Source organism: Budorcas taxicolor, chromosome 10 (genome assembly GCF_023091745.1).
Source record: "Budorcas taxicolor isolate Tak-1 chromosome 10, Takin1.1, whole genome shotgun sequence".
Taxonomy (NCBI): domain Eukaryota; kingdom Metazoa; phylum Chordata; class Mammalia; order Artiodactyla; family Bovidae; genus Budorcas; species Budorcas taxicolor.
In genome coordinates, this window is record NC_068919.1 from 65,659,277 (window position 1) to 65,772,890 (window position 113,614).

General features: G+C 37.1%; 2 protein-coding genes across 2 annotated transcripts; one reads left to right on the forward strand and one right to left on the reverse strand.

The window, feature by feature from the left end:
* Positions 1–42,361: 42,361 nt before the first annotated feature.
* WDHD1 (WD repeat and HMG-box DNA binding protein 1) lies at positions 42,362–91,924 on the reverse strand. The gene is made up of 25 exons (XM_052647004.1): positions 91,848–91,924; positions 86,979–87,090; positions 81,321–81,472; positions 79,689–79,800; positions 79,475–79,525; positions 78,340–78,435; positions 75,140–75,232; positions 74,248–74,354; positions 73,902–74,043; positions 70,757–70,967; positions 65,452–65,636; positions 63,947–64,131; positions 60,815–61,056; positions 59,188–59,325; positions 57,473–57,629; positions 54,065–54,179; positions 53,055–53,186; positions 50,810–51,027; positions 50,598–50,716; positions 50,358–50,414; positions 48,377–48,420; positions 47,772–47,942; positions 46,811–46,941; positions 44,353–44,491; positions 42,362–42,559 (listed from the first exon to the last, which is right to left on the reverse strand). The coding sequence occupies exons 1-25, from the start codon at positions 91,922–91,924 to the stop codon at positions 42,362–42,364; spliced, it is 3,384 nt and encodes a 1,127-aa protein (XP_052502964.1).
* Positions 91,925–104,869: 12,945 nt separating this feature from the next.
* On the forward strand, positions 104,870–106,270 carry SOCS4 (suppressor of cytokine signaling 4). Its single transcript, XM_052646344.1, has one exon. The coding sequence runs from the start codon at positions 104,870–104,872 to the stop codon at positions 106,190–106,192; it is 1,323 nt and encodes a 440-aa protein (XP_052502304.1). The 3' UTR covers positions 106,193–106,270.
* Positions 106,271–113,614: the final 7,344 nt, after the last annotated feature.

Consider the following 113,614-nt stretch of genomic DNA (forward strand, 5'->3'; position numbering starts at 1 on the left):
TAGGCAGACAGACAGACCCTCCATCTTCAGAGATCTGTAGGCCAGCCTTGAGGAGGTATCTAAGCCAGGTGGTGACTGCTCAGGCCTGAGCCTGGCTCAGAGAGGCAGGGTTGGGGCCTGGCTGGGGGATCCCAGAGCTTAGGGGCTGGCATCACTGGGGGCTTCCTCAGTTGGAATCAAGCAGCTCCTGGGGCAAACTTGGAAGTGGTCGTTCTCTTCCAGGTGGTCCAGACAGGTGTTGATCTGGTCCAACATGGAGCTGATGGCAGCTTATTCTGCTTGCCCAAAGCCCTCATCCTCACCTTCCACACACCCCTCTACTTGCATGCCCAGGTCCACGTTAAGGCTGACATTGCAGGCTCAGGCACCACAGGGGCAAAGTAGCAATAAAACACAGACACTGTTAGGCAGATAGCCCGTGTGGGGCAGAAGGTGAAGGCTCACAGATGTTCTCTGCTACAGAACAACTACAATGAGTTCAGTAAGACAAAAACCAAGATAAGAAAATGATAGAATTGAAAAAGGAGTTGCAGATCTAAGGAAATAGAAGACCATCATTATATAGGATTATTTAGAAAGAAAGTGAAAGTCACTCAGTCGTGTCTGACTCTTTGTGACCCATGGACTGTATAGAATTCTCCAGGCCAGAATACTGGAGTGGGTAGCTTTTCCCTTCTCCAGGGGATCTTCCCAAGCCAGGGATTGAACTCAGGTCTCCTGCATTGTGGGCAGATTCTTTACCAGCTGAGCTGCAAGGGAAGCCCAAGAATATCAGAGTGGGTAACCTATCCCTTCTCCAGCGGATCTTCCCTCCCCAGGAATTGAACCAGGGTCTCCTGAATTGCAAGTGGATTCTTTACCAACTAAGCTACTGGGGAAGCCCAATTAGAAAGAACCATGTACAAAATAGACACTGCTGAAAACATAATTATTGACGTGAAGAACGGCATGGGAATGAATGCAGAATAAAAGATAAAGATGAAAGCTGTTAGAGAACAAAGATGATCTAGCATAAGAATAATTAGGGTTTCTGAGGTAGAGAACACAACCAGTGAGAGGATATAGTCAAATATATAAAGTAAGCATATTTCTCTTGTGGAAATAAATGCTTATATTTATATTCAAATAATTTTCAACAAGGGTGCTAAGACAACTCAGTGGGGTAAAGAAGAGTCTTTTCAACAAATGGTACTGGGACAATTGGATATCTCTTTGCATCTCTATCTCACACTGCCTACGAAAATCAGCTCAAAATAGACCAAAGACTAAACCTAAGAGCAAAAATTACAAACGTTTTAGAAGAAAACATACGCATCCATCTCCATAACCTTGGGTTATGCAATTAGATTTATTAGAAATGACACCAAAAGTGGAAGCAACAAAAGCAAAGATAAATTAGACTTTACCAAAATTAAAAACTTTATCAAAATTAAGATTGTTGTATTTCAAAAGACACTATCAAGAAAGGGGAAAAAACAACCCACAGATTGGGAGAAGACATTTGCAAATCATATATCTGACTAAAGCATATATCTTGAATAGTATCTAGTATATATAAGACGTCTTACTGACTTAATAATTGAAGGACCAATAACCTAATTTTAAAATGAGCAGAAGATTTGAATAGACATTTCTCCAAAGAAAATACACATGTATGGCCAATAAGTGCAAGAAAAGATGCTCAATATCATTAGCCATCAGGGAAATTAAAATTTAGGTATGGTTGACTACTACCTTACACCCACTAGGATGGCTGTATTCAAAAAGATAGGTAATAGCAACTGTTTCTGAGAATTGAAGAAATTGGACTCTTTATACACTTCTGGTAGGAATATAAAATAGTTCAGCTACTTTAGAAACAGTCTGGCAGTTCCTTAAATGGTTACGGATAGAGTTCCCATATAGCCCAGCTCTTCTACTACAGGTATAAACCCAAGAGTAATAAAAACATATGTCCATAAAAAACCCTGTACACATCACTTCTCAGCCTTTTGGCTAAGATCAAGTACAAAAACCTGTACAGAATGCTTATAGCACCAGCATTCATAATACCAAAAAGTGGAAACAACCCAAATGTTTATCAACTGATGAATGAATAAACAAAGTGTGATGTGATATATATATGCACCGGAATATTATTCAACTGTAAAAATAAAGTACAATACTAACATAGCCTATAACATGGATGAAGCTTGAAGACATTGCTGCTACTGCTAAGTCGCTTCAGTCGTGTCTGACTCTGTGCGACCCCATAGACAGCAGCCCACCAGGCTCCCCTGTCCCTGGGATTCTCCAGGCAAGAACACTGGAGTGGGTTGCCATTTCCTTCTCTAATGCATGAAAGTGAAAAGTGAAAGTGAAGTCACTCAGTCGTGTCCAACTCTGCGCGACCCCATGGACTGCAGCCTACCAGGCTCCTCCGTCCATGGGATTTTCCAGGCAAGAGTACTGGAGTGGGATACCATCATCTTCTATCCCAAGTGAAAAAGCCAGGTGAAAATGGTCACATACTCTGGGATACTATTTTATGAAATGTTCAGAATAAGCAAATACATAAAGAGAGTAAATTAGTTGTTGCCATGGCCTGAGGGGGATAGGGAATAGGGAGTGACCACTAACAGGTATGTGGTTTCTTTGAGGGGACGATGAACATTTTTTGGAATTAAATAGTGGTGATGGTTGTGTAACTTTGTAAATATACTAAAAATTACTGAACTTCACACTTGAAAATGATGAACTTTATGGTGTTTGAATTATATCTCAATAAGAATAGTTCTCTTAAAAATAAAAATATAGTTGGCAAAAATATATATACAGTTTTCTAGAACATATTGTTCTAGAAAAAAACTGAAACAGAGGCTTAACACCAAGTTGGATAGAAATCAAGGATAAAGATGGCTTCAAGGATAGGGTATTTTAAGCATCCAGGCAAAATACAAACCAAACCAAAACAATAAATTGCCTAAAAAAGGTTGAGAGTTAGAATATAGCCTATCCTCCAAATTTTCCATAGCAACATCCATTGCAAAAAAATAAACAAAAATTTTGAGGAGACAGCTTTATGGCTTTAAGGAAAGTAAGTTATCCCCACTCAAGAAAGCATTCAAGTATAATGGTACACCACCTCAAACATATAAGAACTCAGAAAACACAACTCCTGTAAGTTCCTTATTGAGAAAACTACTTGATATGAGATCTTGCTAATTAAGAGATAATCAAAATAAAGAACTCAAGAATGGAGAAATGACTCTTTGTGACCCCATGGATTGTAACCCAACAGAGGACCAGTCAAGAATACTGGAGCGGGTTGCCATTTCCTCCTCCAGGGATCTTCCCAACCCAGGGACTAAACCTGCATCTCCTATATCTCCCACATTGGCAGGCAGATTCTTTACCACTGCGCCACCTGGGAAGCATTTAAATATAAAGCCAATTTAAACTATTTAAATATAAAAACAATGCTAAGGTATAAAACCAGTACTAAATAACTTTTGATGTCATTACAAACAGAAAAACGTGAACTGTATGAACCTGGACAACATAAGAAAAATAATACAACCAACCAAAGGGAGATAGGCACAGTCTTCATCCTTCTTAAAATGAAGTCAATAATATTATTTAAACTGAAACATAGTAGTAAAAAAAATCATCATGGTGTTTAGAATTTTTTTTTTTAACTTCACAGGGATTGTTAAAGAAATATTACTGGGAGTGAAAAAAAAAATTGTATCAACTTGACTGGGTTAAGGTATGCCCAAATATCTGGTGAAACATTTCTGGGCATGTCTGGGAGAGTATCTCTAGAAGAGATTAGCCTTTGAATTGGTGAACTGAGTAAAGAAGATTGCCCTCCCAATATGAGTGGGAATCATCCAATTCCTTGAGAGCCTGCAGAGAACAGAGAGACAGGGGGAAGGCAAATTCACTCACTCTGCTTGAGCTGAGAGATATATCTTCTCCTGCCCTGGACGTCAGTCATCACTCAAGCACCATGGTTCTCAGTGGGCTTTCCAACTCAGATCATGGCTTACACCATCAGCCACCTCCTCACTCCACCCCTATTCCCAAGACTTTGGACTCAGACTGAATCACAGCACACTGACTTTCCTGGTCTTCCAGCTTGTAGATGCCAGATCATGGGACTTCTCAGCCACCGCAACCATGTGAGCCAAATCCTATAATAAATCTCTTCTTGTGTATATATTTACATCCTATTGGTTTTGTTTCTCTGGAGAATCTTTACTAATACAGATTTTTCAAAATAGATTCCTTCAGATTTGCTTCAGATCCCCTTTTTTCCTATTAAATTTAAATAAAATGAATTTAAATGTTTCTGTTAAAAATAGTGTTTCTGGTAGGATACCATTTGGCAAAGGGTTTCAACCAACTTGTAGTGAAGAATCAGAAATTCACATTGGGATGCCACTGAATGGTATTCATAATTACTGATTCAATAAACTGCATATGGTCCTCATTCTACTGGGTTGATTCAGTCATAAATCACTTTAAAGTCCCAAGTACATGGGAATTCCCTGGCAGTTCAGTGGTTGGGACTCCGTGCTCAGCCTGAGTTCAATTTCTGGTGGGGGAACTAAGATTCCCCCAAGCTGTGCAGTGAGGCCAGAAAAGAGGAAAAAAAGGCTCAACTACAGCATAAGCCCCAACTGGAGATTGGATCCTGATGCCCACAGTCAGCAATCAGGTAAATGTCACTGATTTAAAATACTGAAGACTATTTTAGCCAGGTTTCTTCTCTGGGTGTGCTACATGTTAACCGCAGCATAGGAAATAAGGTCAGGGAGGACAGAATCCAAGTTTCCTAATGAGCTTTAAAAGAAAGTCAAGCCACAAAAGCTGTCACACCCTGAGTTGCCTTTGGGAGAATTCATGGAGAGAGCTGAATGTGAAGCATTCTTCAGTCTGTTTGATGATGGGGGCTGGGAGTGCAGCTTTAGTCCTGGGATCTCTTCCTCCAGTCACTGCCCTGGTTTGGGACCACCCGCCGTAAAACACAAGCCTCTTGACATCCGTATTCCATCTGACCTTATCCATATCGGTAGGCACTGATAGAAGACTTCCTGGAGATAATTTCCCCTGTTCAATACTGGATTCCCAAACCAGAGGTGAACACTGAGATGGAGAATCCAAGCCAAGAAGGAGAAATTTAAAATTTCATGCCACATGTTCAGTCGCTCAGTCATATTCGACTCTCTGACCCTGTGGAGTGTTGCCCGTCAGGTTCCTTGTCCATGGAGCTTTCCAGGCACAAATATTGGAGTGGGTTGCCGTTTCCTTCTCCAGGGGATCTTCCTGACCCAGGGAATGAACCCGCATCTCCTGCATTGGCAGGTGGATTAGTTGTCCAAATGCTTTTACTTTGAACTGAGTCTTTCAGAATTTCAGTCATTTCCAGAGTCAAGTACTTGTCCTTTTTGGTCTATCACCTACAAAATATTTATGTTTTTAAAGGTTAACAAAAATTAAACTTGTCGTCTGCTCTGGCAGAGTTAATGAATTTCAGAGAGGGGTTTTACCGTCATGGAGAGGGATTGGCCCTGTGATGTCATCAGGGTTAGGTGTCACACATACATTCAACAAATATTCAGTGAATGTCTGTATAAACTGGGTAAGCTCACAAATTAGAAAAAATAAGGGCCATCTCATGTAGTGGTTACGAAACAACCTGTCACCCTCTCTGGGTTCATGCTGTCAGCTCCATTGGTTATCAGCCTGGCAACCATGGGCATATTTCCTAACTTCTTAAAGCCTCAGTTTCCTCATCCGAAAAATGAGTATGATGATAATAGGACATTCTTCTTAGGCTTGTGAGAATCTGAGATAATCTATGTAGAGAATTTTGCAATAGTACTAGAGACATAAAACTGAATGACAAATGTTAACCATTGTTAATGGCAAAAGTGTTTAAAATACAAAAATACTACTGTAATTATAGAACTGGAATTAGAAATGAGTGTAAGTGCTAATTTACTTAGAGGAGCCTAAGTACAGACCAGAAAAAATTTACTGTTTTCTCTTATTAACTGCAAATCAGAAGTTGAAATAAAATATTTCTGAAATTATAATGTAAATCCATAAGAATATGATTTGCTTCAAGCTTTTCAGCAATAGATTGTGCTAAGTGAGGCAGAACTGCATTGGTATCTTTTTTAGCACACTTTGTGCAACCCCTGATCATGGAAGCACAGAATTATACTTTAGACAATGCATTTTGTTGAATATAATTTCCTATTAAATGCCTATTTGTTGAGTTCCCAACCATGCCTTGTGAAATGGCACAGTTCAATAAGGAAGGCTTCAAATTCGTGTATGATGAGAACACTGGAGTGGCGCTCTGTCAGCTGAGACAAAAATGATCTGGACACTGACCGCCATTTATCTGCAAAGAGCGTCGTCTCTAACCCAGCTGTGTCTGACGGCGAGGTGGTACATCCAGTCTTGCATTTCCACTGTTCATGCCTTCCCTCTGTTCCCCTCCTTCAATTAGTGTGGGAGCTATTTCTGGAGGACGCCTAGATTATCCGAAGTAGAGGATTTGTTTTCTAGTCAGCAGATGCTTTCAAGTGGTAATTTAACTGTCAATGAAAAATAAATAAAAGGTGTTGTGAATTCTGTATGATCTTAGCAATTCTTGGAAGCTCTGTTGTTATTGAATGTATCTCCCTCTCAGCTGCCTGAGGAATGGCATGTTAATGTCACACATCATGCAGTTCTTTCCTGAATGTAATTGTAGTTTTTCTGATGCCATGCTTAGAGGTGTTCAAATGTTTGGCTTCTGGCAAATATTTTCTAATATATTTCCAAATATTTCCACTGGCATCGTTCATGACAGTGATGGGTCTGAAGCAATTTTTAATACATTTTAAAATCCCACTAACTTGTTAAATAACCAGAGAAAGAATTCTATATAAATTGAAAATATCTTTATTACCACAAGAGGTGTCTGGGAAGATATATGTGAAACTGTAAGATCTGATGTTTTTAAAACCATGGTTGGTCCACATTTTAGAAGCCAGTCATGCATCAGAGAGGTACCATATAGTGAGATGAAGCCTGGGACTGGGTGGACCATTGGTTCCTGCCAGCCACTGCTAAATGCCTACCAAATATTCTTTTTTTAAAAAAAAGGTTTTGTTTTATATTGGAGTATAGCCAATTTACAATGTTGTGACAGTTTCAGGTAGACATATGCATGTATCCATTTCCCCCCAAGCTCCCCACCCATCCAGGCTGCCACATAACACTGACCAGTTCCCTGTGCTATACAGTAGGACCTTGTTGCTTATCCATTTTAAATATAACAGTGTGTATGTGTCGATTCCAAACTATCCCTTCCCCACATCCTTTCCCCCTCCCATCACAACAATAAATTTCATTCACTAATCTCCGAGTCTATTTCTGTTTTGTAGATAAGTTCATTTGTATCATTTCTTTCTAGATTCCGCATAGAAGGGATGTCATACAATATTTCTCCTTCTCTGTCTGACTTGCTTTACTCAGTATGACAACCTTGGCAACCCACTCCAGTATTCTTGCCTGAAGAATCCCATGGACAGAGGAGTCTGGTGGGCTACAGTCCATGGGGTTATGGAGAATCAAACACGACTGAAGTGAATGAGCATGCAGGTCCATCCATGTTGCTCCAAATGGCATTGCTTCATTGTTTTTAATGTCTGAGTAATATTCCATATATGCCAAAGCCTTTGACTGTGTGGATCACAATAAACTGTGGAAAATTCTGAAAGAGATGGGAATACCAGACCACCTGACCTGCCTCTTGAGAAATCTGTATGCAGGTCAGGAAGCAACAGTTAGAACTGGACATGAACCACAGACTGGTTCCAAATAGGAAAAGGAGTATGTCAAGGTTGTATATTGTCACCCTGCTTATTTAACTTCTATGCAGAGTACATCATGAGAAACGCTGGACTGGAAGAAACACAAGCTGGAATCAAGATTGCCGGGAGAAATATCAATAACCTCAGATATGCAGATGACACCACTCTCATGGCAGAAAGTGAAGAGGAGCTAAAAAGCCTCCTGATGAAAGTGAAAGAGGAGAGTGAAAAAGTTGACTTAAAGCTCAACATTCAGAAAACGAAGATCATGGCATCTGGTCCTATCACTTCATGGGAAGTAGATGGGGAAACAGTGGAAACAGTGTCAGACTTTATTTTTTTGGGCTCCAAAGTCACTGCAGATGGTGATTGCAGCCATGAAATTAAAAGATGCTTACTCCTTGGAAGAAAAGTTATGACCAACCTAGATAGCATATTCAAAAGCAGAGACATTACTTTGCCGACTAAGGTCTGTCTAGTCAAGGCTATGGTTTTTCCTGTGGTCATGTATGGATGTGAGAGTTGGACTGTGAAGAAGGTTGAACGCCGAAGAATTGATGCTTTTGAACTGTGGTGTTGGAGAAGACTCTTGAGAGTCCCTTGAACTGCAAGGAGATCCAACCAGTCCATTCTGCAGGAGATCAGCCCTGGGATTTCTTTGGAGGGCCTGATGCTGAAGCTGAAACTCCAGTACTTTGGCCACCTCATCGAAGAGTTGACTCATTGGAAAAGACTCTGAGGCTGGGAAGGATTGGGGGCAGGAGGAGAAGGGGACGACAGAGGATGAGATGGCTGGATGGCATCACGGACTCGATGGACGTGAGTCTGAGTGAACTCCAGGAGATGGTGATGGACAGGGAGGCCTGGCGTGCTGCGATTCATGGGGTCGCGAAGAGTCGGACACGATTGAGCGACTGAACTGAACTGAACTGAACTGAATATTCCATATGTATTACATCTTCTTTATCCATTCCTTTGTCAATGGACCCAACTCAATATTCTTTCTCCCCTTCTTATTTTCACTGACGTTAACTCCAATTTAATTCAGAGAGGCAGTGTGCCTGGACTTAGCTAAAAACACATCGTTTCCAGTTTCCTGAAGCTGCAGTGCTCATTTAACATAGTTGTGTTTAATGAGCTTATCAGTCGCTAGATGGCACTTCTGGGAAAGGCCTTTGAAAGGGTGCAGACAGGTGCTCCGCCAACACATGCCTCCTTCCCTTCACCTTCTTCCTCTTGCTAGGAATGCAGAGGTCATGCTACAAGTAAATGAGGCATCAAGTGCCCAGAAGACCACAAGCACATGCTCAGGACAGCTGGGCAGAAAGAGAGGAAGATCCTAAGTCCCCAGTTACAGAGCAAAACCTCTGTTCCAGCCCTGGATCACCTCACCCCAGCTTGTCATTCCTTGAGAAAAGTGAAGCAGTTTATTGAGCAACTGTTGTCTTGAGTCCCTGTCCTTAGAAGCCAAACACAATTCCTAACCTGTAGTGGAATACTGCAAGCAAAATGGGAAACTGCACAGAGGGCTTTAAAGATCCACCTGCTGGAGGCTGGAAAGCTAGAAGTCCCTGTTTCAGCAAGGCAGGGCATTTGGTCAAACTCTGAATAGGAAGAGAGATGGAACCTGGTTGGTTGATAGTATTGCTGAGTCATTCTAGACCAGCTCTGCCACCCCCAGAGCACTTATTGGGTAAGAAGAATGATCCTTTATATTTTCTTTGCATTTTAAATTATAGAGTGCATTCTACTTATGGCATATAAATGAGAAGAATTCCAAATACTTGGCATGGCATCCAAGATATGAAAACTATTTAGAAATTCCTTGAATAACTAAATGGGAAAATCTTATCATTCTATCTTTATCTCATTTCAGAATGTACGTAAATGAGAATCCTGCTTTTGTTGGTTTTACTGTTACTTATCTGCCAATTTATTACACCTTGCTCCAGAAAAGTAAACAGTGTACAGATTGATTAAATAATTAGGTTGGACTTTGTCATGGGTAGTCCTAGACAAACTGTGATAGACAATGATGACGGCCCAGTCAGTGGTACTTTGGACCTCTCTTATGGGCAGCAGAGCCTATTAATTAATCCTAATTAATACAAATTCTAATTAATACAATCAGAGCCAGACCTAAAGAAATGTAAATGTCAGTCATATTATGTTAGTATCCTGCATGATTTTCCTGACTCACCAATCTTTGACATCCATCGCTACTGTATAACTCTGGGTTGAAGAGGGAAATCCCACATTTGAATAAAAACAACTCTGAATCTTTCCTGTAATCAGACCCCTTCCTGATGACTTCTAGCCTCATAAAGCTTCCTATTCCCTTCTGTAGCTGTCAAGGGCTCCATTTACTACGATTAGAGAAATGATCTTGCTGCTCTCCTTGACTTTCTGGGTTTTTTCTTGGGTGATTCAGGGTTTGAATCTCTAGAGCTGACAACCAGATTCTAGTATAAGGCAACAACCATCCTTGTTTCCTTGGGACCTTTCCAGTTTTAACCCTGAAGGCCTGGAATTGCAGAAAACCCCTCATTTCTGATCAAATTGGGATGTTGGTTACACTGGTTACACTAAAAATATGTTATCCTGTTACTTTTCTCAGAGCTTCTGAGTTTTTATCTACAACTACCTTTCTGCTTTCTTTCTTACTTTCATTCTGAAGTGACATTTGTTGTCTAGTCTGTGCCAAGTAGAATGTTAGGTGTTAGAGAAGTACAAAGAGCAGTAGGATTAGGACCTTCTTACCTACTAAAGGAGACAGATGTATAACTCTCATTACAAAATAGTGTAATAAATTCAGCTAAAGAAGTAAGTGAGAAGTATTTTTGAATACAGAGGAAGAAGTAATTTAAGGTACTGGGTGAGTTAGGAAAGGGCTTCATAGAGAAGAGGACATTTGATCTGCATCTTAAAAATGATTAAGTATTTATCAAGCAGGGAAGTTGTTGAGTAGTTTCTTCTTACAACTTAATCCTTATTAAAAATTTTTTTCTTTTTAAGGATCCAACTCAAGAATTTTTTTTTTTTTTTGGCCATGCCATGTAATATACAGGACCTTGGTTCCCCACTTGGTTACTTACTCAGTTGCTCAGTCATGTTGGACTCTTTTGAGAACCCATGGATTGTAGCCCAACAGAGGGCCAGGCAAGAACAAGAGCGGGTTGCCATTTCCTACTCCAGAGGATCTTCCTGACCCAAGAATCAAACCCACGTCTCCTGCATTGCCAGGCAGATTCTTTACCACTAGTACCATCTGGGAAGCCCCTTGTTCCCCGACCAGAGATCAAACCCATTCCCCCCTCCCCCAAAGTGGAAGCTCAGTGCCTTAACCACTATACCACCAGGGAAGTCCCAGTCGTTTCTTTTCAATGGAGCTTAAACGGGAACAGAAGTTCAGTATAAAGACCAGGAAATGGATTCTCATTATTCATGATTTCTTATTTTTTATGAAATTTTTATCTGTATCTTTCTCCAACCAAGAAATATGGTTTAGTAGTTCCAGCTAAAGAATGCAAACAGAAGTTGTTGAATGGATGGTAAGACTAATTAAAAGGGACAGACAGCTGGGGCAAGCCCTTCTGTCATTTCCTCTTCTCTTTTCTGGAATTCAGAGGTGATGACTGGCACTCCTACAGACATCTTGAACTAAGAGGCAGCTTTCAGAATGGTCATACTAATGATGACAGATCAGAAAGTGAGAGGAATCTGATCCCTGATACTTGTAGAGCAACCACAGGAGTTCTGGGCCATCTACCTCAGGACTTTTACAAGAGAGGAAACTCATCTTTTGTGTGTTTACAACCATTGCTATTTAGGGGTTTGGACTGTATGAAGTTAAACCTAAACACAATGGATAATAGCAGACAACCTTTGGCCATGTTCCTCTTCACTCCAACTCGAGCTCCTATCGCCCTCCAAACACTGTCGTTCTCCGGCAACTTCCACTCTTCTCAAGGTTAGCTCTGTTTGCCCACCACCTCAGCCATCTCATTCCTGTCTATTTACTCTGTGAATTAGTTAATCTACCCACTCCAGACCTCAGCCTAGCTCAGTCCTAATGGTTGTGTTCTTTCTAGTCCCCAAAACTATTCTTCTTATTGTAGATAATTTCCCCCTAAAAAGAGTTCTATATTAACTCTAACATTTTCCCTCTACTACATATGTTATATCAAAAATCCCAAAGCTTTCTCAACCAATTTTTAGCTATTTGCTGAAGTTCTATGTTATTTACTATCCATGGGAAAGCTTGGTCCACAAAGGAAACTCTGAACCAAAAACATGCAGATTGAATTTATGGTGTTAAAAGACTTTTTGCTGCTATTTAGTTGCTAAGTCGTGTCCAGCTATTTTGCGACTCCATGGACTGTGGCCCACCAGGCTCCTCTGTCCATGAGGTTTCCCAGGCAAGAATACTGGAGTGGGTTGCCATTTCCCTCCTCCAGGGGATCTTCACCCTCAGGGCCCGAACCCGCGTCTCCACATCTCCTGCATTCTTTACCACTGAGCCACCTATGAAGCCAATGTTAGAAGATAGTCTGAGGCACATTAACATTTCACGTTTATCTGAGCACATCAATTCCAGTTGGGCAGCACTAGACTAGAAGGGGTTTGGGTATGCCCCAGAAAGGAGTCAATGTAAAGACTTTTATAGAGAAGCCACATAAACAAAGCAAGAAAGTTATTTAATTGGTTGTAGCTTAAGCCACTGCCTTGTTGGGAAAGACTAGCTTCTTCTGTGGGCTTCTCTGGTAGCTCTGCTGGTAAAGAATCCACCTGCAATGCAGGAGACACTGGTTCAATTCCTGGGTCAGGAGGTCCCCCTAGAGAAGGGACAGGCTACCCACTCCAGTATTCATGGGCTTCCCTGGTGGCTCAGCTGGTAAAGAATCCACCTGCAATGTGGGAGACCTGGGTTCAATCCCTGGGTTGGGAAGATCCCCTGGAGGAGGGCATAGCAACCCACTCCAGTATTCTTGCCTGGAAAATCCCCAGGGACAGAGGAGCCTGGTGGGCTCCAGTCCATAGGGTCACAAAGGGTCGGACATGACACAGCACAACACATCACAGAGCTGGCTGTGTGTGAATGGCTGTCCTTAGGTTTTGATTTCTTAACCTTGAGGCATTTTCAGGTTAGAATTTGGTTTGCTTACTTAGGCTACTAAGGCATTATAGCCACCTCAGTCTAATAACCTTTCTGTTTAATTAATTTAACAGTCCAAAGCCCTAATAATTTCTCCATATTTCATTTGCATAATATGAATTGCTTAACAATAATGTTGAGAAAGAATGCAGTTTGGCATTGTTGAGGAGGAAGACAATTTTCTCTATCCTTCTAGGTTCTTCTGGCTAGTCTAAGAATTAAATTGACATAAGATAGGTAAATAGGAGAAATTTAAACAAAATTTTAATAGCATGCATATATGGGAGAGACCCAGAAAATCTGAGTAAGTTATCAAAATGGCTCAAACCCTCATCTTAAATACAGGATGTTGGGAGTGGTGGTTTGGGATTTCAAAGGCAATTCACGTAGAGGTAGAAAAGCAATTGTTTGGTAAACAAATGTTTGCCAGGCCTGCAGAGACAACAGGACTTAAGAATTTCCCCAGCTCTTAGCTCAGATTCATTGCAGATGTCTCTGATAAGAGCTCTATTCCTGTGACAGGCCTTCCACCTAAATTCTTCACACAGTTAGGGGGAAGGTCACAGTTTCTTCGAGTCTTATGGGCCTTGATAGTTTTCAGCTCAAAATAATCCACATGCCAAAGAGAAATTTTAGGGAGGGAAAAGTTCTTTTAGGAAGTTTCAGGATCCACAAGTTAAATTGATGGATTGTTCAGTTCAGTTCAGTCGCTCAGTCGTGTCCGACTCTTTGCGACCCCATGAATTGCAGCACGCCAGGCCTCCCTGTCCATCACCAACTCCCAGAGTTCACTCAGACTCATGTCCATTGAGTCCGTGATGCCATCCAGCCATCTCATCCTCTGTCGTCCCCTTCTCCTCCTGCCCCCAATCCTTCCCAGCCTCAGAGTCTTTTCCAATGAGTCAACTCTTCGATGAGGTGGCCAAAGTACTGGAGTTTCAGCTTCAGCATCAGGCCCTCCAAAGAAATCCCAGGGCTGATCTCCTTTAGAATGGACTGGTTGGATCTCCTTGCAGTCCAAGGGACTCTCAAGAGTCTTCTCCAGCACCACAGTTCAAAAGCATCAATTATTCAGCGCTCAGTCTTCTTCACAGTCCAACTCTCACATCCATACATGACCACAGGAAAAACCATAGCCTTGACTAGATGGACCTTTGTTGGCAAAGTAATGTCTCTGCTTTTGAATATACTGTCTAGGTTGGTCATAACTTTCCTTCCAATTGCATCTCATTAAACTGGTCTCTTAGTCTGGTAGCTAGTGGAGTCTAGTTAAATTCACTGCAGGAGGCAGTGACATAGGTGGGCTCTCAAAGTTAGGCCAATAAAGTACAAATGGTCAGATATTTAATAGGAGGCATTTCCATGGAGACAAAAAAAAAAACAAAGGTCAATGATTGGAGCAAATTATAAACCAGTTTCTGAACCTGGGACTGTCAGTTGAGAAAATTTCTGGATGTCAAAGCTGAAGCTTCTTCTGCAGGTTAAAATGTCTCTGATGATGTCATCAGGTGTTCAGGTAAACCTTCTGAGTGGCTTACACAGCATCAAGCATGAAGATTGCATAAGCATGTGCTGTTGTGGTGATCTCTTTCAAGTGTATATCAAGTTGTTCAGCTTCAAAGGACTTCAGAAAAGGGCAGCTTTAGTTCTTAATGATTCTGAGTCAAAAGTGGGAGAAAAATTGGAAATGTTACTTTAGAGTGTTGTAGTCAAATTTTTGAGGAATCCAGAAGAATTTAGGATGCAGTACAGTTTACAGAAAAAGAAAACTTTAAAGTCGATTGGCAACTAGAATCTAATATCCACAGCTGTCTAGTATAGTTTCTGCTGAAACACAATTTTTTCTCCTTCAGATCACCCTGAGTTCTACCAAAGATAGCCAAATTAAGACTTGTTTGCAAAATAAGTTTAGTCTTATTAAACTTGGCCTGCTTATTTATATAAGTTTAGCAAGAATAGAAATTGACCATAGAGGTTCTTTTGAATCTGCTTTGCCAGCATATTTCATAAGGAAACTCTAGGTTGAACTTTTAAATGGTTCTTGAGACCAGGAAGCCATGCCAAAAACATGCAATAAACTTGTCTGTAACACTTATAGATTTGGATAAATTCCTCTCTTCTTGAGGTCCTCCAAATATCCCGAAGTACCTGTATCTGCCAGGAACTGGCCTCCTTTACTCATTTATCTGGTAAGGCTGCTGAGATTCCTGTAAGCAAGGTACCAGGCCCTTTTTTCAGGGGGATTTATGGCTCCATAAAGTCAAACTTCATTCCTTAAAACTGTCTTGTCATATTTGATTGACGTTTCAGTCAAAACCATGGTAATGTTTATAGCCAATGTTTTCAATTGTGTCTTCTTATAATAAAGAAGACAGATTTTAGTGAACTTATGTTAATAACTATATTGCCCTGAAGATAAGAATATTTACTAAGAGTTTCCAAATTTTGGAGGGATCAGGTAGGGAGAAAAAGGATAAATGTTTCAATTTTGCTTACAAATATAATTTAATAAATTGGTATAAATCATAGTATAAGAGGAAATATTTCCTTATATCTGGAAAACAAAAAATTTTTAAAACAGTAATATTTCAGACAAAAAGCCATACACATTATAATCATATTTATCCGTTTATTTAGTCCCATGTGATTAATTCTTATTGATCAATCTTGATCTTCTTTTAGTAGTTTTATGGAACCATCAAGTTTTTCATTAGAGTTCTGTAATTCCTTGCCTAATTCAGTGGTATGATCTGAAAGTGATCAGAAAACTATATATGTCAAAAAGTCCCTTCTATGAATCTTCTTGAAGATGAAGCATTTTTGCAAAAGCATCAGAGTGAAACAATAACCGTTTATAAATGACAAAAGACTTAAAATGGCATGGTTAGCGATCTGATCACAATGCAATTGACATAGAAATTTTGTTATTTCTGTGACATTTTAAGTTAATAAGTAGAATTGTGACTGACAATATTATATCAGGACATATCTAAATTTTGGGCTTCTGTGGTGGCTCAGCTGGTAAAGAATCTGCCTACAATGCGGGAGACCTGGGTTTGATCCCTTGGTTGGGAAGATCCCCTGGAGAAGGGAAAGGCTACCCACTCCAGTATTCTGGACTGGAAAATTCCATGGACTGTATAGTCCATGGGGTTGCGAAGAGTCGGACACAACTGGGCAACTTTCACTTCATTTATCTAAATTTTACAAATTTCATATAATTTCTAGAACATTTATATTAATAACATTTATCCACATGATATAATCTAAGAAGTTTTATGAACATCCTTTGACAACTCCTCCCATGTAATTTAACATACTATTAATAAACAAGACTAGTTAGTTTAATATAGCTCTTTGAGATATTTCAGGGCCCTCTGGAACATCCCAAAGTTAGCTAGAGGTCAAAAGGACTTCAATATAGAGTTTAATTGCAGGAAGTTTGTCAAAGATATAAAAATTTTTTAAACACTTGGTCAAATAGGATCATAGGTCACTGTGAAACAATATTTATTCATGTAATCACAGTGACAATTAAAATATTCAAAGGCAAATACAGAAAGAAGACTATTTAAAAGGTAAAAAAAAATATTTACAATCTGTTATCAAAAGCAGATCAATATTCTAAGAAAACTCTGTTCCTCTTAACAGAAAGAAAATCAAATTCTAGTTTTGCACCAGCTTACCTTTAATATTAAAATACATTCACTCACCAAAGCTATCTTGAGAAAGAGGAACAGAGCTGGACGTTTCATGCTCCCTGAAGTTAAGGAATATAACAAAGATACAAGAATTGAAACAGTATTGTACTGACACAGAAATAGGCACAGATCAATGGAACAGAATTAAACTTACACGTGTTGGCCAATAAATCTGTGACAAAAGAGGCAAGAACATACAATGGACAAAAGATAATCTTTAATAAGTAGTGGTGGGAAAACTGGACAGCTATAGTAAAAGAATGAAATTAGAACATTCTCTAATACCATATATAAAAATAAACTCAAAATGGATTAAAGACCTAAATGGAAGACCAGAAACCATAAAACTCCCAGAAGAAAACACAGAATACAATCTTTGACATAAGTCACGGTAATATTTGGGGGGTTCTGTCTCCTTAAGTAAAGGAAACAAAAGTAAACATAAACAAATGGGAACTAATCAAACTTAAAAGCTTTTGCACAGTAAAGGTAACCATCAACAAAACGTAAAGACAACCTCCCAAATGGGAGAAAATATTTGCAAATTATATGATCAGTAAGGGGTTAATTTCCAAAATATATAAACAACTCATACAACTCAATATTACAAAAAAAACCAAACAACCTAATTAAAAAATGGTCGGAAGACCTAAATAGACATTTTTTCCAAAGAAAACATACATATGGCTAACAGGCATATGAAAAGGTACTCAACATCACTAATCATCAAGAAAATGCAAATCAAAACCAAATGAGATATTATTTCACACATGTCAGAACAGCTATCATCAAAAGAACACAAATAATAAATATTGGCAAAAATGTAGAGAAAAGGGAGCCCTTTGTACACTGTTGGTGGGAATGTAAATTGGAGCAGCCACTATGAAAAACAATATGGAGGTTCCTTAAAAAACTAAAAATGGAACTACCATGTGGTCCAGCCATTCCATGCCTGGGTATATATCCAAAGAAAATAAAAACACTAATTCATAAAGATTCATGCACCCCAATGCTCTTAGCAGGGTGATGATGATAAAGGTTTTGTTTTCTTAATTTTCTTTCACTGTCCCAATTTTCCTAACAGTTTAGGTACAGGATTTTATTGATTTGAGTCTGCATTTATTTGCATATCAGCAATTAAAGAAGTCAATAAAATGGGGTATGGAATATACTGAAATATACTTACTCTTGACTCCTAATTGCTCTCTGTCCATTCAGCTTCCCCAGATTATGCATTTTGATGTGCCAAAATTAAACTAAAACATTATTTGTTAGCAATAAAAAAGAGACAGTTATGGAGTAGCAAAATATGTCTTTATTTTTCTTCAATATTTAAATTATAAAAAGTTTCAGCAGTATCAAACAGTAAAGCTGAAAGAATTTTACAGCAAACACCTGTATACATACCAGTTAGATTCTACCATTAGTATTTTCCTATACTTGCTTCATACATAGCTATCCATCTATTTAGCATGCCCTCATCAATCCATTAATCCAGCTTACCGTAGGTACTTTTCAAAGCAAGGTGCAGACTGTATACATCCCTTCTAAGTACTTCAACATGCATATCATTAATAGAATTCAATATTTTATACTTTTTTATTTTGTTACAAAATTTATCTACAATGAAATGCACAAATATTAAATGTACTTTCACTGAGTTTTGACAAGGGCATGTACCCATGTAACCAAAAACCCTATCAAGATATAGAGCATTCCACTACTTCAGAAAGTTCCCTGCCGTGAACCTGCCTGTCTGCCCCCTTAAACACACAACGAAGGAAAACTCTGTTTTAATTTTTTCTACCATAAATGTCTTGCCTCCTGCAGAATTTCATGTAAGTGTTGGGGTACCATTCTCCCCTTACATTGCTCAGATTTCTGCCCATTTCACTACCAGAAGCACTAATGGCCTTTGTCCTAGACTCTTTCAAAGGATGTTTGTAATAGCAAGTGATTCTGGAATGCAGAGGTGATGTCTGCTTCGAAAGCAAAGAGCAGATATGCTCACAGGAAAATACATGTTTAAATAATGTCTGAAAATTAGCTTCATTGGGTTTAGCCCACATCCCAAAGAAAAAGTAGGATGTGATCTCTGTTATCAGCTGACATAAGCTGTCAAGTTTAAATAAATAAAAAGGGGTGGTCATTGGGGAAATGAACCAGAGAAATTTAGTGGGGAGCAGCACTTTATGTACACAGTGTCATGGAAGCTTCCCTGAACCTTTAAGAGGTAAGGATTGATATTCTCATTTTAGAGAGGAAGAAACTGGATTTTGTTCTGACATTTGTCAGGTGAGTACCAGAAGCCCCAACCGGACCAAACCATCAGTCTAGCCACCATGAAAAAGTCGAGGATCAAGGTAGCAGCTTCTCTTTTCTGACTTCAGTTGTCTCTGTAAGACCGAGGATTGACAACAGTGAGCCTAGATGCTCACCTCGACTTTCACATTTTCATTCACACACCGTTTGTCTACTACCTGCTGCCTTGCCCCAAGATTTCAGCAAACCAAATTCCAGTGGAATGCACACCCATTTCCCTGTCATCAATGACCATCAGCAGCTTTGTCAGTAGTGATCTAATGGCAGGTCTCCTTGCCCACCTCCCCTTCTGCAACTGTCCTGCTCTGATGTGACCAAAAGAGGGTAAGTTGCATTGGCGCCCCCATACTGGCCCCTGATACATGGACCCAGGTACTCCGTTAAAGGGCAGTCCAGAATGTTGACATCTGTGTGGAGACAAGTAAAGTGTGGAGACACTTTATTTTGCAAGTAAAGTGCTTTCAATTATTTGTTTTCATCAAAAATGAAAGGAGGGTCAGTTAATATATCACTTAATTTGTGATAGCTCATTATGTGACTTTTCATATATAACTTGGAGGCAAAGTAAATAATCTAGTGTTCTTAAAACAATTCTTGCTACTCCCCCTCTTCAGTGTTCATATCTATAAAGATAAAAATCGGAATGGAATGGATTCTGAATCTTGTCTCATTTAGCAATAAATAATATTCATCCATGGCCACATGAACTATGAGAAAGTGGAGGGCCAATTCTGTCATTAAGAAATAAATTTCCAAAAAATTATACTATTAACACTTAGCACATTTTGTATTTGTATTTGTGATATATTACTTCATGGAGAGAGAACTCAATCCAGAATAACTTGAAAAATATTTGAAATATTTTATTAATTTAAATTTATACTCAAGTTCTTTTTGTACAGAGGCTTGGCAAGGGCAAACAACAAGAGACTTTCAAATGTGAATGCTGAATAAAGTTCAGTAGAGGGAAGAGAAATGGAAATATAAGTTTAAGAAAAAGATGAAGAAAAGGAAGAGCTTATTCAATATTTGTATTACTGAATGGTGGTACTTTAGTACTTATACTCCATTGATTACTCTCAGAATGCTGCTGTGGTTATATTTTAAAGTCCATGTTTAAAATGCACTGCAAATATATCCTTTATAACTATTTATGCTTATAAAACTTTTAGTAATCAATCTAACAATGTGTGTGTGAGGCAGGGAAAAAGTGAGTCAGTTCAACCATTCAGTCGTGTCCAACTCTTTGCAACTCCATAGACTGCAGCACGCCAGGCTTCCCTGTCCATCACCATCTCCCGGAGCTTGCTCAAACTCATGTCTATCGAGTTGGTGATGCCATCCAACCATTTCATTTTCTGTCATCCCATTCTCCTACTGCCTTCAGTCTTTCCCAGTATCAGGGTCTTTTCCAAGGAGTCAGTTCTTCTCATCAGGTGGCCAACATACTGGAGTTTCAGCTTCAGCATCAATCATTCCAATGAATATTCAGGACTGATTTCCTTTAGGACTGACAGGTTTGATCTCCTTGGAGTCCAAGGGACTCTTAAGAGTCTTCTCTGACACCACAGTTCAAAAGCATCAATTCTTCGGTGCTCAGCTTTCTTCACAGTCCAACTCTCACATCCATACATGACTACTGGAAAAACCATAGCTTTGACTATCCAGAGCTTTGTGGCAAAGTAATGTCTCTGCTTCTTAATATGCTATCTAGGTTGGTCATAACTTTTCTCCCAAGGGAGCAAGTGTCTTTAAATTTCATGGCTGCAGTCACCATCTGCAGTGATTTTGGAGTCCAAGAAAATGAAGTCCGTCACAGTTTCCATTGTTTCCCCATCTATTTGCTATGAAGTGATGGGACAGGATGCCATGATCTTCATTTTTTGAGTGTTGAGTTTTAAGTGAGCTTTTTCCCTCTCCTCTTTCACTTTCATCAAGAGGCTTTTTAGCTCCTCTCCACTTTTTGCCTTAAGGGTGATGTCATCTGCATATCTGAGGTTATTTATATTTCTCCTGGCAGTCTTGATTCCAGCTTGTGCTTCATCTAGCCCAGCATTTCACATGATGAACTTTGGATATAAGTTACATAATCAGGGTGACAATATATAGCCTCGAGATACTCCTTTCCCAATTTGGAACCAATCTGTTGTTCCATGTCTGGTTCTAACTGTTGCTTCTTGACCTGCATACAGATTTCTCAAGAGGAAGGTAATGTGGTCTGGTATTCTCATCTCTTTAAAAAATTTCCACAGTCTGTTGTGATCCACACAGTCAAAATCTTCGGCATAGACAATAAAGCAGAAGTAGATGTTTTTCTGAAACTCTTGCATTTTTGATGATCCAACAGAAAAGGTAAAATGGTAGAAATTTCCAATGGAAAAGGAAAAACAATTATCCAAGGCAAAAGATAGAGGGACAGATAGATTTTCTAAAATTCTTTTGGAGGTACTGGAGCAAAAATGTTTAGTAATAACCTCTGTAGAATTTGGAAGCTTAAGTGGCAGAATATAACCTCACCTCCCCTCAACCTGTGCTGGGCAGTAGCCACTAACCAATGTGCTTTTAGAGCACCTGAAATATGGCTAGTCTGAAAAACCATATTTAGAAACAAATGCAATTAAGTACAAAATACACACTGGGTTTCAAAATTTAGTAACTATGTCATCAATAATTTATTTTATTTTCTTACTTTCTGGCCAAGCCACACAGCATGTGAGATCCTAGTTCCCCAACCAGGGATTGAACCTGTGCCCCCTACGAAGGAAGCAAGAATTCTTAACCACTGGACCACAGCAAACTCCCTCATCAATCATTTTTATATTGATTACATGTTGAAATCATATATTGGGTTGAATGAAATATATTATTAAAATTAACGACACCTGTTTTTTTTTAATGTGGCTACTAGAAAAATTTAAATTATATCGGGATCTTGAATCTGTGGCTCATGTGATATTTCTATTGAACAGCTCTGTGCCAAGACAAATGTTTTCCATACCTCAGGCATCCCCAGAGCCCTGCAAGATTTTTGCAATATCTGCTCTTTCTGGTGGTATTATTATTGTGCACTTAATATTAACACATTTTTACTTAAAAAGTTATGTGTAAAGGAAGCTGCATATCATGGGGCTAATATATTAGCTCAAATTGCTAATAAACATTAAGTAAATATATAACCCTTAAAATACAAAACGTCTGTGTCTGAATGCACCTCTGAAATCATGTGATGCGGTAGTAACAGACCCAACTGCATTGGGAAACTCTGCCTGGACTGGGTAAGAGGAGTTTGGGGAGGGATTTCTCTGGATGATAGGCCTATCTTCAATAGTGCTATTTCCAGCCACCTAAAGTCTGGCCACCAACAGCTGCAGTCCTGGAGGAAGCAGAGTCAGATTACCACTCCAACCGGTGGAGGAGGTACGAAGCGGCTCCCTTCACACCTTCATTACCCTTCACTCCCTTCATTACCACTCCCTAAGGGTGATCCAGACAGCTTCGACAACAAGCATCCCAGTGGCAATCAGGTGGCCTGAGTAACAGAGACCTAGTTCTATGTTCTACATCCCCTCAAATACCACCTCCCAACCCTCTGTTCTGGTGTGGTCCTCCAAGAGAAGAGGCCCCACCTTGACAAGTAGGAGTTGAAGTCATATTAAATTTGATTAGAAAACAATGTGATTTCTGCCTTCAGTATTGTGAAGGAAAATTCAAATCCCTTACACACTTCTGCAATGGGTACTGTTTTCCTTATATGTAGATGAAACTCAAATGGCCTAAGGGACCTCCAAGGTCATACAGCTAGCAAGTGACACCTAGCTGACTTCAACTTTGGAACCTGGGTGATTCCCGTCTGCTCCCATTTTGTGATGGTCATCAAGGACACAAGAGAGATGTGATCCTACCCTCTACATACATGAAATCTAATTGGTACCCAAAATATTTTCCCTTCATATTATCAGGAAAACATAAGGAAAAAACTTTCACTGGCAAACATACACCCAATTCAATTTCCATAAGCAAAATTTAAAGCTATGTTCAACATTCTTTTGGGTCCACAAAGTAGTTTATTGATGTTTATTTTCATATTTTCCTCGGACCACAAAGAAATAATCATTTGGCAGGTATGGTAAAAAATAGTCCAGGATGAAGTCTGACAGACCTGGATTCCAAATCTGAATTCTACCCTTTCCTGTGTGACCTCGGGGACATAATCTTTGTGGGCTGCAATCTCTTCATTTGCAAAAAAGGGAAAGTCATTTTGAGAATTAGAAATAATTTATGCAAAGGACCTTGCAAAAGTACCCTAAGTAATCATTATTAATAATATGGTAATTATAGTAAATAATCATTCCTTACTCCTTTTTGTCCTCAAAATCTTCCATCAGCTTTAACACAAAATAAGATCAAACCTTTTATCTTTCTAAGCAAAAAAAGAGCCTAAATGGTGTTTGTGTGCCTGCACCTGTCTATTAACTCACTTAGTGTCATCATTTCCTGGGAATCAATATGACTATTTGCCCCTGGACATAGTTTCCCAGCAACACACATCTTGAACCAATTCAGGTGAATTTCCTCTGTCATTATGGTCACCTGGCTCTTGCATCAAGTGGCTCCTGGAAACCTTCTATAAATATTAGAATTATGTTGGCCAGAGGGACATGAGCAAAGGTTATGTTTATACACCATCTTTCTCTTGAGATTTTACACTGAATAAAGAGCCATCTGCTGAGGCCACTACAGTCTCTTTGAAAGAGGTTGGGTAGGTATTTTTGTACCCAGCAAACAGAGCAGAAGAGATTTATTCCTAGGGTTTTCTGACCAGAAGAAAGGAGTAATCCTTCAGTGAATCTTCAACAATTATTGTTGAGGATCAGGAGTGACCCAAAAAATAATCTGATTTTCCTGTACAAGGTCTACCCTGACATTTTCTCTCTGTTTCCACTGGGAGCAGGCTGGCAAGTACATTTAAAGCAAAATGAAAGTCAAGTTATTGCTAAACCATTTAGCAAACAGTATATGAAGTTTCCATGTTTTAAGTGTAAATATTATTCACTTTAAATTTCCTTTATCTTTCCAAGTCTGATTTTAAAAAAAATTATGTTGCTTGAATCTCTGCAGGCAAGACATTTACTTTGATATTCACTAAGTAGATTTTTGTGATTGCTCAGCAAACATATTTTTAATAATGATGTATAGGCTTTTTATTTGAAAAATAACAATTATTTTTGATAGGATTAAAATATTCCCTAATTTCACTACAATGTTATCAATTTGCTATATTTCTTTTTAATAGTTTTACTTTGTACAAATGGTTGTTTTATTTTACACTGTTATATTCCATTGGCAACCTGCTTTTTTCTTTTGCATGTTACAACATTTTCATAGCTATTTTTAAAAACTGGCTTACTACCCAGTTAATTTGATAAAATCTCCTCTTTCTCTTACTTTGTCACTGACTGTCACTCACAGACAATCATTTAAAAATAACCTTTGGAATTTAGAAAGATGGTAATGATAACCCTGTATGTGAGACAGCAAAAGAGACACAGATGTAGAACAGTCTTTTGGACTCTGTGGGAGAGGGCGAGGGTGGGATGATTTGGGAGAATGGCATTGAAACATGTATAATATCATACGTGAAAGGAATTGCCAGTCTAGGCTTGATGCATGATACAGGATGCTCGGGTCTGGTGCACTGGGATGACCCAGAGGGATGGGATGGGGAGGGAGGTGGGAGAGGGGTTCAGGATGGGGAACATGTGTACACCCGGGGCGGATTCATGTTGATGTATGGCAAAACCAATACAATATTGTAAAGTAATTAACTTCCAATTAAAATAAATAAATTTATATTAAGACAGAAAAAAACCCAAAAAACAAACAAACAAAAAAATAAATAAAAATAACCTTTTCCAGGGTCTTCAATGTGTACCATGTATAGATAAGTAAATTACTATTTGCTAATAAAGTAGTTTTTCTTATTCTGTACTTATACATAAAAATCTAAAGTATTCCATTAGATGTTATGGAAAAATATGAACGAACTTTTTAGTCAACCCAATACAAGCAATGTGATCTTGTGTAAATTATTCAACTTCTAAACTTAGCCTCTTTATCCACAAAATGGGGATCATAAGAGGAGCCAGTTCAAGAAGCTATGAGATCAGGGCTCTCATATGCTAAGCAATCAATAAATGCTGTTGATAAATATATACTTTAAACGAGATTCATTTCCAGTCAAAATAAATGGAAAAGGAGCAGTTGGACTTCTACTAACAGAGGTCAGATTAGGTTATGATCTTGCCCAGTGTGTAGGGGGCAGCTGAAGAAATGTAAGTAGCACAATCAATGGGTAATGTTATCTCCTGATCCAGCAGTGTTGAACTGGCAGCTCTGTCTCCAGCAGAGTCACGGACTACAGTGCAGCGTCACCGCGGGTCCCTACTCTGGTCAGCTGGTGCCTCCAGCTAAGCCTACCAGCCCTGCTCCTCTCAGCTGCCAAGCAAATATTGAAGCTCCACCAGACAACACAGGATGCTTTCCTGCAAAGTGCAGAACCTTAGCCTTCAACTGTCTGGATGTTATTCCAAACACAATTTTGTAATTTGGAACCCACACTTGGAATTTCCTGTAAGCTATTCTTCAAAGATTCTGAAATGCCTTGTATGAGAAAGAGGAAGAAAAACTACCTGATTTTCAATGTTTCTTAAAATATTTAAATATCATTTTAGATTTAAAGAAAATTCAAAAAATAGCATAAAATTTCCCATGTGCCTTCTGCAAGATCCCCTAATTGCAAACATTTTACCATGCTTGCTCCTTCTTTCTCTCTTAGCTTTGAGTCACTCAATGCTATGTGTGAGTTCAACACGTTGTCTTTACAACCACTTCCTTCATGTGAACTGAGATGTTCTCTGTGATACTTGTCCTATAATTTACTACTCAGTGTATGTTTTCAAAATATCTCTCTATAACATAGAGAGACATTTATATAATTAATCAAGGTGATATACATGTATAGTCCAAAAACCAAATAGAAAAGATGACCTTATGACGTGGAAAGCCACAGGTCTATGCTCAGCTCTGCTTGTCAGAGGCAGTATCTTTTAAGCAATCCTTTTTGCTTTGGGTTTTTTCCAAACTTACACATCTCAAAACAATATACTTCTACTGCTATTCCTTCTAATCAACTTGGACATTTAGTTTTACCTTTATACCACAAAAGAAAAGAATTTAGCTCATTTACTCCTTCTTTCTCTTAGTAATATTATTCTTAATTCTTATACTAGTCACCTCTGTACCTTCAGTCAACATACTTAAGTCTCAGCTTCGGCTCCAGCCACCAAAGAATGCCAACTTCCCCCAGCTTGGTAAGCAGAGGATATTGAGCAAACTAATTCCTTACCCTCTTCCCTTCACCTAAAAGCTTTACCTTTACTTTTACATTGCTGATTTCCAACATTTTCATTCTGTCCTAGAAGCATCATTCAAATGTCCAAAAAAAAACCAAAAAAAACAAATGTCCATAATTTGTCTATGAGTTCATCTTACAAGGTGGAAAACTGACAAGAATTTATGTTTCCATGATGATGTGACCAGGAATCAAGCTCGAGAGACCTTCTCCACAAGGCCAGATCATGACCAGCTGTCTCTCAGTGGAGAAGATTCCCATGTCAAACCAAGGGGGATTCCACCTTTTACCTCCACCAAATTCCTGAATTGTATCTTTGTGATTTCCCAACTCCCAGCTGCTACCTGATCAGTCGTTGTCCTGGCATCTGTGTTTTGTCTGTGGCTTACTCTTTCCTTCTCAGTCTCTGTGAACATGTAGGAACACCATCCCCTACCCTCCCACTCCTCTCAACCCCTTTCACCCCTCCCTCCAGTACCAGAACTCACTGCTTTGGTTTCCCCTAGGAAATCTGCTCACTTTCCTTAGAACAACCTTCCAATTTAATTACTTGCCAAGAATGAAACAAATTCAGATTTTGCACAAATTCTAGATTTCTGTCTTCTATTGAAAAGTATAAGATTGGGTAACTCTGGGCTTGAATTCTGCAGCTATGGGCTAAGGTGTCACCATACTAGCTTTCTTCCCTTTACCTGTCTGAACCCAGTGGTAATGGGTTTTCAGTACATACTTATACTTGGTCTCCTTGGCTCCAGCCCCACATCTCACTCCTGGCCCACATCTCACTCCTGCCCCAATCCAAAATCTCGCTCAGCTTCCCCAGGGCAGACTGTGCCTCTTCTGGGCTATGTAGCCCCTCCTTATATCTTCTTCCCTGTTATTTACTCAACAGGTGGTCCACAGACCAGAACAGCCTCAGTGACATCACCTAGGAGTTTTTCAGAGACACAAAACCTCTTACTCTACCCTAGATCTGAGCCCTAATCTGCAGTTGAATGAGATCTCCTATAGTGTGCCAATGAGGAAAAGAGTGGGCCTGGATTATAGTTTCCCTGCCTTGTTCATTGGGGTGGCCTTCTCTTTTTCCTGTCCTCCTAAATGTACTGAATCCTCTCATGCATGGATGTCCCTCATTCCTTTCACTTCATCCTCAATTTTGTGGATCTGTTTATTTTTTTATTTTCACTTCTTTTCCATTATTTAATGGGATCTCTAGAGGCAAAGGGAAAAAAATTGGGTGGTCAGTAATCCAGCAAGCAATTTGACAGTTTTCAGACACAGGTCTTAAAACACTGGAGTATTAGAAAATGTTACCATGCCCTCCTTTTGTTTTGTTTGCTTGGTTCTGTTTTACAGCTGTTCTCTCTGTAAGTACACAGATGTGAGCGGGGATGATGGATGGTTATGGCCTTGATGGGGCAGCTCCTTACATGGGAGTCTCCTGATGCTCTTTGGTTGCATAACTTAGCAAGGGATTGTTTGCCTGCAGCGCCGAAAACCAAACAGGTAGCAGGTGTTGGCAGCAGGTAAGGGTTTATTGCAGGCTGCCAAACAAGTGAGTGGAGACAAGCCTCAGATCCACTGTCACTTGGTCTTTGAATTAGGGGGGTGGTTTAATGGGAAGAACAAAGAAACGGGCTAAATGTCATCTTGTGACATTTCTCTCTTCATTTTTTAAAAAATTGAAGTACAGTGAACTTACAATGTTGTGTCAGTTTCAAGTGTACAGCAAAGTGATTCAGTTATACATATATATTATTTTTCAGATTATTTTCCATTGTAGGTTACTACAAGTTAGCGATTATAGTTCCCTGTGCTATATAGTAGGTCCTGTTGTTTATTCATTTTATATACAGTAATGTGTATATGTTAATCCTGAACTCCCAATTTATCCATCACCCTTCCATCCCCTTCGGTAACCAAAGGTTATTGCTTTATGTCTGCGAGTCTATATTTGTTTTGTAAATAAGTTCATTTGTATCATTTTTTAGGACTCCACATATAAATGGTATCATACAATATTTGTCTTTCTTGTGATATTTCTTAATCATAGTTTTGAGAGTCAGGATGCCGACAGTTTTGAGTCTCTGGTCTGGTGGTCCATGACCTAGAGAAAATCTGAGTCTGTATGTCAGTGATAAGTTGACAGTAGCCATTTTAGCATATTAACAATGTTATCAACAGCAGCAATTTTAGTCTCTTGACTCTGGTTTGATTATAAACTTCAGTCAGCATGGGATTGAGGTCAGAGGGGACAAGACAGGGAATAAAGTTTGGGATAGAGAGGTTAACCATAAACTCCTCAGAGGAATTTGGTTTTAGGGGGACTTGGTTTCAGTTGATGACTTTACACCTGAGAAACTCAGAGACATTGCTGCCTGTAAGACACACCCGTCTTCCAGGCAGACTTACCACCCCATTCTGCCAGAAAATACCAGCATTAAAAAAGCAAATTGGAAATTACAAAGACAAAGAGAATGGAAAACAGCTTAACAGAGTTGTGTAGAGCCATGTTTCTTTGTTGTTCTGAGAGTATTTTTATTTTTAGCATCGTGACTGCTACTGTACATTTGTCCCAGCCAGTCATCCAAGTACTTGTGGAAATTAACTGCAATGTTATGAATGTTTCACAGATGGATGAACCAAAACTGATGAGAAAACAAACTGGTTCTGATCTTTTCACCATTTGGAGAATCTGAGTTTTATCTGACTGAAATAAATGTTTTCAATGAGAAATTGCATCATGCAGGATTTCTTTTCCTGCCAGAAATGGAATGCCCAACTAAAAGTGGCCTGACCCGGTGGCTCTCAAAATGGCTGCATGTTAGAATCACCTAGGAAAACTGACTCCTACCTGGGGAAATCCCATTTCATTGGTCTGGGGTATGACTTGGGCGTTGAGAGGACTCATTCTCAAATGCAGGCAAGGATGGGAACCACCTGCTTAAACGATGCAGACACTTACTGTTTCACTTAACCAGAATCCTGGAGATGACATTATAGGGATGGCTCAGGGACTCTGTAATGTCATCAAGGGCTCAGGCTCTTCCCGACTCTCTCATTAGTCATGCTCAGCATGTTGTCAGTGTCTGCCCTCCCCAGACACAGATGGCTGCTGTCGCTCTGAGCATAAAGTGTTCAAACACAGCAGGGAAAGTGAAGCCAAAACTACCTCCTCCTCTTTGTCAGAGAGGAAGACTTTCTAAGAAGCTCGCCTACCTCCACCCCAGGAGATTTCTCCTTATTTCATTGGCTAAAACACAGCCACCCAAAGACCAGCTGCTGGCAAAGAAGAATGGCTTACATCCATTGTTGCTGTTGCAAAGCAAAATGAGGGTTCCATTAAACTAAGTAAAAGGGGAAGGCTTTTCGGTGGGCAACCAACAGTGTCTGTCCTTGTAACCTCATTATCCAAAGCGAGTTAGCAACAACTCATCATTAACCCATGGAATAACATCAGGCTCTGCTGGACCTGAAACAAGTTTTTAAATTTTCTTTTGGGGCAGTTCTAACTCTCTATATGGAGTACTATTTTATGATTTTTTCCTTCTTAGAGGTCTTCCCCAAAAATGAAGGGAAGATAGAATTTTTAAAAATAAAATTTATTACCATATGGGCCACTGACACTTTTATAAATCTCAGATACATTATGGGATTTTACTGATCTTATTTTACTTACTTCATGTTTTGCCACTTCATTATTTAGGGAACTCTTATCATATACCAACTTATCCTAGCTATATTTTAAAAAGAATTAAGTTGTACAAAAAATGGAAAATGATGAAATCCCTTAAAAGATGATACGCTGTCTTTAAAAAATATATTATCCTGCAGTTTTCTTATCATAGTACCCAAAGTATTGCCTTCATTTTCAAGAAGGAATAAAAGAAGACTTAGAGGGACTATCTTGATGGTTTGCTTCAAGATTTCATAGAACAAATTGAGAATTCAGAATTTTTCATTTTCCATTCATAGTGGCAAATAAAAGGAAATTGATACAGGAAGATGTTTCAAAGTTATTAGATGAATCAGAAGATAAATACAAAGACGCAGGTAGCAGCACTCTTAGACTCTGTTAATGATGGCAAAATTGGTCAGGTTATGAGCTTTCAGATGAATATATTGTAGATGAATCTTCTCAAAACTCAATAATCGATGTGACCTACATATTCCAAAGGACACAAAAGAAATGTGGTATTTTCATCCAGTTAGTCATTTGACAGGAAAAATGTCACTATGCAATATTTTGTGACAAGAACTTGGACCATCTTGTTTTGCCAAAATGATGTATGATGATACTCTTTAATCTTTTTTATTGTTTGTGTGTCAGTGTTTGAGTTGAAGAGGTTTACTATGTTCAAATTCTTGTGAACATTTCAAATAAAGTTGTTTTTCTTATTACCACTTTATTCTCCAAATTAATCATAAAATGACTTCGAAATGCTAATGAGCACTTTTCTTGGTATACTGATAACTACACAAATAAACTGGAGAAGGAAATGGCAACCCACTCCAGTACTCTTGCCTCGAAAATCCCATGGATGGAGGAGCCTGGTAGGCACAGTTCATGGGGTTGCGAAGAGTTGGACACGACTGAGCGACTTCACTTTCACTTTTCACTGTCATGCATTGGAGAAGGAAATGGCAACCCACTCCAGTATTCTTGCCTGGAGAATCCCAGGGACAGAGGAGCCTGGTGGGCTGCTGTCTATGGGATCACACAGGGTCGGACACAACTGAAGTGACTTAGCAGAAGCAGCATACAAATAAACTTTCAGGTTTCTCAGTTGTGAACTCAGAATCCTTTATTAGTGTTGATAAGAAAAACATATTGATTATCTTGTTTAGGAGAGGCACTGTGCCAGGCTTTGACAATACACAAAAACCCATGTTTGCTCTTAAAGAGCTTATATCCCTATTAGGGGTCAGGGATATGAATTCTCTTCCACGAGGTAGAGATGCCTCATTAAAGTTTTCGTTTCTAGTTGTAGGACATCCTCAGATATCCCCCCTCCCAGTATTACCATCTTACAAAGTGATATTAATAGAATATCAAAACCAAGATATTGACACTGAAATAATCTATAACACTTATTCAGATTTCACCAGCACAGACTTATTTGTGTGTGTGTACCTCTGTGCAATCTTATCACAAGTAAATCCTTGTGAAACCACCACCGTAATCAAGGTACTCAATTGTACCATCACCTTAAGACTTGCTGTTGTCACTCCTATACAGCCACATCCGCCCTCCCCATCTTTAACCCTGGCAACTACTAATACATTGTCTGTCTCTATATTATTTCATGAATGCTGTGTAAATGGAATCATGCAGTGGAATGGCATCAAAATATCTTTTGAGATTGGCTTTCTTTCAGTCAGCTCAAGTTTCTTGAAGTTAATCCTAATTGTTGCTTGTATCAGTAATTTGTTCCTTCTTATTACTGGGTAGTATGTCATGCATGGTATGAAAGTACTAGAGATTATTTAGTCATTGAGGGACATGTGGGTAGTTGCCAGTTTGGTGCTATAAAAATAAAGCTGTTATGACAGTCATGTACAAGTTATTTCCCATGCAAAAATAAGTCTTCATTTCTCTGGGATAAGTGCTTAAAAGGGTAATTAGGGTCATGTAGTTAAGTTCCTTTTAGTTTTGAAAGGAACTATCAAACTATTTTCTCAAATGGGTGTACAGTTTTACATTCCCACCAGCAATACAAGTGATCCCAGTTTCTCTGCATCCTTACTTGCATTTGGTGTTATCATTATATTTCACTTTGCTGTTCTGATAGGTATGGAGTGAAATCTCACTATAGTTTCAGTTTGTATTTCTCTAATAGCTAATACTCTTGGACATCCTCTCATGTGTTTGCCTTCTGTATATCCTCTTAGGAAAAACGTTTCTTAGGAAAATGTGTGTTTGTGTCTTCTGTTCATTTCTAATTGGATTACATTTGTCTTTAATGCTGAGTTTGCGAGTTCTTTATATATTCTAGATATGCCAAGCTACTATTTTTAATCAGCTGCTATAACATTTGAGGGTGAAATGATGTCATGAAGAGTCTCTATCTCATTGAACCACATTAATACTCCTCCCTCTTTAGAAAAACCAACTATATCAATTCCAAACCATCTGTCTTCATAGAGGAACAACACTCCGTGGAAGCCAGGTTCCAACTTTCATTGAATACTTTATTTGCCGTTAATCTGCTCTGCAGCATTCTTTAAGAATTAGAGCGCTACTCTTCATCCTTCTTTCTCTAGGGTTTCTGTTATCGGGGCCACAAAAGCACCTGAGATAATGATTACCTGACAACATCTGTTTGTTTTTAATTTTTTCCCCACTTGTGTGTTTTCATTAGAGAAGCAAAAGGGTTTTCCTCTGCTCATTTGTTTCTCTGCTTCCCCACAACTTTAGCTTTCTCCTGCTATGGCTACAGTACATGCTTTTACATATCTGTGAAGCTCGGTTCCTCTGATTAACTGATTCTGCTTTGGTGTCCACATTCCAAATTTCAGGAAGAGAGATGGGATCACTGTATATTGAGGTCAGTTGTGCACTTCTGGTGCGGTGTGGAGTGGAGAAGTGATAGCAAATGATAAGTGGCTATCCTTCTGGGGATGTGACCTATGAGGTTCTCTGAGGAGGTCTGAGCAGAAAATCGCTGTCATTTCTATTACAAGGACCACAGGGAACAGAATCACAGAGGTTAAGTTGTTCCCACAGTCACATAGCTGCAGTGGCACAGGAAATATATAAACCCTAAGCCTACCAAGTTCCAAAAATTATACGGTATCGACTATGCCAATCACCCCACCAACATGGTTCCTTCCCTTGAAAACCTGGGTCTCTTGGTGAGATCAACAAGTATCTACAATACAATTACAATACACATACAATCCGACAGAAAAATATACCTGGAGAAAACCAAAGAGAGAGTTCTAGTAAATGAAATACAATTCACAATTAAAAGAATAATAGCATTCTTCTCTTTTTAAAAAGTTTGGCATTAGTTTAAATTTATGCTTATATTATTAGCCTCATTATATGAATACATTAGTGTGTTTACATGTCCTTGAGTGAAACAGTTCAGTAACATAAAAAGTTAATTCCAAAAAGTGTCAGAAAAAACCAGAATGGCACAAACACCTTTAAACAAGATACATGGTTTTATTCAAGATACTTTAATTTTGTCCTTTAATCAACATTAACTGACTTTCTAATGCTAGATCAATGTTATATTCTTGCAATCAAGTCAATGGGATAACTAAATAGTATCTTTATAAACACAAAGTTGGATCTGGCCGACTAAAATTTTTACTTAGGATTTTTCTTCCATGTTCATGAATGAGATTTGTTTACAGTTTTCCTTTTTAAAACTAATCTTGTCAGCTTTTGAGATCAAGGTTAATGACAGCTGCTATATCAATAATATATGGTTGTAACTTTTACTTGACTATGATAGAGCTTGACTCTTAAATTCACCCAGCTGGGGACTTTCTTTCAGAGAAGTGTTTAAAATATAGACTAACTTTTAAAATTGATTATAGACTAATTCGATTTTCTATTTCTTTGAGTCAGTTTTTTTTCTTCCAGTTTTATTGAGATATAACTGATGAACAGTACTGTGTAAATTTAAGGTGTAAAACAGAATGATTTGACTCACATACAGCATGGAGTAATTATCACAATAATTTCAGTGAATATCTTATATAGTTCAGTGATCTTATATAAGTTCAGTGATCATCTTATACAGATACAAAAGGAATATTTTCCTTGTGATGAGAACTCAGGATTTCCTGTCTTAACTTTCATATATCTCATACAATAGTGTTAATTATATCATGTTTTGCACTGTTGTTGTTCAGTCACTAAGTCATATCCAACACTTTGAGATACATCCCTAGTACTTATCCTAGGGCTAGAAATTTGTATTAATACCTTTTGACTATCTTCATCCAATTCCCCTCCCCTCTACCCCTGCCTCTGGAAACCACAAATCTGATCTCTTTTTCTATAAGTTTGTTTTGAAGTACAACTGACTTGTAGTACTGTTCAGTTCAGTTCAGTTCAGTCGCTTAGTCGTGTCCGACTCTGCGACCCCATGAATCGCAGCATGCCAGGCCTCCACAATGTACTGATTTGATATTTCTATAAATTTCCAAATGATCACATCTAGTTACAATCTGTCACCAAAGATGTTACATAGTTATTGACTATATTCACGCTGAACTATATTGACTATATTCATACCCACGACTCATTTATTTTGCAATTAAAAGTTTGTAATGATTCAATTTTTTAAATAACAACTTTGCAGATATAATTCACATATGTTAAATTTATGCCTAAGTATTTTGGTCTTTTTTATAGAAACTTGTTCATCAGAATTTTCCACTTTATAGTCATAAAGCTATTTAAAAGTCTTGAATTAGTCAGTATTCAACCAGAGAAACAGAACCAGTAGGAGACATATATTGAAATTTATTGCAAGAATTGATTTATATGATTGTGAAGCCCAGAAGGCAGGACTAAAACCCTAAATCATAGGGTAGACCTTAAGGAAAAGCAGCCTGAAAAACTCAAGCATGAGCGGAAGCTGCTTTCTAGGGTGTGGTTTCTTCTTCTCCTTCAGGGAAGCCTCAGTTCTGCTCTTAACGGCCTTTCAACTTGTTGAATCCGACCCACACAGACTATGTAGGATAATCTATTACAGTCAACTGGTCATGAACTTTAAAACAATCTATAAAAATACCTTCATAGCAAAATATGGGTTAGAATTTGATTAAATAACAATGGTAGCCTAGTCAGTTGACACATAAAACTGACCATCATAAGCCTCTTATTTTTACTTACTGATTTTTGGCTGCAATGGGTCTTCTTTGCCTTGAGTGGGTTTTCTCTAGTTGCGGTGAGCAGGGGCTACTTTTCGTTGTGGTGCACGGGCTTTCCATTGCAGTGGCCTCTCTTGCAGAGCACAGGCTCTAGGAGCAAGTGCTTCAGTAACTTCAGAATGCAGGCTCAGTAGTTGTGGCTTCCAGGCTCCAGAGGATGGGCTCAGCCATGGGCTCCAGAGCATGGGCTCAGTAGCCTATAGGCTTAGTTTCTCTGCAGCTGGCCTGTGGAATCTTCCCCAGACCAGGGATTGAACTGGGGTCCCCTGCATTGACAGGTGGATTCTTTTTTTTTTTTTTTAATTTTAATTGGAGGCTAATTACTTTACAATATTGTAGTGGTTTCTGCCATACATTGACATGAATCACCCATGGGTGTACATGTGTTCCCCATCCTAAACCCCCCTCCCACCTCCCTCCACATCCCATCCCTCAGGGTCATCCCAGTGCACCAGCCCTGAGAACCCTGTCTCATGCATCAAACCTGGACTGGCGATGTTTCACATATGATAATATACATGTTTCAATGCCATTCTCTTAAATCATCCCCCCCTCACCTTCTCCCACAGAGTCCAAAAGACTGTTCTATACATTTGTGTCTCATTTGCTGTCTTGCATATAGGGTCATCGTTACCATCTTTCTCAATTCCATATATATGCATTAAAGTACTGTATTGGTATTTTTCTTTCTGACTTACTTTACTCTGTAAAATAGGCTCCAATTTCATCCACCTCATTAGAACTGATTCAAATACATTCTTTTTAATGGCTGAGTAACATTTCACTGTGTTTATGTAGCACAGCTTTCTTATCCATTCGTCTGCCAATGGACATGTAGGTCGCTTCCATGTCCTGGCTATTGTAAACAGTGCTGTGATGAACATTAGGGTACACGTGTCTCTTTCAGTTCTGGTTTCTGTGTATGCCCAGGAGTGGGATGGCTGGATCATATGGCAGTTCTATTTCCAGTTTTTTAAGGAATCTCCACACTGTTCTCCATAGTGGCTCTGCTAGTTTGCATTCCTACCATCAGTGTAGGAGGGTTCCCTTTTCTCCACACCCTCTCCAGCATTTATTGTTTGTAGACTTTTTGATAGCAGCCATTCTGACTGGCGTGAGATGGTACCTCATTGTGGTTTTGATTTGCATTTCTCTGATAATGAGTGATGTTGAGCATCTTTTCATGTGTTTGTTAGCCATCCATATGTCTTCTTTGGAGAAATGTCTGTTTAGTTCTTTGGCCCATTTTTTGATTGCATCCTTTATTTTTCTGGAATTGAGCTGCAGGAGCTGCTTGTATATTTTTGAGATTAATTCTTTGTCAGTTGCTTCATTTGCTATTATTTTCTCCCATTTTGAAGGCTGTCTTTACATCTTATAGTTTCATTCGTTGTGCAAAAGCTTTTCAGTTTAATTAGGTCCCGTTTGTTTATTTTTGCTTTTATTTCCATTACTCTAGGAGGTGGGTCCTAGAGGATCCTGCTGTGATTTATGTCAGAGTGTTTTGCCAATGTTTTCCTCTAGGAGTTTTAGTTTCTGGTCTTACATTTAGATCTTTAATCCATTTTGAGTGTATTTTTGTGAATGGTGTTAGAAAGTGTTCCAGTTTCATTCTTTTACAAGTGGTTGACCAGTTTTCCCAGCACCACTTGTTAAAAGAGATTGTCTTTTCTCCATTGTGTATTCTTGCCTCCTTTGTCAAAGATAAGGTGTCCATAGGTGTGTGGATTTATCTTTGGGCTTTCTATTTTGTTCTATTGATCTATATTTCTGTCTTTGTGCCAGTACCATACTGTCTTGATGACTGCAGCTTTGTAGTAGAGTCTGTAGTCAGGCAAGTTGATTCCTCCAGTTCCATTCTTCTTTCTCAAGATTGCTTTGGCTATTCGAGGTTTTTGTATTTCCATACAAATTGTGAAATTATTTGTTCTAGTTCTGTGAATACTGTTGGTAGCTTGATAGGGATTGCATTGAATCTATAGATTGCTTTGGGTAGTATACTCATTTTCACTATATTGATTCTTCCAATCCATAAACATGGTATATTTCTCCATCTATTTGTGTCACCTTTGATTTCTTTCATCAGTGTTTTATAGTTTTCTATATATAGAGAAAACTATAAGAAACTTTTGTTTCTTTCAGTAGATTTATTCCTAAGTATTTTATTCTTTTCATTCCAATGGTGAATGGAATTGTTTCCTTAATTTCTGTTTTCTCATTGATAAGTGTATAGGAATGCAAGGGATTTCTGTGTGTTAATTTTATATCCTGGCAGGTGGATTCTTAATCCACTGCACTACCAGGTAAGTCCCCAAGCTTCTTAACTTTAAAAAAAAATCTGTAGATTTTGTCACTAATAATTTCCTTTTTACTTCGAATATTATTTATGCTTTTCTCTTTGTATAATGATTTATCTTGTCTGATTTTTTCCTAATGTATCAGTCTTTCAAAGAACCAACTTTTGGCTTTTTGACTCCAATATGTTTACTTTCCACTCCATCAGTTTTTGCTCTTTATGACACAGTTCCTGAGTAGGTAGAAACTGGTTTTAGTTACAGGAATACTACCAGTTAAAGGCTGCACTTTATAGGCTCGGGCTGTTGTATTTTTCCTTTAACCCTCTGTCGACCATGAATTTGGACTGCACACCTATGTGAAAACAATAAAAAAAAGAATATATATACAGAAAAAAAGCCTAATGACATACACACTTACCAGGGGTCATCTGTGGGTATTAGGATTGGGAGTGATGTTCTTCCTCATTCTTTATTAGTATGTAATACTAATAACTAAAGTATGTACTACTAATAACTAAATACAATGCAATACTTTTGATTGATCTTAGATCTGAGGGGGAAAAGCCGAATGGGCACTTTGGGTGAAATTTTAGTATGAAATACATGTTAGGCAATAATATTCTTCTGTTAAATTTGTTATAATAATGATATTGTGGTTATATAGAAGAATGTCTTTATTCTTAGGGGATATATATTGAAGTACCAAGGGGTGAAGTGTCATGTTGCATATTTCAAATGGTTCCGGAAAAACTGTTTTACAAAGCATTTATGGCAAAATGTCAACAACAGTCAATCTAGATAAAGCGTATATGTATGTTTGCTGTACTCTTTGAAATTTTCTGTACGTTTAAAAAAAATTTAAAAATAAACACCTGGGGGGAATTACATACTTCCATTATAAAATAGCTGGAAAATCAAAAAGGCCCCTAAGACAACCAGTCACTGAGTAAGATGCTTTCTACATAGATGGGTCTCATCCTTTTGTCTAAAGGGATCTGCTCCATGGTAGTGACAATGGCTTACCTCAGGCTGCTGCATTTAGAGTGGTTGTAGATTACCACTGTCCCCACAGTTGGTAGGCATAACCCAGCACTCACTCACTTGCTCTCTGGGATAATTAGAAGATGACGTTTTGAATATCAAGTTATAAAATAAGCTCTTTGAGAAGCTTTTTCTACTGAAGAATGAAATTGAGCACAAGACCACTTTCTATAGAACATAAGCTCAAAATAGGCAACAGTACTGATATCATGATGATGACTAATATATTTATTTCCATTTGCATTTTCCTACCATTAAGTTCCAAGTCTCTGAAAAGATTTTTTCCTTAAAAGAGGTTTAATATTATATAGAAAAGAAATAGGGATGATATTTCTTCATTTATGAGCTCTGATTTTGAAGTTCAGTTCAGTTCAGTCTCTCAGTCATGTCTCTTTGCGACCCCATGGACTGCAGCACTCCAGGCTTCCCTGTCCATTACCAACTCCCGGAGATTGCTCAAACTCATGTCCATGGAGTCAGTGATGCCATCCAGCCATCTCATCCTCTGTCGTCCCCTTCTCCTCCTGCCCTCAATCTTTCCCAACATCAGGGTCTTTTCCAATGAGTCAGTTCTTCACATCAGGTGGCCAAAGTACTGGAGCTTCAGCTTCAGCATCGGTCCTTCCAATGAATATTCAGGATTTGTAAGTTAAACTAGGTCAATACAAAAACATTCCTTCAACCAAACAAATGTAGACCAACCTTTTACAGGGACATCCCTGGCTGACCAGTGGTTAAGTCTCAACACTTTCACTGCAACGGGCACAGGTTTAAACCCTGGTTTGGCAACTAAGATCCTGCATGCCGTGTGGCATCACCCAAAAAACAAAGAAAAAAGAAAAAACTTTTTGCGAACTCTTGGTATCATCAGGTTCCTATGGATTTGAAATATAAAACTCAAGGATTTGAAATATAACATTCAAGTATATAATATCCTTAAGAATTATACACTGTGATAAGCAAGCTGGAGAAGTAAAAACAAAATACCTATCTATGAGCATGCTTCCAAAGTAATATAAAAATTTTTTTACTTCAGGATCTTGAAACCAACATTAATTCATAATTAATTCAGAATCAAACTTAATGACAAAGCCAGATTAACTAGCCAACAACATAGTAACAATAGCTGATAAGTATATAAACCACTACAATGTGCCAGGTAAGTGCTTTTACCTCATTTAATTCTCTTAGCAACCTTTAAATTACATATTATTAATATACCCATTTTACAGGTGAATGGACAAAGGCTACGACTTGCCCAAGGCTTTTTAGCTGGTAGGTATTACAGTGAGCCTTTGAACTCAGGTGGTCTGTATGGCTTTGAAATCTGTGCTCCTAACCTGTGTTACAATGCCTCTCAATACCAGCTCCTAAATAAAAAATCAGAAATGCTTTCCCAATCTTAATCATGAGATAAGGAATATCCTTTGGCCACTATACATCTAAAATTTCAACATATTTTGTCCCTTCCAACCTAAAACTACCTTCAATTTTGAATCACTTGATTTTATTACTATCCTCCTACCCCAGAGTACCCCTGTACTGTCCCTCATAAAGTGGCTCATTTGTATTAAGCTCTGCTTAGAATACTAACCAAAAAAAATGTATGAACTACTTAATTTAATCTTGTTTGTTCAAAACAAAAGAGGAGTTAAACACTTCCTCACTGTTCAATTACTCTCTTATCAAGGCTTCAAAGATTTGCTCAATAAAGCACTGCTGATGCTGATAACCAGAGTAGTTTACCAGGAACATATGCTGAGCTTCAATATTATCAAAATAGTATCTTCAATACCTCTGTGTGTTTAATGTGTAACAGGATGAGGGTGAAGGAGGGGCTTGCATAATTCAATGAAGCTATGAGCCATGCTGTACAGGGCTACCCAAGATGGACAGGTGATAGTGAAAAGTTCTGACAAAACATGGTCCACTGCAGGAGGAAATGGCAGTATTCTTGCCACAAGAACGTCATGGACAGTATGAAAAGACAAAAAGATGTGACACCAGAAGGTAAGCTCCCCAGGTCAGAAGGTGTCCAAAGAAGCTGAAGTTGACCAGTTGTATGAAAACCTACAAGACCTTCTAGAACTAACACCAAAAATATATGTCCTTTTCATCATAGGGGAGAGGAATGCAAAAGCAGGAGTAACAGGCAAGTTTGGCCTTGGAGTACAAAATGAACCACAGCAAAGGCTAACAGAGTTTTGTCAAGAGAACACGCTGGTCATAGCAAACACTCTTTTCCAACAACCCAAGAGACAACTCTACACAGATATCATCAGATGGTCAATAGTGAAATTAGGTGGCTCAGATGGTAAAGAATCTGTCTGCAATGTGGGAGACCTGGGCTAAACTCCCTGGGTTGGCAAGATCCCCTGGAGAAGGAATGGCAACCCACTCTGGCCTGGAGAATTCCATGGACAGAGAAGCTTGGTGGGCTATACAGTCCATGGGGTTGCAAAAAGTCAGACATGACTGAGCAACTAAACTTTCACTTTCTTTCATATTCTGTGCAGCCAAAGATGGAGAAGCTCTACACAGTCAGCAAAAACAAGACCTGGAGCTGACTATGGCTCAGATCGTGAGCGCCTCACTGCAAAATTCAGGCTCAAATTGAAGAAAGTAGGGGAAACCATTAGGCTATTCAGGTATGACCTAAATCAAATCCCTTATGATTTATACAGTGGAGGTGATAAACAGATTCAAGGGATTCGATTTGGTAAACAGAGTGCCTGAAGTACTATGGATGGGGGTTTGTAACACTGTTACAAATGAGCTTCCCTGGTGGCTCAGATAGTAAAGCATCTGCCTACAATGTGGGAGACCGGGTTTCAATCCCTGGGTCGGGAAGATCTCCTGGAGAAGGAAATGGCAACCCACTCCAGTATTCTTGCCTGGAAAATCCCATGGATGGAGGAACCTGGTAGGCTACAGTTCATGGGGTCGCAGAGTCAGACGTGACTTAGCGACTGAACAACAACAAAAACAAGATGGGGGTAGTGAAAATTATGGTAATAAACATAAAATGTATTTTCTAGAAACACTTCCATTTCATGGAAATACAATGTGAAGACCGTATTAAGCTAAATATGAAAATGTAAGCTTTATTTTTAAGAAAACAGGCAATACAAACAGATAAAAGTCATATATGAAGAAATTTCCAAAACAAACGTCTCATCTACAAAATTATTTACATGTTTAGGGCCCATATGAAAAAAAATATGGTCCCCTGGGTCCAGTATAGACGTAAGAGCAATCTCTAGTAACACACTTTGGAAGAGGACTTTCGTAGCACTTGCCAATATGTGATATTTACCAAACAAGGAACACTCTAGAAGGTGCTTCAATGCTCAGAGGTTTTAAGACCTTGGCTTTGATGATTTTGAAGGTAAGAAACAAAATCAATCCAGCTTCCAATGGGACATGACAGTGGCCTCCAGTCAGTGGCCATGGTCGTGCTTCTGAATGCCCTCCATTTGGGGGCAGAGCAATCTGCAGAGATGATAGTTTTTACAGATGCCCCGCTACTTACACCAATATAGTTACTGGATTATCTTATAAAGACAAACAGCAATCTTTAAACTCTTTTAAAAATACTTAAAGAGTTTCCGAAAGATTTTTTTAAAGGTCTAGATTCACCAAAGATCCATTACTTTCCTAAGTTCTAAATTTACCTCCTTACTCTATTCCTGCTTAAAAGCAAAAGCTGACAGTTTCTGATTTGTAGAAAGATCTAAAGGTTTTTGTTTTTTAGGTAAATTCAAATTCTTCATTTTTTCTTCCTGGTTTTCAGTTTCCTGACTTTCATCGACCACACGTTTTCGCTTCTTTTCTTCAGCTCCATCACTTGCAGTTCCTCCTTTGGCCTTGGCAGCCCATGCCTTTGTAAAAATATTCGAAGAGAAAAGATTTTTAGGAAATAACAAATTAACAGGAAGGAAATGATTTCTTTACTTTTACAGGAAACATTATGCCATAAAGCAGCATAATTAGCACTTGAATTGTGAAGCTAATCATTAAGGGTTCTCATTTAAAAAAAAAAATTGCTTATTATTTAATTGCAGGGTACATTAAAAAATTTACATTCTAACTATAATATTTCAATCTAAACTCTGCTTGTATTTAACCATATTAAGAGCAAAAACACTATAACTACAGGTACTGTTTAAAAAAGAAACCTTTTATTTTGAGATTAGAGATAGAGATTCCATGCAGTTGAGGAAATAATACAGAAAGCCCCCGTGTCCCCTTTACTCAGTTTCCCTCAATGGCTGCATCTTGCAAAACTATACTGTACTATTACAGCTAGGATATTGACATCGATAAAACCTTCTTTTTATTTCAACTCATTTGTGTGTGTATGTGTGTAATTCTACTGTAGGCTGTGTATTTACCACCACATTCAGGATATAGAACAGTTCCACAAGCACGAGTATCCCTCATGCTGCCCTGCCCTATTCCACTCCCAGGCCCCATCCCCTGGCAATCAGTACTCTGATCTTCACCCCATCACTTTGTCATATCACAAATATTACATACGGTATATGTTCTTTTGGGATTGGTTTCTATTCAGTAAGCGAGAACCTAACAGGGTTCACTCATTTATTTCTTAAACCTCTTTTAATCTCTAACAGTTCCTCCTCCTCCTACTTTATTTTCCTTCCCAGTCATTATTATTGAAAAGGGTACATGTGACCTGTAGAATTTTTCACATTAACAGACTGGATTTAAGAAATGTTTAAGGTTTACACTAAAAATACTGATTACATTTTAAGTATTCAAAAACACGACCACAAGTTTTGCCACGTCTCTTCCTCTTTTCCTGCATAAGCTGACAGTTTCAGCCTATGGTCTTATTCATTCAGATGCCATTTTATTTAATACTTTAGAATTTTTATCCTTTTATAAATGCTCACAAAAAATGAGAAACACAAAAATGCTAATGAGATTCTAAAGAAGGTGAGAGGTGGTTAGACTAGTTTCTAGTTTCGTCATTTTGCAATACATTTATTTTGTAAAACCAGTTTATCAAGGTAAAATATCTATGTCACAAGGTACCCATTGCTGCACCCTTGTCATCCCTGGGGAAGGTAAGTCTGAGATTTGATACAACATACACATTCCTTCCCCTTGTAAAAGAAAGCCGCTCCTAGCCTTTTTCTACATGGCAGAGAATGACATAAGAAGCGATAGGTACAAGTCACCTGTCCTAATTTCCACATGAAAGGCTAGAACAGAACACGGATTGTTTCCTCACAAAGCAGTATTCTCATTTAGTATTCAATGTGTAAGTAAATAGTATTTTAAGAAATTCTGCTTACAAGGACTCTAAAGCAGTTGTCCAAAAATGTGAATTAATTTCAGTTTTCCTTACTAATTTTATTTGATTGTGACTTAAAAGCAATGTACTTTTTCTTGGGCTATTCCCCTAACTTACAATATGCAGAAACTTATACAGATGTAGGTAGTATATCTGCCAAAAAATTAACCATCAACACTAAATAATTATTATATAGATCTAGATGTCAAAACTGACATTTTGTTTGTTGAATCTCCTCTCCACCAAGAGGTTGAGTGTATTCAATTTTAAAACACAGAAAAAAAGCATTTTCTATGAGAATTTTTAAAAGCCAGGAATTCACCAAAGTCTCAATCTCAGTACAATTATTCTTACCTTCCTTTCTTCAGTTGACAGTACTTTAAATCGAACCATTCCTTCTTTTATTATGTCTGCTTCATCTGAAAAGTCAGGATTGTCAGACAAAATATTACTTCTGTTTTCTTCCAGCCACATCTGGAACCCGGTCTTAGGCCTAAAATAGCAATTATGCAAAAAAAAAATTTTATACTTAAGACAGTTCTGGAGTGTTTTATGATTTTTCAGGTGAGTAATTAACCATTAGTCTTTGCATACCTATATATAATGTAAGACAGACACAATTAATTATACTTGTTAATATTCATAATTACATATTACTTAAAACTGCCTAGAGACTGAAGGAACGAGTTGAAAGAAATCCTTTGTAAGATCAATTCAAAGGGATTATTCACATTTATATTTTCCAAGCACAGCACCTGTGAACTCCTTAATGAGACATGCTCAAGGTCTCCAATCTTCCTTAGCCCTTCTAGTCCAATAAAACCCTCCCATGAATTCTTGGTAGCCTTTCTCCATTCCCTAAACCAGCTATTTGAAATCTTCATGATTTCTCTCAAGCTCCTTTCTCCTGCTAGCACAGCTGACCTGGGAGCCTAGGTCAGTTCTTCTACCATTATGTAAAGCATGGACACAGCATAAATGTCAATGTTACCAGATTTCAGTTCTGACACAAACTGTTTTTTAGGTCACACCTGAAGATTTAATGCAAATATTTAACATTTACTGATCACTTTTCTTCTGTATAGGCTGTTGAAAGTATAAAAAATTTAATCTTCTTAAATAAAAATTTCACTGTTTAATAGCTAAATTAAATTTAGGACAAAATAAAAAAAATAAAAACTACAGCTACCCCCTCAAATTAAATTGGTTAATATGAGATGTAAGAGTTGGACTATAAAGAAAGCTGAGCGCCAAAGAATTGATGCTTTTCAACTGTGGTGTTGGAGAAGACTCTTGAGAGTCCCTTGGACTGTAAGGCGATCCAACCAGTCAATCTTAAAGGAAATCAGCCCTGAATATTCATTGGAAGGACTGATGCTGAAGCTGAAGCTCCAATACTTTGGCCACCTGATGCAAAGAACTGACTCATTTGAAAAGACCCTGATGCTGAGAAAGACTGAAGGCAGGAGAAGGGGATGACAGAGGAGGAGATGGTTGATAGCATCACCGACTCAACGGACATGAGTTTGAGTAAACTCTGGGAGTTGGCGATGGAGAGGGGGCCTGGAGTGCTGCTGTCCGTGGGGCTGCAAAGAGTTGGACATGACTGAGCAACTGAACATGAGATACCGGTTACATGAGATACATAAAGTTAAAAATGAAATGGTGAGACTTTTCTGGTGGTCCAGTGGTTAAGAATCCTCCTATCAGTACAGGGGATTCAGATTCAATCCCTGCTCAGGGAAGATTCCACATGCTGCCGGACAACTGCAACTACTGAGCCCACCCACTGCAACCGCTACAGCCCACACGCTCTACAGCCCACTGCAACAAGAGAAGCCACTGCAACGAGAAGCCCGTGCACCACAACAAAGACCCAGTGCAGCCAAAAAGAAATAAATTTTAAGAAATGAAATGGTGACTTTTTCAGTATAGCTGATGTATTTCAAATAAATCGAGCATACAAGAGATCAAGAAATTTGGTAACATAATGAGTTGGTGGACAAACAGGGACTCTTATATTGCTGGGGGATACAAACATCCATGCAGAGCAATTTTGCAGTATCTTTCAAAATTGTAAGTGTACATTAGCTTGAACCATACAGGAATCCATCTTACAGCTATATGTACATAATATTCATATAAAATTATTAATTGTACTACTATTTGTACCAGCAAAAGACCAGCAATGACTTTTTGTCCACTTTCAGAGAACTAAATAAATTATGGTACAGCCATTCAATGAATGTAAAAAGATTAAAGAAACTCTTCATGTAGTAAAAAGGAATGATCTGCAAAACCTGCTCTTAAGTGAAAAAAATAAGGCACAGAACAATGTGCATATTATCATTTCTGTAAACTAAAAAAAATGCATAGAATAATTCAAGAAGGCTATAGAAGAAATTGTGCAGTGAGTATTTGTGCACAGGGAACTGAGTGGATAGAAAAAAGATTTACTCTTCACCACACATCTTTTTGTATCTGTGACTGTGTTTCTCCCATGTAACTATATTATTTAAAAACAAACAAATGAAAAAATGAACTAATTAAAAAATACAGTATCTCAGTAAAATGTGTCCACAATTTAAAACACAGATAGTTTATCAAAGCATACTTTAATAAGTAATGTAAATAGATACTAATCAATATTTGTGGCTTCCCTAAAATTACATGATTTCAGAATGCCCACTACCTATGCCAATGTATTATTGATATTAATGAATAAGAGTCACACAGTTTTGTATTGCTACTTCTATGTGCCTTTTATTGGAATACTGCATCTTGAGAATACTAAATTTCTCTATGTACTGACCTTTGGTTTTCAGTGTTTTGAGGACACACAGCTGGGGTTTCAGATGATGAATTTTTAGGATTTTCTTCTTTTACTTCCTCAGTCCTGTCAGCTTGGGAAGTTCTTTTCTGGAAAAAGGATGCTGCAGATGCCTGTGAAAACAAACATGTGAATACTGCAACAAAATCTAGCATGATTCTATATTTTACGAGCAAATTTGGAAAAATGTGGAAAAATATCTATTATTATTTAGAATTCTTACACTAACATGTAAGTCCTAAGGTTTTCTGTTAAAAGTAAATATTTATACACATGCATACAAAACTTCCAAAAAACTATACCTCAAATGAGTTTACCTATTTTACTGATGACAAATCTGGGATTAAATTACCAAAATTAGGACAAAATCTGGGAAGAAAACTGAGAATACAGAACAGGAAAGATTAGGGCCAGCTACTAAGCTAGCTGCATTAAACAAGGACAGGCATCAGAACTATCTGGGAAACGAAAAGAATACAGACAGATGCCTGAGTCCCTGTCCTGGGTCTATATATTAATAGTAATACAATTATGGAAGTGACATCTCATCATTGTCACAGTTACTGGATAATCCCATCACACTTGAGGGGAGGGGCTGCACAAGGTCATGAGGACCAGGAGGCAGGAATGAGTGGGGCTCTCTGAGTCTCTTCTAAATAAATGCTAATACACATCTCTTACAAAAATCACTGGCTTGGTTTAATTGGGAGCATTTTTAATACTTTCTTAAATATCTGGCAGCTGTATAATATGATTTAAAGTATTAATATTTTAAAAAAGTCATTCCAAAGCAAAACTAGAATTGAGAACCACTGCTCTCACTACACTATCAGTTATAAACAACCGGGGCCTCCTGTCTCATACCTGAAAGAGTGAACAAAATTAAAGTAAGACAAACAGACCACGAGCTGTTTACTGTAGATGGAGGCAGTTGAAATCATACCTGCTTAGACTTTGGCTTTGGAATCAAGGGCTTTATAACTGGAGACTTTTCATCATCTGTAGCTCGATTAAATGCAGTAGATTTCTTGGATGATTTGTTCATACTGTCTAAAATATTAGTTGAACGTCCTGAATTCACTGAAATGGCTGGCTCTTTGGAACTGCCTGATACCTAAAGAGCAAACTAGTATTAGCATTTCATAAAGCTTAAAGAAGGAAAAAAACCCAAGAGATTTGTTTTTCCTTTAAATTTCTATTAAGTTTATATTGTAGTCTAACCTTTAGAACTGAATACATTTGGTTGAATCCAAATTAAGACTGATGCACATATTCCCAAATACCACATCCCCAAGAAAAATAGGGAGTACCTTTCATTAACTGTAGGTTCTTAGAAGATAAGTAGAAAATAAAATTCTCGGTCCAAGTGTGAACTAGTGCTGCTTTCATTTTTATTTTAAAATATTTACTTACTTAAATATTTTAAAATTTAATCTGCTGCAGTCTTTAATGCCTCTAAGTCTGGGGAGGGTCATCTGGTAGTTTGGAAATATCTCTCTGTATGGAAATGTATTTAAGTAATAGAAAACATCACTGGAAAGAGTTTACCTTGAAGGGGTTTATTCGTCCTTGGCTGCTAGAGATAACTGCACCTTTCATAAGAAAGAAACCCTCACTTAATAGTCGTAAAACTGAGAAGACTTTTGACTTCTACAATAATAATGAATATTTTAATCTGTATTATATGAAAATACTGTACTTTGCAATTTTAAAACTACTACTAACTATATGCGACCTCCTTCCTACTGTTAAGATGAAATAAAAGCTATTAGATGATGAGAGCTAACCCAAGTTGCCACTATGCAATATATTAACACAAATACAGTATGTAGAGATCTACTCTTTTCTCACATTACCAAGGAAGAATGGTGCCTTATTTTAGCTAGTTAATAATTCCTTTACAAGTGCTCTAGATTCCACCCCTCCTGCTTTTCAAGAAACTGGATCAATGGCTACATGCATCAGCTTTGACTTTTCCTTCTTTATTGGCTTCTTAAGTTTCCTAACTTAAAGAAACACAGAAAACAAACACATTCTCTGCCACACACAACCCTCATCCCTCATATAATTTTCTCTCACATCCCCTAAGCAGCCAAATTTCTTAAGAGCTGACTACACAGCTATTCCCATTCCCTCACTATTCATATGCTCCTCCAACCAAAACATGGCTTCCAGCCCTACCACCCTGCAGGATCTATTCTTTCTAAGAACTCAATAAACTCTATGTAGCCCAAACTGGTGTTATCTTTTTCAGCCAACACCTTATTTGACCTCTCAACAGCATTCCACACAGCTGAGGGTTCCTTTCTTTTTGAAAGTATCTCCCCATTGACTTCTGAGATAATGCATTCCCTGGCTTACCTCCTTCCTCCCTGTTCTCATTTTCTTTTGATGGTTCCTCCTCCTCTTCCTCTACCTGATGTTTAAATGCTGGGGATTCCCTAAGCCTAAGCTCATTTTTCTCCTCACTTTGATCCTCCCCAGTGCTCACTTACACATACCTGTGGTTTAACTTGTTATACTCATGTCAACAATCTTAACTTCTATATCTGCATCCCAGAGATACTACTTTCCCGAGCTCTTGACCCAAACAGCCCACAGTAATTTCATCATCCTCCTATCTAAAGATACATTTCCCTATTCCTGACTCAGTAAATGGCACCATCACTCACTCAAGTACTCAAGCCAGAAACTGACAGCCATTCTCCACACCCTGAACTTCCATACCCTTTACATTATCTTCGGAAATGTCTCTTCAATTCCTCCCTTTCTTCAACAATCACCCCCACCCCAGTCTAGGTCACTATCAATCGCACTTGGGACTACATCAGTAGCCTCCTTATACACAACCCTCCTCTGCACAGTATGCCATATATGCTCCTGATTAAAACCTGCAACAGCCTCCCGGCAACCCCAAAATAAAGACCAAAATCCTTACCATGGCCTACATGGATCTGCATGGTTTGGTTCCCGTTCACCGCTCCAAAACCATCCAGCACCAATTTCTCTTTGCTCTCTGCCTTATATGAACCACTCTTTAAACTTCATACATGCTGTTCCTTAAGCCCACATGATTCTCTTCTGCCTGGCTGCCTCATTCCTCCTTGAGATCTCTGCTTTAAACATTCCATGAGGCCCTCCTTGGGGTCCCAACTATCTCCCGCCACTGACTAGATTACAGTCGTCTGTTATATGCTCTTTTAATAATCTGTACACATGTAAAAGTATATTTTCAAAATCAGAATAATGTATGTATATACTTTTAAAAGCCAACTGGTATAAAGTTTATGCAGGGATCAAATATGCATATCCACTTCACTTCTGTATCTTCCCTCTAGTCAAATACCTAACACACAATAGGCATTTAGTAAGTATCTGTTAAATGAACACAGTTTCACAAACATTTCTGATTAAAAATAACAATTACAACAAAACAGGCCCTGAAGAGTAAGGGGTATCTGAGTAGATGTAGCAGTTTAAGGACTACTTCAAAATTTCCTTGATATTTACAAAATCAAAAACGTCTTACCTGACTTAAGAGCTAGCATATCAGAGGAATCTGCACTTTTGAAAAATGGGCTCTCCCCTATAGAATAATTAAAACAATATAGTGTAAATGGGAATATAAAGGAATCTTCTGTAATCAACAATAGGACAAAAAGACACCTTGAAAACGTATGGGTATTCAGTTTCCCTTAGCCAAGTAAAATGAGGGAAGTCACACACATGACACTTCTCATCTCTAAACTGCCTTAAAAATGTATTTTACCATGTTTGTGTATTTCTGGTCTTTCTTCTGTATTATCAGCTTCTCCATTATCCTCCGTATCTTCTTCAACTTGATTTCTGAGCCTTGGCTGACTCCACTCTGTAGAAGTATTACTATAACTAAAAAAGAGCAATGTTATTCAATAAAGAGCAATGAAAAGACCAGGTCAATATTGCAGGATGGTAAAACTCACACAACTGAGTATTTCTTACCCAGCATTCAACTTTTTCCTGAAATCCTCTTCTTCTTCTTCCTCAGCCTGGGTGGCTGCCAACTCTGCTGCCTTCTCTGCAGCCAGTTCACTAAGTCTTTGGGCCAATATTAATCTCCGAGAACGAGAAGCATACTTAATGGCTAAATTCACAGCATTCTGAGTCATTAGACCAGCAAGTTCCACACAACGAAATTCCCGCTCCAGTTTACAGGAAAGCTAAAAGGAAAAAGGGCGGGTGGATCAAATTATGTTAAGTAAAACTTTTTGAAAAATAAAAGACAGATACTCCTGGTAGAACAAACAGTTTTCTTGAGACTGTATCTCTGATTTTAAGATGCATATTTTTACACATTTTAATATCTCTTGAAGTTGGAAGCATCTTACAATTGGTGAGTCAGTTTAATTGGCAGCATTTTTTCCTCAGTGACTTTTACAATCAATAATGAAATATGACGTAACATTTCAAGTTATAAATTGCAAGAAGAGTAAGGGATTTATTTAAAATTTAAAAATGGTTTCCCGCCCATTCTACCATCTGCAGTCACCAAACAGGGTAGCAAATTTGAAACAAATAATAGAATGTAAATGATTTATTTGTTATTACTTTGTCCAGAAGTGGCACACAAAAGCTACTAAGTGAATTTGGGTGGGCAAGTAGATTTACCCATTAGCTTTCTAAATATGATTGTCTATGATCTCTAACTACTAGAAACAGTTATACAATTTCTAAATTAGCAAGCAACCTCCTTTTTCTTGCTATATTTTTTATACTTGCAATATAAAATGAAGAACACTCATTTATCATCTCTCACAGAACATGGACTTTCTTCTGGTATAAATTTTGACAACTCAAAGTGAGACAACTGACGTATTTACAACATGAGAAAAATGAATACTTTGAAGACAACTAAAAGTCTCACAACTCAAGGAAGTATTATTTGTTACTTAGACATGTCAAATCTGATTCATCAGCACAGACGCTTTAGGTATTTACTTGCACACCCTTCTCAAGTTTTCCAGAATCACTTATCTATAAATAGTACCTCTCAGTCTGGGTGGTACGCTGCCTCAGGAGGCATTTGGAAATGAAAGTAGTATAGTTTCCTAGTAACTAGGTGGAACTATGGGCATTTGCCAGGGGACAGGAATACTAAAGAACTAACAGAGTGCTATGACCACCCTGCTGAGGAACACTGTACTCCAGGGTAAAAGCTCCTCTAGGACTAAAGCATGAGTAACTCAAACAGGTTTCCTTACCTGTGTAGTAGGAAATAAAAAGGTTACTAGTTCATGTTGGCATACAAATGGGACTTTGCAAATGGAACAAAACTTTCTCTACAGTAAACTAATTAAACTTCTTTAATACTAAACTCAAGGCAGTGTTACATAGAGGTGATGGTGGTGAATACCACCTTTTGGAGACTGAAGTTACAACCAGTTCTATGGACTTAGATATCACTTTTCCCTCAGAACTCTTTTTTTCTCAACCTTAAAATGAAACCAAAAGTCTGGGCCACTTACTCTCTGAGGAAATACTGAGGTCTACTGTGTATTAGACACTGTCCGTGCCCAGTAAATGGCAGAGAACGAGACATGGTCATGGCCCCCAAGGTGCTTACAGTCTAATACAAGAAGAACAGGGAAGAAATTACATTATATTCCTCCTCATAAACCAACCTAGAACGAGAACACAAACTTAAGAACTTTATCTTTCAAAAAGTTCTTTTATCTTTAAAGATAAATGTACTTAAATATCCAGGGCACCAAACCTGGTCACTGGCTACAAACTTTTACCACACAGAGTTGCCTAAGAGGACAACAAAAGACAGGCATTCTAAAAGCCTGATCAAAGTTCTTAAGACTGCTCATTCAGCCTTGGAGATCTGAAAGTCTACACTCAAACTTTATCTGTTGCATATGATAGGAGCAGGAGCTGGAGCCAGTTCTCAAACTTTATGAACAAGCATCCAAACTGCCTACAGGGCCTGTTACAGTGCAGACCAGGGGGCAAAAATAAAAACGGAGTCAGCACCAAAACAGTTTATTTCTTCCTGTGTTCTGAGGTAGTATCTTAAATATTTAAATGCAACATCAACTGGGAAACTGGTATTTTTAAGGGAGAAAAATGCCAATACCACCAGATACAGCTTAAGAATTCTAGGTTGTGAAAACTGCTAATTTACATACCATTAAGAAATTCATCCTAGAGAAAAATTTTCCCCCACTGTATTTATTTTACTCACCGCAAGCATTTTTAGTAAAAGTTCCTGTTGTTCTTTTGTTGCTTGATTTTTAGTGCTCTCTTCATATTCATAACCATTTTTTGCTAAATAATCAAGATGGTTGTGAAATATAACTGAACGCCAATACTGTTCCTGCAAAAGTGGAACAACGGCTTAGGTCAACTATCAGCTGACTATCAGGCAAGAGTTAAACATTTATCATATGATAGCAGTTTCTGAATAAGATATTTTCTGAAACATTCCTTTCTACAGCTTACTTTGCAATTCAAATTGTATAATACTATGGTTTGACTTTATCTTCTATACTTAAAAACAGGGGGTGGAATACAGTGACTCTTGAACAATGTAGCAGGCAAAAGCACCTACCCTCTGTGTAGGTGAAAATCTGCACGTAATTTATAGTAAGCCCTCCTTATATGCTGTTGCTCCATAATCAGAGGTTCAGTATCCTCAGATTCAACCAACCTTGGATCATGTAGTACTGTCGTATTTACTACTGAAAAAACCCATGTATAAATGGACCCCCACAGTTCAAGCCCATGTTCTTCAAGGGTCAACTGCAGACCATTTTAAAGATTCCTAGTTATCACGATTAATGATCAGAGAACTTGTTAAACTAGATTTGTATAAGCTGATTTGTTTCTTGTTTAGAATTACTAATTACAAGATATCAATGACACAGGGCTAGAACTAAACTTAGGCAAGCCTGGTGCCTAGGGTACAAAATTCCAGGAGGCACATCCTCTCAACAACTTGTCCAAGCCTGACAGTGAGTGCCTTACCTAGTGAGGTCCTAATGGTCATACCCATTTACCTCTTAGACAAAGTCCCTGGAAGCAGAGATGGCAACCGGGTACCCTGGGGTTCACAAGACCTCCTCCCTCCCAGCTACTGCTATTATTTAATTATAAAGTAAGGAATACAGAACAAAAGTCATCAGAGTAATTTTAAATGCCTGTGTTATAGGCAGGTATCATCGAATTGAGTGTCAAGATAAGCTTTGTGCATACCTCCATCTGTCCCTTCTCTGTGGCAGTCTGACAGTAAGGAAGCTTAAAGGACAAAACAGCTACAGCAGGGCGTGGAAGGGTGGGAGGAAATCGAGAACCTTTGCAAGGAATACACCTGTCAGAAAAGAAAGAGTCTCACCATAAAAACTTTTTTAAAATATCATAAAAACTGTTACATGATAAATTTTCCAAAAGTTCGTAACTTGGAATAACATTCCAAATTTCTCTTTTAAAAAAGTACTTTAGGGGACTTCACTGGAAAAGACCCTGATGCTGGGAAAGACTGAAGGGAGGAGGAGAAGGGGATAAAGGATGAAATGGTTGGATGGCATCACCGACTCCAATGGACATGACTTTGAGCAAGCTCCAAGCTTAAGGAGATGGTGAAGGACAGGAAAGGCTGACGTGCTGCAGTCCACGGGGTTGCAAAGAGTTGGACACAACTGAGTGACTGAACAACTGGTGGTCCAGTGGCTAAGACTCTGTGCTCCCAATGCATGGATCCAATCCCTGGTGAGGGAATTAGACCCCACATGCTGCAACTAATCCTGCATAATGCAAAGAAGTCTGAAGATCACAGGTGCCACAAGTAAGAGTTGACACCACGAAATAAATAAATAAATATTATAATAAACAAACAAAAAAAATACTTCAGGCCTGATTAACTATAAAAACTATCCCTCTACATATTTCAATTACTGCAAAAATCCCTTCCCACATCAGCTTTACTACGTGAACAATCACTAAATGAAATCAGCTCCTTTCAGATTTTCCTTAGCAAAATGCCCACTTTCAAAATATACAAACTGTGGCATAAATACTTATCACAGGATCCATATGATAAAACAGATTACCCTTAAGATAAAAAGGTGATAAAGCATATTCACTTTCATTCTTCAGTTTGGAAATACTTGGTAACTATTGGTAGAAAGTGTCATATAAGAGAAAAAGATGATGAAATGTCCAATACAGGTTAAGTATTTATTATTAGATATTAGTGACAGTGAAGCAGAAAATGCACCATCATACAAGGTTACAATGTATATCTATCTGCTCTGCTATGCCTTATGTGTTAATTGGCACATAAGTTCAGTTGGCAAGGACTTTTCTGACTTGATATGTAAAGCACTTATACATGCCCATCAGGATGAGTACTTACGTAATTTATGAATGAAAAAATATTCATTCATCACAGTGATTTATATATGTAGAATACTCTTTTAATGTATGTACTCCAAATTATAAGAAAAACATAATTGCATACTCTAAGTACCATACACAAATTTTCTAATGCTCATGAAGGTATTTAAAAAACTAGTACCTTGTTCCATTCTTAGCAAAAGGCATCCATTTATAATACAGCCTTTTAATCAGGACTTTGAGTGATGACTTTCTTAAAGGAAAATACTAAGCAAAAATTAGGGCTTTGGGTTTAAATTCTTTTCATAAATATCTTCTAATATTATCAAATATCCATTAGAGTAGTTAAAAAAATCAATAAGTAGCAATACCCAGGAATATTTTTCAAATTACATAGTTTCCCCCTTCCCTGTAAGATTTAAATACTCCTTTTTCTTCTTTTTGTGACTATACAATAAAAACAAACATGTTTTTAGAGTTCCAATTTTTTAAATCATAAATCTCATTTTCTTTATTCTTCCTCCTCTTTCATAATTTCATATAAATCAGTGGTTTTCACCACACAGTATCAGGTGACAATGTGAATATTTAGTGTCTGCAAATCTCTTGTAGCAATTCTATTATGCACCCATACACAAAACCATTTTAGTTGTGCAAAATGGAAGACAGAATATTTGCATTCAGAAAGAACAAGTCCAACTACATAAATATATAATGTACATTAACAAAATTAGGAGGAACATTGGAAATAATCTTAATTGCCTTAACACTCTTTTCTCTACAAAGTGACAGACTCTTGTTTAAAAACATTTTACAACTTCAATACTTTATTAATTTAGTCATAGTAAGCGATTATCATAAAGAAAAACTGATTAGGATTTTACTAACAGTTTCTTTAAAACCACATTTACATTAAAGTAGAGCACCAATTCACATTTCTTATCCTTTTCTTAACTTTAAAGACTTGAAGTAAAATGATCTTTTCTGTTAGATATCTCTTTCATGGAAGAAGAGGAAAAAACAAACTCAACTAACTGCTGCCTTGATGGGTTCTGCCTACAATGAATGTGTTTCCTAGAAACTGTGGCTAACTCAAGTAAAGAATAAAATATGACAAAATAAACCAGTTTACCAAGGAACAAAATTATTTCAATTCTTTTTCAAGTAAGTCAAAAATTTGTTCTCTTGTATTAAACAGTTGAAAAATATCAACCTGGAGAAAACTGGGGCCGATGTCCAGACTAAGTTTCCAAAAGTCAGTGAGTTCGCTTGTCTTCTGTGTTGTAAGGGACTCTTTTCCACATTGGAGGCAATTTAACTCTTTTAGAACATAGACTCAGGAGAAGATAATGATTTTACCAGCCAACCCTTCCAGGGAGTTGGCCTATTTATCTTCATGGGGCACAGAACATACAGTCAGTACTTTTAACATATGTTTGTTAAATGAATACAACTTGCAGAAAAAAGTTTTACGTCCAAATGCATTAAAAAGAGGTAAATACTCAACACAATACTGAATATAGAGACAATATGTACTGAGAATTCTACACTTGCAGTCAAGGACTAAATTTCTGCTAGCCCACTCCCTACAACAATGTTGTTTAGTTACTAAGTTATATCTGACTCTTTTTTAATCCCATGGACTGTAGCCCGCCAGGCTCCTCTGTCCATGGGATTTCCCAGGCAAGAATACTGGAACAGGTTGCCATTTCCTTCTCTAGCGGATTTTCCCATCCCAGGGATCAAAGCCAAGTCTCCTGTATTACACGCAGATTCTTTACCACTGAGCCACCTGGGAATCCCTTATAACAATAATTAAGTCAAAAACCTCAAAAAGTAACTAAATTACATACTCAATTCTAAATCAAAGTTTAAAATAAAAGGCTGTAAGAAAATACGAAACACCATATTTACCCAGAAACCCCCTCTCTGGGGGAAATGACGCTAGTCACACTAATAAACTTAGTTTCTCTCTCTTTCTTTTTCTGGCTGAGTGGTATGGCTTGGCTTGCAGGATCTTAGCTCCCTGACCTAAGGTTGAACCTGTGCTCCCTGCACTGGGAGCTCTGAGTCTTAACCACTGACCACCAGGGATCAATAAGCTCTAAGTCAAGCAATTGGTTGAAAACTTCAAGTGAATATAAAGAAATTCTTAATTTAGTGACTAGGGCAAACAAATAAATTAACTAAGTTGACAGGATAGGCACAATATAAAGAATTTCCAAGTACTTTTAAAAAGAGTCAACTAAGCATTTTCTAACAGCCTACCTCAGCTGCTGGGGATTTTCATGGATACCAACCACCCAGTAGTGGTCAGATTTTCCTTTACAGTGTTCTCTTGTGTTACATACAGGAGTCCATGTATGACCAAGTCCTCTGTTAAGCATTCGAACAATGCCTTCTGAATCCACATAACATGGGGTACCTATATACCAACAGAAAAACAAATCACCTGGAATCATAGCTATGTATTTGTTAAATAAACCTTTCTTTCAAAAACACACACTGATCATTTAATCTTCAATTCAAAACAAAAACAAACACCTCCTCCAAAAAAACCAAAAGGGCAAATAATCCAATATTATTTCCTGTAACATTTCATTAACCACAGAGTAAGACTTAACTGAACAAAAAGGAAAAAAAATCTGCAAGTGATATGACTTAAAGAGGGCGGAAAAAAAAACAACCTGATGAATTCAGTGAAAACTATGCCACCTGCTGGAAGACAGCAGTTTTTTAAAAAGCCAATTTCAGCAAAGAAGTTAAAACTTGAATCTGATGATTCCTTAGTCAAGAGAGACTTGGAAAAACGAGCAGAACCTGATGCAAGGTGATGATATAGAGAAATGTGTCTTTAGTATTCTTCCTCCCCCTCTCTCCTGGTCTTGTCACTGTTCTGTTCCCAACAGTTCCCCACTGCTCTCTTCCTAAACTTACCTGGGGAACAAGTAAGCATCCCTGTTTCCCCACCTACTCTGCCCCCATTTCAGGAAATGCACGGTACATTTCCCAATTGTCCTTTTCTTTATCTGAGACTTCACATCCCTCTTACTAGCAGTTTCCTCAGGGTCTAGATCTGATAGGTAATTGGAAGAAAAAAACCAAACCGATAAAAATGGAAGTTATTAATGATCACATTATTAAAGCATAAGTGACTAATATCTCAATAGAAAACACATTCAGAAATGGTTGGATTTTGAAAAACAAACTGGAGTTTCCAATGATGAATCATCAAGAATAGAAATATTTAAGCCAGAAGACAGGGTTGACAGGTGCCTTAAAATAAGGCATGCCTTAGTGTCCTTCAAACATCTGTCATAACCCACTGAGTCTACAACAGGACACTGTTCAGTAGAAATATGTGAGCCACAAATATAATTTTTAATTTCTTAGTGCCACATGAGAAAAGGGGGATAAATGTGAAGGCAATTTTAATAATATATTTTATTCAATCTAATATCCAATACTATCATTTTAACATGTAATCAATGTAAAAAAAATTACTGAAATTTTTTACATCCTTTTTTTCATACTAAGCCTTCCAAATCTGGAAAAGTATTTTATAGTTATAGCACATCTCAACTCAGATTAGCCACTTCTCAAGTGCTCTCAGCAGCCACATTTGGCTGGTGGTTACTGTAGTGAACAATGCAGCGATAGAAAATTCCTGATTTCCACGTAGACTCTGCTAGAAAAGCCACAACTTGAACAGGTATTTGTATCTCCTCTTTGCTAGCTAATAAACTTTCAGAAAAATTTATTTCCCTCTTAGTAAGTTTTCTAATCAGAAGAGGACATCTTGTACATAAAACAGTGGCTACCTTGCCTGGAAATCCTAGTTTTCAGTTCTGTTAACATATTAAAATAAAGTAATTTAAACATAAAATATAGACAAGTTATCTTTAAACAAATTAATTAGGAATAAAATAATGAAACAATTTTCTTCTTGAAAAATATCTTTAATATAAATAAATTTATCTTGCCTTCAGCTGAAAATCCAACCCATACAAGATAGGATTTCCTTGTAAGAGGAAGAGGATCACCATGCAAAATTTGTTTTTTCTTTTTCCCTAGCTCTAGCAGTTGAACTCCAAGGCACTGATCCCCATCAAATCCTGTACCTAGTGAGAAAATGTAAATATAAGTCAGGTATCAATGGTTATTTAGCTATAATGCTAAATTATAGCTAAAACAATTAGTCTAAGTTATTTTCTGTGAATTTAGGCTATTTTGTGATAAGCTCCTAGATTAATTAGCAGTACTTTTTATAGATAAATCTTTTTATCTGAGGCACCAATAAGGCATTAGAACAGTATGTTACATAAAGTAAAACTTTACATAAAGTGGTAATGTATGTGGTAATTCTCAAGAATTGAGATTTGTAAGTGGTAATTCTCAAGAATATAACTGTAAATATTCAAAAAGTGGTAATTCTCAAGAATATAACTGTAAATACTCAAAAAGTATTTACAGAGAGCTTTCTTTGTACCGGGTAGAGGCTGTAATGTAAATAAGACAACGTCAGTGTTCTCATGAAATTCATATTCAGGTAGGAGAGGAAAAACCAATTTAAAAAAGAAAGAAAATACTAAGGGTCATCATTGAGGATTAAAATACTAATGTGATACAGAGGGTCACACGGAGTGGCTACTTTAGACTGGACAAAGGTGGCCTTTGGAAAAAGCGAAATTTAAACTGAGAGATGGTTTGCAAGTTGGAGCTGGCCATGCAAATGGTAAGAGGAGGAGCACTATAGGGGACAGTTAACGAAAATGGCCTAACGGAACAAACATGGTGATTTCAAAGAACACAAAGCAGTCAGTAGGGCCAGCATCGCTGACAAGAGAAAACGTAGTAAGATATGAGGCTGAAGAGGCAGGCAAAGTTCAGATCATGTAGGACTTTGCCACCCGTGACAAGTTTGAGTTTTATTCTACAAGCAACAGAAAATCATGAGAGGAATCTGTGCAGAAGAGGGAAGTGACTGGATTTATGTTTTTAAAAAACTACCAGTAAGAACTGAAGATGAAAAGCTAGTTAGGAGGTTATTGTAACACCTAAGAGATGATGTCTCATTTGGACTGAGGTTTTAGTGGAGGTGTGGAATGTGTTGTGTGCACTGACATGATATGATTTTGCTGACACAAGTGATGCTAGGGGTGTGAGGGAAGAGAAGGATCAAAGATAACTCTTACATTTCTGCCTTGAATATTGGTAGTACGCCATTTATCAAGATCAAAAAATGAAGAAGCAAGTTCAGAGGGGGAAAAAAAGCCCAGAGGCTTTACTGTGCCAAGTTAAGTTTGAGGTGTATATCAAAACTCTACATAGAGATTTCAAGTTGACAATTGGATATGTAAGTCTGCAGATACAGGAAGGGAGTAGGGTTGATGATACTAACTTACAAGTCATGAACACAGAGATGTACTAAAGCCATGGGTCTTAAAGAAATAACCCAGGATAGTTTCTCAAACTGTATTTTTTGACTTGTGAGTCATAAAATTAATCCAGATCAGTAACCTATTAAGACAAGTCTTAGCACAATGATGGGTACTGAAGATAGAATATGAAGAATACAAAAGAATATAAAATACTAGGAAAAAAATCTACCTCTGTGATAAATAATGACAAGCTGTTCTCCATGTCCAGCCATTGACACAATAGGCCCAGGGAGACTGAAGACCTCTTTTTGAACACCTCCAATGGTAAACAAGCGAAGAAGCAAGGAGCTAGTGGCAGCAGCAGCCCATCCCTGACCAAGACATATGGCTTCAATATCTTCATTCGGAGGCATGTCTACTATCCATTCTTTGCTTGAATCCCAAGAACTAAGGTGCAGGCAGTGAAGCTTGCTAAACAAGACAAAAACAATCAAACTTTCACATTTGATATTGTATATATATATATAAAACTAATGATACTCAAAATCAAGTAACAAAGTCAAATAGTTTTTCTATTATAACAAATAGAACAAAATCAAATAGTTTATTTTTGATAAACAATAACAAAATAAAAGTTTATTTTTCTATTATACACAAATACTGGCATCTTTATATGCCATATAATATACCAAAAAAATGACCGTTTATAAACAAGACAGCTTTAAGAAAGTAATTATGAAATATCCTTAAAATGTACTATGTTAAAACTTTCAACAGTCGTGTTATTAAAGAATATTTAAAGATACAGGTCATGTTTGGGAACACATGTAAGAATTAAAGATTTTAAAATTTAAAAAAATATAAATAAATAAATAAATAATAAAATTTAAAAATAAATAAATAAATAAATAAAGATACAGGAAAATGCTCACAACATGTTAAATGGAAAAAAACCCAGGATAAAATCAGCAGAACATGATCCAAGGTTACACACCCATACAAAAATCATGACTATATTTTTTAAAAGAAAGGAAGCATCAAAATGATCAGCAAGAGTGCTCTCATTGCCAAAGACAAAAACAAAACCTTTAATATGGGAGAATAAAGAGAAAAAAAATTAAATATTATCACACCAGGGAGATTACCAGCCACTGCTAACAATTTGATTTGTGCTTCCAGTCTTTTTACTTTTGCATCTATATATACATGTAAGTTGTTATGAAACTCAAGCTTCAGAATGTAGATGTCATAGTATTTAGAATCAGAGGCAATACTGATTTCCTGAATAGTAATTTTAAATTCAAATTTAAAATAAAGGGCAATGGGAATTATTCCCTGGCAGTCCAGTGGTTAGGACTGCTTGCTTTCACTGCCAAGGGTGTGGGTTCAATCCCAGATTGAGGAACTAAGATGCCACAAGCCACGTGGGCACAGCCAAAAAACACTGACCTAAGTAAATCAGAAAGACAAAATACCATATGGTATCACTTATATATGGAATCTAAAATATGACGGAAATGAGGTGAGGGGTCAGTTACTCAGTCATGTCTGACTCTGTGACTCCATGGACTGTAGCCCAACAGGCTCCTCTGTCCATGGAATTCTCCAGGGAACAATACTGGAGTGGGAAGCCCCGATGAAAATGAACATATCTACAAAACAGAAATAGACTCACAGACATAGAGAACAGACTTGTGGTGGCCAAGTGGGGAGGGGGGAAAGGATTGGGAGTTCGTAATTAGCAGATGCAAACTAATGTATATATAGGATAGGTAAACAAGTTCCTACTGTATAGCAGAGGGGACCATATTCAATATCCAGTGATAAACTACAATGGAAAAGAATATATACGTACAACTGAATCACTGCTATACAGCAGAAATTAATGCAGCATTGTAATCAACTATACTTCAATAAAAAATTAAAAACAAAATAAAAGGATAATATTGTCCAAGACTGTGAAATAATATATCTAGGAAAACAAAAAGAAGAACAATCATCAATCAGGAAATCATAACAATCCTAACAATCTGAAATCAAAATTGCACATGGAGCCAAGGGGGAAGGAAGAACTGCAGGGGGAGCGGCAGGGAGGATTGCGAGTCTGGGGTTAGCAGATGCAAACTAGTATATATATAGGGCTGGATGAACAATGAGGCCCAAATGAACAGCATACGGAACTATATTCAACATTCTATGATAAACCATAATGGGAAAGAATATAAAAAAGAATGCATATATAACTGAATCACTTTGCTATACAGCAGTAACTAACATAATATTGTAAAACAACTATATTTCAATTAAAAAAACTGCACATGGAAATAAATGTTCTAATTATATAAGATATTCTGAGTTAGACACTAAGTCAACAGTGACTAAGTAAACTGATTTAATTCAAAAATCAAGTACTGAGTTGATTTTACATTGCGTAAATTAGGAAACCAATTAAAATATTAAAATGACCCAATCTTGTATTTCTCAGGCTTTAATGCATACTCTTCCACCTGAGGATCTTGTTAAAATGCAGATTCTGACTCAGAAGGTATGGAGTTGGGTCTGTGATTCTGTTTTCAACATGCTCCCAGGTGACCATGCCTGTAGTTTGTGGACCATACACTGAGCAGCAAGGAGCTAATGTATCAGTCAGAAGGATTTTAATTTCAAATAACCTGGGAGTTAGTAAGATCTATGATCAAATGTGTCATAAGCACCATGATCAGCTTAAAAAATTAACAGGAGAGGGCAAGCTGAAATAACAAAACTGAATAAAATGCTTTCTTCTTTTAAAAAAATACAGATTCTGGATCCATTGCTTTTCCAACTTAATTTTCTTGTCTCCATATCTACCTATCTACCCTACCTACCTACCTACTAACATATCTAAGAAGTCTGAAGTACATTAAGTCAAAAAGTCAAAATGATAAATAGTACTTTTAAAATTTTTCAATGTGTTCCCTCCTCCCTTTTTTAAAAGAGAAGTTGCAAATCTAATCTACAGTGACAAAACCCAGATCAGCAGTTGTTCGAGGCTAGAATTAGACTAACTGTTAATTGTTAAGAGTAATTATATTTGAGAGAAGAATTCTTCAGGCAATTTTCATTTTCTAAAAATTCTGTACTACTTAAACTTGTTTGTTTACAATTAATATGTATATTATTCTTATGAAAGAAGGGGACAATCAGGCAAAATCAGACATATGTTCTGAGGTATTATAGGTGTACTGTATTTGTACTAAATTCTTCGACCTGAAATTCCATACTACAAAAGATTTATAATTTTGTTTTTTGTCTTACAACTTTATGTACTGAATTTCAAAGTTCAACAGTAATGAAGTTCTCCTAAAAATCTTGAATTTACCTTGCTAGTTCATCAGTGCTTTCACATGCCAACAAAACAGCTTCATGGGAAAGATCTGCTACTGTGTAGTTAAAAGTGTTCAATAAGTGTGTTGCATGGTACATAGAGGTATCATGGAATTCCACATCTATGGCATTGTCTTGCTCATCATTATAGCAGCGAATAATTCCAATAGAGTTCCACACCTACAAACATGTTAAGGTTAAATACAAGTGAGAAAGATTAAAGTTCTTAGAATCAGCAGGCTTAAATACTAAAAATTAACAAATAATGTAGTCTGCATAAGGGATTAAGTTATGGAAGCAACCACTTTCAGGTAACAGGAGATACTTGAGCATCAGAGCAACAATTACTAATTATCCTTTTCCTCATGAGAAGGTACATACATATTTATTAGCAAATGTAGTATTTTACTTAATATTTTTAAAGTATATTACTTTCATAAAAAATATTTTACAATTGGCCTTTGAACAGCTGAACCATTAAATTCCTCAAAGGAAACATTTCAAGTTTATTTACAAATATGGATATAAATGACTGCATACTTTTTTGGCCCAACCAAATGGTTTATAGTCATGGCATAAATATATACATTATAAGGCAGCATAAATTGATACCATTTGAAAACCTGTATTCCACTCATGTACATTACTGGCTCCCCCTAAGCCCTAGTGTTTCCTTTATTCTACCACAAATATAACTATTAATATAAAGTACTTGACAATATTAGAAAAATTAAGATCTATCACTTGATGATGATGACTGATGAGACAATAAAAAGTTTTTCTTTTTAAATAAAACATCGCCTTTAATATTTATCTATAAATTTATGCCAGGACCATACCATTCAAAAAGGACAACTGTTCAAGTCCTCAGTGGAAAAACTCAAGCAGTCAACAAATAAACATATTAAACTTTTTTAGCTCTTAAATTTAAGACAAAAAGTTAATGTAGTTGTTTATCCATAAATATTTATTAAATGCCTACTGTGCCATACCTTGTTCTAAGTGCTATCAATAAACAAAACAGAAAAATCTCTACACCTGTGGAGCAAAAATTCCAGTAGCATGGGTAAAAGGGGCAGACAATTTTTTACAGTACTTATCACCTTCTGATACTATTTTATACTTTCTAAAAAACACCTTCTAACTAGTCTTTTCGAATCTGTACAATCTTCTATATAAAACATGAGAAATAAAAGTTGGAAGCACAGTCAAGAGAAACTGCAAGATATACAGTCACATTTACTTATGTTCATTATATGTCATTTTGTGAAGCAGAATTTTATTTAACCCAATTTTCAAAAATCAGGTTGAAATAAGATTAAAACTGTTAGTTAACCATAAAATAAACCAACCACAAAATTATAAGCAACCAAAGTGCTCTAGGTCAGTTAATGAAGGTTTTTAAAACATATTTTTTACCAAACAAAATTAACTATAATGAGATAAAATGTTAAAGTGAGATAAAACTACTTTAAAGTTACATGCAGACCCGCGGCTTACCATGAATCTGTGAGTGAGATGCACGGGTGTAGAACCTGACTGGAATGGCTTCTGCCGGGGAGTTGGCATAGGACCATCATAAAATGGCCTCTGGGATGCTACAACTGGTAGATTGTGAATGCTGCCTCCCTGATCATCTTCCTCTTCTTTGAAAAGACTAGAACCAATTTTTAGCATTGTAACATCTAGAAAACAAAGGATTATAATTAGAGAATCATAAATACCAGCTATCTTGGAAAAGTATTGTGAAATCTACTAACCATGTCCAATCATATTTAATAATACTAACATGCTATTTGCCTCTTTCACTGTGTTAATATCTGTGGTAATAGTTCAAACGTCAGAGGGTTAAACTGTTGGTACCTTAGCATGAAGTAAGCCAGTGGCACCAATGTGTATTAGCAGTCAATGTATTGTCAACCAACTGCAGTAAAAATAGTAAAAATATTAATTTTATTAAATTTTGAGTTTTGCATAGACTTTTAAAAAATGTTCTCTGTGTTAAAATGGGAAATGTGTATACAGAATTGGGATGACTGTCTCAAAAAAAAAGCATTTGTTGAGCTGTAAGCTGAACTAATTTTTTCATGTAACAGCATTTTTACCTAAAAGAATGCCAGATAAACTAGTTATACCAACTCAGGAATGTGGTAAACATCTTCTTAAAAATGAAGTGAACTGGTCATTTAAGAAAAATAACTGACAGAATTTGTGGTTAATGATAAAATTTGAGCTTTCAAGTGAAAATCAGAATAATGAAAAACCTGTATCTGCAACCATGAACTTGACCGCTTCTGATAAGATTGGTAATGATAGTAACAAATATTCTCAATAACGTGCCAGTATCAAGAAGGTCTGCAAAGCTCAATAAACCAGCATTTTCCAAATTACCAATGCATATGTGACAGAATCAAGCATGGTAAAAGATCCATTCAAAGCTCAAGTCAGACCAATGGATTTTAACATAATAAGAGAGTTGGAAAGTTCACCAGCAAGTTTTCAGATTCCACATTGCAAGTAATCTTTAAGAAACTGTCATTTGCTGCATTTTGGTAAAGCATCAAAGAAGAATATCTGTAGTTATTTCAATAGACTTATTAAAAATACTTCTCCCTTTTCAAACAATGTATTGTGTGAGGCTAAATTTTCTTCATATACTTCAAACAAAACTAATGTATGGCAGTAGACTGAGTCTTGAGGCATGTGAGGGAATTCAGTTAGCTGTCTTCTACGCTAAGATTTGCAAAAGGGTAAAGTAACACCACTTTTCTAACTTATATTTTCTAATTGTTATTTTCATAAAAAGTATTATTTATGTTTACATATAATGAGTTTGTTGTTAAAGTGAATATTTTAAAAATTTCTCAGTTTTAATTGCTAACATAGTAAATAATAATAAACGTAACTTGGCAAACAATTTTCTTTGGGATCCTCAAAAAGTTTAAGAATGTAATGAGTTCCTGAGACCAAACATCTGAGGAGTACTATACTATAAATCCTGCATGCTTTAAATGTAGCACAATTTACCATTAACATTGGCATTTTACTTGGTAATGTTCAAATGTGTTAATTTTAGCATGTAAGTTGTAATAATCATTTATTTAAAGGTTCTTAATTATAATCTCAATATCTTAAACAGATACCAAACTATTCAGGTCACCTATTTCTTGAGTTAGCTTGGCAGTTTGTGCCTGTCAAAGAATTTGTCCATTTCCGGCTTCCCTGGTGGCTCAGTGGTAAAGAGTTTGCTTGCCGAGGCAGGAGAAACAGGTTCAATCCCTGATCTGCCAATATCCCACAGGCTGCAGGGCAACTAAGCCTATGCACCACAACTATTGAGACTGTGCTCTCGAGCCCAGGAACTGCAGCTACTGAGCCCACATGCCTCAGCTACTGAAACCTGCATGCCCTAGAGCCCATGCTCCACAACAAGAGAAGCCACTACAATGAGAAGCCCTCACTGCAACTAGAGAATAGCCCCCACTCACAACTAAAGAGAAGCCCTCTCAGCAACAAAGACTCAGCATAGCCAAAACGAGGTAAATAATAAAAAAGAATCTGTCCATTTCATCTAAGATGTTGAATTTATAAGCATAAAGTTGTTCATAATGTTCAGTTACTAAACATTTGTTAATAGCAGTACTATCTTAGAGAAATATAACGTGAGTTATAAATGTAATTTAAGATTTTCTAACAGCCATATTTTAAATAGTAAAAAAATGCAGGTATAATTAATTTTAATAATATACTGTATTTAAAATATAATTTCAGTAAGTACTCAATGTAAAAAAAGGCCAGATATTTTACATTCTTTTTGTACTGTCTTCAAAATCTTGTCACATTTAATAATCACAACATATCTCAATTTGAACTAGCCACATTTTCAGTGCTCAATAGCCACAAGGGGCTAGTGGCCATAATATTGGATAGTGAAGGTCTATGGGATACACAATGATGATATACCTTCACTACTTATATCAATCATTTGTGTCTTTCTTTCTTGATCAATCAGGATAGAGATATAGCAGTTTTATTGACCTTTTCAAAGAATTAGCTTTTGGTTTAACGCTAGCAAAGTAATGCTCAAAATCCTTCAAGCTAGGCTTGAATACTACATGAACTGAGAACCTGCAGATGTACAAACTGGATTTAGAAAAGTCAGAGGAACCAGAGATCAAATTGCCAACATCTGCCGGATCATACAAAAAGCAAGAGAATTCCAAAAAATCTACTTCTGCTTCATTGAGTATGCTAAACCTTTTGACTGTGCGGATCACAACTAACTATGGAAAATTCTTAAGAGATGGGAGAACCAGATCACCTTAACTCTCTCCTGAGAAACCTCTATGTGGGTCAAGCAGCAACAGTTAGAACCAGACAAAGAACAATGGACTGGTTCCAAATTGGGAAAGTAGCATGTCAAGGCTGTATTTTGTTACTCTGCTTATTTAAGTACATCATGCAAAACACTGGACTGAAAGAAGCACAAGCTGGAATCAAGATGGCTGGGAGAAATATCAATAACATCAGATATACAGATACCACCACCCTTAAGGCAGCAAGTGAACTGGAACTAAAGAGCCTCCTGAGGAAAATATAAAAACTGGCTTAAAACTCAACATTCAAAAAACTTAGATCATGACATCTGGTCTCATCACTTCATGGCTACTAGAAGGGCAAAAAGTGAAGTAACAGTGATAGATTTTATTTTCTTGGGCCCCAAAATCACTATGGACAGTGACTACAGCCACAAAATGAAAAGAGGCTCACTTCTTGGAAGAAAAGCTATGACCAACCTAGACAGCATAGTAAAAAGCAGAGACATTACTTTGCTGACAAAGGTGTGTATAGTCAAAGCTATGGTTTTTCCAGTAGTCACGTACAGATGTGTGAGTTGGACCATAAAGAAAGCTGAGTGCCAAAGAATTGATGCTTTCAAATTTTTGGTGCTAGAGAAGACTCATGACAGTCCCTTGGACAGCAAGGAAATCAAACCAGATAATCCTAAAGAAGTCAACACTGAATATTTATTGGAAGGACTATTGCTGAAGCTGAAGCTCTCATACCTTGGCCACCTGATGTGAACAGCCAACTCACTGGAAAAGATCATGAAGCTGGGAAAGATAGAGGGCAGGAGGAGAAGAGGGCGACAGAGGATGAGATGGTTGGATGGCATCATTGACTCAATGGACCTGAGTTTGAGCAAACTCCAGGAGATAGTGAAGGGCAAGGAAGCCTGGCATGCTGCAGTCCATGAGGTCACAAAGAGCTGGGCACAACTTAGTGGCTGAACAACAACAAAAACCTTTTGGTTGTCTACTCTTCAAAAAAAATTTAACAGTTTTATTGAGATATAACTGACATACCATATAACTGACCCATTTAAAGTGTACAATTTCATGGTTTTTGGTATATTCATAGAAATGTGCAACCATCAGCACAATTTTAAAATGTTTTCATCACCTCAAAATGAAACCCTGTACCTCTTAGCTATCACCCTCTATTTCTCTATTCATCCTTATGCAACCACTAATATACTTTCTGTCTCCACAGATTTCTCTGTTCTGAAAACTTTACATGAATGGAATGATGTAATTTATAGCTTTGTGACTGGCTTCTTTCACTTAGTATAATGTTTTCAAGGTTTATCCATGTTGTAGCCTGTTCTTTATTATTTCCTTCCTTCTGCTTGCTTGGGATTTAATTTCCTCTATTTCTAGGCTGCTAAAGCAGAAGCTTTAGATCATTGTTTTTTTAAGGATGAAATGTTTTTCAATATATGTACTTAATAGTATGGCAACACTTTACCAACTCAATCATCAGTCAGTTCAGTTGCTCAGTCATATCCAACTCTTTGTGACCCCATGCACTGCAGCACACCAGGGCCCCTCCCTGTCCATCACTCCCAGAATTTATTCAAACTCATGTCCATTGAGTCAGTGATGCCATCCAACCATCTCATCCTCTGTCGTCCCCTTCTCCTTTTGCTTTCAATCTTTTCCAGCATCAGGGTCTTTTCAAATGAGTCAGTTCTTCGCATCAGGTGGCTGAAGTATTGGAGCTTCAGCTTCAGCATCAGTTCTTCCAATGAATATTCAGGACTAATTTCCTTTAGGATGGACTTGTTGGATTTCCCTGCAGTCTAAGGGACTCTCAAGAGTCTTCTTGAACACCACAGTTCAAACGCATCAATTCTTCAGCACTCAGCTTTCTTTATAGTCCAACTCTCACATCCATACATGACCACTGGAAAAACCATAGCTTTGACTAGACAGACCTTTGTCGGCAAAGTAATGTCTCTGCTTTTTAATATGCTGTCTAGGTTGGTCACAGCTTTTCTTCCAAGGAGCAAGTGTCTTTTAATTTCATGGCTGCAATCACCATCTGTGGTGATTTTGGAGCCCCTCCCAAAAAAAGTCTCCCACTGTTTCCATTGTTTCCCTATCTATTTGCCATGAAGTGATGGGACCAGATGTCATGATCTTAGTTTTCTGAATGTTGAGTTTTAAGCCAACTTTTTCACTCTCCTCTTTCACTTTCATCAAGAGGCTCTTTAGTTCTTCTTTGCTTCCTGCCATAAGGGTGGTGTCATCTGCATATCTGAGGTTACTGATATTTCTCATGGCAATCTCGATTCCAGTTTGTGCTTCATCCAGTCCAGCATTTCTCACGATGCGCTCTGCATGTAAGTTACATAAACAGGGTGACAATATACAGCCTTTGATGTACTTCTTACTTACCAACTCAATACTGACTTTGAATAATAGTTTTAATAAAAAATGGAAAATTCACAGTCAACTCATACCAACTGAGTTTTCATCATCTTCGAGAATGTGACTTCGCTGTCTAGGACGACCTGAAGCCAGCATAAGGTCATCATCATCTTCCTCATCATTCACAATCCCTTTTGAAAAAGAGTGGGTTTTGACTGCATTTTCTTTTAGACAGTCACTGACATTACTTGTATCATCTCCATCAAAAAGATCTTTATAATCCTTTTCTACTCTGCTAGACACCTTGAACAAATTAATACAAATAAGAAAGCATTAGTGAACTATTTAGATAAACACAATTACTCAGAAGGCAACCTTTTAACATGTACCTATAAACTCTACTGAGTAAGCAAATGCCTTGGTAAAAACAGTTAGCAAATATATTTATTAGGACTGTTATTTACATTATGAAAGACCTAGTCCTTACTTTAAATGCCTTATAGTCTATAGATAAGTTGGAAGTATAAGACAGACACGCAAAGAATACATGTGAATATCCAAATATAAAGCAAGATTTTATTCCTCACAATCATTATCCAGAAAAGAAGTCACCTATGAGTCCTTAAAAAGTCTCTCACTATAAGATATTCTCTCTTTATTTTCTTTTTGAACAAGATACTGCTTAGGTAAGATGTTTAAATGAGCTCAGTTAAAGCTTGTTCTGGGGATATTTTTGGAAATTTTTTGATGCTTATAGAATTAAACAGAACCAATAGAAAAATAAAAGTGGCAATTAAATTCAACATTTATCACTGATTCCTAGGAATATGAATATATTGCAAGTACTGAATGTCACTGTAAAAAATTTTTGAAATCACTTTAAAAAGTGAGCAGTAAGCAGTTATGCTGTAAAGATCACAGTTATTAACATAGAATGAATAAAAACCATACAATGTTAAGTCAAAGGAAAAACTTATAGCTGGGAATAAAAGTCTAGTAAGAACACCATTAATGGATTTGAAAGGGACTATATCACAAATCTGTTAGGTGGAAATGCATATAAATGTGTTCTGGAAAGTTGACATTTAAAAAATGAAGAGAACAGGAAAAATATTTCTAAGTTCATATGACTAAATAGTTAAATAACTAAATGCTAAAAGAAGGTATTTAACTATTTTATCCATAGTCCTAAATGTTTACATACTCAAGTTGGTAATAAATTTGGTTTTAACTTTGTTATCAAAAATGAGGATTTTAATCTTTTCCTTACAGAGAGGGCCACTCAGTGCTAGAGGTGTTGTAACAGAAATATGTACTGTGAGAAACAAAAGCAAAAAGGAGAGAGAAGACAACTCTAAATAGAAGGGCTAAGGTTTTATAAGAGGTGACAAACTAAATTATAACAAATTTTTTAAAATTCTTTAAAATTTTATTGAAGTACAGTTGATTTACAGTGTTAATTTCAGCTGATTGAGTTATACATATGTGTATTCTTTTTCATATTCTTTTCCATTATGGTTTATCATAGGTTTCCTGTGGTAAACAACAGGACCTTGTTGAACTAAAAATTATTTCTCAATTTACTTTTTGTTTTTATCAATGTTATATATACATATAGTCAGTGTTACAGGTTTAATATAAAAACAGATGATGGATTTGTTCACTATCTTGATTATAGTTATGGTTTCAAAATTTACCTAATCATACATTTCAAGTATGTACAGTTTACTTTGTATCAACTGTACTTCAATAAAGCTATTTAGGAAAAAATAAGCTATAAGGATATGCTGTACAGCATGAAACAGCCAATATTTTTTAACAACTATAAGTAGAACACATCCTTTAAAAATTGGGAATCACTATATTATATACCTGTAACTTACATAATACTGTACGTCAACTATACTTCAGAAAAAAAATTCCTCTCTCTGTTTTGGTCTTTTTCCCTACACAGATTTCCCCCAAAGATCTTCCAATCTCCTGCTTGAAAAGCATAAGACTGGCTGACAATGCTCTGGGAGCCAAGTATGAAAAGTGAGCTGGAAATCCGAATGTTCAAATATATACATTTTCATATATTCTTTTTCAGAAGTTTTTCCCCTTGACCCAACACCACTCAGTGGTACCCAGTGTAACCTTACTTGGAGAACAAGTCTCCAGCTTTCTGCCAGAATGTACGCGGGCTAGGGAGGACAATCACCCAGCTGTGCTCACTGCTGCTGAGACTGGAGGGGTCTATTTGCTTATTAAATCAACCCTCCTGTTTCCAGCTCCACTTTTATATGCCTAGGGCTACCAAATTTTGAATTTTGGGGACTAAATCAAGCAAGCTAAATGGCACCTCAGCTGACCCCCATTGCAGTCTTAGGACTCAGCTTTTTGAGAAGTTCAATCTAGTTTCTATTTGTCCTTGTATTTTCCAACTTCCAGATTTTTTATTTTTTTACTATCATCATTTTAACTATCTCCTTTATGAGATCATGCACTTAAAAAAAATTGTCAGGATTTCCTTGGTGGTCCAGTGGTTAAGAATCGGACTGGGTTTGATTGGGTTCAATTGGGTTGGGTTGGGTTTGACTGCGGATTGGGTTCAATTCCTGTTCTGGGACGATCCCACATGCCATGGGACAACTAAGCCAGAAATCCATAACTATTGAGCCTGTGCTCCGCGGCAGAAGCCACCACCGCGAGAAGTCCATGCACCACAGCTGGAGAGTGGCCCCCACTCGCTGCAGCTAAAGAAAGCAGAAATGACCCCGCACAGCCAAAGATAAATAAATAAACATAAAAAAATAAAATTCAGTCGTTTTGGTAGGGCTTTCAGGTATCAGGTATTTGAGCATATATAAAACAAGCTCTGAGAGTTAAGGCTAATTCAGGACAGAAAAACTTCAGGTTAAACTAAATTACAGCTATTAACTCTAATTTTCATATATAAAACATTTAACTAAAAATTCCTAGAACACATGAATACTAAAGCAGTATTTCACAAAGGCATTTCTTGGAGAGCCATGGAATATTAACGGACATTGTATGGAGGGAAAAAAGTTCCTTAGCAAAGTGTATTTGTGAAACATTAGGATAAAACAAGTTTAAACAGTTCTATGACAGAGCATTACTGAACATCTAATAACATAAATTATAATTTTCAAAGAAGGTAACCTAGTTTGCAGTGTTTCCCAAATTCATACGACCACAGAAAGACTGAAGAAACTGTTCAACCCTATTACTTATTACCTTACTGTTTGACATCTTTCCATTGGGGTCACAAACATTCTCCAGGAGCCCCAGATTTCCTTCTGCATCAGTATAAGCTATTTGAGCACAAGTAGGATGCCATGACAGGCCACAAATTGCATAACCTTTCTCATGTTTCACCCTAAAAATTAAAATGTAAGCTCTTAAAACCTTGTCAAGAAAATTATAAGCTATCCATTTCTGTAAATTTTATTTAGCAAAGTTTTGATAAATGTATTAGTGTGCATTTTAACAATCTACTGATCACAAATTTGAAATGTTTAATAAAAAGCAAAAATCTAATAGAAATAAGCAAAAAAGAGACAAAAGATTTACTGAATCATACCTTTCAATGCAATTTTTGGTTTCCACATTCCAAATTATAATTAAACCATTAATACTCCCTGCAGCTAAATACTGTCCACAAGGAGACCAGGTTACTATATTCAGTGTCTAGTAAAGAAAAACAATTAATGAATAACTATTTTATTTAATTTGAAACTAAAAAACTCATTTTATTACCAAATTCAAAATTTTATATCCAATTTTTATTTAAATCTGATACACAAATGGCAAGACAAAGTTTATTTACTTTTTAATGTTCTTTTCCAGTAATACTTAACAAAGTAATAGCAGCTACTAGTTTGCTTATCATCAGAAAATTATAAGAGCACAATTTTAAAAACAGAATCTAAGAAATGCTTTTATCCTGGAGAGACAACACAAGTTATCCTCTTAGCAGTCATCAAGATGAAGAACCAGGAAGTGAAGCGAGTCATACTAAGAAGCATAACTGCTGACCTACTGGGCCTCTGTTTCCTAACTGCAAAATGGATAGAATGAGAGAAAAGAGGGGGAGGGTGAGAGAGAGACATAGACCAACAACCTTTCCTGTTCTAAAATTCCAGGGTCTAATAAACCAGTCTGAAGGAAGTTCACTTAACAATAAATGCTTACTACTAATAATGTGAGAGTTATCTATTCTAATACTATGCTAGGCATTTGACTTCTTACAAATTAAAAGATTTTCTTATCAAATTTCACAAAGGAGAATGGTCAAATAAGGACCTAATAAAGACTTATCTACTGTCCAATTATTGGCTAAATGAAGAAAGGCTGAGGGGTGGAAGATGGAGTTCTTCTCCATGTCTAACAATATTTAAATGTAATTGTATTAAAGCAAATTATGCAGTAAATGTTCCCATTAGCCTCTTGAAAGTATCACTTACAAAACCTACCTGAGAGATGAAATCATCTGAAAGATCAAACTGGTTACTCCAAGTTTCTCTTCTATATAGCTTAACAGATTTTTCCACAGGAACTGCCAGTAACTATTAGGAAAGATATATGATTTAAATAGAAGTTGACATTAGGTTTAAAGAGGAAAAAAAGGCAGAAAATTCATCCAAATAAGAGCAAAGCTATATTTTAATTGGCAAGTAACCAAACTCAGAAGGTTACTTAAAATCCTAGTAAGCAAAGAATAGGTGATGATCACTCAACTGCTTGTACTGAAAAACAAAGCACTTATAATACTCGTATTTTTAATACCATTTCTTGAGGCATATAAGCACTTTGGATCTAGAAATTCATCTTGGACTTTCCTGGTGGTCCAGTGGTTAAGACTCTGTGCTCCCACTGCAGGGGGTTCAAGTTTAACCTTTGGTCCTAGTTTCACATGCCACAATGTGTGGCCAAACAAAAAAAAATTTTTTTTTTTAATTCATCTCATTTGCTGGAATGGAAGAAAAGAGCCACAATACTTTGTGTATCTTAGAAAAAGGAAACTTATCTTCTTACGTATTCTTCCAAAGAAATAGATTAGTAAAAAATGACATATTCTTTTCACACTTACCAAAAAAATGTATGGTTTTTAAAATTTTATTGTTTCATAAGCAAAGAAAAATACATACCAGATTTCTCAACTATCACTTTAATGCTGAATGTACTCATAAAAGTTTCCATGACACAAAAGGGTATACATTGAAAAGTAACTCTCTCTAATCCCTAAATCCTATTTCTACTTCCCAAAAGCAAAGAACTTAAGCACAGTCTATACACGAATGCATTATGTACACATATGCAAAGAAACAATAAACAGCATTCTATCTACTATCTGTATCTACAGCTCTATAGCCTGATGTTTTTAGTATTTCTAAAGATTGAGTATTCCCTGTGAAGACACAGATATACCTCATTCTAACAGTTGCAGAGTATTCCACTCCCAGGAATAAACACCACAATTTGACTAATTCTCTACTAAAGAACATTTAGGATGTTTACAATCTTTTGCTACTACAAATAATGATAAGACATTTTTGCCATACATGATACATAGTGCGTATGTGCCAAATATATCTACAGAATATACGCCTAGAACTAGTTCTATTGTTCATGCATTCCAATAAAAACTACCACATACTCCTCCATACAGTTTATATCAACCCTTTGAAGTTTGAGCATCAGACAAATGAAAAACAGATGATCATGTTTCAATTTTTCTTTCAGTATGAAAGCAAGTGTTAGTTGCTCAATCCTGTCCAATTCTTTGCAACCCCATGGACTGTAGCCCACCAGGCTCCTCTGTCTGTAGAATTTTCCAGGCAAGAATTGGAGTGGGTCCCCATTCCCTTCTCCAGGAGACCTTCCAACCCAGGGATCAATCCCAGGTCTCCTGCGTTGCAGACACATTCTTTACCATCTAAGCAACTAGGGAAGTCCTTAGTATAAAAGGCTGCATGTATTTTCATATGTAAAAGCCATTTGTGTATCTTTTTCTATACACTGTCTGCTAATGTCCTTGTTCATCTTTTTATTGGGATCTTACTGATTTATAAGAACTCTTTGACTATCAAAGAAATGAACTCTAAATCATAATTATTTCAAGCTCTCAGTTTACATTTGTCCTTTGCCACTGAAATATTTTTTTCGTATTACCGAACTTATAAATTTCTTCTCAAAATTTTCACATACACAGAGAATTTGAAAAACAATACAGCAAATATCTATATAATGAGATTCACCATGTGATAGGAAGGCCTCAAGATGGTTCTCAGTAATTCTCACCTCCTGGTATTTATGCCTTTTGCCAGTACATTTATTAAATCTCCTTTTCTTCACCTTTTTAATATACTAACTTCCCACATTTGCTATACTACCTCTCTGTTTAATAGATATCTATTCATGAGTAAGCAGCAAACTTTTAATTTCCATAGCACATTATATGTTATATTCGCCACTTTTCTTTTTCAAAACTTTTAGTTTTCCATATGGCTTTAGAATAAGTTCTTTGGTCCCCCTAAACATCTTACTGATATTTTATATTGAATGTTTTCAACACTATAAATAATTTAGGCAATAACTGATATAGTAATATCAAAAATTCATTTCAAATAATGGGATATATTTTTTAATGTACTTTTCTAAATATTTTCATTTGCAACAACATGGATAAACCTGGAGGTATTATGCTTAGTGAAATAAGTCAGAGAAAGGCAAATACTGTATGTTATTACATCTGGAATTTAAAAAATAAAATAAGTAAATAAAATGAATAAATAAAACAGAAACAGACTCACAGATAAATAGAACAAATTAAGTGGTTACCACTGAGAAGAGAGGCAAAGTGCAAAAGAGGGGCTAGAGATTAAGAAGTACAAACTATATTGTATAAAATAAATAAGCTAAAAGAATATATTGCACAGGGGATGCAGCCAATATTTTATGTAACTTTAAATGGAATATAGTCTAAGAAAATTCTGAATCACTATGTTGTATATCTGACACCACGAAACATTGTAAATCACCTATTCCTCAATAAATAAGTAACTTAGAAAAAAGAATGGGATAAATTTTTTTCTAAAGTTTTCTTTTACTCTTCTGGGTAGCATGTTTCTCTTTATTTGGCTCTTACACATTTTTTGGAGTTTACTCCAAGTTATTTTATCTTTTCCCACCATAGTTTCTAAATGGCTGCTGTTTATATACAGGACTGTTACTAGTTTCATATATTAATTTTGCTTCTGACTACCAGATTGAATTTTCATATCAGTAATATTTTTCCCTCAGTTGATTTTCTTGGGATACAAGCATTTTCTTGTATACATTCTCCTTCTCTTCTTTCAAATGTCTCATATCCTTCCATTGTCTAACTGTATCAACAAGTACCCCCAAGATGTTAAACACTAGTAGTAAAAGTTAATATAACAAGACTGTTTCCACATTGTTTCATTTAGAAAAATAAAGGAAAAAAAAATACAAAAAAAGACAAAAGTTGAAATGTTTCTTAAAACTTTTCAATAATAATTAATTGGCTTTAGCTCTAAAATTTATAGAATAAATGAAATAGTTACAATTAAAAAAACTATTCTTACACTCAAAGGCAACAAGGACCAAAACACATAAATAAAACAAAGGTTGAAAAATGAGAGTCGCTCACCTTCCCACTTTTCGGCTGCCAAGCAAGTCTGCAGATCGATTTTGCATTTACCACATCATTGCATTTTTGTAGCAGTGGCCAACTAACAGGACATGTCTGATAAAAAAAAAAAAACAAAACAGGAAAATCCAAGTCTTCTGACTGAAAAATAACCATTTTAAATAAATAAAAATGCAAAATAAAATGCAAAATAAAATGCAAAATAAAAACTTATTTCCCTTTATGAAAATTCTCCCCAAAAGATAAGCAGCACTAAATACATTTAATAAATGGTTTCTTCAAACTGATACATCGCTCAGAAAAAAGCAACTTAATTCACTTTAACCTAATTATAATACAGTATTTGATTTACCTAAGTTCCTTTAAGTTTTTCAGAATTATAAAGAACACAAGTCTTAAATAATTAACTCAATAAGAGTATTTCCTATGTAGGACAAGCGAACAATATACTCACTGAATAAATACAAACAAAAACCCCCAGTACATTAAAATCTTAAAGTAACTATGAAAAGAAACTTGAGAGATTTACTGTAAAATGTCAAGCTGTCAAAGTCAATTCTTTTAAACAGTTCAAACATGAGGGAAGGGACTGTGGCTATGAGCTGAATCGTATCTGTAGGGGATGTTTTTCTCATCAGCCACATCATCCCCACAAATGCCAAGCCTTCTCTGATTGTCTCAGGAAGAATTAATTGTTCCTTCCGCTGATCCAGAAAGCACTTTCTTCATACCTCTTTTAAAACTACTATCAGGCTGGGTTAGAATAAATTGTGTGACTCTCCAAATCAAGTGTGGCCCATGTCTTATTTTTGAATCCCCAATATCTAGGGACCAAAATATGGTAATTAGTTTGTAAATATATAACGATCAAATTTCCCTTACTGACTTACCAAACCTAAAAATGAAATATAAATCTATACTTTCTTTTGTGATTGGGTACAAAATCAATTAGTCTTCAACATATTTACTTTTGAAATTACCATGGAATTCAATCACAAAACCAGTATTTTATGCTACTGAAAAGAAACGAACTATGAAGGAAAAGAATTACTAATTTGGCCCAATAATACATTATGTAACACCCAATATATGACCAAATAGGCAAACAGTTTAAAATTCAAATTGATGAGTTTACCTGATCTGAAATTTGCCACACTTTGACAGATCCGTCACAACTAGCTGATGCCTGCAGGAATGAAACAATAGATTTCTCTATAGTTAGACCCATAATACTATATGGAAACTGGTTCAAACAGGCTTTTATCAATTGCATGAAATTTTATGCTAATTTTCTTACAGCTTTAAACATATTCATCAAAAAATGCAAAAAGAGGAGAAAAAATGATTACCAGAAAGATGTCCTTAGGGTCAAAGGAAAGACTTAAAACAGGGGCATCATGTCCTCGAAATGTTTTCTGTTGGCTGCAATCCATCACATCCACAATTTTGACTAGAAAGTCACTAAGAACAAAAAGAGTAATGTATATCAGTAAATGTCAATGCAAAGGCTCTCAAAAGCTATGACCCAAATATTTCAAAAACACAAGAGTAAATGCCATCATTTCTTTGTTGCAACATGTGAAATCTGGCACCCATATCTAATAACTTACCTTTTAGTTTTGCTCTATGCTGCTGCTGCTAAGTCGCTTCAGTCATGTCTGACTCTGTGCGACCCCATAGATGGCAGCCCACCAGGCTCCCCCGTCCCTGGGATTCTCCAGGCAAGAACACTGGAGTGGGTTGCCATTTCCTTCTCTAACGCAAAAAGTGAAGTCGCTTAGTTGTGTCCTACTCTTCATGACCCCATGGACTGCAGCCTATCAGGCTCCTTCGTCCATGGGATTTTCCAGGCAAGAGTACTGGAGTGGGTTGCCATGGCCTTCTCCTTCTGCTCTATAAAGATGCTATAAAACATAACTCAAGGTTTCCTATATGTTCAATACAAATACTTTTAGAAAGTGGCTTCCTTAGTTAAATCTTAAGCTTCTATTACTTGCTAATCTAATTACAGTAATAATCATTTTTAAAAGCACTTTGCCAGCACTGCCCTGGTGGTCCAGTGGTTAAGAATCTGCCCTGCAATGCAAAGGACACTGGTCTGACTCCTGGTCTGGAAAGATCCCAAATGCTGTGCAGCAATTAAGCCCTCGAGCCGCAACTACCCACACGGAACTACTAAAGCCCACTCGCCCTAGAGCCCATGCTCTGCGACATGAGAAGCCACCACGATGAGAAGTACGCACATCCCAACAAACAGTCGCCCCTGCTTGCCACAACCAGAGAAAGCCAGTGTTCTGCAACAAAGACCTACCATAGCCAAAAAATTAAGGAAATCTTAAAAGAAAAAAAAAAGCACTAGGCCTTTTACTCCAACTCAGAAATTCACCAATTACACTTTCTTCCTATGACAAATCAGCATCAAGAGAAACAAAACTCCTAACTGTACAGTGTTGCTGCTAAGTTGCTTCAGTCGTGTCCGACTCTGTGCGACCCCACAGACGACAGCCCACCAGGCTCCCCCATCCCTGGGATTCTCCAGGCAAGAATACTGGAGTTGGTTGCCATTTCCTTCTCCAATGCATGAAAGGGAAAAGTGAAAGTGAAGTCGCTCAGTCGTGTCTGACTCTTAGCGACCCCAAGGACTGCAGCCTACCAGGCTCCTCCGTCCATGGGATTTTCCAGGCAAGAGTACAATGTACGTTCTGTCTAAAATAATTTTTAAAATTTTGTATCCAACTATCATCTTTCCTCAGTCTTTTCCAATATTTACTTAGCAGGCTGTCAACAAAGCAATATACCTCAATTCACAAAGAAGCACTAGTTTATCATCAAAAACCTTTACCAGAAAAAAAGACTAAAATATAATACTTAAATAACAACAACAAAGAAGGACTAGAGTCCTGAATATGTTATCCTGAGTCCAATGAATGAGGCCATTTTGTTCTAATATTATTTCATTTTCTGATACCAAAGAGCCTTACCTAGATCCAGCAGCAATTTTTGTACCATCCCCATTAAAGACCACATGGTTTGCATTTGTGGTGAAGCGAGTCAATATTCCATCCGGAACTCCTTCAGGAAATGTGTGCACTTGAATAGTATTGTTAGATACTGCAGTGACCAATTTTCCATTCTAAAAGAAAAATAAAAGAAACACTGGTAAAAATGAACTAATTGGGAGTCCCTCAGTAGTTAAAAATCCTGTAAAAACCAACAACAAAAAATTTACAAATGTAATCAAGCTGGAATCAAGATTGCTGGGAGAAATATCAATAACGTCAGATATGCAGATGACACCACACTTATGGCAGAAAGTGAAGAGGAGCTAAAACGCCTCTTGATGAAAGTGAAAGAGGAGAGTGAAAAAGCTGGCTTAAAGCTCAACATTCAGACAACGAAGATCATGGCATCTGGTCCCATCACTTCAAGGGAAATAGATGGGGAAACAGTAGAAACGGTGTCAGACTTTATTTTTTGGGGCTCCAGAATCACTGCAGATGGTGACTGCAGCCATGAAATTAAAAGACGCTTACTCCTTGGGAGAAAAGTTATGACCAACCTAGACAGCATATTCAAAAGCAGAGACATTACTTTGCCAACAAAGGTCCATCTAGTCAAGGCTATGGTTTTTCCTGTGGCCATGTATGGATGTGAGAGTTGGACTGTGAAGAAGGCTGAGTGCCGAAGAATTGATGCTTTTGAACTGTGGTGTTGGGGAAGACTCTTGAGAGTCCCTTGGACTGCAAGGAGATCCAACCAGTCCATTCTGAAGAAGATCAGCCCTGGGATATCTTTGGAAAGAATGATGCTAAAGCTGAAGCTCCAGTACTTTGGCCACCTCATGCGAAGAGCTGACTCATTGGAAAAGACTCTGATGCTAGGAGGGATTGGGGGCAGGAGGAGAAGGGGACGACCCGGGATGAGATGGCTGGATGGCATCACGGACTCATGGATGTGAGTCTGAGTGAACTCCGGGAGTTGGTGATGGACAAGAAGGCCTGGCGTGCTGTGATTCATGGGGTCGCAAAGAGTCAGACACGACCGAGCAACTGAACTGAACTGAACTGAAGTGAACTGAATCCATGTTAAGAGAAAAATAATCACTCAGTGTACAACTTTTCTGAAATAGCTATTAGCAAGAAAAACTTATTTGCTGTCTTTAGAAAATTTAATTCCCCCTTCATCAGCCCAACTTTCAGCCTCTGATTTTTCTTGTACTTCTGCCAAGAAAAATAATTAAATAGTGTTTTATGGATTTCCAAATGTCACAAAAAAAGACTCTGACAAGAAAGCATAGCTCGTCTCAATGAGGGAACAGCACAATGGACACGCTATCAGTGCTGCCCTATGTTCCGGAAAACAAGCATCAGATGTCTTTGTGGAATAGGGTGAAGTCTAAATGCAGAATTCACAGCTCCCTTTTTTTTAAGCACGCCACATAGCAGGCAGGATCTTAGTTCCCTAACCACGCATTGAACCCAGGTCCCCTGTAATGGAAGTGCAGTGTTTATTTAGTATTATAAAAACACCTGAATACATAGAAAATTTTAGGATCTGAATATGATCAGCAAACACTGTTGTTCTGCAGAGCTTTTAGCTAAGAATCATAAAAGATTAAGGATCTGCCCTACCACCTTAATTTTTATTACTTATCCAGGAAGAATTAAGTCCTGATGGGCAAGACATAGTCTACCAACCCCACACACAACTTAAAATATCATATGGTCACTTTATTAATTTATATTGAATAATAACTGCTGAAAAACACAAAGTACTCAAGTTTGTTAATGAACTTACTTTACCCTACACCAATAGGTCTCAGCCGTATTTGCATACTTGGGATCTCTCAGCTTATCTGCCGCATCTGCTCCCATTCTAATGGGAAAAGAACCTGGTAATATAATGGCAAGTTACCATACAGCAGTATTTGGGGAGATGTATCCATCTGTTCAAACAACAGTACAGACAATTCAAATATGAACTGTGATAAACACCTCTGAGTTCAATTACTGGAACACTGGTGAAAAATACTGTTTATGCCTGTTTGCAACTACTGTATATAATTAAAAACCCACAATAAACTAAATTGATAATGTTGAAGATAAGCTAACAATAATTTAAATGTGAAAACAAGAAGAGAATTAACAAAAAACTATAACCAACTCAACACAACACTGATGGTGCAAAGTGTTCTTTGGCCAAACTGTTAAAACACCAACTATTTATTTATGTGCATGGGCAGAAATTCTGCAACCTGGCTATTCTTTACTTTGCAGACAGATTTCTTAGTAGAATACTAAGCATCCTCAGTTATCTCCAGTAAAGAATCTTGGTAGTTCTTTAACACAACTTTAACTAGCCCTCTATTCATTGAAAATGTTAAAATACATAACTACACTAACTCCCTTGCAAGCCCGGAATAAAGGCCTTGCTTTTAAGTCATTTTCAAACAAATCTATTAGGAAATCAACTCACTACCAGTATATAATGTCAACTAGTAAAAACGAAAGAAAAAAAAGAAACCATGCAAAGGATCAGAGCTGTGTTCTGGACCAGGTCAAGACTATTCTTTTTTTTGGTACACAGGGAGGAAGGAACCCCAGTAAAGGATAACTTGGGCCCACTGTGTTCCTTACGAGCCATTTGACCTTCCTATGAGCTTTGATTTTTCCCAGAAAAAAAAGACAGTATAAAATACTAAGCAAGTATTAACAATAGTTAACTACTCACAGATACATTGATACATCCCACTTTTACTATTTTGGAGGGTGGTACTTTTTTTTTGCTTTGTTCTCAATTAAAGCACCTAATTGTATTTTCCTTATAACCAATTATGCTTTAAATGAAATACATTGCAAAACTGTCAACTTTGCATGGCTATTTGGAAATACCTTTTCATTGAAGTATTGGGTTAGCCAGAAAGTTCATTCAGGCTTTTATGTTATTGAGACAGCTAAAGCTTAGGCCAGTTGATAGGGAGTCCAAGGACCCTCAAGGAGGAGGAGGAGACCAACATTCTTTATACATTCTTTTGCCTTAAAGCATCTAGTCACATAGACTCCACAAACAATACATCTTGCACACGTGTTATGTTTTTTTCTTTTTTTAACTTCATGTTAATGATTATAATGGTAACCACATATCTTGTCTGAGAATCTGTTTTTCCCTCAAGACGGTTGTAGGAATACATCCCCCCTAGCTAATCCTGTGCTGATGTTATCTCAAGATGTATGTTATGGGGGGGAAAGGTCCAATAGAGCTTTTACAACCTTGAAAAGGTTTTTTAATTTATTCTTAGTGACAAATTAAAAGTATGTAACGCTCTGCTCAAACTGATGACAAGGGTATTTTCTCTACCCCCTTCTGATGTCTATGTCAGAAACTTTCTCTGCTCCTTTTCAATAAACTCTCTTTGCCACAAGCCTTGAGTGATTTCTGTTATTTCCATGAGAGCCATGAGCTGGGTAGAACACAGCCTGCACTCTATGGCTTCACCACACCAGAACTGATTTCATCTCATTATGAAACCAGAATGAACTTTGAGGCCAACCCTACACGGCCAACCCTACACGGCCAACCCTACACGGCCAACCCTACACAGCCAACCCTACACGGCCAACCCTACACGGCCATATACTATACTATAAATTCCATTCCTAAAGCCAAACATTTTAGCACTTAACATGGGACTTCTAGTGGGCTGAATGATGTTGATGCTCAGTCCCTAAGTTGTGTCTGACTCTTTGCGACCCCATGGATTGCAGCACACCAGGCTTCTCTGTCCTCCACTATCTCCCAGAGTTTGCACTGCTCAAATTCATGTCCACCAACTTTGTGAGGCTATCTAACCATATCATCCTCTGCCATCCCCTTCTTCTTTTGCCGTCAATCTTGCCCAGCATCAGGGTCTTTTCCAATGAGTCCACTCTTTGCACCAGGTGGCCAAAGTATAGGAGTTTTAGCTTCAGCATCAGTTTTTCCATTGACTATTCAGGATTGATTTCCTTTAGGATTCACTGATTTGATCTCTTTGCAGTCCAAGGGACCCTCAAGTCTTCTGCAGACCATAATTTTAAAGCATCAGTTCTTCAGTGTTCAGTCTTCTTTATGGTCCAACTCTCACATCAGTATATGGCTACTGGAAAAATCATAGCTTTGACTCTATGGACCTCTGACTATATGCCTCTATTTTTGAATATGCTCTTTAGGTTTACCATAGTTTTCCTTCCACAAGCAAAAGCATCTTTTAATTCCATTTTGGAGCCCAAGAAAAGAAAATCTGTCACTGCTTCCACTTTTTCCACTTCTATTTGTCATGAAGTGATGGGACCAGATGCCATGATCCTAAGTTTTTTTAGTGTTGAGTTTCAAACCAGTTTTTTCAATCTCCTCTATCACACTCAAGAGCTCTTTAGTTTCTTTTCACTTTCTGCCATTAGAGTTGTATGATCTGCGTATCTGAGGCTGTTGATATTTCTTCTGGCAATCTTGATTCCAGCTTGGGATTCATCCAGCCCAGCATTTCGCATGATATACTCTTCATGGAAGTTTAAGCACGGTGACAATATATAGCCTTGTTGTACTCTTTTCCTAATTTTGAATCAGTTGTTTCATGTCTGGCTCTAACTGTTGCTTCTTGACTTGCATACAAGTTTCTGAGTAGACAGGTAAAGTGGTCTGGTATTCCCATCTCTTTTAAGAATTTTCCAGATTGCTGTTATCCACATAGTTAAAGGCTTTAGCATAGTCAATGAAGCAGAAGTAGCTGCCTGTCTGAACTCCCTTGTTTTCTCCATGATCCAACAAGTGTTTGCAATTTGATCTCTAGCTCCTCTGCCTCTTCGAAACCCAGCTTACATACATCTGGAAGTTCTTGGTTCATATACTGTTAGAGCCTAGCTTGAAGGATTTTGAGCATAACCTTGCTATGATTTAGCTCATATTTAATTACAACAGTCATTTATATTTTTCTCCTGGGAAGACATTTTCTATTCTATATGATTATTTAAAAAAGAATATGTAAAGTATTTAAGACCATCTCATCTACCTTAATGAGTCTAGGTTTGAAAAATATATGAATTCTATAGAAAGATTATTTTTTCTATCCAAATACAATACACAACTCAAAATTCATCAAAAATAAAAACTCAGATACTTAGTTTGCAAAGTCCTTCTGAAAACACAGCTCCATTCTCCAAGGAACCTATATCTCATTCCCATATTTACTTTAAATAAAATATTAGAAATATGAAATAAGTCTCTATCTTGAAGTTAATGAAACAGTCCTTTTTTCCAGTACAATTTCTCAAGTTATGTGAATTAGTAAGCTAAAATTTTGAAAATATATTGTTAATTTTCCAAAGGAGAACAGGAACATTTAAAACTCTAAAGATAAGGTATAATTTCTTGCATAAATTTTAACTGGCTCACTGTCACTATCCATTAATCACCTTTTATAAACCACTCAGATTTTACCTGTAAAAAATTTTAAATTATGGCATTATTACACATTTTAAAATATTATTTCATAAGAGAAATAAAAAAAAAATCTGCATTCAGAACTTCTATAAAAATATTTTTCATCCAAACATCACATGGCAGTGTCATTTCATATCAATTGCTGTAATTGTTTGTAATACCTTTAAAGCACATGAATATGCTTTTTCTCCAACATTAATGGATTTAGGGTCATCATCATCCAAATCTTCCCAAATCCTCACATCACCATCACTTCCAGAAGTTACAATACAGCTGTGAAGGAAACACACTCATTAAAAAGTCACCCAGTTATAGGTTTATTAATTTTTTTAGAATGCTACTTTATCTCTTTTTTAATTAAATCAAGGTTATCAGCCAATGTTTCCTTATTTTACATATATTAACCTCAATAACAAGGACTGTTAACCTCTCATTCTATAAAATAAAATGTAAGTTTATGTTCTCTACAGTTTCTCCATGGCATAAAATTATTTAGATATTTGCAATAATGTAAGACAGTGAAACCTGTAATCTCTGTAACAACAGGGACACAGACCAGGTCTACTTCGCTTACCACTGTGCCTACAGCACAAAGCAGTCTCTGACAGAAGCTTTGATAAATGCTGAATGAATAAATGGATGAATGCAAGAGCTCAATTATCCAAAGCTGATTATTCAAGTGGCTATCTGTCATCTCTCAAATCTTATTTTCTGAGTGATGTTATTCATTTGTTATGTCCTCTCTAGACACAACAGTAAATAAAATACAAAAATAAAATGGTAAATGGCAAAGAGTAGCCATATAAAAAACTATGGATGGGGGCTTCCCTGGTGGCTCAGTGGTAAGGAAGCCACCTGCCAATGCAGGGGACACAGGTTTGATCCCTGATCTAGGAGGAACCCACATGCAGCAGAGCAACTAAGCCCATGCACTACAACTACTGAGCCTGTGCTCCAGAGCCCAGGAGTGGTAACTTCTGAGTTCATATGTTGCAACTACTGAAGCCCATGCTCCTCAACAGGAGGGCTCCACAATGAGAAGCCTGTGCACCACAACTAGAGAGTAGCTCCTACTTGTAACAACCAGAGAAAGCCCACACAGCAATGAAGATCCAGCACAGCCAAAAATAAAAACAAAACTATGGATGTTCAGGAGAAAAAAATTAATTTCCACTTGGAAAGTCAGAAGGGTTCATAAGAAAAGGACAGGTAGGACTGTATATGCTGAGATTGGTAAAAAGGACAGTTTCAAACAGACAATACTACATGAATCAAAATAAGAAATTAGTAAAGCATAGGGGAGTTTACATGGAGCAGGCATGCCAGGAAACTGAGGGGGGAAAAAGTAGATTGACTTTAATGCCAGAGTAAGGAGTTTGGATTCAGTTCTATGAGAAATAAATAAGAGGACTGTAAGTCTCAGTTTGCCCTGGACATTCCTGATTTATGCACCCTGCTGATTTGGCATTTATCCTAATTTTTTGCTTTAAAATTTATCAGTATTAGTTGCATTAAAATTTGTCCTAATTTTTCAGTTTAAAACACATTAGCACTAGCTGTGTCAAAATTGATGAATTTGACAGACTTCTTTTCCCTTTCAGTTTCTGCCATGAATCGAGTTCTCACCTCAACATGTAGGTAAATCTGCAAGACAACCACTGATACCCATCTCTCCCTTTCCAACCCTTTCTTGATATAACATAACACCTCTTTTCAAAGACAACAGGTGTTAACTGATAAAAAATTTTTTAATGTTTTGACACAAATTTTTTTACAAAAACATTGTCTTGAAATAGTTTTTGAATAGTAGTATGTTACAGATCTATTAAAAAGAATAATTTGCCAATCATTAAATAATTTAAAAAACTGTACTTTATTTTGAAACCCTTCTCTCCATTCTCAAAGGTATCCTAGGTTAGATAATAAATGAAGAAATCCACTGTAAGTTTTTAAGCAAAGGACTAATTCTATCACACCTTTATCCTCTCTCCCACAGCAATGCTCTTTCCCTAATCTAACCACCCCTTCCTAACCCTTCCAGTGGGCCTCATGAGATTCATGGTCAGGCACCAGCAAAATCAGCTTTTTTCTGAACATTCCTCTGAAAACACTGCTTCCTCTTCAGCCTTCTTAAGTGGTGGCTGACTTCTTTTCTATATCCCTCTGGGACCCCACGTTATTACCCTGGCCATTCTATCACCACACCCTACTCTCTCAGGAAAAAAAAAAAAAAAGCCTGAAACTGTCATCAGACCAGCTACAAATTCTTCAAGAGAAATCCCTTGTTCCCTAACAATTTTTAGCAGAAGGCTCCTTGTTATTCTCTAACACTATTCCTAATGCAATTCTGTATTTTCAATATCCATGTAGATGAAACCTTCTGATACTTGATCTTGTACCTCCATCCCATCTCAGACTCAAATTTTGTCTTTATCAACACTGCAATTGGTTCATAATCTGCTTCAAGCATCTTAATCACTTATTGTTTCACTATTTTTAAATTCTATTACAATTCTATCTACAATCTACTGAAAGTACCTTTTCACTGTTTCTCATTCCCTCAAATTCTCACATACCTCCTAATCTGGTTTAGATCCATACTGTCACTAAAATGAATTCTTTATGTTATACTCAAATAAATCCTTTGGGTTTCACTTTGTCTACCAAAAAACAACAACAACAACAACCCTGGTTAAACATCCAACTCACTGCCTATTAATAAATTTGCACTTACAGAACTAAACAGAATTGGAGAAAACACAGAACCAGATTATTTCATCCCAATCTAAATTCATAACTATTAATTTGAATTAGGCCTTTAGTGCTGCCCTGTAATCCAATTACATTTCCCTAGTTCATTCAACTTACCCTCTCTACTAACCACCTATCTCATATCTACTCCTCTTCCTTCAAACCTCTACCTCCTGTCCATTCTCAACTAATGACTTTATTTCCTGTTTCACTCAGAAAACAGAAACAGTCTATAGAAATTATCCACATGTTCTCCACATTCATTCTAAGTGCTCCTTTCCTCTGTTTATAAAACTGACCGTGCTCCTATCTCTGGCCAATCCCTCCTGCTTTTTACTCTACCATAGCGCCTCTCATCCACTCAAAGACATCACCATAGCCATTCTCCTTCTTTTTATTCTAATATTGGCTTAACCCTCTTTTGGTTCCTCTCCACTGAAACATATGCTGTAATCTTTCTCACCTTAAAAGATTACCTTTCCTGACTTCACATTCCTATTCCACTACTCTCATTCTTTCAGTGTCGTCCTCATAAACGCCAATCATTTTCTATTCTCCTAAATCCATTGTAACAAAGCTTTTATTCTTATCACTCCATTAAAAAAGAAAACAAATAAAAATACCCTCAACTTGACCCACCAGCAGAATTTGCCATAGTGTATTTCCTCCTCCTTAAAATATTTATTTGGCTTACTGATACCATTCTTGTCTCTTGATTTTCTACTTTTCTTACAATCCCTTCTTATCCTCTTTGGCTACACCTCCTTCTCCTACTTGGTATCCTAATATTCTGGAGTGCCCAGGGCTTAGACCTACAATCTCTTAAAAAAATAAAACATTCACTCCCTCCCTAGATGATTTCATCCAAGTTCACAGCATTAAATATCCCTCCCTTCTGAAACTAGGCCAACTTCCCCCTCCTATATGCTTATCACTACACATATCACTTAATAACTCTAACTGTAATTCTAAATGTATTTTTTGTAATTAATTTGTATTCTGTTTCTGTCAATCTACAAAGACTTTAAGGTCAATGAGGGAAAAGACTGTGCTTTGATTGCACTATTGTATCTCTAGCACCCAGTGGAGTAGACATGCAATATTTTCTCAGTGAATCAATCAATACAGGAGTGACAGCAGAAGCCACACAACTGGACAGTACTGAATAGGAATTCAGAAAGCTAAAAGGGAAGCTGGGAGAGATATTCACACAGTGAGATATGGGGAAATCACTGTGGCTTATACATGATTTAACGTAAACTCTATGCTACTTATATCAACCTGTCTTACGGCTTGTTAAACATACACTGTACAGCTGCTTTAACCGATTAAGAAAAGAATATGTTGAAAAGTTAAAATGGACTAATTGCAACTCAGGCATTCAAATTAGAGCTGGGTGGGCATTGTGGATATGGTTTCAAATACATTCCTGAATTGCTGAGAATTTGAATTTTATGAACTGTATCAGATTCAAGGATACCACCAGCTGTTCTCAAAACAGTATCTGCTAGCAGCTGCCAACTGCAACCTTATAACTATACAATCATACTGGACTCCAGCTAATCCTTACTTAACAAGCACCCTTACTTCTTGCCCACACCAATCATAATTCTGACAAACTACTCATGCAATTTTGCAATCTGGGCTGTTGTAAGTCTCCCTCATTTTGTAGTTCAACAGAACACAGTTCAAGTGCTTCTTTAATCTGTATCTCCTGGACTATAGTCTTTAGTTTGGCTCAAGTAAAACTCTTTCCTATTCCGACTGTAGACTGTTAATATAGATTATACCCCTCCAAGGGACTAGAATAATCCTGACAAAATATCACAAACTAGGAATCAAGCAGAGGAAATAAGTTGGGGGCGGGGGGTGGGGAGGGAACATATCAAAAAGTTTTGAACAGTTTTAAAAAGCAAAGAGCATCACAAAAGGCCCTCCAAAAAGTTTGAATTAACCACTAAATTTGACAATCAGGCAGCTAGCATTCTGGCAAAATAACTAATAATGTGAGATGCATCAAGGGGAATGTGGGGCAAAGCTCGTATCTTTCCAATTCCTCTGGAAGTAAGATTTCACACTCCTTAGCTTTCTTGATATACTAAAACTACCACGCTGGGCTGAATGAAACAGTAAATCTATGGACAACACATGTGCCATTTTGGATTTCAACCTTATTTCTATCTGGATGAGCCACTTTACGCAGCACTAGTTACATGACATAGAATAATAACTAATATTCACACCTGAAACCTCCTTTTTTGGTTCTCAAAGTACCTTACCTCCCAGAATCATCAAAACAGACATCTGTGTGTCCCTCTGTGTGGCCGTATCTCATGGGCTTCTGTGTGGCAGGCATTTTTTCCTTTACTTATCTGAAAATGTTTGATAAAAGTTAGTATTATTTTAAAGGACAGGAAAGCCGGGGGCTGATCGTAAAGAAGGGAGGTCAGTCTTCTGCGAGACACGCCCTCGGCAGCCCCTTTACCCGACCCGAGGGGCGCAAACAAGATATAGCGAAGGGTCCGTCCGACATAGGCAGGAAGAGAACACGCTTGTCTTCGATGGGCGGCAAGGACGAGGCCATTGAGAAGGGCGACTCACCTAGACGACCGAACCTCCACAGCCGAGGAAAGGCAAGCGGGAGCGAGCGCCGGCGCCGGACGCTTCCCGCGCTCGGCGTGGTCCCACACTGCGCCTGCGCCGGCCCGCCCACTCCCAGCGCGGTCCAGACTCGGGACGCCGGGCGGTGGCGTCAGCGGCGCGCACGCCGCTCGGGGAAAAGCCGGTTGCTGGGGGAGTGAGGAAGAAAGGGAGGGAGCCGAACACGGAAGTGGTGGCCGCGCCGGCGGAGCAGGTGGAGGCGGTGAGTGCGATGTCTGCGATGAGAACCCGGCACCGCAGGATGGGGGCCTGCAGACAGACAGTCGCCTCGTAGGACTTACATGAGGTGCCCGAGTGGCTGGGCCTCCCTTGTCCACCTCAGCGAATACCCAGAGTGATGGCGGTGGTGATGGCGGCAGTTCCAAGGATAGCCCCTGGTAAACTGCGTTCCGAGAGGTGAGTGGGGGAAGGGTGGTTTCTGCTTGGCCTTGCCCTCGCGGGGTCTGCCTCTACTTTCCTGGCGCTCCTCACTGGCAGCCATATCCGGGTCCCTGAACGGGTCCAGCCCCTCCTTGGGACCGGGCTAGAGAATGAAATGTCTGGGCTTGTTCTTTAAAGAAAAGGAAGACGAGACCCTTTTCAAGCCTTTAATCTTGGCATCCTTGACGCCTTCATCTTGTCATTTCTATAGCGGTAAAGGAGAAAAGACCTAATCTCAGTTCACGATTCCTGGAGGTGCGGCTTGTACATTAATGCTTGTTCTATAGGACATTGTACATGTATCCCTTGAAGTAATTCGTGTTTCCCTATTCAGACTCCACCTAAAGTTCAATGAAGTGCATATCTAATTTTATATCTATAAAAGAAGAGCTAAAGTGTATTGTTGAATACTTCATTGGATCCTTGCAATCTTTGCTAAGGTCTTGGCCATTAAATTTATGCTTTGGTTGGATCTTTACGTTCTCCATGTTGGGAGACCGATCTCTCATGAAAACCTTCACAACTGATATTTTTTTGTGGTACCCACCTTCTAGTCTCAGTCGGAATTTGATTATGACATAAGTGAAACGTTTTTCCTTTGTAGAGTTTTCCCCATTGTTTTTCAGTCTAGTTTCATTGGGGAAAGTTGCAAACACATTTAGACAAACCGTAGTATTGTTCTTACCGTGTTGGCATTTTGTAAGGTGTTGCTTTAAGTACTAAGGCTCCAAATGAAGAGTGATTGGCTGAAAAGAACTTGGGATTTGTGGGGAAATAACCAACCTATTGTTTTTACACAAGAGCAAAAGATTCCTGAGGTGATTCTTTCCGAGTGACTTAATTTTTGTCCGGAGATGTTTCATTGTTTAGATAGACCGATTTCTAGTTCTGTTTTTTTTTAATCCAAGTAAATATCATTGCATAGACTATGGGGTTCGAGACGAAGTCCGATAATATATCAATATATCATCATGAGATTTCAGTGTAGGACTTTGTAGAGCTCAGCATAAGAAGAATCTGCAAATTTGGAACAAGATTTGTACGTATCAAATGCTCTAACTATAAAATCTGTAACACCATGTGACTTTAAAACTATGAATGGTGTTCGCGCTTCTCTCCTTTAACTCTGCCTTAGCAATCAAGCCATTTGAGTCATAGGTTTAAAAAAATGTATATATGTTTTGTTTTTTTACAGATTTAACATGTATGGAATAAGCTTGGGCCTTAAAGCTGAACAAACCTAGATTTTAATTTTGACTCTCACAGTTACTCATTGTGTGACCTTGAATATGCTGCTTTACTTTTTCTGAACGTGAGATTCGTCATCTCTAAAATGAAGATGACACCTATTTCCATAGAACTGTTATAGTACATAGAAGATACTCATGAATGTATAAAAGTAATTGTCTTGTGTTATTAATGGGGTACTTTGGGTGGGCATTTAATGGTTCATTCAAAATGGAGTTGTTTGAATCACTATTCAGTAAAATTTTTTGAACATTAAAAGGTGTATTCTTGCTTTTGCCAATGTGTTATCACATTTCCATTTTTCAGTCAAATTTTAAAAACAAAAATTTTAATGTCTTCAATTAATTCATGATGTTGAGGGAAACAAACATTCAGATAATACATACAAGACAATAGTGTGGTAATGAAATGTGTGTAACTTGAATCTTACTAAAAAATTGCCTGGTTATTTAAGATAATACAGATTTTTAAAAAGAAACCAGTGTTGCAGTCTGCCACTTATGTGGCTGTCAGAGTTTTCCAAATGAATTTATCATAGCAGTGTATGTCTCATAGGAGTGGATAGCTAAATGAACTCACTGAAAATGATGCCAAGGTCGCAGCTTCAACTGCAGTGAAGGTTAGTTAGCTTTGCTCTGTGGTGACCATTCATACTACCCTTAGGCTCACAAATATTGTTGTTCTCAAGGACAATAGGGTAAGAAAACATGAGTATATTACCATTCTACTGTGGCAGTATGATCTATATAATAATAATATCACATAATCTTAGTTTATCCAGGAGGCATATCAATATTGCCTTATGGGAGGAATGTTTAAATTCCTTTTTAATAAAATATGTATTTGCTGTAAAAATTATTAATCTTATGAAAGATAAGGTTAGAAGAAGAGAGTAATAACAAAACTGAGAACAGAGTAAAAAAAATATTGAAGACAGTTTAGAAATCTGGAGATTTTTATATCTCTGAAAGTGTCAAACTTACCAGCCTATTTAATTTATTTTGGGGGTAAATAATACTTGCATACATAAAAATTTTTAAGGTATTAAAGGGAATACAGTGAAAGACCTTCTCTCAACCTACCCAATTCCGCTGGCTAATGACAGCTAGTATTTGACTCCTGTGTTGTTACAATGACAGTGGATCCTTACCACAACAAAATAGATATAATCATTGTTTTATCAATAAAAAAAAATCAAGGCTCAGTAAGGTGATGAGTTGTCAAAAGTCACACACCTAACCATGTGTCAGAACTAGAAATAGATCTTTTACTTCTGATCCAAGTAGTCTGCCAGACTGCCTCTCCAAGTCATAACTGTTGCCATAAAACTTAGAATTTAGTTTTATCAGAATATGAAGGCAATTTTAAGTCTAGAATAACATTATACTAGTTTGTATGTAAAACTTGTTACCTAGGCTTAAATGTAAGCATATATAATTATCATAAAGCCATGAAAAGAAGAATCTATGATCAGTAAAAAAAAAAACACTTTGCCTACTGTTTCTGTTGAAATTGATTGATTTATACCCATAATATTTTTCAAGAATTTGAAACTTAAAAACTTTTTTAAAAAGAGCATATTTAATATCAGAAGTAATAAAAAGAGCTTTATGATATTTCAGAAATGATGAAACATCTTCAGCCTCAGATTTTTGAGATATGTTTTTGTGTGGATTTTCTAGCCTTTTATGTAGCCTGTGTTTCCTTTCATTCTTTTTCCTTATTACCACTTTCCTAGCTCTTATTTTTTGAAATTAGCTTATTTTACATGGAAGGTTCTGAGAAAACATAACATATTGCAGAATGTAATACATATTCTCATTAAGCTCAATGTATGCTATATTCATACATTTTAACCCTGGCAGTAAAAACATGAGGCAGCTGGCATTATCCAGATTTAATAATGTGAACACTGAAGCTGAATGAGATTTTAAAAATCAGGAGAGACAGCTAGTAAGCGACAAATTTTAGATTTTAGATCATGCTTGATGATCAGCTTGATGAACAGCAACTCATGCTGTTTCATCTGCACCATGCTTCATTTTTTAATATGATATAGTCAAAAACTAGATTGTTAATTTTTTAGGGACCTTTAAAACTTAAAAACTTCCTCTTTAGACCAAATTATACTCATAGGAAGAAAGACTGCAAGGAAATTGGCCAAAATGTCTAAATTGATTACTTCTAGGTAATTGAATTACCATCTTTTCCCCTCCTTTTTGAACCTGCCTGAATGTTTCCTATATTATAATATGCATATATTATTTGTATAATTAAAAAACTATAAATTGAAAGGACAAAATACATCTGTACAATCCAATTTATTCTCTGAGAGTCACAATCAGGTATCTTAAGCTTCTGGTTTCTAAAATCCTGTTACGGTTTTTGTGCTTTTAGAAGTTTGTAGTGCCAGCCGTTAGTTTTCTGTTCCCTCTTCACTCTAGATTAACCTTCTTCAGTGACTGGTCCTAGACATTTCTCTTTAGCTTGCATACCCATGATGTACAGTCATTTTAATGTTAGACCAAGTTAATGTTTCTCCCACAGTTTATTCCACAAAAAGTGTTTACTTTGAGTTAAATATAGGAAACTGTGGCCTAATCAGGTTTCTTAACCTTTTGCTATCTTTCAGTGGGGAAGTGATTTCCAAACTTGTTTGATAATGAAACTTCCAATTCTATAGAACACGTATTAATACCTTCTAGCACTAGTGTACACAGAAGTTCAGATTGGGGAACACTGGTATAAGCAAAATGTAGGAAATTAAGAACGTTTGGAGAAAGGAAGAAAGGGTATGCTGCTGCTAAGTCGCTTCAGTCGTGTCCGACTCTGTGCGAACCCATAGACGGCAGCCCACCAGGCTCTGCCGTCCCTGGAATTCTCCAGGCAAGAGTGCTGGAGTGGGTTGCCATTTCCTTCTCCAATGCATGAAAGTGAAAAAAGAAAGTGAAGTTGCTCAGTTGTGTCCGACTCTTAGCCACTCCATGGACCGCAGCCTACCAGGCTCCTCCGTCCATGGGATTTTCCAGGCAAGAGTACTGGAGTGGGTTGCCATTGCCTTCTCCAAGAAAGGGTATAGTGGTGCCAATCAGTGTGTGTGTTTACTTCCTTGGTGGCTCAGAGGGTAAAGCGTCTGCCTGTAGTGTGGGAGACCTGGGTTCAATCCCTGTGTCAGGAAGATCCCCTGGAGAAGGAAATGGCAACCCACTCCAGTACTCTTGCCTGCAAAATTCCATGGACAGAGGATCCTGGTAGGATATAGTCCATGGGGTTTCAAAGAGTCGGACATGACTGAGCGACTTCACTTTCACTTTTCCCTTTTTCCAAATCAGTTAAGTCCCCTGAGCCATGGCTTGTTAGCATTGAAAAGGAGGTACTTTAAAATATTTACTGGAAAATTGCTTTTGTAATGAGAAAAAAGCACTTTATAGTTCAGAGATGTTTCTCACTTAAACATTTGAAAAAAATTTTTCATGTTTTTTGATTAACATTGTGAGGAATTTATCTGTCGTGTACTATCCAGTATATTCCATTTGTGGACTCTTAAGTGTTTCCTTAGAATCCAACTCAAATATTAGCCTATGATCAAATATCAAGGACTCTGACCCACAGAATCCAATTTAAATATCATGGACTATGATCAGAATGCATTCAAGGAGTTTTGGGACACATAATAGCAGGTAAAGTTTGGAATAATAGATTTAATAAGGAAAATACTACGAGAATAATACTTTAGCTGTGAATTCTTTATATAGTATAGTAAATTATTCTTTATAAGGTCAAATTTAGTACTTAGATGAATTCTGGTCCTAAGTAGCCGTCAGCTAGTAGTTCAACGACTAATTAATATATACAATAATCCTCTGTTATCTATCATCATAGAGAATACAAATGAAGTTTCTAGATAAATGAAGTTTAACCCTTCGTTTACTAACTTTTACAACAGTTTTCAATGGAAATTTGAATTAAAATCATCTTTCCAGCCTTATTCAAGAGAGCTAACTAAATGTCATTTAAATCTGTTGTTAGTCTAGGATGGTCACTTTGGTTATTCATTTGGGATAGTCTTTTATCACTATCTGTGCGGTTGATTGTAGAACCTGGGATCAAATGGCTAGTGAATCTGGGAACTTGATTTCTTGAAAAAGGCTTTTATATCAACTTACTTTAGACACTTGCCACTTCCTCATTAAGAAATAATAATTTTAAAAATGTCACTGTGTAGTCCCCAAGGTATTGTAACTTAGATGCCTTCATAAAAAATTAATTGTTGAATCAAGAGTCAAAGCAGTCTTCTCCCAAGTGGTTCTTTCACTCTCTTAAAAAAAGAAAAGCTTCTTTGCAGTTACTAACAAAGACTGTTGATGTGTCAACATTTTTCAAGATATCATCTTGGATTTCTATACTACATAAAAATGGTAGTAAAGCCACTGGTTTTTTTTTTTTTCATTTTGTATCTCATCTTCTACTTCATTTTTACAAAGTTTATGTAAAACTCCAACTATTAATTATGGGGTTGAGGGGACTCATTCAGATTCAGAATCTTACACTGTTTTTTAACATTCAAACTTTGTGTGTATAGACAAACGTTTGGCAAGACACCAAAACGTTTTTTTAAACTCATTTTTAGTCTTTAAAAATAGATTTATTTCACTCAAAATTAATAATGTTATTTTTATTGAGAGAAATGTAATTGAGTTTTTTAATTTTGTGAATTTTGGTTTAATGCAACTTTCAGAAGAGATTAGATATTCTGTCATGTGTTTAAGTGTAAAGATGCCAGAGTTTATACGATACATTTTTATCATTATTGTAACAAAATCATGTAATAGTGAAGGAAATTCTGAATATTTTCTTTTTCTAAAAAGATCTCTCCATAGCCTTTTTTTTTTTTAAGCAGTTACTTTCTCAGTAGTAATTCTGATGTTACCTAAACCATGAATAGCCAGTGAAATATTTTGTTTTGCCTTTTTTCTTAATGTATCTGCTAAGTAACTTCTCAGAGCTGCTTATTATCCCAATAAAGGTCATCAAACTAAGAACACTTGTCATTTTGAAAAAGAAAAATACATAACTTGTCTTATAATATTAGCAGCTAAACTGTGGAAAATTCTTAAAGAGATGGGAATACCAGGCCACTTGACCTACCTCCTGAGAAATCTGTTTGCAGGTCAGGAAGCAAGTTAGAACTGGACATGGAACCACAGACTGATTCAAAATTTGGAAAGGAGTATGTCAAGGCTATGTATTATCACCCTGCTTATTTAACTTATATGCAGACTACGTCATGCAAAATGCCAGGCTGGATGAAGCACAAGCCAAAATCAAGACTGCCGGGAGAAATATCAATAACCTCAGATACGCAGGTGATACCACCCTTATGGCAGAAAGCAAAGAAGAACTAAAGAGCCTCTTGATGAAGGTGAAAGAGGAGAGTGAAAAAGCTGGCTTAAAACTCAATATTCAAAAAAATAAGATCATGGCTCATCTCTTCATGGCAAATAGATGCAGAAAGAGTGCAAACAGAGACAGACTTTATTTTCTTGGGCTCCAAAATCACTGCAGATGGTGACTGCAGCCATGAAACTAAAAGATGCTTGCTCCTTGGAGGAAAAGCTATGACAAACCTAGACAGAGTATTAAAAAGAAGAGCCATCACTCTGCCAACAAAGGTGCGTCTAGTCAAAGCTGTGTTTTTTCCAGTAGTTATGTATGGTTGTTAGAGTTGGACCACAAAAAGGCTGAACGCTGATGAATTAATGCTTTTGAACTGTGGTGTTGGAGAAGACTCTTGAGAGTCTCTTGTACTGCAAGGAGATCAAACCCGTAATTCCTAAAGGAAATCAGTCCTGAATATTCACTGGAAGAACTAATAATGCTGAAGCCACTACTTGGCCACCTGATGCAAAAAAAAGCCGACTCATTAGAAAAGACCTTGATGCTGGGAAAGATTGAAGGCAGGAGGAGAAGGGGACGACAGAGGATAAGATGGTTGGATGGCATCACTGACTTAGTGGACATGAGTTTGAGCGAGCTCTGGGAGATGGTGAAGGACAGGGAAGCCTGGCATGCTGCTGTCCATGGGGTCACAAAGAGTTGGAAACAACTGAGTGATGGAACTCTGCCCTGAGATAACTAGCAAACTTGGTGTTATAGAATTTCCATGGTCATGTCTATTCACAAAGTATTGTAAAGATTCTCTTATGTAAGATAATATAATCCACAAATGTATTCCAACAACATAGAAGCAGTTGTGATCCACTAAAAGTGCACAAAGAAATGGAGAGGGTTGCCATCAAGTACTTAGCTTTTTGGAGCTCCCATTCCTTCCCCCAGAACAGCACCTCATCAGACAAGTACCCATCTCACAGTGAGTAATGGGAACATTGCCAATCATATATTCAATATTAATAGAGTTTTCTAATTTTTAGACAAGTATAAGTAGAAGTTAGATTTTCTTCCTGCTTTGAAGACTACAACATTAAGTGACATTCTGGCCAGTATATCGACATGGTAAGTAACTAAGTGTTAGTCGCTCAGTCGTGCCCAACTCTTTGCGACCCCATGGACTGCAGCCCACCAGGCTCCTGTGTCCATGAGATTTTTCTAGGCAAGGATACTGGAGTGGGTTGCCATTTCCTTCTGCAGGGGGGACCCAAGGACTGAACCCGGGTCCCCTGCACTGCAGGCAGATTCTTACCCACTGAGCTACAAGGGAAACCCATTGATATGGTATATTTTACCAAATATATCTTTTTCCATAACAGTTTATAAAAAGTGCAACTTCTGAAGCATGAACTGAGTCTTCGGTTAAAAGAATAGCTATGTAAGATTTATATAAGGCTATAGTGCTTAGATACCAAAAGATAACCAGTCAGAAGATTTTCTGTGCATTAACTCTTCAAGTACAGGTATGGAAAATTCATCTAGGACAATGGTATTTTTCACTTTATTTTTTGGATACCTGTAGCATTAGTATATGTAAGAACAATTAACCTAAAATCCAGAGATACTTGATTGATTACTCTTATTATGTACAGGTTGGTAAGCCTTGCCAAAATAAATCTATTATGTTAGCATTTAAACTTGTTTTGAGTGAGGCTGGAAGTCAGTTCTCTGGTGGAAAACGTCAAATTGGTCTTAGCTTCATACTTTATAGTCTGTTGAGTTTTAGCTATGTCTAGCTTATTAATCCTTTTTTATTTTGAAATATTAGTTATCATCCTGAAAGTTATATGTGCTCATAAACTTTATAGTTAGCATTGGGCTAGAGACAGAGGTATTTCAGTGATTTCTTTACTTATGTACTATTTCTATAAAACTGTCTTGGGTGCTATAATAAAACAACATATGTAATGTCTGTTTCTTTTTTAAAAAAGAAATATGTTAACCTTTATTGTATACTTGCTCCATTTAGAATCTGAGCTACATATGTATTTTACATACCTTATTTCTTTTAATTCCTACCAGCCTAATGAAATATATAGCATCAGTGTCTCCATTTTCCAGATGAAGAAACTGAGGTTTTAAGGTCATATGGCTAGTACAAAATCTATTTTATTTTTTATTACTTTCGTGGTTACTTTTTTCCTCCAAGTTCTTTGTGTCTTAGTAACTTGTTTATTTTAAAGGCTTTCCTCAAAAGTCTAGTGACCTGTTATAAATGAAGCACAACAATGCTGTCTGAAAGTATAAGTAAGTAGGCATGGCTTATGGATGGATGAGCCTCACAGAATGCCTGGGTGGCCCTCCAGCTTTTTATTGGAGGATTTCCAATTACCAGAATCTGTAGCTCTTTTCTCTTTGGTTATTCTGTTTCTCCAGTTTAGTATTGTCCAGTCTCTTATTAGGGAGGTGTAAGTTTGACCACTGGAATTCTGGAAGCTGGATGGAAGAATGGAGCAGGAAACTTTCTGATTTTAGTCCCAGGCCTCCCATCTATCCTTACTATGCCTGGTATCCAAAGTCTTGAGCCTTTCTGGTTCAATTTCTCCAAATAATAAAATCCTATCTCCTCTAAGTATGAGAGTAAGAACCAGAGAGATCTAACTGCCCTAACACAAATTTTCAACCTGCTTCCCCATGTTTCTGACCTGTTCTCCATACACACTTTCTGTAGAATCTGGTGCCTCTGAGTGTCCTGGACTTTGCCTGCTCCGTTGTCTTCTCATCAGCATTGCCTCTGTGCCTGGTGTTACCAACCTCTCCACTGCTGAGTCAGTCATTGCTCCTCTGTTCGTTTTCTGTCCTTGTATTTTGTCACTCAGGTTATAGATACGTGATAGTTTCACTGAAGATGAGATTTGTGTTTTTATTGCTCATTTTCCCTTGCTTTGGGCTGACTTCTGAGAGAAAGGTGGAGCAAAAAGATTTTCACTTAGCCATTTTTAAACTGCATCATCACTTCTTTTATAATTAGAAAAAAACCAAAGCTATTTTCTTTTTGAGGGGAAACCAGCTATTCATTAAGAAATTTAATATGGATAGCAGCAATTATAACTAAAGAAAGTATTGGAATCACTAGAAGAGTTTATAGGAGACTTGGTTGTTTTTGAAGAGTGATGGAAGCAGACCCTGGTAAAGATGGAAACGTCATCAAGAGCAGAGGTGTGGAATTAGCTCTGATAACAAATAAAGGAAGATGAGCATGTTTATATGCAGTGGAGTAAAGTTGACCTTAAAATTAATAATCTGCTCTTTTGATATTTTTAAAGTAAATAAAAACACTAGATATTTTAAATCTTATATAATATACTTTTCACATTATCACATTGAATAAAAAAGTTGAAAGTATGTAGTATTAACAAAAAAATGCTTGGGGCTCCTATTTAATTTTTTTAATCTTGAAAAGTGTAAGTATAAGCTCTTAGTAATAAGAGGCTCTTCTGATCAATGACTTCATATTCTTCATATTCTGTAGCTTCTGCCTGTTTATTTTTGTTCAGTGAAATTTAGTCAATGAACAACCAAAGCATATTGTTAAATATAATTTGGTATACTAAGTGATGATGTTTCTTTCAAATTTAGATTTTAAAATATTTTTTCTCTGTGAATTTTAAATGATTATGTACCAGTGAGCTCACTAAATCAAAATAATAAGTATAATCACCTGATGCTATTCTTTGTTTAGCAATCAGGTACTTTATATCGCAAGGGCTTCCCTGGTGACTCAGTGGTAAAGAATCTGCCAATGCAGGAGGTGCGGGTTCGATCCCTGGGTCATGAAGATCCCCTGACGAAGAAAATGGCAACCCACTCCAGTATTCTCGCCTAGAAAATACCATGGCGGGCTACAGTCCATGGGGTTGCAAAGAGTAAGACACAACTTAGCAACTAAACAGCAACTTTATATGGCAAGCCTTTATGATTAGTTCATACCTTTAAGCCCATCCCAGTCATATTTGTCACTGCAGATGCTTATTTCAAACTCCACTGCTATGAAAATGGATTCTGGTAGCTCTCAACATTTTCTTGACTGTTGCGATGGTTGAGAATATTGAGTACAACTGATTTTCTTAATCACAAAATTCAATATCCATTTATAAAATACTTGAGATTATAGAATTCCTCCCCCCAAACTTGGACTTAAATCTTATTCCATCTAAGAATAGCTAAGTAGTTTTTATCTATGACCGATCATTATTATTAATCTTAAAATTTTGTTTACATTATAAATTTTAGGGTATCTAGCCAATTTCATAGGAAAGGCATTGCCCTATAGAACTTTATGTTTGTTTTTTTGAAATTATCAGGAAGAATATATAAGTGTGTGTGTGTATGTGTAAAATAACAAATTTTTATCCAATTCCAAGTTTTCCACACACTATGTAGACTAATAGTGAAATTGACCAAATATTTAAATGAGTTGACAAAAATTACGTTAGGAATTCTTGCATGACGTTTCTACTGTTCAGTGCTGATTATTTAATAAATTCTTAACAGCTTTTATAACTTAAAATTATTCATATTTTCAATCAGTAGAAAAGAAAACGAGAGAGAAGAAAGGTTGTTGTTGTTGTCTAGTCACTAAGTCAGTCATGTCTGACTCTTGATTCTGTGGGCTATAGCCCGACAGCTTCCTCTGTGGGATTTCCCAGCAAGAATACTGAAGCAGGTTGCCATTTCCTTCTCCAGGGGATCCTCCTGACCCAGGGATCGAACCCATTGCAGACAGAACCCATTTCCTGCATTGCAGACAGATTCTTTACCACTGAGCCACTGAGGAAGCCTACAAGGAGGGTGAAAGTGAATGTCGCTTAGTTATGTCTGACTCTTTGCAATCCCATGGACTGTAGAGTCCATGGAATTCTCCAGGCCAGAGTACCAGAGTTGGATAGCCTTTCCCTTCCCCAAGGAATCTTCCCAACCCAGGGATTGAACCCAGAAGGAGGGTAGTGATCGTTAAATAACAGCTCATAGTTTTCTCATCTCTGACAAAGAATTCCCTGGTCTGCTGTGAAATTAAAAAATAAACCACAAATTATTCACATTTCAGACATATATTTTGGCTGACAGGATGCTTAGCTTTTTTGATTCACATTGACAACTAGCTATGGGAAAGAAACTCAGATTGTTGACTCAATGGCACTATAGAATTATTAGTATATGGTAAAGTAGTTTATTTAAATGAGAACAAAATATCTTGGAACTGCCTTCCAACATTCCCAGTACTTTTTTGAAAAGTATATTAATTATCTTTGGCAAAAACCACTACAATATTATAAAGCAATTAGCCTCCAATTAAAATAAATTAATTTTTTAAAAACCAAAAAAAAAGTGTATTAACTATCCCTTTTCATCTTGTATATAATTGGGACTTGATATATAAACTATGCAATGTTAATGACAGACACTTAATGATCTTTATTTTTTTTCCTTAGATACATCCAGAAAGTACCCAGAAGAAACATTCTACTGGAAAAACTGAAAAAGCATTATTTATAACACTGGAATTTGTGCACAATTTGTTAAAATGGCAGAAAATAGTGAAAGTAATAGTAAAAATGTAGATGTAAGGCCCAAAACTAGCCGGAGTCGAAGTGCTGACAGAAAGGATGGTTATGTGTGGAGTGGAAAGAAGTTATCTTGGTCAAAAAAGAGTGAAAGTTGTTCAGATGCTGAAACAGTGAGTGCTATAGAGAAAACTGAAGTTCCTTTAAGGAGCCAAGAAAGGAAGCACAGCTGTTCATCTATTGAGTTGGATTTAGATCATTCCTGTGGGCATAGATTTTTAGGCCGATCTCTTAAACAGAAACTGCAAGATGCTGTGGGGCAGTGTTTTCCAATAAAGAATTGTAGTAGTCGGCACTCTTCAGGGCTTCCATCTAAAAGAAAAATTCATATCAGTGAACTCATGTTAGATAAGTGTCCTTTCCCACCTCGATCAGATCTAGCCTTTAGGTGGCATTTTATTAAACGACACACTGCTCCTATAAGTCCCAAATCAGATGAATGGGTAAGCACAGACTTGTCTCAGAGCGAATTGAGGGATGGTCAACTAAAACAACGAAGAAACATGGAAGAGGTGAGCTGCTTCTCACATACCAGTGTTCAGCCCTGTGTCATAACCAGTAACAATTCTTCGGGTAGAGGTGGTCTTGGGACTGACTCTATAGTGAACCTGGCTTCAAATAACAGCATAGAAGATAGTGATATGGATTCAGATGATGAAATTATAACACTTTGCACAAGTTCCCGGAAAAGAAACAAACCCAAGTGGGAAATTGATGAAGAAATCCTGCAACTGGAAACACCTCCCAAGTACCATACTCAGATTGATTATGTCCACTGTCTTGTACCAGATCTCCTTCAGATCAATAATAATCCATGTTACTGGGGTGTTATGGATAAATATGCAGCTGAAGCTCTACTAGAAGGAAAACCAGAAGGCACCTTTTTACTGCGAGATTCAGCACAGGAAGACTATCTGTTCTCCGTGAGTTTTAGACGCTATAGTCGTTCTCTTCATGCGAGAATTGAACAGTGGAATCACAACTTTAGCTTTGATGCACATGATCCTTGTGTCTTCCATTCGCCTGACATTACTGGGCTCCTAGAGCATTATAAGGACCCGAGTGCCTGTATGTTCTTCGAACCACTTTTATCCACTCCTTTAATTCGGACTTTCCCCTTTTCCCTGCAGCATATATGCAGAACAGTTATTTGTAACTGTACAACTTACGATGGCATTGATGCCCTTCCAATTCCTTCTTCCATGAAATTATATCTGAAGGAATATCACTATAAATCAAAAGTTAGAGTACTCAGGATTGATGCACCAGAACAACAATGCTAGAAAAAGGGTAGGAACAAGGGTGTGGTTATATATGTATTTTCATTTAATATTTTATTTTTCTTCTTATACCACTTTGAATTTTTCTACAAGGGCAGTTGAAGTCCAAAATAAACTTCTGCCCTAAATTTTACTTCCAGATCAGTTTATTTTTCTTAGGATACAGTAATTGTTGAACAATAATAATTGTTACACACTAGGGGTTAATGGATATTTTTGACCAGGTTTGGTTTTTGTTTTTACCATGTAGATTGTTTACTTAATTTTTTCTTTTCTTAATTGTAACTTAACTATGATCCAGGGATATTTGAAGTTTGTAGGCATTGCAAACACATTTAAATAATCTGTATTTCATACTTTTCTTTAAAAATAATTGTTTCTTTTCCTACATATAACATATAAAACGCTTTGTTAACCTATGTCATTGGCATTCCTATACATAAGATATAGTTTCCACATCATCCTTTCATTTGTTGTAAAAGCCTTCAGTAAAGCTGTGTGTGTGGTAATTTACTAATAGGGATGTTAACAGTTAACAAAATGGCTTCAAATCAAACTTGATGTGTTTTCATTTTAAATATTAATTGTAAAGCTGAATTACTAAATTTGATTAATCAGGTCAGTAAGAATCAAATGAGGACATGATATCTTAGAAGTGAATTTATTCTTCTGTAATGTGGCATGGTCATTTATTATTCCTTGAATAGATCTTTCTCTCAAACTTGGAAGAGTTACCATCTTCAGAACATAAGTATTGTTCCCTTCTCACTGGAAGCTTTAAAAATAATGATACTACTATTAGGAACTAGTAATTACTAAATAATAAAGCAACTGGGGTTTTTTCTGTATTGACTTGTGAACTGTTGCTTCTGCTTAGCTCTTTTTTAGAAACAGCCTGTTACTTTGGAGAGATGCCACAATTTATAAACAGCCACAAATTTCCATTGGTAACCAAAGAGACCTAAGTAGTTTTCCATTATTTTGAATTGAGCTTGAATAAAGATTCAAGAAGTAAACATGGAGCTTAGTATTCAGGGAACTTAATACTGGTTTTGATCTTCAGATTTCAGGTAACTATCCCTATTTTCAGAACTAACATATCTTTAGTATGGCTTCAGAAAAACGAAAACATTTTGAGAGCTATACTGCTTATGCCATACTGAACAATACTGGGCACTGGGTATAATATTTTTAAGTTTAGCATCTCAAGAACAGAGAAGCATTTTGTAGAGAACATTATCCCAATATAATAAAATAAATGGAGTGATAGCCTATTTAACTTTTCTTTTTTAAAGAATCAATAATAAATTTCCTAGACAGTTATTTCTTCTGGTGAGTTGTCTACCCCTTTATACAAATTAGCATTTTTAATATAGTAAATTGATCTCTTGATGCTAGTTTATCTAGTAGGAAGCTGTTTCTACTTGGTTGAAAGAACTTTGACTCAAATTTCCCAGTTAGAATAGATGTTTCTTAAGTATTGCTTTTATGTCGAAGTAGCATTTCCCTTTCCTACATTCTTGCTGTTAACATAAAAATGGCATTTAAAATTAATTGCTTTAAAATAAGTTTTTAGCAGTTATCACAAAATTGAACAAGAAAATCTCATACCATTATCTTCTAGCATCTTTTTTTCTCAAGTGATCTCAAGATTGTCTTGGTTCCAGTGAGGGTTAACTACTAAAATAGCACCCCTCTCAGCAGTGATGAGGCTCAGGATAACATCAGTGTCAGGATAAATATCTCTTCTAAAGATGATATTTCCCTTTTACAAAAGTTGGACAGTCTCATACTACCTCATCTTTATTGTGGCGCTTTTGTAGATCACTGAGAAGCTTATCTTATTTACCAATATAACGCTTCCTAAACATCCATCCTTGGTGAAGAAAATTAACAGTATGGTTAGACTCTACCCATAATTATAGCTTTTTATCAGAATTTGATATTGAGACTTTCTGTTTCTATGAAACAATATTGTTTTAAATATTTTTCTTTTAAAGATAACTTTTTATCAATACAGAAAAACCTAAGGAATGATTAGCTAATGAATATTCTGTTAAAGGTAATTTTATAAAGAAAAAGAAAATATGCTGTCTTTTATAATGGTAAAAATTAGTATTTATATGAAAATCAAGATCTAAGTAGCCTTTCATATATTCAAACTGGTTGCTTGTGATATATTTTCTCTGGCTTTCTTATTTTTTCAACTTCAAGGTATTGATAGCTGTTAACATTTTCAAAATACTGCCATTTATATAGCCTTGAAGTAGATGATCTAATAAATGAGAGCAGGAAAGAGACTCATTTACTCTGAAACAGTTTGTGTTTTTTCTTTTGGTATTTGCTACAGTGAAAAGAAATCAGGAAAGTAGAAATGTAAGATTTGAGAAGGGAATTGATTACCATGAAGGAAAAAGAAGAGTAAGAATTCTTTAGAGCATGAAGGGATTGGAATTTAGAAAGGTTAAGTCTTTCTCAGTGACTTTTTGAGGACACATTTGAAAGAGCATTCAGCATTCAGAAATTAACTCATTAAAAATATACTTACTGGAATTATGTGTAAGTAAATGAGTATAAATTTTGAGAGGAACAATGTGGGGAGATATATAAATGTAAATTTTGTAGCTAAGTTGGACACTGAACATTTGAAAAGTGTAAATTTCAGAGTTGGAGAAAGCATTCAGCATGGTGGAAATGTCGTGCTTACTGGTGAGAGAGGATAGGACTAAAAGAAACAAGATAAAATATTAAAATTAAGAATTTAGGCATCACCTCAGGGGAAAGCCTTGACAGTGAAAGGGAACTACTTAGTCGCTAATAGCTAGTCTGGACCAGACACTTAAATGCGCTTTGGGAATCATCCTGCACTAACCAGGAAATAAACTTGATTTTTCTATTTCTCTCTGAAGCTTTCAAGAGTACCCCCAAGCCCGGCTCCCCTTTTTTTAAGCTACAGCATCTTGATTCATACTGTACTTCCCGAAACATGCTGAATGGATTTTTTTAGGTTACCTGAGCATTTTTGTATGAAGAATTATATCTGATCTTTCTATAACTGTGCCATTCACTTAAATAATTCATGGAATGGTTTAATTTAAAGGAAGACCTAATAGGAAGAAGATTAAAGGAAGCTTTTAGTCAGCCTGTGGCTAGATTTATTGATTTGGTGATCAGACTTGTGTTCTTTCCTGAATTTCAGCTAATGGCAAACTGTGGTCAAAAAATGGCTTTCAGTTAAAGTTTTGACTTCTTATTGTAAATAATATAAAGAATGTCTAAGTAATTAGAAATCCTCTTTAAAAAGTAGAGCAAATGTGGCAAATAGGATTCATCATTATACAAATTCCATTTCTTTTTATAAGAAAAACAAACCATTATCATTTATTCATGAGCCAAAGCCATTAAGAAGATAAATCAAGTTATCAGCTTCCTGCCTCTCTGAAATTTGGATCATTTTATAGATCCATGTAATAGAGAGCTTCCTTCCTATGAAATGAAAATCTTGAGACCTAACTCTTAGACTCTTATTTTTCATTAAAAATCTTTTTTGTCACTTTTAGCTATAATCAGAGTCAAATAGATTATACATTGATTTTGGCAGAGGAAATTTCACAGGAAGTGGACTTAATTATACGACATTCCCTGAGGCAACACAAGGAAAACAATGTTTAAATGTAAAGTAGATTGTGTGTTAGGTAATTTAATGCCCAAATGAATAAAAGATTTTAAGTCAAGCAGATTATTGTTTCTACTGTGGAAAAAAAGTGTTTACAATCTTCATTTTACATACACAGTTTTTCATTCGTTTTTACTTCTAAAGAATGGACAGAAAGCACAAGGGGTTTTTCTCTTTTAATGGTCTAGAAATAAGCAACACTACAAGAGTCTGTACTATTAACACATGAAGATACTGGAGACAAAGGGGAAGTAACTATGGTTTCTAAATAAAAATGTAGACTAATGGATATAATCCAAGGAAAAGGAATTTAAGGCACATGACTCCTATTTCAAATAGACAGTCTTTACTTTTTAATTTTGAATACATTACTCAATTCTATATCTTTAATTTCCTAGCACATAAAATATAGATGATAATATATGTCACTTGACTTCCTGCGGGTTGCTTCTTTAGTTAAGAGGTGACCCTTGGAGCATACTTAAAAATATTTCTGTATAGCTGTTAAGTACTAACGTGATGACAGGTTTTCAAAGTATCCCCTTAGAGAACCCTGCAGATTCACATTCATTTCTTTTAGTCTGTAAAGGCCTTCTTGACTTGATTTGACAATAAAGATAATGGTACAATTTGAATTTATGGTTTAGACTCTGCAATTAGATGAACAGTTGCAATTTCCTCTTATTCTTAATAAGATTTATGTAAAATTGATGTTTGCCTATGTTATTTTAAAAGTTGATTACATTTGCAGGAAGTAAAGATAATCACTTTGGCCATAGTTATTCAAATTTAAGCTTTCAGACTTAAGCATAAAACTCAAGGAGGTTTACTTAAAGTATGCTGACTTTGCTAGAATTGGATAAATTCTGTATAAATCAAGTATGAACTAGATATATACCTGAATATACAGAGTTTAAGTAGTAACTTCACAAAGCTGTTAGTACTCATCAATCAGCCTTGTATGATCCATCCCTTACCTAAAAAGAAGTAGAGTGTTTCCTTTTTTATTTCTAATCCTGAAGTTGAATGTTTCCTCTTGGATGTGAGTTCAAATAAATTGATTTGAATACATTTTCATTTCTTAATTAAAACCTCATATATAAAATCCAAAGGCTTTGTAGTCTGTTTTCAAAACACTACTGTGTATATCCTTACCTGACACGTTCAACTTAGAGAAATTTTTAAATCTGTATTACACATTTTCCTTTCAGTTCTCTAGTGTGTCATTTTAGGTCTTCCAGAAACATGTCAAAATGTGATTAAATGTACAAGAGATGTATTGAAGGCTGATGGACACCTTTGAAGAATAAAGGGGAATGGGACTTCCGTGGTGGTCCAGTGGTTATAACTGCTTCAGTTCAGTTCAGTTCAGCCACTCAGTCGTGTCCAACTCTGCTACCCCATGAATCACAGCACGCCAGGCCTCCCTGTCCATCACCATCTCCCGGAGTTCACTCAGACTCACGTCCATCGAGTCAGTGATGCCATCCAGGCATCTCATCCTCTGTTGTCTCCTCCTGCCCCCCAATTCCTCCCAGCATCAGTCTTTTCCAATGATTCAACTCTTCGCATGAGGTGGCCAAAGTACTGGAGTTTCAGCTTTAGCATCATTCCTTCCAAAGAAATCCCAGGGCTGATCTTCAGAATGGACTGGTTGGATCTCCTTGCAGTCCAAGGAACTCTCAAGAGTTCTCCAACACCACAGTTCAAAAGCATCAATTCTTTAGCACTCAGCCTTCTTCACAGTCCACCTCTCACAACCATACATGACCACAGGAAAAACCATAGCCTTGACTAGACGGACCTTAGTCGGCAAAGCAATGTCTCTGCTTTTGAATATGCTGTCTAGGTTGGTTACACACACACAAAGAATAAGAAAGAAAGCAGGGAAAGGTGGTGAAGTCTCTGCCACATTGCAGGTCTGACATCTGTAAAAGAAATTGAAGGAAGCACTGGGTAGGGTAGGCAGTGCAGTTCTGAAAAGGCCAGGCTGTGGATTTAGTTCCCAACAGGTTGCCTGTTGGAGCCCACATGGGACAGGAATGGGCTAATTTGATAGTTCCCACTGTGCTCAGTTATTGACTGGGATTATGGGAAAAGCTGAAGGCTGTTGGTCACTCATGGTCAGGACTAGAGTGAGGCACTTAAATGTGGGCATAAATTTTTTTTTTTTTTTTACCATAAACCCAGTAATGAAAATAACTTTTTGTGTGACTTTAAAATTCAGTATTAATGCACAAATACCACTATGATAAGCAAAATATCAAAAACTTATTTTAGCACTCTTGCTGACTTACGGTTCCTTCTGAATTCCTATGGCTTCACAGGGCACTGCTGATTTGCAGCCTCCTATGAGGATCAAGTAAATCACACTAGTATCCTTTTCCATAGACCACTGCCCCTATCCAAAGATGTGTCTTCCCCAGGCTTAAGTTCAGTTCGGTCACTCAGTCATGTCCGACTCTGCGTCCCCATGGACTGCAGCACGCCAGGCTTCCCTGTCCATCACCAACTCCTGGAGTTTACCCATACTCATGTCCATTGAGTCGGTGATGACATCCAACCATCCCATCCTCTGTTGTCCCCTTCTCCTCCTGCCCTCAATCTTTCCTAGCATCAGGATCTTTTCAAATGAAACAGTTCTTCATATCAGATGGCCAAAATATTAGCGTTTCAACTTCAACATCAGTCCTTCAAGTGAACACCCAGGACTGATCTTTAGGATTGACTGGTTTGATCTCCTTGCTCTTGAGTCTCCAAGGGACTCTCAAGAATCTTCAACACCACAGTTCACAAGCATGAATTCTGTGCTCAGCTTTCTTTACAGTCCAACTCACATCCATATATGACTACTGGGAAAACCATAGTCTTGACTAGACAGACCTTTGTTGGCAATGTAATGTCTCTGCTTTTTAATATGCTGTCTGCTGCTAAGTCACTTCAGTCGTGTCCGACTCTGTGCGACCCCACAGACGGCAGCTCACCAGGCTCCCCCGTCCCTGGGATTCTCCAGGCAAGAGTACTAGAGTGGGTTGCCATTTCCTTCTCCAATGCATGAAAGTGAAAAGTGAAGCTGAAGTCGCTCAGTTGTGTCTGACCCTCAGCGACCCCATGGACTGCAGCCTTCCAGGCTCCTCCGGCCAGGGGTTTTCCAGGCAAGAGTACAGGAGTGGGGTGCCATTGCCTTCTCCAATATGCTGTCTAGGTTGGTCATAACTTTGCTTCCAAGGAGTAAGCGTCTTTTAATCTCAGGGCTGCAGTCACCATCTACAGTGATTTTGGAGCCAAAAAAAAAAAAAAAGTCTGCCACTGTTTCCCCATCTATTTGCCATGAATTGATGGGACCAGATGCCATGATCTTAGTTTTCTGAACGTTGAGCTTTAGGACAAATTTTTCACTCTCTTTCACTTTCCCCAGGCTTAGGTGTTTGAAGTTTCTCTATCGCTCATTTTTCAGTATGGGAATTACGTGTGCTGTGGAATAAACCCACATAAGTCTTCGTTTAAGAAGCTAATAGTAAAACGTCCACCCACCAATCCACTAACAGCAAGTGAAAATAAAATCTATTACTGCATACGTTTTAATTTTTACACTAAAACATATGTACGTGTTATATATGTATATTTTGCACAACACGTAATTATGACATCTTCATTGTTAGCTAGCACATTCCCTGACCGCTGCGGTCAGACCCCTTTGGGGTCTGTCACAGAGTAGATAGGTAAAGGTTTATTCAAAACTAAACTAC

Excerpts from the sequence above, each read along its gene's own strand:
- WDHD1 (XM_052647004.1), bottom strand. The coding sequence starts at position 91,924 with ATGCCTGCCACACAGAAGCCCATGAGATACGGCCACACAGAGGGACAC. Across the intron at positions 81,473-86,978 it reads CATATTCATGTGCTTTAAAG|AATGGAAAATTGGTCACTGC; the intron begins GTATTACAAACA and ends TTTTTCTTTTAG. Across the intron at positions 79,801-81,320 it reads AAAATTGCTGCTGGATCTAG|TGACTTTCTAGTCAAAATTG; the intron begins GTAAGGCTCTTT and ends TTTTGTTCTTAG.
- SOCS4 (XM_052646344.1), top strand. The coding sequence starts at position 104,870 with ATGGCAGAAAATAGTGAAAGTAATAGTAAAAATGTAGATGTAAGGCCC.